Raw genomic sequence first — 144179 nt, forward strand, 5'->3', positions numbered from 1 at the left:
GCACACAGTTGTACAGTTAAAGTGGGGCACATGGCCTGTTCACAAGGGTGGCTGATTCTCACACCTGAGCTCTTCAAAGGCACAGCATGCCCTTCTCAAGATGTGAACTGCAAAGGAAAAACTCAACACAGTATCACATGCAGAGAGTTCCTGTTTTCATGGAAGGAGAAAGGCCCCCACTCTCCACATTCCTCTACCTGTGCCGTGTCCTGGAGACTGAGCTTGTGACCTGTTGTGGCCCCTCTCTCCTCCTCCTGGCTCCCTCTACTGCAGATCCAATAGCACCCCCTCCCTTTGTCCCTTCAGGCTGGGTGAAAATGCTCCCCACCCTTCACAGCCCCTGAAATCTGCCCACCCCTTGGAAAATAATTTCTTCATTAAACTCTCCTGTGTTACCCATTTTAAGGGTCCCATCTGTTGCTTGCCAATACCCCGACTTTTCACTCTTACAATATTACATTAAAAATGGAAAAGCCACATTACACTCACATTCTGACACTCAGGACATTTCATACCAGGCAAGTGTGTGTTATAAAGTCCTCCCTCCCCTCATGGAACCCACCCCCCCACTTTCACGCTCTGCCCTTTCTGCCTCAGATTCCCTATACTCCACAAGACCATGTCTTTGTTTTCTGCTCTTGCTTCTGTGGCCCTTGATCCATATGAGGATGCCACTACCTCTATCCCCCACTCCACCTCCACTATTACATAACACCTTCACCCCTTTCTCCCACCAGTGCCTATTGAACAATCCACCTGGAGTAATTTTTTCTCATCTCTATCAGCTTCCCAGTGCTGCCTTGATTCTCTCCAAAGGGCTCTTCCCCCAACTCCCATCAAATAATAATGATTCTACCCTTAAAACTCCAGGTGATGGGCTAAATGGGTAAGGAACACTAAGGAATCTACTCCTGAAATCATTGTTGCACCGTATGCTAACTAATCTGGATGTAGATTTTTTAAAAAATAAAATTAAAAAGAAAAACTCCAGGTGACAATCTACCTCACTGACAAAGCCTTTATTACAGAAAGAAGGGTTGTTTCTACAAAATACTAGGTCCTTTCACATGACTAACCTTAACACAAGCAAATAGTCCTCTCCAGAAATTCATGGATGTTCCAAATTTGTACTCTTGAATGAATTCTAAACATGACTTCTAATATGTCCACTTGCTTACATACCTCCTTAGACCATTATCTATTCTGGGAGAGCCAAGCCTTTTTTTTAGCACAGTACATTGTCACTGGAAACAAGTATCAGTATCTGGTCAGGAGAAAAGGAAATACATAGTCTAGGGTTTACTTTCTCTCAAATTCTCTGCCTTATTAAAAATGAGTCCCTAAAACTTTGTCTCACTAGGTTCAATTTTTAATACATAAGTCATTCAGATGCTCATTCTGCATTTGAATTCAGCGTGGAATGTGTAATAACAGGAAAGAGAAATATACAGACTCTCTGTGCTTAGCGTGGCAATGTGTCATGTGGCTTGGGAAGGTATGTCTGGGAGTATCATATGGCTGTTACTCAACCTGGACACAGAAGAGCTTTGTATGGAATCCCTCACTGTCCAGTCCCACATAACAGACATTCAGCTGAGCTGGCTCCCATCAACTCTGAGAAGTTTCAATCTAGTTCATGAAATATTTTTTCAACTGAAAAATATTCATTTTTTTTCCAAAAGAAAAAATTCAATCACTCCTTTATCCTAACCCCCAATTCAAGATCTTTTTTTTTTTTTGCTTCGTGGGACCCAAATTCACACCCTAAGTGTAATAATGCAACTTCTTCATTTCTCACAGCATACATAAGTGCCTGAGGGTGTTTGCTTTAAGTACACTCTCATATTATAATTGGCTGCCATTACCTGAATGTTTATAAACACTACAATAACCGTACAAAGGAGGTACTACTGCTATGCCCATTTTGTAAATATCAAAAACAAGACTTAGTATGTTGAAGAAATTTGCCTAAGTTCACACAGTTAATATGTGGAGATGTTGAATTCAAACACAGGACTAATTCCAGATACAAAATTCTTTTACCACCACACTCTACTAGCATGTTAGAGTGGACCAGTGTTGATTTTTTTCACTGAAATGAAAAACCAAGACAATTTATTCCAAAAGTTCTCTTAAGACTCCTGTTTTTCTAACGAAGTTACCAAGAAAGCTGTACCACATAGCAATGGGATGGATCATGAGCCAAGGACAATACTCATATCAAGACTAGGGTAAACTGAAATTCTTAAAATAATCTGTGAACCGAATCTGTAGATTGCTTTGGGTAGTAGAGACATTTTTTTAAATATAATTTATTGTCAAATTGGTTTCCAAACAGCACCCAGTGCTCATCTCAACAAGTGCCCTCCTCCCTGCCCATCACCCACTTTCCCCTTACCGCCACCCCCCATCTACCCTTAGTTTGTTCCTAATCCTTGAGAGTCTCTTATGGTTTGCCTCCCTCCCTCTCTGTAACTTTTTTTCCCCCTTCACCTCCCCCATGGTCTTCTGTTAAGTTTCTCAAGATCCACATATGAGTGAAACATATGGTATCTGTCTTTCTCTGCCTGGCTTATTTCACTTAGCATAATACCCTCCAGTTCCATCCATGTTGCTACAAATGGCCAGATTTCATTCTTTCTCATTGCCAGGTAGTATTCCATTATATATATAAACCACTTCTTTATCCATTCATCAGTTCATGGACATTTAGGCTCTTTCCATAATTTGACTGTTGTTGAAAGCGCTAGCATAAACACTAGGGTACAAGTGCCCCTATGCATCAGCGCTCCTGTATCCCTTGGGTAGATTCCTAGCAGTGCTATTGCTGGGTCATGGGGTATTTTTATTTTAAAATTTTTAAGGAAACTCCACACTGTTTTCCAGAGTGGCTGCACCAGTTTGCATTCCCACCAGCAGTGCAAGAGGGTTCCCATTTCTCCACATCCTTGCCACCATCTAAAGTCTCCTGATTTGTTCATTTTAGCCACTGTGACCAGCGTGAGGTGGTTATCTCAGTGTGGTTTTGATTTGTATTTCCCTGATGAGGAGTGACGTTGAGCATCTTTTCATGTGCCTGTTGGCCATCTGGATGTCTTCTTTGGAAAAGTGTCCATTCATGTCTTCTGCCCATTTCTTCACTGGATTATTTGTTTCTCAGGTATGGAGTTTGGTGAGTTCTTTATAGATTTTAGATACCAGCCCTTTATCTGATATGTCATTTGCAAATATCTTTTCCCATTCTGTCAGTTGCCTTTTAGTTTTGTTGATTGTTTCCTTTGCAGTGCAGAAGCTTTTTATCTTGATGAGGTCCCAATAGTTCATTTTTGCTTTTAATTCCCTTGTCTTTGGAGATATGTCAAGTAAGAAATTGCTGCAGCTGAGGTCAGAGGGTTTTTTTCCTGCTTTCTCTTCTAGGGTTTTGATGGTTTCCCGTCTCACATCCTTCATCCATTTTGAGTTTATTTTTGTGTATGGTGTAAGAAAGTAGTCCAGTTTCATTCTTCTGAATGTTGCTGTCCAGTTCTCCCAGCACCATTTGTTAAAGAGACTGTCTTTTTTTCATTGGATACTCTTGTCTGCTTTGTCAAAGATTAGCTGGCCATACATTTGTGGGTCCAATTCTGGGGTCTGTATTCTATTTCATTTGTCTATGTGTCTGTTTTTGTGCCAATACCATATTCTCTTGATGATTACAGCTTTGTGGTAGAGGCTAAAGTCTGTGATGCCTCCCGTCTTGGTTTTCTTCTTCAATATTACTTTGGCTATTCGGGGTCTTTTGTGGTTCCATACAAATTTTAGGATTGTTTGTTCTAGCCTTGAGAAGAATGCTAGTGCATTTTTTATTGGGGTTACATTGAATGTGTAGATTTCTTTGGGTAATATTGACATTTTAACAATATTTGTTCTTCTAGTCCATGAGCATGGAATGTTTTTCTATTTCTTTGTGTCTTCTTCAATAACAAAGAGGGGGTATATATACACAAGGGAATATTACTTGGCAATCAAAAAGGGTGGATCTAGAGTGTATTATGCTAAGCAAAATAAGTCAGAGAAAGACAAATATCATATTATTTCACTCATATGTGGAATTTAAGAAACAAAACAGATGACCATAGGGGAAGAGAAGGAAAAAATAAGGTAAAAACAGAGAGGGAGGCAAAGAATAGAGATTCTTAAATACAGAGAACAAACTGAGGGTTTCTGGAGGGGAGGTGGCTGGGCAGATGGGTGAAATGGGTAATGGGCATCAAGGAGGGCAGTTGTTGGGATGAGCACTGAGTGTCATATGGAAATGATGAATCTTCTCCTGAAACCAATACTATACCATATGTTACCTAACTTGAATTTAAATAAATTATGTACTCTAGAAATTAAAATGATAACATTATTTGTGGACCTTTAAGCAGGAATAGTAAATCTTCCCTGTCTGCTTCATATCAGAAGGGATAGGGAGCTGCACTGCCTCTTGGATTGTGTACCCCAAAAGATTTTCCATGATAAGGATTTTCTATGATGAATTCAATTTCCAAAAACTTCAGACTTTTAACCAAACTTCTGATTTTTCAAGCTCTGTTGAAGAGTTCTGTCAAGTTATAAACTGGCTTGGGGAAAGGGTCATCCAAGGCAGTGGGATCGGTCACTTGGAAAATGACAATAGTTGGGAAGCTGTAAATGAGAAAAGGTCACAACACATGTGACTCTTTGGATCACTGACCCGTTATTGTGGGTTTTCTCTTCAAAGAACACAGCCACAACCATGAGGAAAAGAACCCAAACATAACAGCCACAATAGAATTTAAGTTTCCCTAAAACTTGGCTTCCTAACTAGGCATAGGAACAAGATCCCATCTACCTCACATCTCCCAAAGGGCATTTGTGCCCCACAGTTTTGCAACTTGTGAGGGTTTTTTCCTTTCCTTAAAGATGTGGGAGAAATAAATTCATAGGCTGTGTGGTTAGCCCCCTGGCACTTCCTGTTTTGCACACATGTGGCCATGGATTTGTCTAAAAAAATCAATTGCAACCATTTCACCATGTGCTTTATCATGACAACTTGGGGGAACAGCACAAGCAGCTATCAGGTGGTCCTAAGTCTTTATCCTAGTTGTTTATGTCTATAAGCCAGTTACTTTAATTGACAGTGAATAAACAGTTTAACCACAAGAAATACGTGGGACCACCCAGCCAGTGTCCCTCTCTTCCTGATAGTATATATAATCATATGCATCCATTGTATATAAATGATGGTCTTCCAGAGCCAAAAAGACACGGACCATAGTGTTGTTTGCATGTACGTGTGACTGCATGCTCCAAAGCAGTGCTCTTCTCCTTTGGGGTACGTGAGTATCCTGGACTGATGTGGCCACACTGGAGCTTCATGGGGTCTGGCTGCTTGCCACATTATTCTACAGCAGCTTTTATTCCTTGACACCCCACAGTTTAGTTTTTAGGCCATCAGTTAAGCTTCAGTTTTATAGAGACTGTTTACATATATAGCTATGATGTATCATGTCCCTACCATATCCTCTAGCACATCTTTAAGCATCACAATACCTCAACCATAGCCTCTTTGAAGTTCTAAGGCCCAGGCTTAGACTGTGGGTAGAACTAGCTCTGCACTACTACTTCTGGAAGCAGGAATCAGAGTACAGACCAAAGTAACCCTACAGATGCCTACATATGCTATACATAAGGTAGACCCTTAGTTCAAAGATACTTCATATGCTGCCACGCCAGGATGTTCTACATCAGACAAGCAAAAGCCAAATAACACCCCTGTTTGGAGAAGTGTAAGTACCCAGCGAACATAAAATCATTGGATCACTTAAAGGCCAGGCTGCTGTTGCAAGTGAAGCAGCTACTCTGCTGAGTTTTGTGCATCCCTGAGAACTATGGACTAGGCTGCTCCTGATATCATCCCCCATAATGCACATTCCAGGGCATCTGTGCAACAAATTGCCAGTGTTGAAGCAAACCTACACACATCTCTTTTAAAAGCCTAATTAAGACAGTATCTATTATCTTATTTTAACCTCAAAAAAAAAAAGAAAAATCCATGATATAAGTGTTCTAATTCCATTTTAAAGATGCAGAAACCATCTCATTAAAGCTAAAATGGCCTGCTCAGAGTTGAATAGCTAGTAAGTGGAATAAACTCTGTGTGCTGGAAAGTCTCATTTTCTTCATAGCCAAAACACTGCACTAGTCCCAAAGACTAACCCAGAAGGAGGATTGGTCTAAGACCACCCAGGGCTCCCTCCCTGATCCAGTGCTCTCACAATGTCACCTCCTCCAGGACTCCCAACTGTTGACTCTCTTCTGGGATGTTTTATAGGCTCACCGTTAATCCATCCAAGCTCAGTTCTTTTAGATTTCCATGATACAATCAGCTAACTAGGAAAGACATCTAGATTGCTACAGTGGAGCAAGGGAGCCGTCCCTACCCCCACTTGGAGCCATCATGCTCCTTCAGGAGCCCTGCCCACATTTCTGTAGTGGGACTTATTGGAATGTCAGGTGTGATACAGAGGAAGGCGATGTGATTCCAGGTGCAAGGAGCTGAGCATACTTTGGGACCTGTGTGATCCTATGAAGTGTTCAGAGAGTATCCTGTGTGACTACCTTAGTTGTTGAACATTTTTTCATCATCCATAGTGAGATATTTAATAATAGATACTAGGGCATTCTCACCAACATTTAAGTTGTGGAAAGGAGCCAGGCTCTACAGAGAAAGAACTTTGAAAGGATGTTTATGTGGGACAGCTGTTAACAAGACTTCTAAGCAACAGGAACAGAGAGTCACCCCACCATTTGTCTCCTACCTCTGAGAGGAGGGTGGTCATTGCACCTTCAAAGCAACAAAAGAATCAGCTGGGAGAGAATCCTGGTGCTTTGAAAGACTCCACCAGCATCTCTGGAATGAGACTAGTAAGTTGTATGCCAAAGAACCCGACACATGCTGGTCCCATGACAAATGGAAGCTCCCTTTATTTCTTCTAAATTGACAAAATTAATGGAAGAGTCTCATGTGGTGGTTTATACGTGGAAATGCCTAGCAAGTTTTACTGAATAACAAACATCATGTGAGCACCCAGAGAGAAATAAATCCTGGATATAATTGGAGGGCCAAGTAAATAAAAGCAACCATCTAAATACTAAATGTAGACCCTGCCTCCAATCATTCTCATGCCATCATGTTTATTTTTATAGTATCTGTCACAATCTTAAATTACCTTTTTTTTCACTGTTATATCCCAGAACCTAGAACAGTGCCTGCCTGGCGTAGAATATATGCTCAATAAATGCCTATTGAATAAATACATGCATATAAATAGTATTGAAAGAATGCATATTGAATCAATTAATAAAAATGACCAATAAAGGTCCTATGATATAACAGATAAGCTCAGAATAGGAGTTGAAAGGGCTTCTTTCCAGGCCCAGTTAAGCCACTCTCTAACTATGTAACCGTGGGTAGGGCCACTGGATAGCTCTGATTCATTTCTTTATCTATAAAGTAACAATAATACCCATTTCACCAAGCTTCCATAAAGATTAAATTGTGTAAAGCACATGAAAATAATGTATAAACCATAGATACCATGCAAATAATAAGACTATTAAAGCAATAAATAAGCACAGTGAGATAATAGGATGATTACATACTTAAGAGCCAGGGTTAGCATGGCTCATACCCCTGGGAAGTAGACCCTCATTCTGAGTTTCACTTTTCTAAGCAGATCTTTCAGGCTATCTCAAAACATGTCTATCCTTCCCTCACCTACTATGATGATGTGCATGAATAACAACATCAGCATTTCTCTGCCTAACTCCTATTCATCCCTAAAAACTCAGTTCAGGTGTTGCTACCCCTCAGAAGTCTCTACTGATGTTCCCCCATGTGAACATGCTGTATACACAACACATCCTAATTTAGATTTTTTCATCTGTAATCAGATAGCAGTCTGTACATATCATATGTCTTTGCTTAGTCAACTGGGACTAACCATAAATTCATTGAGAATTATGTCTTTGATCATGTCTTTCCCTAGAACAATGTCTAACACAAAGTAACAATTCAGTGAATATGGAATGAATGAATCGTGAGCAAATGAGGCCTGGAAAGACTGCAGTTTCTTCTGGTTGGCATTGCACAAAATCTCCTTACAAAGGAAAGTTAATAGTTAATGTTCCAAATATAAAGACTGACTCACAGAACTTCAGGAATGTGTGTCCTTGAAGGGCTTAGAAAAACGTCAAGCTGGGCATGACTGTTTATCTATTAAATGATATTTTCCTCCTTTTATTTTCCTTATATGTCTCCTGTAGCAATAAACAAGGTCTCTCTTCTTACCATGGCATGAATACAGCATCAACCACAAACTCCACACATTCCTTTTACTGAGGCAACTGTACATGTTTTCCAAATGAAAAAAAAAAAAAGTTAGATGCAAGATGTAGAAGTCATCAGCAGTTTTTTTAAGGTCCCAAAGATCCCTAGAGAAATTAACATTTGTAAAGTCACTTTGAACTCTAGAGTTCAATAGCTTTGTGAAAGTTCCATACAATGAAAAGTTCCATTCCCATAAAATCAGAAATACCTCTGTGGCCTCGTTTCATATCAGGATGCAATAAGGTTCATAAATGTCTCTGTGAAGTTTGAGTGTAATAAAGTTCAGCTATAAAACATTTAATATGCGACAGGCTTCTAGACCAGTTGGAGTGCTGACAGTGTTTAACAAGACTCCCTTCACAGCATACTTCATCAGCAGCAAGTGCTATAAAATAGAGCAAGAAGAATCTATAAATACCTGCAATGCAACCATGGAAGGCTTTTGTACTCTTATTACAAGTCAGCTGAGGCAAGCTGACATTCATGATCACTCCACCCAAAACACGTTCATAGAAAGCTCTGTAACTCTGTCCCCAAAGAGCATGTAAAAATCTACTTTTTATCTGGATACGTCATTCAGCATGTGATAGATATTCTCCAGCAGCTGTAAGAGCTTTTCCTACAAAGTGAATTTTCCCTTTAGGAGCTGAAGAAGCAGGTTCCTTCCACCTGTCCCAGTCGTTGGTGTACCTTCTCTTCAACCCAAACCCAGTCCTACCACTGAGCCACCGGACCCTGGATGGAGTAATTACATTAACAAAGTTCAGTGTGTGAGTTCAGTTTGCAATTTGCCCAGTCTCTTTCCTAAAAATGACTGCAGTCACCTGAAGGATCACCTCTCCTTGCTTCTCCAATGCTAACAGCACTGCCTCTAAATGGGTTTAAAGGAAAACTACAGAATCACACCCAAAGCTCATTCTCTCACTTCTTTCAGGCTTCTGCTGAAATGTCTCTGCCACATACAGCCTTTTCCTGCCCACCCTAGTTAAAATAGCCTCTCAGTTACCCTGTAACCCCTTATCCTATTTAATTTTTTATAACTTTTATCACCCCTCATCACACTCACATACCCATGACTCCCTAAGAAAGGACCTGTCCTTAAATACCCATTGACAATTTTAGCTTCTCTCTAGAGCCACCACAGCCCCTCCAAAGGCACAATCAGTCATGTTCTCCTCTATGTTTCAAATGCATTTTAAGCTTACATAAATATAGAAACTTATAAAATCTTGTATACATTTATATAAACTTGTAAAATCTTTTGAACTACATCTCCTACCTCCCCATTTGCCGCCTCTCTGAGACAGTTTGTTTCCTAAAGACCTGGTCTGGCACAGTCACATGACATACACTGATTGTCTAAGGTGCCCAGGATATATCAGTGAGTAAAGTAGATGAAGACCTCTAACCTAATTGGAATTATATTCTAATAAAGGTGTATTAAATATTCATTTCACAAGATGGACTTTCTTCAGTGATATCTGACTCTACCTTCTTATCCATGAACCTCAGTATTTTACTTCCTATATCACATCACCTGCAAAGGGCAGTTGCTTTTTGAGTGGACAAGGAGAAAGACATCTTCCTTTTCAGGGGTTTCTGCTGTTAAGTGCTATTTTTTTTATCAACTAAAATCCAACTTTTAGTTGATAAAAAAATGAAATAAAGGGAAGTGGAAAAATCAAAGACTTCCTTAGGAATAGGGTGAGGCCAGCAAGAGGCACCCAGAACATCAGGACCAAAATAGAAGATTGAAGCAGAAGGCATTGACCAGCTGCTCATTCTAGTACCATCCCTCCACTTACTAGAACCAAGCATTATGACTGGTCCTGTGGCAGCCATGGAAATTAGTTCAAGAATTTGCTATGCCATGTGGAAAAATCACTCCCAAGTAATAGCAACTAGTGGTTAAATCCATGATCATCATAGAGACAGTTTAGTGCAGAGTTGTTGTTGTTGTTGTTGTTGTTGTTGTTGTTGTTGTTTTATCAAGAAAAAAGCATTGAAGGAAAAGAGGTCCTTTGGTCTGAAATATTTGAAGGAACTCAAAATTATCCACGAGGGTAGGAAATCTCATCTCTTCTGCAAGGCATCCACCCATAATGGCTTGCTCTTTTCATCGCTGATACTTCCTTTGCCCTGTCAGTAAATTGTCAATATTAAGTCTCAAGTTAGAACAAGTCACGTGTCAAGCAGAAGTGCACTCAGAGAACAGAAAATGAGAAAGTTTGAAATCAGAACTGTCCCACAAAATATAGGGTTATGGGCACCGTACCAATGAAAGAATAACCTAACCCTATTATAGGTTTCTATGGGGAATATGAGTAACAAAATTAACGCTTTACCCAGAAGCTACCTCTGTATCCGTTAAAAAGAGAGTGTACTAGTTGCCAAATATTCAAATAGATATAAGCTAAATAAAATAATAAATAGTGGAATAAATAATAAAATAATAAATAATAAATAAATAAATAATAAAATAATAAAATAATAAAATAGTGGAATTTTAGGACTAGTATCGATGTCAGGTCATTCTTCCAACCAGAACTTACATCTCCCTCTGAGTAAATAATCAGCTTCTTCTTGGACATCTTCAGAGGAGATTACTCTTTGTTCATTTGTCTTCACACATCCTCAGACATCCCCGAGGACACTTCAGAGCTGTTGAGATATCCAATCGAAAGAAAGAAAGAAAGAAAAAGAAAGGAATTTTAAAAGCCGGATTTCCAAATGTTTCTTCCAAAGAGAAACATGCAGTGTAACTGAATGATCAACATCATTGATAAAGTGGGGGCTGTATAAGAAGCTGGATTACGATGTCCCAGCACAGTGCATACTACTGTGCCTCAGAATCACAAGGATTCGTGAGGGGTTAATTCAATCTGGATAATGTTCTCAGAGGAGGAAAAAAATAACTTTCCACCTATTTTTCAAGCTATTTACCTTTATGTCCCCTGGAACCTTTTAAATAGCACTGCTTAAAAATCCAGTCTGTAAGCTGCCCTTGGCTCCAAGAATCATTAAAGAATTTATAAGCTGTTTTCTCTCCTATCCCAGGAGCTCCTGCCAGGCGAAGTAAAATCCAGACATTTGCAACTCAACGCCGGTGAGTGCCTGACTAATCTGATCAATGAGGGGGCAGCAGTCACTGTCACCTCTGACACTCTGACACAGGGCATCTGACAGGCTTAGATGTTCTGCTCTTACTAATACTACTCCAGGGCACTCACCCAGCCCTTTTCCACCATGGTGGAGCTCTGAGCTTTAGAGACTTCCAGGCCCAGGTACCAATCCAGACAAAGCCAACCTATGTCTGCCAGGGCCTCTCTGGAAAGCTCAGGAGTACAGACTGTCTTGGGAAGCTTCTGATATTTCCTGCTGGTGACGTCCAAGCGATGATGGCAATGGCGTGCAATGTCCACCTGAGGCCCTCAGGGCAGTATATAACCCTGTCCATGCAGTTCAAACAAATGTCCCAATTTAATCATCTAATGCTAGTGGTGGCATTTGGAATCTCATAAATCATGAAAAAAAGCTTTTGCTGCATGAACTCCTCAGAGAGTTTCCAACAACAGAGCTTTAGCCAGGCCTATGCAAAGCCAAAGAATTTGCTTTAGTCACCTGCTTGTGATGGCAAACCTGAGGAATCCTGAGTCTTGGGAAATATTCAGTAGTACAGTTACCACGTCAGTAGAAGCGTTTACCTGTCTATTCTCGAGCATCAGCCTATACCCTGCCTTCCCCACCCTCAGGTAGGGAAAGATTTCCTAACGGGGGAAGGAAGAGGACAGGATATAGTGATCTATTTTTTTGCTTCTTTTATTCCTTTTATATTTTTTAATTTTCTTATAATTTCTTCACCTTCACCTAAAGCTCATCTAAGAATTCCTGTGAGAAGTAAGGGTTTCCTGGAAACACAGAATTTGAATTGAGATAGAAACTCTTACTTATCACAGGAATTCTTAGATGAGCTTTAGGTGAAGGTACAGAAGTAATACAAAAACTTGTCAAAGCAATTGTGCAAGTGCACTTAAAGCAGGAAATCAAGTCTTCTGCTTCTTTTTTAATCTCTAACCGCTAAGTGTGACTGTGAAGTGTCTCAGTGGTATTTTCCATAAGACATACCAAGGACTCACTAAAGCAAAATCTCCCAGGATGAAGGGCACATAGCTCTCTGAGAGGAATTAACTGTATTCCCAGCTAGAAAAGTGGGTGGACATGTAGATTTAGAACCAAGATCTAAAAGAGAAACAGGGATAGGGAGTAATGGCATGACATGAAATTGTGAGCTTATTGAGACTCTTTCATTTCTACAATATCTTCAGATGTATCTTTATCCTCTGCCATGTGTCCTAAAAACTGATTTCCATTTTCTTCTGGACATACAAGTAAACTATATCTTCCAGCCTCCCTTGCAGTATATGTGACCTTTGACAGAATTTGAATCAATGGAATATTGGCAGAAGTGACACACACCTCTTATGAGCCTAGCTGATCCCTCCCACATTCAATCCTCTCATTCTTTCCCCAGTCATCAGACAAGTAGAGAAGACTCTGTGGATGTGAAAGAGGTCATAATCCAGAGATAGAAGGAAGCTGGGTTCCTGAATTATCTCTAGAATGCTCCCCACCAAATACACAAGGGTATCATGAGTGAGAAATAACCTCTTATTGTTTTAAGTATGGAATCCTAGGCTAACAGATCCTGTGAAAGCAGACTTCTCTTCTCTGGCCAATGACATGAGTCTACTACTGATACTACCTTCTGTCTTCCCATGTTTCGTGTGGCTCTTAACTATTTTCAGTTAGTACATTACACAATACCCTCTACCTTTCTTCTAGACATTTCTACAGTGTCCTTGAAATAAAGACTGGTTATGAATAACATAAAAAATGTCCCTATGTTCTGTAAACCTTATGTTAAAACTATTAGTAGGGAGAAAGTAGTTGGGAGTTGGAGGTACAAGAAGGGGATTGTAAGTATAAAAAGCCATCTAGAAGAGTCATGCCTGAGAGAAACTCAGAAAACTCTTCTGATCTTTAGAATAGATGTCAGTGATAAACTGCTCTTCTTACTGAAAGAAACCATGGACCAGAAGCCAAGACTCAGCTCAACACTAATGATAAATGACTTGGCCTTCCCCTCTATTTTGGACAAAGGTCACATATCTTCTACCTTGAGAACAATTAGAATTACATATATTATTCCAACAGGGAAATCACCCACTTTATCAAAAAAGAGAAGGATGGAAACAGGGAGTATTTGGGCTGAGAAAGACTGTGGTTGTTACGCAGAGCCCTCCATTAACTCAGTTTGCCCAGTGCATGAATACCACTAGTGGGTCTGGGGTCTGGAACAAACAAAAATAGGCCTGATAAGACACAGGGCTTTTATAACTACTAATAAGTGCCAGTAAAATTTACTCTTGATCCAGTTTACTGCGAGCTTCATGTCCTTAACATCAGTATAAATGATCAACAGATTAACAGAATGTCTATAAATATAAAACCCTAGTCAGAAAACAATTTTTGTTTCGGTCACAAGAAGCCGAGATTATTGAACAGAATTCTCACTGGGAGCCAACTCAGCCTGGTATGTTGGCGTCTCTCAAACATCAGGAGTCAACTAAATGGTTTTGCCTCAAAGACTTAGCCAGAGATGCAGCTAAAGTTCATCAGGCTTTTGTGGCGAAATTGTTGGTCTAGGAAAACAAAATTCTGAGTACTCCCATTGTGAAACTGAACTGGCAAAATGCAAAATAATAATAAGAAAAAAATGATTTTCCCTTTCACTCTCATGGAAAAAGTGACCTATCCTATTGTTCTGCTATTTTCATTTTCCTGCTTGCCAACTTCTTCCATTGTCAACTGGGGAGGATAAGACAACACGAATTTGACTCTCATTTGGTGACATAACTATTTTCTATATTCCCATCTTCTTTCAGTTATCACACAGGAACTGTTTTCTATGATTTATGTCTAAGTCTAGCCCTGGGAAATGTTGATGTGAATTATCCCTAAATATTTGTCCTTTTACCATTCAGTTTGGTAATAAATGAGATGAAATGCGAATGAGTGACAAAGCATCCAAGCAGCCCAAAGTTGGGGGTCTCTCCTAAAGAATTCGATACACACGGCTATTTCCCCCCCAGATGCTTCACCTAGTCACATAGGTCACATAGGACTGAGTGGCAGCTTCTCCGAGACACACTAGTCACCAATAAAACACCGAAGATCACATTGCACGAGGCTCATAAAAATCAGATGATGACATAAGCTGGCTAACGAAAAATCTTCATACTCTGAATTGTTCAAAGATATACTGAGGTATTTAAAAAGTTTAAGAGTTTGAGCAAACCTTATTAGAACCTGGCAGCACCAAACCAAAGGTGGTTAAGGGTCGTCCAGTGGCAGGAACTCGAAGACTTTAATAGAGAAACGATGAAGCAAGATAAAAATATTATTGACTGCCTATAGCTTAAAGGTTAGTTGATTGCGTGTGATTTGTTGTCCTTAGTGTTTTGATCTCATAACCTTGAGACATTTCAAGGCTTAGATTTTAGTTTGCTTATCTAGGCTGCCAGGGCATTAGAGCCACATCAAGCTACCGTCCTCCTTGTCTAATTAATATAACAATAGAGAAAAAGAATGAAAAATTTAACAGAGGGTTGTCCCTGGGAGAAAGCATTGTCAGTAGCTTTTTTTCCCCTTCTTTTTGATCATCTACATTTTATTTTTTAAGTAATAAAAATATATTATCTGGACAATGATATAGATATTACAAAGAAAAACATTTACTCTCTTTCCTTTTATTCTTTGCTTTTCTGTCTAAGAGGAAACTTAGTATGACTGCTTGTGAACTGATACCTGAATTCTCCTGGCTTAAGAAGGTGCAGTGTGCTTAAGGAGGATGAAGAACATATGGTTTTAATAAGTGTAGTCAAGACCAATGTGTCCTTGGTGGGTTCAGGCCGTGGATCAGATTCTTTATCTGTGCTGGCACTGGGCTGTGGTTTGGAGTTCTCTGGTTTTTTCCTGCAGCTTTAAGGAAAATTTGTACACTTTTTCTAAAGGTATGCAGACACATCCAATTGTCCAATTTAAAAATCATATCCAGTATGAAAGGCAGCCTGGAAAAAGTCATTTGAGGTTCTATAGGCTCTGAAGTAAAAACACACACACACACACACACATACACACACCACACACACACTTTTGTAGGAAAGTAAAATGGATATTAAACACCAGTAAAACTTTAGAAAGATTTCTACTACACTCAGGAAAAAGAAAGTTACCATTTTCACCACTTTTATTGCATTGTACTTGAAGACAGGCCAAAATAGTAACAGTAATAATAATAGGTACGTGTAAGACTTAGGAAGGAAGAAAAAAAGGCCGATTTTCAGATGTCATAACAATGAACATAGAAAATCCAACTACATACAAGTATTAAGAGAATGAAGCAAAAATGCTAGATATAAATCAACATAGAAAAATCAACAGTAGTATTTTATTTTATTTTTTTTTTTTATTTTATTTTATTATTTCCAGGATGGTTAACATACAGTCTTAGGTTAGTTTTGGGTGTACAATATAGTGATTCAACAATTCCAAACATCACCTGTTGCTCATAATGACAAGTGCACCTCTTAATCCCTGGCATTTTTAAACTAGTATCGTTAACTAGACTTAATGTGGTGATCATTTCACAACATATACAAATATGGAATCATTATGTTGTATGTCAATTTTACCTCAATTAAAAAAAGTCACAAGTATTGCTATTCACTACCAATAGCTAGTTAGAAAATGGCATAAGGTTAATATACATGATAGTGACAAATACTCTAAAAAATCTAGAAGTACGAGTAATAAAAGGTGTGGAATATTGGAGAAAATTGTAGAAAGACAAAACTTTAAATAAAAATTAAAAACCTAAATAAATGAGAAGAGTCATCATGTTGAGCGAAAGTCGATATAATTTAAGTTATAAAATGCAGAACTAAATGCTACATAACATGTTGGATGCAACCAAAGCAGCACTTAAAAGAAAAATGTGTAGTCTTAAGTGCATGTATTGGGGGGGAAAGGGAATAAAACTGAATGTGGTAATAAGTTTCTGCTTAAGAAAAGTCAAAAAAGGAAATAATTATAGCAGAAATGAATGCGATCTGAATAAATTTATAAAAGAGAGGATCAGCAGGTCCAAAGTTGGTTTGTTTTTGGTTTTGAGCTTTTTCGAGCAAAAAGTCTCTACCCAGATTGTACACAAAAAAAGAAAGAAGACACTATTGACTAATATTAGGAATGGAAATGTAGATACAGTCTAAAATACTACAGATATTCAAAGGATAATAAGAGTATTATAAATAACTTTATGACAGTATATTTGAAAATTTAGTTGAAATAATCAAATTCCTAGCAAAATATGTCTCACCAAAATATGGACTCAAGAAAGACAACTCATTAAAAAATATAGTAAATCATCAGTTACAATTTTTTTGACAAAGAAAACATCAAATGGTTTTGTTAGCAAGTTCTGCCAAATATTAAAGAAACAAGTAATTTTAGTCTTGAACTCTTCCCAAGAACAGAAAAAGAGGGAGTGCACTTCATCTTATTTTATGATGCTAGAATAAACACTGGTGCCAGCATTTGACAAGAGAAGTATGAAAAGGGAAAATCATAAGCCATTCTCTCTCATGAACTGAGATGGAAAATCCTAAACAAAATATTTGCCAACCAAATCCAAATATAAGGACTGTGCATAATAATTAAGTTGAGTTTATCTCAGAAATGTATCCTCTATGGTAACCTGCAGGGAATAAGAATATATGGATAGATGCAGAGGGTTGAGGATTTGAGGTTGAGAGTCTGTGGAAGTTCTCTTCTGGTTGCCTCAGTTTCTTTCCCAATGAATTAGAAAAAAAACATGTCATTGGGTGAAGGTGCATATAGAGGAGTAGATCTTAGAGCTTTGAGGAGAAAGAAGGTATGAAATGTCTTCCAGGAGAATGGGAGAATAAATGGGATATAGTATGATTGTATTGACACTCCTCTGAGGTGTCTGGTCCTGAATTTAAAGATCATTTACTAGAGAACCCAGGTTATACAATATGAAAAAAAAGGTCTAAGGATGAGGAAGGTAGAAACAAAACTGTCATTACTTAAAGATGATATGATTACTCCTATAGAAAACCCAAAAGAGATTACAACATCATTATATAAAAGTCAATTGCAATTTTATACACTAGCAGCAAATAGCTAGAAAATGTAATTTTAATTAAGGTTCCATTAAATATATATAGAACCTTGCAAAAAATCTAACCAAAGTGCAGATTTTTATGGAAAAATAAAAAACTATTTTATTGAATGGTATCAGAGAAGACCTAAGCAAAAGGAATGGTATAACATATTCATGAATAGGAAGAATCAATATCACAAAGAAGTCAGATCACTCCTAAGTTTATGTAGAAACTCAATGTAATTCTAATTAAAATCCTATAAACATATGTTGTTGACAGAAAGGCAAGAGATAGAGCCTACCAAAAATGAAGATCTAATTTCATGCTGTAATAGTTAAAGAGGTGTGGTACTGGCCCAGAGATAGACAAATAGATTAACAGAATAGAAGAGAAAGTTTAGAAACAGACTCACACATATGGAGTTTTAATTTATAAAAGATCATTGGAGAAAGGAAGGCACAATTCAAAAAAAAATGATGCTAAAAAAACTAGCCATCCAAACTGGCTTTTCTTTTAATCTAAAGGAAAATTAAAATTAATTTCTTACATTATACTATATATTAAAACATCCTCATAATGGATGAAAGACCTCAATGTAAGACAGGAAGCCATCAAAATCCTCAAGGAGAAAGCAGACAAAAACCTGTTTGATCTTGCCTGCAGCAACTTCTTACTCAACACGTCTCTGGAGGCAAGGGAAACAAAATCAAAAATAAACTACTGGGACCTCATCAAAATAAAAAGCTTCCGCACAGCAAAGGAAACCATCAGCAAAACTAAAAGGCAACCGACAGAATGGGAGAAGATATTTGCAAATGACATATCAGATAAAGAGCATCCAAAATCTATGAAGAACTTATCAAACTCAACACCCCAAAAACAAATAATCCAGTGAAAAAATGGGCAAAAGACATGAATAGACACTTCTCCAAGGAAGACATCCAGATGGCCAACTGACACATGAAAAAAATGCTCAACATCACTCCTCATCAGGGAAATACAAATCAAAACCACAATGAGATACCATCTTATACCTGTCAGAATGGCTAACATTAACAACTCAGGCAACAACAGATGTTGGCGAGGTGCAAAGAAAGAGGATCTCTTTTGCGTTGTTGGTGGGAATGAAAGCTGGTGCAGCCATTCTGAAAAACAGTATGGAGGGTCCTCAAAAAAACTAAAAATAGAACTACCCTACAACCCAGCAATTGCACTACTAGGCATTTATCCACGAGATACAGGTGTGCTGTTTCGAAGGGACACATGCACCCCCATGTTTATAGCAGCACTATCAACAATAGCCAAAGTATGGAAAGAGCCCAAATGTCCATTGATGGGTGAATGGATAAAGATGTGGTATACATACACAATGGAGTATTACTCGGCAATCAAAAAGAATGAAATCTTGCCAGTTGCAACTACGTGGATGGAACTAGAGGGTATTATGATAAGTGAAATTAGTCAGAGAAAGACAAATATCATATGACTTCACTCATATGAGAACTTTAGGAGACAAAACAGATGAACATAAGAGAAGGGAAACAAAAATAATATAAAAACAGGGAGGGGGACAAAACAGAAGAGACTCATAAATATGGAGAACAAATTGAGGGTTTCTGGAAGGGTTGTGGGAGAGGGGATGGGCTAAATGGGTAAGAGGCATTAAGGAATCTACTCCTGAAATCATTATTTTACTTTGCTAACTAATTTGGATGTAAATTTTTAAAAATAAAAAATAAAATTAAAACATCCAGAGATATTAAAGACTTAAATGTAAAAAGGAATTTTAAAATGTATTTTGGAAAATATAGAAGAACATTCTTATGACATTAGGATAAGGAATATTTTCTTAAATAAGATGGCTAATGGACAAAACGGAGATATTTGAACTCACTGAAATTAAATTTCTCCAAATGATAATGTGTCTGGCTTTTAGTGTTCAGTATAATTCAGGAGCCTAAGAACAGAAAAATTGAAATAGGCTATCCTTCTAGCCTAGTGTTAGAAACTATTCTACAATAGAGTTGGGGATACAATTGAAATGTTTCTCTGGGGGCGCCTGGGTGGCTCAGTTGGTTTAGCGTCTGACTTCAGCTCAGGTCATGATCTCATGGCTCGTGGGTTCAAGCCCCGCATCGAGTACAGCTTTGAGCTGTACCAACAGCTCAGAGCCTGGAGCCTGCTTCGGATTCTGTGTCTACTCTCTCTCTTCCCCTCCCCCATGGTGCTCTGTCTGTCTCTCAAAGGTGAATAAATGTTAAAAAAAATTTTTAAAAAGAAATGTTTCTCTGTCTCCTCTTAGTAATATTGAACAGCTTATGCTCTAAAAGGCAATGTATTAGAGATGAACGGGAATTGTAGTAAGAGATATAGACATACTTTGGTAACAGTTGAGAAGGAGACATAGAGATGTCTTTGACAATCTGAATTAAGGAAGCTAGATCTAGACTCAGCACAAGCAGCTGACAGCTGGAAGAGAAGATGGCTTTCAAGGAACAAAGAGAAATGGATAGACTGAATATGATGGATGGAAAATACATCCAGGAAGGATTGGTCCACACTTAATTCAATCTGTCTTCCTCTGCATTTCCTAACTTCTTGCAACTGATGCCCCAGGACACACCACCCGAAGTTATGGCAGTTCCTACAGTAAGTAAATCTAGCAAGAGCAGAAAAGCGTTAACCTCAATCCTACCATCCCCCAAGGTTTAGGCTTAAACCAGGCACTCAGCCTGACCAGTGGGTTCATATTTGGCTTCCTAACATCGCTTCCACTGCTCAGACACAGAGCCAGCCCCACTCTAACTAAATTTACCTCTATATGGAGACCACCCTTTGCTCTACTATCTCCCCCATCACTCTCGTTCTGAACAGCTTCTAGTACCGGTAACCAAGTCCCCCATTATACTTGAAACCCCACTGCCCACCTACCCTCTGCCTAAGACTAAAACCAGCCTCCTTATCTGGATGCTAGCATACAAATGGAACCTTTTAACTATTCCCATTGTGTCATTACTAGAGGAAGAATTTTCTGTCAAGGGAAGGACTTACTTTGAGAAGGAATACATGTAAACCAAAAAGGAGAGTCTACATCTCAAAGACAATTGTCCCAAGACAGCAGTAATAGAATTCACAGATCCAAAAATTCAGTCTCCCCTACCCTAGCCCCAGAGCATCCCACTGCCTTCCAAGAGAACTAATTTTTCAGATATGAGATTTTTGCCTGGTTCAGGCATGAGGAGATATAGATGTATTACACCACATCTGATTCAACTGGACATCTTCAAAGTTGGAATATCTCACCTTGTGTGTCTGCAAGCCAGCCGCCAGCTCATCAGGACCAGTTCTGAGAGGGGAAAATATATTTTCCAAAAGCTTTCCTAAGTGTTCACATGGCTAACTGCCCTAGCCTGTTCTCTTGAGTACTCAGGACACTGGGAGCCACAAAACCCAGCTGGGACCACTTCAATGATTGGCTCTCCAGGGAAAATGATGGTATGAAGAGGTAAAAGGAAATTGTGGAAACTGGATGAGTCTTCATGGAAGTCTGTACCAAGGGCTCAACATTTGCCAAAGTATAATTTACTCTCCTGCCTCAGAGCTAAAGGCAATGTCTTAAGAGCCTGAGATGGCCCTAACCAATCAAGTGAAGTCAATAGTGTGATTGCTGACTATGAGGTGGACCCTTCTCCATTATTTGTTTTTGTCATGGGTCCAGTCCCCATGTTGACCCTACAAGCCAAGTCCCGTACTGCATCATCCCACATGGGTCTGCCTTCTCAGGGCATCACTTCAGGATTTGGGTCTCTTTTCTCCTCCTCACAAAATTTATCAGTCCTGAATTTCCTTTATTTACTTCATTAATTTCAAAATAAATTGTTTGGTCAGCAGTTATGCTCCAGGAACCATACTATAGTTCAAAATATAAAAAAATTAATTAGGCATGTCCCCTTTTTTAAGAACTAAAATAGTTCCATTTCCCAAGGAACATGTGAAAAGTTACCAAATGTCTAAACCTATACTATTTTATTAGTTCATATTTCAGGGTTTATTTATTCCACAAACATTTTACTTATTTCTGTATTATACCACTTTATGGTTCAGTTTGGGAAATACTGAACTCCGAAGAGCTTGAGGAGGTTGAGGTAGAGATATAGCCATTAATATCTAGAAATTAGCTGGAAATTCAAGTAGACATTTTAAGGGAAAGTCAGGTCTGGATATGAGAAACAATGTGGATACCCTAGCAGAGAGCAAGGCTGAGAACTACATGCTCGGAACATCCAATATTTAAAGTGTACAAAATAAAAATGCATTCAAGAAGATGACTGAAAAAGAGTGCCAGTCCCAGAAGGGAAATTACATGACTACAGTTTTAAAATATCAGCACCCCAAATTAATGACACATGGTCATTTTAACAATGCCCTCCAACTCATCTCAGACACACAGGCCTTTACTCCCTTCAAATGGTACTCCATACAAGGACAACTACTTGATCTAGAAGAGAGTTGGGCCTGCGGACTGACCTTTCTAATGGGGATGTGACCAAAGGTTGAGGATTCAGGAATGAACCAAATTAACTCACCAGGAAACTGTGCATTAGGATGGAGGGCAGGGTTGGCTCTGTGCCAGGAGTTTGGATTTCAGTTGTTGGCTGCAAACATGTGCCACTTCCTAATGGAATGTTACAGTTCCCCGACCTGCCTTCAACTCACAACACAGGTCACAATTCACTGAAGTTTCACAGTGCATTTCTGTGGATGTTTGGAAGCAGAAGCACAGAGTCATGGAATAGTTGTACAGGATTTAAAGACAATCACCAGAGTTCAGGCTTCTCATTTTACACAGGAGGAGGCTAAATTTTGAAAATTATTAACTTGGCCAGGGTTGCATAGCAGTTTAACAGGGTGGTTAAGTAGAGTAGATTCAGAATGTCTGAGAACCTTTAGCTGTGTGCCTTGGGAAGTTCTCTTAAAGTCAGTTAACTCTTCTTTAAAGTGGAATAAGAATAATATCTATATCATAGGTTATTTATAACATGAAAGAGATAATGTATGCAAAACTCATAGTCTAACAACTAGCATATGGTGGCACAGATGATTCAAAGTGGAGCTTTCTGACTCATAAATCAGAGCTCTTTCTCTGAGCCATGCTCCTTCTCTTATATAGAGAAGTTAGAAACGAACACAGAGGCATTGCACATGGGCAAATTGTCACTATAGCATGTGAGTTATGATTTATATTTTTAACAAATATCAGTTGGGCATCCATGTATTGGGTGCTGATATTGAAGACTGGTCTCTTCCAGAAGAGAAAAGATTGTGCCTTATGGTGGCCAGGGTAAGGTAGATTGGCACAGAGTAAAGAGGAGTAGGGAGAGTCTAGAGGCAAGTAGATGAGATAGGAGGTTCTTGTCATAGTCCAAGCATGAGGTATAGAGGTCCTGAATGACCATGGTGAGAGTGGAAATTAAGAGAAAGCACAAAGTAATGAGGTAGGAGCATGAGACTTACCCTGACATGTTACTGTGATTATTGTAGTGTGTCTATGAAATCTTTTCATTTTTTGTGTTTCTGACAAGCAATTTGCTTCCAGAATTCCAAAATGAAGCCAATTGATACTCCACACTCAAGAAAACATCACCTATTGCTAGTGCATAAAACAGGACAGGTTATGCATGTTAGGCTTCTTGCTAGGGTCTTAATATAGGCCCACAGTTAACTATGTGAGCTCCAGAAATAGAGTCTGTTTAGTCAGATCTAAGGCCATCTGTCTTTCCTGCCAAATTTGTTGAGGGCATGATGGACCTGGTTTAGATGGTAACAAAGTGAGAAGAGGAGGACTGAGCAAATAGAAAAATGTTTATCTTTTGTAGGAGTGTGTGCTCGGCTCTAGGGGCTGCCACTGTCCATTAAAATCCACGCTTGGTAAAGTCACAGAAGGAAGGGGCTCAGACAACACCCTATGTTCCTCAGCCTCTACTGGTTTAGCTCTACATGGCAGGGTTCCAGGCTAAAACATGGTCACACTAATGGCATCAGGCAGAAATGTCCACTGCTCCATTAAGACCCAACACCTAAACAGTCCTGCGCCAGCCACCCTGTCCCTATTATGGCCCTGCCTCTCCTCGCAAGCCTGCTCTCCTCCTGAAGAAAGAGAGAATGGTTAGCAACTTTCAGAAACTAAAACAAACACCAAAGTTTGCCAACACTAAACTCTGCTTCACAGCTAAATGGACCATAAACTTTCAGGACCTGGAACAAAACTTCGATTCAACCCCCTCCTACAGGTGCTGTGGGCACAAAGACTGCACAGTATATTTTGCCCTGGAAAACATTCTCAAATTATTTTTGTTAAAAAAAAAAAGTTGCCTGGATGTAAGTTTCATCATGTGCTTAGAAAAATAAGTCCACAGGCAATGCAGCCTTCTTTCTCTGTATTCTCACTTTCTTGCACTTCCACAAGAAGATCCAATCCCACTGGGAAGCCCATAGTAGATGCTAGAGAGGTGGGACATCTTCTCTGAGGTTTTCAGGTGAGCATCCAGAGTGTGGCATACACATATCATTCCTGCCAGCCTGCAATCTACCACCTTTTAAAAGGCCCACAGCCATGATACAAACTACATCAGTGGAAAGCGTGGCCCTGAGAGCCAGGGTCTAAGCTTTGGCTCAGGCTCACCACCATTTCCGATGTGACTTTGGCATGTCACTTCACCTCTCAACACTCATGTTCCTCATCCAGAATGTCAAGGTTTGGACTAAGGTCCCTCTGGTCCTAAAATTCCGTATAGGAGTAGCATCAACAGAGGAAGCAGATTATTTTTTTGTTTAAACCAGGAGATATTTGTGAATACAAGAGGTAGCTACTAATAATATGTTCCAGCAACCAAGACTGTACTGGGGAACCAGGACCCGTGACTACTGCAGCCCTTAGCACCCCCACCAGGCACTGTCCAGAGAGCTCCACTGGCTCATACACCTTCTAAAGCCTCTGCACTCTGGAATCCAGTAAACGAGGAACAAAGAATGTTCTCAGAGTGTCCGGTGCCTTTCCTCCGCTCTCCAGCTGCTTCTTGCTGATACTTTTCCCTCTCTACACTGATACCCCATCCCGGGCTCACCACATTCTACGCTATCTTGACAGCAAGCAGAGCAATTGAGATCCAGGTTCTGGTCTCTGACTGCATAGAATCAAATTACAGTTTCACAATGTACCACATGATCTTGGTCAAGTTACTTAAACTCTCTAAAGTATAGTCTTTCAAATGTTTAACTGCAATTTATAGGAAGAAATATATATAACATAACTCTCCATGTGTGTATACATACACATACATAAATTGAAATAAAATTTAATAAAACAATACTTATTCTTGATGGATTTCCCGGGGGGGGGGCATGCATTACGTCAAACAAGTCTGAACTTAAGCTTCTGTCTCAGATGCAGTAATGTGAAGATGTGATGCTTGGCACTATGGCAGCAGCCATCTTGCAACCATAAAGTGCCACACCTGAAGAAGGAATTGCAAAATGATGGAAATGGCCTGGGTTTTAGTATTTATGGGTTGCTGAACCAATCCTGGAACTTCTACTTCATTCTGTTTTTTAAATTGATAAAATCTTCTAACATTTAAACTTCATTTTTGTGCATTCCAGCTTATGACCTCCCATGATATCCCTTCCCTCACCAGCAGGAAGTGGCCCCACATTTAAATTGCCCCATTGACTCTTGAGAATGAGCATTGTTTAAACCTCTACTGTGGAGTTCTGGACTCTGAGACCACAAAGATACCCCATAGTAGAAAATTCCCCTTTGCTTCCTAAACCTTCTTTCTTTCAGTCACCCCTGCGAGGCTCATAAGAATAAGAAGAACACCTTAGGCTTCTCATGAGCTGTGGTCAGTTGTGCCACTGCACTCCTTCAGGGGAAAAATGGGGACTCAGAGCCTCACCTCCACCCAACAGTGTAAGTGTCACTGACTCCCTTGAATGCTGACAGCTAATTGAGCCTAAGCCACAAAGAGAAGCCCTATTTCAAGATGCAGGGCTAGGCTCACCCTGGCTGGTATTCAGTGGATAGAAGAGAAAACAACTTATAAATTCCTCAATGTTGCTTAGCTCAGAAGGTAATTTGCTTGCTGGCTGGCTGACTTTGCAACTACTTGTAGTTAACAGTTCCAACAGGGACTGGAAGGTAAATAACCATCAAGGTGTCATAACACTGAGGACAGAGGAAAATGTGATTTCCACCCTCCGGTGCCCTTGATGGCCATTTTCCAGCTCCAGGGCAAGTATACACATGACGATGAGTTGTATCTGAAGACTGGTTCTGGCAGGGAATGTGAATAGATGACAACTGAGGACTTGAACCTTCCATCTGAATAATTGGTGATCCTTGTCACTGATTCCAGCCAGGGGAATCCAAATCCAGTCTGTCCTTCCTTTCCCTTATGCTGTAAACTTTCCCCTATTTTAGTCAAACTATGCCAGCTCAGTAATTCTGGAGAGCCACAAACTGAATTGAACCTCTCCAGTTCCAAATAATTAAGACAGAGAGAATGAGTTCAGTAAAATATGGTTAGATTAAAATAACCAATTCAGAATTGCAGGAGGAGAATTCAGGCTGAGTCTAAGATAAGTGCCTGGCCCAGGGCCCTATGGACATATGGTTAGCATTAAGTTGTTTTTTAAAAGGTGCGCCTAAGGGTGTGTTTGATAAATAAAGACGGGGGAATGGAAACAAGTATTTATCAAGCACCTGTTATCTATTAGGCACTACATATACATGCTCTCATTTATTTCTTACAAACTACATGTATCCTAGCTATTATCATTCCCAGTTTTGAAAAATGAAAATGAAAAATAACTTTCTCAAGATTGTAAAGCAAGTAAATACCAAAATTAAGATTTGATACTTGGCCTCCCTGATGCAGGAGTTCATGGTCTTTCAACAACCTGCAGTCCCCACCCCTACCACCCCACTCCTGCCACATCAGGAAGAGTAGCTGGTGTAAAGGAAAATAAAGGAGTGGGAAGAAGAGAAAGGGAAAGAATCTAAAGATAGGGGAAAGAAAGGAGAGAGCATGGATAATAATAAGAAATGAGAAAGGAAAGAAATGCAAAGAAAAGGAAGGATGGTCAAGTGAGTCTTGAGCTTTGTAGCGGAATTTGATGTCTGGGAACTTGAAATGTACAGTACGTCCCTCTGGATTCTCTGGGAGAACCAACAGTTGTAGAGCTGTTCTTCCCAAGTGGTCCAAGTACAAATGCCTCCAGGGAACCTTCCAGCTACCTGAAGTAAGAGCTGGGAACTCAAACTATCTTCTTACTCAGTCATGATTTAAAAAAAAAAAAAAGTTCTATGCAGAGTTTCTGATGGTACTGAAAAGGCAATACCTATAGTTTATAGTTACATAAAAGGGAGTGTTTCAAGCCCTGCCAATACTGGATCTTACTCCTTCTCTAGTCTCCACCTTCCTTTGAATCTTTTAGCTGCAGTAAGCAGATGTTTGCATAAGAAACAGGAACCAGTGAAAAATGTATTTATTTTCTGTGTTGATGATTAACCTACTTCATTTCTAAGCTCCAAGCTCACCCTTCATTTCAGCCTTGCAATGGACACACCACACCAGTGCTAGCTGATAATAAGAGGGGACACTGTGAGCATGGGGAAGGAGTATGGAAACTCTCCTTTTAGCACAATTCTTCTGTAAACCTAAAACTTCTCTAAAAATATTTTTAAATAAATACATAAAGGAAAAGATGAGTATCTGTGTCACTTTTGGGTGAAAGCACTAATAGCCTGTACATGATTTGCCATCCCCTTCCTCTTTTTCTACTTCAGGGTAAACACTTGAAAATGAACCTCTCTCATTCTGATTCCCTTACTAAGAATAGTCTAGAACATTTCTCCATATCCTCACTCCTCACCAGCCAATCTTCCGTGGACATGTACCTTGAGTGAGAATAACTGTTGTTTTTGTTGTTGTTGTTGTTGCTGCTGCTGCTGCTGCTATTTTAAGCAACTAAGATTTTGTGATTGTTGCTACAGGATAGGTAGCTTCCTCTGACCATTTCATACAGGAATTCCAAGGAAGTCCTGGTCTAAGTCTCCAGCACAAGTGTTAAACAGTGAGAAATTACACAATTTCTGAACAAAGAAGCACATTTTTTTATAAACAGTTTTTAAATCCTTCACATTCGCTTCCCTGATTGTAATATGTACAGTTTTATTTGGGAGGAAGGATGTCCCACTTGCTCAGGAACCTTTTATAAGTGCTGTCTTTTCAAAGAAAAATAAAAATCGCATGACAATATTAAAGAACCCAAACAAAGCAAACATTTTCTACAATAAGTAGGGATCCCTTTATCAAATTTTGCTGCATACCCAAACTTTTTATCTTATGACAATCATTTAATATGTTCCAGTTAAGTAATTCATTATTCTTTGGAATTTAGTATGTTAAGTAAGATGTCAAGAAATGCTATTTTGGAGCAATGGAACTTAAATTTTAAAATAACCCCTGAAAGGAAAGAAAACTATCAACATCAACAAAACAAAATAAAGTTATAGGAACTTTGTGGGCAACTTTGTGTCTCGCTCACACACACACACACACACACACACACACACACACACACACACATCCATAACTGAAAGAAGGCCAAAAATTTTCACCACCTAAATTATCTTTCAGATCTTTTTTATCATGAAAGATGGAAAAGCATTCACCATGTAAATGGAAGCACAAAAAGCTGGGTTAGCAATACATATACAAAACAAAATAGACTTTAAGACAAAGACTGTAACAAGAGACAAAGAAAGGCATTACATAATGATAAAGGGATAAATCCAAAAGAGGATATAACAATTGTAAATATCTATGCACTCAACACTGGAGCACCTAAGTACATAAAACAAATAATAATGGATGTAAATAGAGAAATTGATAATAATTCAATAATAGTAGGGAACTTTAACACCCCACTTACATCAATGATGATCAACAATCATCCAGGCAGAAAATCAACAAGGAAACACGGTCTTTGCATGACACAGTGGACCAGATGGACAGAACAGATATACACAGAACATTCCATCCAAAACAACAGAATACACCTCTTTTCAAGGGTATGTGGAACATTCTCCAGAATAAATCACATATTAGGCCATGAAGCAAACCTTATTAAGTTTAGGAAGATTGAAATCATACCATGCATCTTTTCCAGTCACAATATCATTAAACTAGAAATCAGTCACAAGAAAAAAATGGAAAAACACAAACATGTGGAGACAAAATAACATGGCACTACGCAAACTGTGGGTCAACAAAGCAATCAAAGAAGAAGTTAAAAAAATAAATAGAGACAAAATAAAATGAAAACACATCGTCCAAAATTTGGGAGAAGAGCAAAAGCAGTTCAAATATATAGTAACACAGAACTACCTCAAGAAATAAGAAAAAGCTCAAATAAGCAACCTAACTTTACACCTAAAGGAACTATAAAAAGAAGACCAAGGTGAATTAGAAGACCAAGACGAGTAGAATAAAGGAAATAAAGATCAGAGCAGAAATAAATGACATAGAGACTAAAAAAAAAAATAGAGGAAATAAATGAAAACATGTGCTGTTTTCTTTGAAATATAAGAGCCTAAATGTCCATCAACTGATGAATGGATAAAGAAATTGTGGTTTATATACACAATGGAATACTACGTGGCAATGAGAAAGAATGAAATATGGCCTTTTGTAGCAACGTGGATGGAACTGGAGAGTGTGATGCTAAGTGAAATAAGCCATACAGAGAAAGACAGATACCATATGGTTTCACTCTTATGTGGATCCTAAGAAACTTAACAGAAACCCATGGGGGAAGGGAAGGAAAAAAAAAAAGAGGTTAGAGTGGGAGAGAGCCAAAACATAAGAGACTGTTAAAAACTGAGAACAAACTGAGGGTTGATGGGGGGTGGGAGGGAGGGGAGGGTGGGTGATGGGTATTGAGGAGGGCACCTTTTGGGATGAGCACTGGGTGTTGTATGGAAACCAATTTGACAATAAATTTCATATATTAAAAAAAAAAAAAGAAAAAACCTAGCCAAACTCATCAAGAAAAAAAGAGGGAAAGGACCCAAATAAATAAAATCTGAAATGAGAGATAAGTAACAACTGACAACACAGAAATACAAAGGATTATAAAAGAATACTCTGAAAAATTATATGCCAACAAACTGGACAACCTAGAGGAAATGGATAAATTCCTAGAAATATACAATCTTCTAAAACTGAACCAAGAATAAACAGAAAATTTGAAGAAACTGATAAGAAATAACAATTGAATTCGTATCAAAAATCTCCCCCAAATTAAAAGTCCAGGACCAAATGGATTCACAGGGGAATCCTACCAGACATTTAAGGAAGAGTTGGTACCTAACGTCCTCAAACAATTCCAAATAACAGAAGAGGAAGGAAAGCTTCCAAATACATTCTATGAGGCCAGCATTACCCTGATACCAAAACCAGACAAAGATAACACCAAAAAAAAAAAAGAAAGAAAGAAAGAAAAGAGAACTACACACTAATATCCCTTATTAACCTAAATGCAAAAATCATCAACAAAATATTAACTGCATACAAGAATACATTAAGAAGATCATTGACCATGATCAGGGGATGCAAAAATGGTTCAATATTCACAAATCAATCAACATCATATAACACATCAACAAAATGAAGGCTAAAAATCTTATGATCATCTCAGTAGATTCAGGAAAAGCATCTGACAAGACTCAACACCTACTCATGATAAAAACTCCACAAAGTGGGTTTAGAGGGAACATATCTCAACATAATAGTTCACATGTGAAAAACCCACCACTAACATCATACTCAAAGGTAAAAAAATAGACCTTTTCCAGTAAGGTCAGGAACAAGACAGGATGTCCACTCTTGACACATTTATTCAACATAGTACTAGAAGTCCTGGCCACAGGACTCAGATAAGAAAAAGAACTAAGAGGTATCCATTTTGGCAAAGAAGAAGTTAAACTGTCACTATCTGAAGGCAATATGATCCTATACATAGAAAGTCCTAAAGACGCCACCAAAAAACTGCCAGAAGTAACAAACAAATTCAGTAAATTATCAGGATACAAAATTAATACCTATAAATCAGTGGCATTTCTATACACTAATAATGAAGTAGCAGAAAGAGAAATTTTAAAATAACACCACTTATAATTGCACCAAAAAATAATAAAATAGCAATAAACTTAAATGAAGAGGTGAAAGACATATTCTTTGAAAATTATAAAACACTGATGAAAGAAATGGAAGACATATTGAAAGATATTCCATGCTCATGGATTAGAAGAACAAATATTGTTAAAGTGTCCCTACTACTCAAAGCAATTTGCAGATTCAATACAATCCCTGTCAAAATACCAACCACATTTTTCACAAAACTAGAACAAATAATAATAAAATTTTTATGGAACCACAATAGATCACAAGTAGTGAAAGCAATTCTGAGAAAGAACAAAGCTCATATCACAATCCCAGATTTCAGGATATACTGCAAAGCTGTAGTAATCAAAACAGTATGGTACTTGCACAAAAATGGACACAGATCAATGGAACAGAATAGAGAGCCCAGAAATAAATCCGTGCTTATATGGTCAGTTAACCTATGACAAAGGAGGCAAAAATATACAGTGGGGAAATGACAGTCTCTTCAATACATGGCTCTGGGAAAACTGGACAGCTACACTTAAAAGAATGAAGTTGGACCACTTTCTAGCACCATAAGCAAAGATAAACTCAAAATGGATTAAAGAACTAAATATAAGACATGACCATAAAATTCCTAGAAAAGGACACAGGCAGTAATTTCTCTGACATCAGCCATAGCGGCATTTCTCTAGATATATCTCCTGAGGCAAAGGAAGCAAAAGCAAAAATAAACTATTGGCACTTCATCAAAACAAAAGGCTTTTGAACAGCAAAGAAACCATCAACAAAGCAAAAGGTAATCAATCTCATGAATACTAGAAGATATTTGCGGATGAGGGGTTAATATCCAAAATAGATAAAGAACTTACACAACTCAACACCAAAAACAAACAATCCAATTAAAAAAATAGTAAGAGGACCTGAACAGAACAACAGACATGTGAAAAGATATGCAACATCACTCATCATTAGGGAAATGCAAATCAAAACCACAATAAAATATCACCTCACTCCAGTTAAAATAGCCAAAATCAAAATGATGAGCAATAACAAGTGTTAAGGAGGATGCAGAGAAAAGGGAACCATTATGCACTGTTGGTGAGAATGTAAATTGGTACAGCAATTATGGAAAATAGTGTGGAGTTTCCTCAAAAAATTAAAATAGAAACACCGTATGTTTCAATAATTCCACTATTGGGTATTTACCCAAAGAAAATGAAAACACTCATTCAAAAAGATATAGGTACTCCTCTGTTTGCCAGAGGGGTGGGAGGTAGGCAGACAGGCACAATGGGTGAAAGGGAGGGGGAGATACAGGCTTCCACTTAGGGAATAAATAAATCATCAGATTGAAAGGCACAGCATAAGGGATGGAATCAATAATATTACAGTAGTGATAGAATAAAACAGTAACTACACTATAGTGAACATAGCATAGTGTATAAATTTGTCAAATCACTAACTTGTATATCTAAAACTAATTTAACATTGTGTGTCAACCATACTCACATTTTTAAAAAAATTTTGCTTTATGACTTCCAAAAATTTTCCCCAGCCCCTTGGCAGTCCATCACTCCTTCTGGCCCTGTACCCAGGCAACTACTGATCTGTTTTTCTGTCACTATATGTTACTTAATATTTTCTAGAATTCCATATAGATGGAATCATACAGTATGTATTCCTCTTTTGTTTAACTTCTTTCACTCAGCATAGTGATTTTGAGATTCATCCATATTGTATATATTAGTAGTTCATGCCTTTTTGTTGCTAAGTAGTATTTCATTGTCCCTATGTTTGCTTATCCATTAACCCACTGATGGACATTTGGATTATTTTGAGTGGATGTTTCACATAAAACTGCTATGAACATTCATGTATAAGTCTTTGACTAGGGGTATATTATTTGAGTGTTTTTTTTTAACATCACTGTTATGTTGTTATATTCTCAATTCACACACACACACACACACACACACATGCACGCACACACATACAGATGGATTAATGACTTAAATGAAGTTAAAAGATAGTGATAAAAGAGGTGCCTGGGTGGCTCAGTCTGTTAAGTATCTGATTCTTGATTTTAGCTCAGGTCATGATCCCAAGGTCATGGGATAGCACCCTGTGTCAGGCTCCATGCCAAGTGTGGAACCTGCTTAAGATTCTCTCTCTCTCCCCATCTGTCCCTCTCCCCTATTTGAGTCTCAAATAGCAGACATAAAAGCATCAAAGCTTTTAAAAAATTTTTCAAAAAGAACAAGTTCTCTACAAAATCAATGGAGTTTTTCCAATAAAAAATGCAAAAACAAATGCTCCCCATTTCACAATTGATTAACTTATTCACTAAAGGCATAAAAGAGAATAAAACGACAGATACGTGTTTCACGTTTGCACACCTCATAGCTAAAATAATAGAACTCACATTATTGGTAAGAAATGTATAGCCAGGTCACAAAGGTGATGGCCATTATTACGTTCAGAAGTAAATCAGAATAAACTATTAAAAAATTACTTTTGAAATGACTCTTATTACATGTTGCCTATTATCTATTTCATACATTTTAGAAAAGCAATTAATTCCTGGCATGTATTAGAAGTATACAAAAACACAGATGTGATAAATATCAACCAACACTTAGCACTGTATAAGGGTTCTCATGTGACAGAGAAGTGCCTGACAAATTTCTGTATTTTTAATCATTGAAAACCCAGGCTACAGAATTAGAATTTTTTTTCATCTAATTGACTCTTGTTTTATGTGACTTATATGTATGTATATGAAAAGATATGGCTTTTTGAAGAAGAGAAGTGGCTCCTGACTGCCTGCATATTGTGCATCCACAGAGAATAATCACTGGCCAAAAATAAATCTCCTGATCTTCATTTAGTGTTGACGGAAATGGTGAGAAGATTCAATAGTATCAGATTTCACACACTGAATGTACTTATTTTGAGAGCAATGTTCAAAGAAATGAATGCCAGATATAACATTGTTTTTCCACACTTAAATATTCTTTTTAAAATTTTGTTTAAATGTTTATTTACTTATTTTGAGAGCCACAGAGAGAGTGCACGCATGCATGAGAGGGTAGAGGGACAGTGAGAAAAAGGGAGGGAGGCAGATACGGAGCTAGATCCCACAAACCATGAGATCATGACTTGAGACGAAACCAAGGGTCCGAAGCTTAATCAGCTGATTAAGGTGCCGGTCCACACTTAAATATTCTAATGTTGAGGGAAGAAATACTCATACACATTTTTTAAATGAGGGATGAGATAAAAATATAGTCTCATGATTACAATACCAATGAAGACCAATACCAACTTCAAGCGATCTAGCTATAGAAATAACGTATCTCAGTAACACACACTTATCTTTCAGAGGCAAGGTGTCAAGATTCTGAAGACTGAAAATATGTAGTTGGGATTTCTTAAGAAGGTTGACCAAGAGGGCAAGGACTTTATTGTCTAATGACTCCCAGAGTCTGAAGATTTCTTCCATTCTTCAAAACACATAGTTGATGGCTTGACTAACCTTTTAAAAAACACATTTAAATGCTGAATCAGGTGATGGCACCTTCCAGGGCAAACACAGTGTATTCTAAATCCACTGCCATTCCCCAGGTTGAATCATTGTAGCCTCTTGCTTTGAAAAGTGATATCCTTACCAATTCATGATCTGAAGGAGCTATGACTCCTCCTGTGAGAAATCAGCCCAAAGATTCATGTGAGAACATCAGGAAGACCCAAGACTTAAGATGTATACCCTTGAGCTGGGAAAAATGCCTTGGTTAAAGATTATAAAATAAAATAATTTTTTAAGTTTATTTATTTTTGAGAGAGTGAAGGAGGGGCAGAGAGGGAGGGAGAGAATCCCAAGCAGCCTTAGTGCTGTCAGCTTGGAACCTGACTCAGGGCTCCAACTCAGAAACAGTGAGATCATGATCTGAGCCGAAATCAAGAGTCAGGTGCTCAACTAACTGAGCCACCCAGGTACCCCTAAAATAATTATTCTTTATACAATTTTAAGTATGTTATTTTACTTTTATCATTTGCAAGTGTTCATATTTTAAATTCACTTAAAATTGGTAGTTTATTGATGCAATAGCGTTTATTGATTCAGGATGCTGAATATTTGGAAAGCACTGAAGTATTCCAGTGTTGGTGGCTGTTGGGAAGATAAAGGAGATTGATCTGAGATATTTTAGTGAGTAAAAGAATGTGAAATACAATACTCTTCAATCAAATAAGAAAGTCTGCTCATAGTAATGCTATTTGATAGGTGACTGTCTCGAATTCAGGTACCTAGGTTTGCAGATGATCTGTAGGGGTATGACTTCCTGTTATTCCATTGACTAGGTGACCTTGGACTGGATCTACCAGTGTGCACATATCTCTCTTACCTGAGCAAACACAGATGAGCCCTTTGTTGCCACTTAAGCTTCATAAGCCTTCCTAATAACACCCTGAAGTCAGCTAAGTTCAGGTGGCTAAAATGTTGCTTTTGTTATGAAAGCAGTGGCCAGAAAATGCAAACTCTTTGAGTCACTCAGCCCAGCTATTTCCTTCAGAATCCAACACTGAGCCAAGCGGTTTTTATTTTGTCTTCTCAAACTAGGTAACGCTTGCTTATAGCAGACTCTTGGGTAACTTGAGGCAGCCAAGGGCACAACCCACTTGGGGGAGGAGGGGAGTTTTCAGACCAGATTTTAAACCAATTATCAGGCTTATGTAAGTGAGGGCATCAGCAGAAGCCTGGCATGAGTAGGGTGGGAGGCATTTAGGAAAAGAAGCACAAACAGCGAAGTAGGAGGAAGCCATGGAAGAAAATAAACAAGGAGCAGCAGCCGGCGCCAAATAGAATAAGAGAAGATTGTTTTTTGACAGAATTTACAGACATCTTTTTTTTTTAAGGGGGGTGGGCAGAAGGAGGATGGGGAGAAGCAGAACAGAAAAAAAAGGGCAATTTTTCCTTTTTTTTTTTTTTTTTTGTCCTGGCTCAGTCACATGGCTGTCACATGGGACCAATCCAACCATGGGTGTTGATTGTTTCTTTTCTTCATTTCTGCTAGCATTTTCTCATACTCAGTTTGGGGCCCTTTCCTGACTCTGGTGTTCATTGCTGCACAGAAAGAAAGAAAGTCTCTACTCTCAGCTTTCCGTGAAAAGTTGTGGAGGGAACTGACTTGGGGAAGAAATACAACTTGAACTTATTAGCTTCTCCGCCAACTCCATGTCAGGCCACAGGGCCCCAGATGCAGGGCTTTGGATTACAGGAAGTTCCAAATCCTTCCTGAAGGCATTCATTTATTATGATCACCCTGTAAACAAAGCACTTTCTAGATATTTAATACTTAAAATAATACCCCCCTGTTTGGAGGCCATAAGAATGCTATAGGGGCCCACTAGTTTCCAGATTCCCAAAAAAACAGAATCAGAGGAAACGATCTGATATTTAATTCTTACCACTAAGCAATTCACTCACTGTAGAGTCTTCTTTCCCAGAAATTTCTAAAAACAAACTACTTTGGCAGAAAGCTGCTGTTTTCTCCATGTCTTTATTCTCAGCAATATCTTTCTGAGCACTCTTGTCTCTACCAAAGAGTAACAGGGTGGGAGATGATTTTGGTGAGGGTGGCAATTCAATGAATCTCTTTTCAAAACACAGATCCTTTGCTGTTATAAGAGAAAACTTTGTCACTAAATGTTCAGCACATGTGTGCTCTGATATATCTCTGAAAGATTCCGACTCCAAATTCTCTAGCAACTAGGTCAAAGGATTGGCTTGGAAGCAGAAATCCTGGCAGGAAGGAACAAAGGTTGACTGTCAAAGTCAAAAAGTTCAAAGTGTCATTTGGTCAGGATTTTTCAAGATAGAAAGTAGAAGTGTTAAAAAGAAAAGGCCACTCTCTTCAAACTGGCCAGTAGAGGGAGTCTATTCAAGAGTCATTAGAGTGGGGTCTACTCCGCACTCATTCATCAAACATTTTTTGAGCATGCCTAGAGAGGGTATGGAAGCTCTGTACCCCTCCCCCCATACCTTGTGCTACACATCTCTTCCATTAGACTGTTCCTGAGTTGTATCCTTTATAATAAACCAGGCATAGCAAGTAAACTATTCCTGAGTCCTGTGAGCCATTCTAGCAAATTATCAAATGTGAAGAGGGGTTCGTGTGAACTCCTGATTTATAGCTGATCAGTCAGAAATATGGAAGGCCTGGGACTTGAAATTGGTGTTTGAGGTGGGGGAAGCCTTGTGAGACTGAGCCCTTAACCTCTGGGGTGTACACTAACTCTGAGTAGTGTCAGAATTGAATTGAACTCTAGGTTATCCGGTTGGTGTCCAGATCAGTGGAGAATAGGTTTGCATGGGGGAAATCCCCACATATTTGGTGCCAGAAGTGTTGTGGTATTAGAAAACAGTCCATAGAATAACACACTTATTTGCACCTGGACATAAAAACCAGGAAGGCTGTAGATGAGGCCTATCTTCGAGAATGAATGGATCTGTGCCAACAGAAAAGGGATCAGATTTGGAAAGCCATGGTGACATCTGGAAGCTTGTCACATGGAGGAAGAGTGAGTGGGGTGGGATCCTAGAGATGTGTGCCATGAAAGCTCTGTGGAGGAAGACAAAAGAATAATCTGAGAAGGAAGCAGGGACTAGACATAAAATGCCATGTAGGGAGCAGATTGGTCAACAGAGGAAGGACACAAGGGCTGAGATTCAGGAAACTCATCGTGGTTGGCACGAGGAAGAACTGGAGAGGGGCCATTTAGGAAACCACTACACTCGTCTAGGCCAAGAAGTATTTTTAATGCTGAGGGCCTGAATTAAGATAATAGTTATAGGATTGGACATGAGGAAATAGGTCAGAAGATATTTTTTAATTTTGATTTTATTTATTTTGAGAGAGAAAGAGAGCAAGAATGAGGGAGGGAGAGGCAGAAAGAGGGAGAGAGAGAGAATCCAGATAGGCTCTGCACTGTCAGCACAGAGCCCTTTGCGGGGCTCAATCTCATGAACCGTGACACCAGGACCTGAGAAGAAATCAAGAGTCAGATGCTTAACTGACTGAGCCACTCAGGTGCCCTGGTGAGAAGATAATGAGTTAAGATCTGATGGTACCTTAGTGTCCAGTTGGATGTGGGAGCGAGAGAGAAAAGGATTCCTATGTGGTTCTTTTCAAACTTGAATCCTAGGCTAGTAGTGCCATTCACTGAGAGGCTATGAGCATGAGTTGGGCATATGAAGGTTGAGGTGTTGGTGGTATGAGTAGAAGCAGATGTTTCAAGATCTGGACTAGGATTTAAATATGAAAGACATTTGAATATGAAGGCCCTGCAGGCAGGTAAAATAAATAAGAGGGTCTGGGAGATATACCACAGATAGTAACCACAACTTCAGATACTTGAACACTGGTTGGGTGATGATTTTCTTAGTCATTTAAAGAAGTTTGATTAAGGTCTCAGAGAAAGTTAAGACAAAATGGCCAAGAGATAAAACAAAGAGAACTGTGCCCTGTATTTATCAATCCTTACTCCTCGGCTATGAGTGTAAGGGATAGATTAATGGTCACTACACACCTTGAAACCATGTAGGCCCCAAACTTGATCATCAGGTGCACTTTGAAACAATAGTGCCTATTCTCTTAGTCCCCTTGTCCTTGCTTAAACGGCCCTGGCCAGAGTCTATCAGCTACTTGGAACTCTTCTTTGGCTTTATAAACTTTCCATGGCCCCTCAGCCAGGAGAGGCTACTTTATTTGGTTCTCCAAATCCCCCATGTAAGAGAGAGGGTTCCTTTCCAGGCAGGTCTGTCTGAGTCTGCATCCTTAGAAAAAACTCATAGGTCTCAGGTCCTCTGATTTTCTAAACCAGGACTACATTATATTGAAATCAGAAAAAGCAATCTCTCTTTTGACAGAATGTATTTTCTAGGGGAAATGGGGGGAACCAATAAAAGGTTTACCTCTTCATTTTGACACACTGTCCTGACTGCAGAACAAGGTCTCCCTGAAAGATTTATTCTTAACCTACCAGCCCAATCAGCATTCAGGAAACACTTGACCCAGTCTCCGAGCATGCAGTGGCCTCAGCCACGGGGTGAAGGGCATGGTATGCACTTTCTGTTTCTGAATCACAGTCCTCATTTACAAAAGACCTCCTTAGAGAATGTCTTTAAAGGCACATCTATATAGCCATGAGTTTTTGTATCCCGACTTTTCTAAAGTTTATGTTACGTGGGAAATGACTCTGCTTTCCCAGCAGGAATGGCCCTTGGACTACTGATGTGAGCCCACATTACGGATGAAGCCAGCTCAGGATGACCATAATAAGTGCCCAGCAGATGTGGCTACTTAGCCTTGGGTGAGAAAGTATTCCTGACCCATCAGAATAATGATTTCAACGTGTTCTCGGCAGTGTCTCAGTGAGATCCCACGAGGGTACCTCATCCCTCTGCACGATATGTTGTACTTGGAGTCCTTCCCCGTTTCAATTTCAGTATCAGTCAGAGGGAAATACCAAAACAGCATTCCTTCATGTAGATAACCGGTAGGCAGCTGGCTACTCCTAGTTAGTAACATAACTCCACCAGTGTATTCTGGCAGATGGGTTTACTTGAGAAAAAAAAAAAAAAAAAAGACATTCCCCTGCTCAGAAAAAGAGCTGTTAAACATTATTCCAGTAGCCTCCTTGCTGTCTCCAAAGGTAAAATACCTGAGGAAAAGAGCAGTAAGGGTCCTACCTGTCTTTGAGTTAGCCTGAGCACATGTCTCAGATCTGCCACTTACGAGCTGTGTGGCCTTATTCATTCATTTATTCATTTAAGAAATATTTATGGAGTGCATAGCACATAGCTGATCTTACTAGGCATTGGTTTCCTCATCTGAAAAATGAAGATAATAATACATACCTCCCAAGGCTATGTGAGGAAATGAGGAGATAGAGTATGTAAAGTACGTAGCACAGCACTCATACAAAGGAAGTCCTAAATTAACAATTGCCATAGGTACTATTCCCTTTGCCCCAGCATATGCTAACTTCGAACCCAGTGAGGAACTCCTGGTAATGCTAGCACCTCTTACCCAGTTCTCATCTGGCGCAGAGCTCACCTTTTTATTCCTTCTATTTTTATACAATATCCATTGATTTGGGACTACCCACGCTAAGGGGCAGTGTAAATAATGGCAGAAATTATAGTCTCTGTGCTGGCTTCAGAGCTCACCTTTGCTATTGGGTACCCACCATGCCCTTCCTATTCTCTCTAGAGTCAGCACCACATTAACCTGATAAAACTAAATATAGATACAATGTGTGTTTATGTGTGTTGTGTGTGTGTGAGTGTGTGTGTGTGTATTTTTGTCCCTGACTCAAAGTTGAATAGATTTCCCAATGATGGGCTAGGAAAATAGCCTAGACACAGCCATTTGGTAAGGAGAAGTTGACTCAATTAGCAAAATTCGTCAATTAGAAGCTCAGTTAGGCTTTATCAGACCCTAGCTTTGCTCCCAAATCTTCTCTAAATATTCTCCAGTTCATCTAGGGTTGTATCATAATGTGAAAGCAGGAACAGCCAATGGTACTGAAAACAGCTGCTGCAGTCCAGACCCCCCTTCCATCTGTTCAATACCACCAGTACTGAGGTATATCTGGATGGGGTAGCAGTAATGATGCCTTTTAAACCAAAGAGCAGACCAGACATCATACCAGTCAAAACTAGCCTGCCTATAAACTATCAGTCTCCACAGTGAGGTCAGTTGACTTCTACTTCAGAGCACAGGTCTCCACAAAATCCTGGCTGGAATCTTGACCCAGGGGAGTCAGAACTCAGGTTCAAGGGTTTTGTAGTGAATATCCATCACATGTGTTCCAAATTTTCTTCTGTTCTTTTATTATTTCAGCAAATATGTATTAGGCTCTTACTAAGCACAAGGTACTGGATTTACTAACACAGTTCTAATTATCTGTCCCACCCCTTAGGCACCTGGCACAAATACCTGAGTCTTCCTTCCCCAAGACTGATATTAATATTCTATCCAAACTCCTTAATTTTATATCCAAACTCCTCAAAGACTTGCTCTCACCTACCTCTTTTCACTGTGAACCACAGTCCAGCTGGGACTCAGCGTCACATTTGTCAAGACCTCTACTGACACCACCAATTGGACTACAGTGTCCCCTGTTTCCCCTTGCATCCAGGCTCCTCATTCTGACCCTCTTCCCATCTTCAGGGACACCACTAGTTGCCCTTTGTTCAACTGCCTGGTTCGATATTTGATTACCTAGACAGAGAACTTGCATACAGCAAGTTCTCAAGAAATGCTATCCGTTCCATTTAAATCTCCCACTAGAAAAGTAACCCACATGAAAACAGGAACTTGCCTGACTTGTTCACTCATGTGTCCTTACCACCTAGTCTTATGGTCAGCACACAATGGGCACTGAAAAAAAAATATTTGTGGGGTGAATGAATTCTTGAAGATTTATTTTAGCCTTTTTTTTTTTTACTTTAAGAAGTTACGGGAATGTAACCCCTTGCCATTCAATGATAATGCTGAACAGGAAGGAGCAACTTTTGCCTCAGATGCCTCTTTTTATTTTTAGGTACGCTTTTTATTTTATTTAAGACACCATCTCATACACCCATGGAAAGTGGGAGCTCATCCTATTCCAAATGAACTACAGGGATGGGTACTGAACTGCCTTACTCAGGAGAAAAACAACCCTAGAAATATGTTTTCCTGTTGAGTTAACCAGAGAAAGGAGGAGTGTGCATAATAATGTGGACTATTTCAAGCAGAATAATGCTCTCCTATGCTTTTTACCACTGCCAAATGTGTACAAAAATGACAGATAGTAATTTCCTTTACCTAGAAACTACAGTTTAAAGTATATTCTACAGAACATTCCTCTTCATCTCTTTCTCCCTGTCAGCTGTCAGAAGTTCTTTCACAATGAGAAGCCATGGACAATATCTTAGTTGAAAGCTTAGAAGAATAGAACTCATTCATTGATGCATCATTTTGATTATTTTGAAGATTTTTAAAGAACAGCTTGAGTGTGCAAGATATTTCTCTGAAGACTGAATAGGGAGTTGGGAAATGTTCCAAGATAATAGGAAGGAATGGCATGGTCTGTTATGCAGACAAGTCTAATTCTTCTCCATCCATATGTAATTCCCAGTTCAGTGTCTTCTCAGACTCATCAAACACTGAATCCCATTGAGTAGGCTTTGCTACCTGTCTGCCTCAGGTATGGGTTGGCCACAGGTGCGTGGATGTCAAGATAATGTTGAGTTGTCATGATATTTCACAAATCAGGTATGTTTGTTGGTATTAGGAGGACATTAAGAAAATAAATCAAATAGATTTTATTATGTGCCAGGCATGGTGCTAGGTGCTTTATATATGATAGTCTTACCTCATTTGCTTACTAATCATATGAAGTTGGATTTATTATTTTACACATTGAAAAATTGAGAAAGTTTCAGAAAAAGCAACCTGTTTACTAACCTATAGTATTTGAGCTCCATTCCTTTCTCCAAAATGTAATTTTTGTACTAGTAAAACAATCACTACTTCTACTGCACTACTCTAGCTCTTTGTCTATAATCCCATGACAGTAGGTATAAATTCCATGCTAATCGTGTATATATCCATGTCCCCAGACAGTCTTGTCCCCCTTTCTTGCTTTAGTTTTCTTTACAGAGCTGTATCAGTCAGTTTTCAGCCAGAGAAACAGAAGCAGTAGAAGATAATATGAACAGGTTTACTGCAAGGAATTGGCTTGTGCAATCTTGGAGCTGCCCAAATAAATCCAATATCCATAGGACAGGCTGATGGGAAGGAGGTGAGCTGAAGCCACGATCCACAAATTGATTTATTCTCTCAAGGGAGCCTCAGCCCTTCTCTTAAGGTATTTCAGCTAACTGAATCAGGCCCACCCAGATTCTCTAGAATTATCCCATAGAGAATCTCTCTTAAAGTCAACAGATTGTGGACTTTAATTGTATCTACAAAATACCTTCACAGCAACATACAGATCGGTGTTTGATTTGATAATCAGGGACTACATGGTCTATGCAGGTCCACCCATCAGAAAGATTATTACAGGGGGGCACCTAGGTGGCTCAGTCGGTTAAGCATCCAACTTCGGCTCAGGTCATGATCTCACAGCTGGTGAGTTTGAGCCCTGTGTCGGGCTCTGTGCTGACAGCTCAGAGCCTGGAGCCTGTTTCGGATTCTGTCTCCCTCTCTCTTCCCCTCCCCTGCTCATATTCTCTCTCTCTCTCTCTCTCTCTCTCTCTCTCTCTCTCTCTCTCTCTCAAAAATAAATAAACAGTAAAAAAAAAAAAAAAAGAAAGATTATTACAACCTAATATATTCTACTTACTTATTTGGTATTTATTTTCTCTCTTTCCTCACTGAGGATGCCACACTTTTCAGTTTTGTTTACTGCTGTATTTTTCAGCACTTAGAACACTGTCTGGAGCTTGGTGAGCAAACAAAAATATTTGTACTGAATGCTTGAATGAATCAATAAATGAATGAATGGCTTTCTTGCAGGAAGGAGCTTCTTCTCCCATATGATCTCACCAGCATCCAGCATAGTTCCCAGAACTATGGTCATAATATTTTTGACTATTATGTTTCCTTTATGTATTCCTTTATCTAGTCATAATCGTTTTGAATTAATTTGTAAAGACAACCAGCTAGTTATACACATTGTTTCTTTGCCTATAGAATTCTATGACTCATGGGAACTGGTATTGTGGTAAGGGTGGGCACAGAGAGCCAGAGGACAGTTTGTACATCTGATATGGAAGACTGGGTGCCAGCACCATCACATCCCTGTGGGATTATGAGAAGTGAAGATAGGAAGGGATGCAATCATGATCAACAGTCATGCTTAGAGTAATTTCAGGAAAAGCTCAATATAGCACTGGCTGAAAGGAAGTAGGAAAGGTCATAGAGTATATCACTTCTGGATGTTTCTGCTTCTGGATGAAATCCCCCTACTTCTGGGTGACAGTCTAATAGGAAAATCACTGTCTTGCTTGTTTCTGTGGCCCCTGGACAGTTGTCTTTGAAGAAAAACGGCGTCTGATACCATTGGGTTGTTTCTTTCAGAGGCCCAGGGCTATAAGACTCCTTTTCTAACCACAGTGTGGTATTTTTATTTACAGCTGGGATGATAATTATATGCACCACTCTTTTAATATGGATTGCAACTCCTCCATTTTACTCTTAAAGAAGAGAAAGTTTTCCTACCAAATCTGTTATTACCAAGTGGTATTTTCTTCTTCCCGATACACACTGGACCTGCCAGTCTGCCAGCTCAGCAGATGCATGTGAATATGTGCCACACACACACACACACACACACACACACACACACACTTATAGGCAATAGTAGAAAAGTAAACAAGAATAGAGATGGAAACATGGCAATGACCAAGGAATAGAATGCTTACATGTTTTGGTATGTTCTGTACTATAAGGAAAATACACTGAGAAAGTTAAAAAGTGTTGACTAAAATATATGCAGACATGAAACTATTAATTTGGCACTAAAAGAGGCAGTCATAGATAAGATGGGATCAGTGGACTGGAGAAGCAGTAAACTTAGATATTAGACCATATGGTCCGGCTATGAATTTCCTTCCTTCTAAAAACTCTATGAAGGAACTGGAACCAGGGTCAGAACTCTGAGAGAAGACATGGTTAGTACCTTACACAGCAGTCACCAAAGAGAAGCTTACTGACAGTAAAGTCACAAAATACTTGTTAGAACACGTAGGGATAGGCTTCAAAAATTTATCACTGTGGGACAGAATGACTTTTAAATGTGGCTTAGATGATGCCTTTGAAGAACTGTAGAAATCTGAGCTGTCACCAGCACCACCACTACAATTTCATAATTCTTTCTCAGACTACTTTGGCAAGTGATATTGGCAACAGTCAAATGCTCAGAATGATCTGTTTGTTCCACCATCCCCCCAACCAAAGTAGGATTACCCAGTATTATCCTTCAAAGTCTAGAGAAACACTTTAGTGAAGCACTGAGCCGGTTAATGAGTGTTTACACTTTGCCCAAAGACATTTAGGAATATAATACCAATTGGGTTGAACCTTGAGACTCAATGATTAGTGGAGGCTGGTCTCTGGACACGTTCCAGGGACAGATTAACTGTTAACATTATTGAATTAATTTAAATATAAATTTGAAATAAAAATATCTGAAAAGTAACCATTAGTAGAGGACGGCAATGATACAAATAACTTTTAAAAATCACTTCTGGGGCGCCTGGGTGGCTCAGTCAGTTAAGCGGCCGACTTTGGCTCAGGTCATGATCTTGCGGTCCGTGAGTTCAAGTCCTGCGTCAGGCTCTGTGCTGACAGCTCAGAGCCTGGAGCCTGTTTCAGATCTGTCTCTATCTCTCTGACCCTCCCCCATTCATGCTCTGTCTCTCTCTGTCTCAAAAATAAACGTTAAAAAAATTTTTTTTTAATTTTAAAAAATCACTTTTATTGGACTTTGCTGTGTGTCCACGGATTGCATGAACCTGAGTGTTTCTAAATTATAAACTCTCCTTGTCAAAGCAGATTGTACAGCCAAGCATATCTTAATGGAAGTGAATATTTGGGGAGGATCTTGTTTATCTATCTCTATCTCCTACTTTGTTGCCAAAATGATTTAGGAAATTTATACAAATGCATACAATAAAATAATATAAAATAAATTTAAAACAACTAAGAAAATAAAAGAAGGGGAAAATAAGGCTAGAAAAATAAGAAGGAGACAGAAATGAGGTTAATATCCTAAAATGAATTCCCCAGACACTAGATTACATAGGAGAATAAGAAAGCTCTCTCCCTTTCTCCTCCTATCTCCTCCCATTGTCTAGTCTCCCCATCACTCTTAAGTGCTGTGGATAATGGCATAAAGTCACAGCATTAAGTTTCTATCTCTCAGCTACCCAATTCTCATTTCTTTCCTCAGAGAAAGGATGGAAATTAAACAGTAGCCAATGTATGTGGAAGAAAAAGAAGTCGCAAGCAGCTTCCCTGTCTAGGTTCCTCCCACTATGTAGACCTATGCCTTCTCATAGGTTAATAAATGAATTGGATAAATAAGTGTGAGTTTTCCACTACAACCAGACTTTAGCAAAGACAAGACAGAAAGAAAAAAAAAACATCAATCCAAATGTAGATAAGGAAAGGTGAGTGATTGTATCACTCATAAGGTTTTCAGGGGTTATGTGATAACATTTTTCCTTTCCCTCTTGAGTTCAAAACCAAATGAGAGGTAGAAACAAGAATCAGAAGGATGGAAACTAAAATATCAGCTTTATTACTGGAATAGCTGAATTTGAAAATGCAGCGTGACCTACAGGCAGACATGAAACTTAATGAGCCTCCTGTAAACAGAATCTAGTGTAAAGCACAGGTCTCCCCATTACAGAGGCAGAATATAGCTGAGTAAGCTCCAAATCCATGAGAGCAGAACAGTGGGATCCTAATAAGAGGTGGCACTAAACAGAGAGGACTGCAAGAGGGTGAGCCACATGTATTCAGAGCCTCTTCTCTATCTCAGCAATCAGATGAGTCTCTTCTCGGGGGAATTTTTTTGGGGGTGGGAGTTGTTAATGAATGACACAAGAGAATAAAGAGCCCAGAATCACATCTTCCATGCTCCCCTATCCCCATAAAGCCCTTCAGTCTTCCTTGTTCTTGTTAGGGTTTAAGTTCTACCCTCTTAGAATATCCTACAAAATCTCATCCTGTGGTCCAGGATCTCTCTGTGGTTGATATCTCGTATCATTCAGCTTTCTCCCTCACCCTCCCCTTCACTCTATTCCTTTGAAACACCAGCACTGTCACATGGGCACTCACCTCCACCTGGAACACTCTGCTTTTCCCTCTTCTACTGGTTAACCTCAACCCATCCTTCAAGTCTCCATTTCCTCCAGGAAGCATCTCCACAAATGATCAGGAATGCCTCCCCATGGGGTTCCTCTGTACCACCACCCTGTATCACACTAATGGTGAGTTCACTTGTCAACATCTCTTACTAGAATTTATACTTCATAAATTCAGGGACCATGTCCATCATTTTAACCATTTATTCCCAACATATAGCATGGTGTTTGTTATGTCAAAGATGCTGAATAAATATTTACTGATTACATAGTGAATGAGACTGTCCCCTATCCCCCACCCCAAGCTCCTTCCCCTCTGTTAAGGGAGTCAGAGTCAAAGTAATGAGAAATACAAATCCCAAAATGCAGCTTCTTAATTAAATGTTTTTATTGTTGTTGCTGCTACTGGATAAAGTCTCCAAGGACCAGAGAATTTGGAAATCAGCAGTTTCTCCTCCTTTTCTGCCAAGTTAAGAGAATTACAGCTCTCTTCTCCCAAAAGCACACCTTCCCAAGAGGCTCATTAGCTCGTATAGAGCCCAGGAGCCAACAAGATTGTCTTTGTTCAATTGTACAGCCATCGCTCTATTTCAGCCCTTATTAGCCTTGCTCTCAACAGGCTGATTAGCTCTGCCCCCTCCAAGGTGACTTTGATTGAGAAGTGAGTGCAGTTTTCTGTCAAAGCTCACACTCCTAAGATATTTAAAATCCAAAAGGTGTCACTCCCCACCCTCAGAGCTGACCCTTGGACCAAGCCCTTTCTACTTCTGTTCCTACAACTCCCAGGGTAGTTCTCTGGGGAAAGTGTTTGCCCAGGTATTACCTGCTACCTCAAAACACGGTCTTGTGTCTAACAGTGTTCTTAAACTTTATTCAGGGATTTGGTCTTAGGGGATCTGAAAACCAACTAAATCCTTTTGCAAAATTTTGTGCAAATGTACATGTGTCTGGGGAAGGATCTGTATAGCTTTTACTAGATCCTCAGAGCAGCTCAAATTCTCCCTATCCTATTGTTTTACCTGGATGGTCCTTTTACAGCATCTTCCAGCTGATCCAAATCAATGGCTTTCTCTTTCCTAAACACTCTTTAACTAAGCCCATCCCATGAATGTGGAGAACCTTTCCTCATATAGTGAATTCTTTGTTTCATCTCAGTTTGCTTTTGCCTTAGAGTCCCTCTCAGGGAAGAAACTTATGAGGGGAGATGCTGAAGCACTGGATGACCCCATTGCACTATTTTATGAAAGAATTCACTACTAGAAATGTAGGGACCTGGGTTCTACTGTGGAGTCTGCCTCTAAATATGTGTGTGACCATGAGCAAGCTACTTGACCTCTATATTCTTCACTTCTCTGTTGAAAAAGAAAAGAAAAAACAGTGTGGACTAGATAAACCCTAAAGTCTCTCTGAGCCTTGTAATCACATAAACGTCTCTCTCATCTGTAATCACATAAAAATCATACCTTGTGGACAGAAATAATGCTATGAGTAATTAGCTGCACAGGTACAAGTTGTGTTAACATATTCTGTAGTGCACTGCCTTCTAGAAGCGCATGAACATGTTGTATACCTAACAGGGTAACCTTACCCTCTTTCTGATATGTTCTTCTTTCTCTGTGTTTTCTTTTTGCCACATCATTTTCACTCATGTTTTAGATGTTGGCTATGGCAGTAAGGTGTCAGAAGTAGAATAAAAGGGTCAACTTTCAGCTTTTAAGTTTCAAAATAAGTTTTGAAATCCTCAGCATAGAGCACAGAGCGAATACATTTATAAAGAAGCTGGAATAATGCAAGAGCTCTATTTCTTGTCCTAGGCTTAATAAAGATTCCTAAGAGGAAGGAGGGAGAAAAGAGGGGAAGGGGCAGTGCTTGGACACAAGTCTGTCCCTAGAGAAAAGAGCCTTCTTCACACTTCCGCTTTCCCCAAGGCAACACTGGTTCAAAAACCCACATGCAGAAAGGGCCTGTGTTAGTTTCCTGGTTGGGTCCCGGAAGAGTGAACAAGATCCTACAGTTCTCCTGTACCCAACCAGTATAGTCTGACTGCAGTAAGAGGCTGGAGGAATCAAGGCAAAGAGGCTCTGAAATGATCCTCAAGCCTCCTACTGCCAAAGAAGAGGACAGGGAACACCTCTAGAATTTTGCATTTGATTAACATCTTCTGTAATTTCTTTATGCCTTCACAGAAGTGGTATTCTACCTCCTAAGAGACTGTTCTTCGGTAGCCAATGACATCTTATTCTGATATCAACATAACACATATTGAGAAAGATGGAATTGTCAAAATCCCCTCTCAGCCTTTCATATTTGGCAGTTAGAAATCTATCTTCTGATGCAAGAAGTTCTATGTAATTAACACCACAAGTCACAATGGTTATTTTCAGATATATTGACCTTTCTCCACTGAAATAACTAATGGATAAATCCTTTAAAAAATATAAAATGTTTCAATCCTTTTGTTTTCATATTTGTCAAGATGTTAATAACATGTATTAACACCCTAGCAACACCCTAGCAGTTAATGACACAGCTCTTTTGCCATGGAAAGTCATCTGAGCTCAATAGAAAGGTACCAGGCTGTGATAAAAACCATGTCTCTGACATTGTAGACTGACAGGGCAAGTCATGAGTTTGGATCTATCCACATACTCAGACGATACACAACCTTGTATGGTTCTGACTGTGGCCACAGACCACAGGTGTTTCCCACAATGCCTTTCATTCAGGGAATCACAAGGAAAAGAAGTTAGTATATTGAAACTACTCTGACACTCATTATTCTAATACCAGGAAAAGAAGTATCAGTCCAGTAATGTCAAGTTTTGAAAATACCCAAAGTATATAACCTAGGATTTCACATTTAATATATAGTAACTTTGCAAGCCACATTGTACCCCCTAAAGAGAAGTTTAAAAATGACAAATGCAAGACCTGACATATCTGAGTCCACAGAATGTGTGGTTGGCCTCTTGGACCATCTAAAACATTCTCTTATAAAGAGAAGAAACAGTGAAAACTGTCTCCTGCCATCACAATGCACGATTTATATCTCAGTAGCATCTTTGACTTGGGAATGAAGATTATATTTTTTACTCTATAATTCTTATTTTTTTAGGTGAACAAACTGAACCATATAAACTATTAATGGTAGTATTCCTTCCCCCCATTTTTTTGAAATTTGACTCTTTTATTATTAAATATCATATAGTAACTTTGGCCGTATGAGATTTTCAAAGGCAACATAGTCTTTCTCTAATATTCACCTTCATCCTCCTCTCCAAAACAAAGATGACCAAGGTAGCCCATTATGTCAAGACAGTTCACATTAATGGGAAATGGGAATGGGAATTACGTAATGTTTGTGAAAGTACCTTCAAAAATTTGAGTCGATTACTGTCATTTCCCAGAATATGGCACCTTGTCTGCCCAGCTGGTCACTTTCAGCTTGAGGCAGTCATGAGATGTAAAGGAGGACATCCTACAAAGAGGTCCCGCCAGGAAGAAGAGAGGCCTCCTCCAGGGAGAAGGTAGGGGCTGGCAGAGGCATGGGCTCAGCACTCTGGAGTGGTATCTGTGCTGACAAAGACCAGCATCTCCACCAGGGCTCACAGACACAGCGGGGATGGAGCTGGGACTTCAGGCTAGGGAGGCACCAGACCCACACAATGAATGAGTATGCTTCCTGCCTAAGATGTCAGAGATCATGGCATAAGGTTGAAGAATTGGGTACTTCTTGTCCTGGTTAACATCCACCAAAGCTCTTTCTCCCTGAGCTCCGGAACTGGGATTAGGATATTTTTCTTTTTAAAAATTCACTTGTTACTTTCATTCTGAAATAGCACTTTAGAGATAACCTGTGATCTTAGTGCTTATGGTCACTTATTCCATAAAATGTTTCTTAATGAAAATATTCTAAATTTGCTTTTTAAAATAACTGGAAAGAAATGTTTGAGGTGGTCCAAGAGGCCAACCACACATTCTGTGGACCCCGATCTGTCAGGTCCTGTACTTATTTTTAAACTTGTCTCCAGGTATCATGTGGCCTACACATTATGTGTGTAGTGTTATACCCTAACATTATTTTCTAGGGTTTTAAATTCTGGAGAGATTTGCTCATGTTCCATCATGATAGCACATATGGAAGTGTTTATCAATGGTTCCTGGCCTCAGGTCTACAATAAACACTTTCTTGTGTCTAACAGTTTATCCAAAATATTTTTGTTAAAACTAACTTAAAAGCCGCTCTTCTTACAAAATGCATCTGAAACATGACGACTCCCTCCCTCCAGCAATACTGCTGAATCAAGCTATCCCTCATCTCCTGTCCTCCCTGGTTTCCCTCTATGCCTTTCTTCCTTGACAGAGCTGCTGGAACAATGTCTTTAAAACATTAGGGTCATTTCCTCTGCTACTGCCCCAAACACCCATTCCCAGCTGGTCTGTCTTGTTCAGAATAAAGGTCAGAGTCTTTACCATGGCTTTACCAAGGTTCTGCACTTGGAGTTTAATGCTCTGCAGCTGATGCCTTGATATCTTAATAATTTTATCCTATGTGTTTTGTAATGAAGTCTAGAGGGACATCAGAACAACATGCTCAGGGCTGGGAGCCTCAGTTCATTGACAGTCCTGTCACCCATCACTCCCCTGCCTCCCCAGAATTGGTTTTGGCTACCCACCCCCTACTCCCTGGTGTCCCAGGCCACACCAGCCTTCTTCTCCTGTCCCTGGCACATGGCAGCTGATGCCTTGCAGCTGGCGTGATGACCAGGTCAGGTGACAGGGTCAACAGTGAGAGTCCACATTCTGCCAAGGTCCTTGAATGCCTCAGCAAGGACCTGGACAAGGCTAGCATCCACAGCACTTTGATAGGTAGTTGTTGAGGTGGTGGGCAATGGGGCAAGAATCTCATACCTAATCCAGGTACAGAGCATGTCCCAAAACATCAGCTGCAATCTTTTGGGGACCACCTATCCACCATGAAGTGGCTGGGGTGGGAAGGGCCCATGGGAAGAAGAGACTGACTTCCCAGGATAGGGCATATTGGTAGTCCAAATGGCTGGCTGGAGGAAGAACCCTGCAGCCAGGGGACCTTGTGCAGGACCCCCAGCACCCATGAGGGTCTGCACCCACGTCTGAGTATCCCTATGCCCAAGGGAGTGGGATATAAAGAGCAAATAAAATCACCATGAGGTACTGAGAGACAGGTCATGACAGAAAGGGAAAAGGTTTATATTTTAGTGTTTACAAAGTTCCTTTTTTTTAATTGCTTTTTGGACCAAGAGCCCAGCATTTTCACTTTGCACTGGGCCCCCCTAAACTGTGTAGCCAGCCCTGCCCATGTGCAACTGGCCTGTGCCTATCTCACCCACTTCATTTCCTCCCTACCTCTCTCCTGTACCTCATTCAGTGACCCTGGAGTTCTTGCAGGTCAGAGAGCACACCAAGCACCGTCCTGCCACTTGAACTGTGCCTTGCTCTTTCCTCTGCTGGGAACAGTTTCCCCACATCTCTCCATGGTCACTTCCTCATTATGATTTTTTTTCCTCAAATATCACCTCCTGATCCTGACTCCAAGTGATCAACACCTTCCCTGTTCACCCTATGAAAGTGCCACCCACGCTAATTACTCATTATTTCCTTCTCAGTGTTATTTTTCTTCCAACCCTTAAAGTTAGCAGACGTATGTTGGATACGTGCTTGTTGTCCTTGTTAGTATGACTTGTCTTTCTCACTAGAGTACATATTCTATGAGGTTAGGGACTTTTTATCCTAACCTCACAGAATATGATGTTCATCTCTTTATCCCCAGTGCCTAGAATAGTGCCACATATACAGTCAGTGCTGAATAAATGTGTGTTGAATGAATGAATGAACTAACCTATATCTGTCATTTTGCATTCCTCTTGTTCATAATTTCCCTTTAGAGGAGGAAGAAAACCATCTAAAGAGAGATCTTCCCCCAAACTGATGCCTGTTATCCATTCAGTTATTAGTCAGAAAGTATTTACTGGACATTGACCACATGCAGTGATATGTTGATGCCTGTTTCATGTGAGGCTCTATGTTAGACCCTATGGAGAATAGTCCTTATTGAAACCATCCTTATTTTTCATTTATCAAAACTGTCTAGAGCATTCAATTAGTTTTCCACTGCTTTCCTTTTATCACTTAATTGTGAATTAACATGACCCTAGATTCTGTATACACTTGCTACAGCATTTAAGAATAAAGCAGAATGATATTCAGTTTGGGGATGTAGGCTTTTGTTTTTCAATAACTTCTTTTCTTTTCTTTTTTTCTTCTTCTTCTTCTTTTTTTTTTTTTATGTATCATCCACAAACTCTGTCCTCTAGTGCCATCCCATAATTGTTTTTTATTAAAATTTTTTTTCAACGTTTATTTATTTTTGGGACAGAGAGAGACAGAGCATGAACAGGGGAGGGGCAGAGAGAGAGGGAGACACAGAATCGGAAACAGGCTCCAGGCTCTGAGCCATCAGCCCAGAGCCCGACGCAGGGCTCGAACTCACGGACCGCGAGATCGTGACCTGGCTGAAGTCGGACGCTTAACCGACTGTGCCACCCAGGCGCCCCAAGCCATCCCATAATTATGACAAAAATGCTGCACATATTCTTTAGGGAAGAAATTCCCCAATTTGGTCTATTTTGTGTAATAATGTTACTAAACTTGGCTCTTGGGCTCATTGGCTCTTTTTAATGCTATTAAAAATGGCTGCCCACTTGCCTCGTTTTCCCTTGGCACTCCTCCAGCAGGCTCTATCCACCAATGTGGGTGTCTGCCCCATGGAAAGGAGACCAAGCTGGGCACCCCTCTGAGCACCTCCTTGGCATCCAGTGTTCCCCGGCCCCTCTCTACATGATGGCATTAGCTGGTGCTGGCACCGGTTCCTGCTTGTAATGAAATTAGTTAGTGACACCAGCAGCCTTTTCCAGAACCTCTGTGATTCCTTTAAATGGACATGACCCTTCCCTCACCCCACTGGCGCCACATAAGCCAAACCCCCAAGTTTGGAAACACAGATTCCACTTGGTGCTTCCCATTGTTTATAGCTTCCCAGCCAAATTCTCAAGCCCTGTGAACTTGTTTTTATCCAAGTCAATTGAATCTAATTTAGCAGGAAATGTTTCGTGACGTAGAGGAGATCTCCAAATATGTATTGCCCTCTGCCAGGGCTGCGCTAATTCTTTTGAAATCCAGCCACTTAATGATTCTTGCTATTATTTAAAAACAAAATAAGGAAATAAAGATATATCACCAGTCCTGTGGGGAAGACACGAGGAAGCAGATCATTCTCATTTCCCTCTGCTGCTGGCTTATATAGATTTCTTCCAATAAAATGGATTTTTGTTTGGGGATAATTAATAACAATTAATTTTAAAACCTCATAAATAAGCCAATTAAAAAAAAAAGAATAAGTCCATGGCCAGAAAAAGCAGACAAATCTATATGGAAAAGTAACGCAGAGGACCACACTTTATCTTGCTCTACTACTTTCTTAACCCACCAAATGTTATTATTTAATTAGCACATAAGACAATAGACTGAAACCTCAGTCTTCTCTCTGAGCAATCTCACTGTGACCTGCCACACTGAGACCTGGGGGACGCCCTCTCCCAAACAGAGCCTTTAAGTTCAGGATCACTTTTACAGGCCATTCCATTAGTGAACCAATGGTTGGTAACCACAGACTGAGTGTCTGGGAGAATTCCCTCACCTGCGATCTTATAAATCCACACCCCTGGCCACAAGGATGATGAGGTCACAAAATGGGAATTGCTAAGATAGAACACCAGAGGATAAATACCAGTTCCAGACATGTTCCAGTCACAGACATATCTTCTTTAAGAGAGCTGAGTTATTAAAAGTAGGATGCTAGTGATAGCCTCTGATATCCACACCAACACTTTGGAATTTACAGTGTCTTTTCATTGTCCCACATGGGATAGGTGGCATTTGCAGAATTCTACACAGGAGAACAATCTCCATAGAGGAAAGGAACAATGTAATTTAAGAATGAGCAGAATTCCCAAATGCCCATCAACTGATGAATGCATAAAGAAGATGTGGGGTGTGTGTGTGTGTGTGTGTGTGTGTGTGTGTGTGTGTGATGGAATATTACTTGGCGATCAAAAAGAATGAAATCTTGCCATTTACAACAACGTGGATGGAACTAGAGTGTATTACGCTAAGCGAAATAAGTCAGTCAGAGAGACAAATATATGACTTCACTCATATGTGGAATTTAAGATACAAAACAAATGACCATAAGTAAGGGAAGCAAAAATAATATAAAAACAGAGAGGGAGACGAGCCATAAAAGCCTCCTCAATACAGCAAACAAACCAAGGGTTGCTGGAGGGGTGTTGGGTGGGGGGTTGGGCTAAATGGGCAAAGGGCATTAAGGAGGGCACTTGCCTCGATGAGCACTGGGTGTCATATGTAAGTGATGAATCACTAAATTCTATTCCTGAAAACAAAGTAATTATAATAATAATAATAATAAAGAATGAGCATAATTCAGTCATGCTAGGTTCTTAATTTATCAGGATCCTAATTTCCTGAGCAGATAGCTACATGGTCGCAATCATACATTTATGCTATGATTCCCAGACCCCAGGTTTTATTTAGTCTAATAAGAATAAAGCTACTACCAATGTACACTTCTTGAAACCTGGGGTGACAAGTTGCCTCTGAAATTTGTAGTATTGTAGGTCTAACATATGCTGATGATGGCTTTTTCTTGACATTTTTACTTTTAACAACATGCTCACCCCCTCCCCTATCATAGTAATCCATCTTAGAGATGCATGGTGCATTCAGTTTATTTCCTTTCACATCAAAATCTGGCATTTAACTGACATGAGTTTTCTTTACAAGTTTTATCGTGTGTATGTATGTATACTCTATCTGGGGAATGTACATTTGAATTGGGACTGGGGCGAGGAATGGAGAAGGCAGGGACGGGCAGGGTCATCAGCAGCCTATCTTGTGTGTGACTGAGCTTGGATGTAACTGTTATGGAATTCTCTCTGGCCATTAATCAGAGACATGTTCACTGATCAAAGTCTGTTTTTCCCCTGAAGTGTTTTAAGTCAGAGAGTTTCCATTTTAACATGAGCAATTCCATTTTGAGTTCTTAGCATAGTTTTGTTTTACCTCATTTTATTGGAAAAGGTGAATGGCACGGAAATCTAGTCCATGAACCAACACAACTGTGTTTATGAATGCAGGCACTCAGTGGCAAAACTAGAATCTCCAAGTGGAAAACTTGCGTTCACTGCCTCCTACTTGAATCATTTGAAATGTGAAAAAAAAATCCAGAAAGATACATCAAAATAAGATTAAATTCAATAAAATACTAATGACACTAAATCTCTTATGTAGACAAACCTTGTAAGAGATTCAAAATAGACTCATGTAGTGGCAGTATGTGTTCTAAGTCTCTGCATCATACAAAGCAATGAATTCTACTCTTGCTCCTTTTCCAAAAACAAAGTCCATATCCATCTTTTTTTTTCCTTTTTGGTCACAATACTTTCATGCTGACATGAATTAAATAAAGCTTGAATCTGTTCTGCCGTAATAATTTCAACACCTTTTGTATTTCTGCTTTTGCTACCATGAAATATTTTATGGATCTGAGAGTCTCTAGTATCTCTATCCAACATGGAGAAGTAATGCAGATCCAAATAACCAAACCACTGAAACCATAGAAGACAGCTCAAGAAATTGGTGGCCTCTTATTTTCAAGAGTGAGTATTATTTTGTTCCTAGAATATTTGTTGTGGTTCCATCACTTTAGAGTGACCCATCCACCTTCTACAGAAGACTTCCAACATAAAACTGATACATCCTCTGCCAGATGGGAAGGCTTATGCCTTTTTTTCTTCCCACAGAGAGGAATTTGAGATTAGATGCTATTGGAAGAACACGGTTATTGTCCACCATGTATATATCTCCAGAAGCGTTTGTACTGGTACATGGCTTCAACACACAGTGCTTCCTGTCAGCCTGAAAGAACAATTTAGAAAGTTACTCAGGACTTCAGAGACTTATTCTCCACTTGACGTGTGGTCAGTTTTGAAATTTAACCTACTTTTTTAAGCTACTTTTTTTTTTTTTTAGATTAGGGAGTAAGATCAAAGGGCTAAATAGGGGTGGATAAAATGTTTAAAGAGTGGGGATGATTTTCACTCTGCTTTGTGAGGGAAAGTGTCTTCAAGGCTACAAAGAGAGTTATGACAAGGTTGATAACCACAAGCTGAACATTTTCTTTGAGCACCAAGCAAAAGTTACAGATTACGTTTGATCTGAAAATAGGATACAAATAAGCAAGAACTTTCTTATATTAAATTGTTAGGCTTTTAATTGTGTTAAAGATAAATTTCCCCTTTACTAGTAATAAAAAAAGAGACATCTATATTCTTTTCTCTTTAGTCATGTTTCACCTTAAGAAGATGAACTGAAGGCCTTAAACTTTTTTTTTTTTTTTGCCCGTCTTGAGAAATATTCAATTTTTGCTACTACAAAGAGTTTAAGAAGCAGGTAAAAAAAATAAATAGATAACATGGATTCTGAGCTGAGGTAGGCAGACTTGTATGCCCTTCCCTTTGCTTCCTGAATAATATGAATAATAGGACCGTCTCTGGATGGGACTGGGGAGTTTCACTGTCCTGGGCAGATATGCCCCTAGACTGAGCATTAGAGCTGGCCTGGAGAAACATGAGGTTTCTCTTCCCTTTCACCACTGTCAGGAACAGGCAGTAGACTAACTTCAGCCTGCTTCTTGCAACCCAGATTTACAAGGTGCTTTACACACAGCGTGGGCCCCTCGGATTCCATCACACCACAGTTGAGTGGCAAAAGGTCAATATCCAGCCGTTTTTAGGACTAAACGATAGTGAGCCCTTGGAAATTGCAGACTATTTACTGTTGTCCCACGGTAATTGTGGGAAGAGTTTTGGAAGATCTTCTGAGAAACCCAGTGTTGTATGAAGGGAGAAAGAAAGCCACAATTTGAATAAAGGAAACCCAAGAGGGCTACAGGAAGTAAAGACATGATGGGAGTCCCTCCTGGCTTGTGGCCGGCTTGCCAACAGTTAGGCTTTCTGGTGCTCACACACAAGACCTCACACTTTGGGTAATCATTCAGCAACTTTGTTCAGTAGGACACTGAAGTGTTCTGGGTACCATACTAGGTTCTGGGGATATAGTAACAAATTATGTCCAATACCTCTCCTCACATGACTTAAACCCTAAACAAGGTGACGAATGTGTAAACCAAGTATTTAGATGATCATTCTTTCTCTTCACTCTTCATCTGGTTAAGTCCATGACGGCCCTCCCAGTGCAGCTTACTTGTCACCTCATCAATGAAAAGCCCCCTTGCCATCCTTTGTCAGGCTTGGGCTTTCCATGCTTCCATTTCATGGCACTTTTCACATTGGTCATTTAAGAATTTATTTGTGTAAATATTTTCTAACATACCTCTCCTCCATAAAGGACACTATCTGGTTTCGTCAGTGCAATCTTCCCAGTACCTAGGACAATGGGTAGCACACAGCAGGTGCTCAAAAGTAAAGTTGCTTAATGAGTGAATAAATGAATGAAATACATTAATGGCAATGATGGAAATAAACACGGGACACTACATGAATACAAAGAAGAACTTATACCTTATATCCCAGAGCCAAGAAGCTCTGGGAAGGTGTTCTAGGAAAGAGACTGATCTGAATCTTGAAGAATGAGCAGATGTTAACCAGGCAAGAAAAGAGGGAGCAGGTAGACCCAGCTGTGAAGACAGCACGCTAAATCTCAGAAGCACAGAATGGCTTTCACTATAAGAGCAAAGACAAGCAATGAAGCATTACTTGCAGGACATGAATTTTGAGTGAGGGTGTAGCAGGAGATGTAGCTCAAGAACATGGAAGACTGTACATCATTCCAGAAAGTCTTTGACTTTTGCTATGGTCATTGAAAAGCCTTTGAGGAGTTTTAAGTCAAGAAGTAGCATGGCAGTGTATCATTCTATGGACAAAATAAGAAAATAAAGGCTTCCAGGTCAAGATGGGCATTGAAGACATAAGGCTCAAGGCCACATCCCCACGAGTTCTCCCTCGCACAGGGCCTAGTGACAATTGATGTGGAGACCCATAATACATAATTGCATGTTAATCGCAATGGCAAATACTGGCTAAGCCTATCTCGCGTGCCCGGCTCTTGTAGGGTTACATGGGAAGTAAACAAATCTAGCTAAGGAAGAAAACATTTCTTGAACAACCAGGGAACAAAACTATACATGAGTAAGTAATGTAATATAAATTGGAAAAAAACAAAACAAAACGGCTCAGGACAAAGTGGGACCAGAGATGTGTGGGGTGAATTGGGAAAGACTCTGTGAGAGATGAGTCTCAATCTGGCTCTTTAAGAAAGTAATGCGAGCCAAGTGGCAGAGCAAGAGGGTGGGTGCTTACAGGTGAGCTGCGTGGGGAGGCCCCAGCAGGGGTGGGATGCCACGCAATGGCAATGGAAGAAGGCTTCCTGGATGCTTTGTGCAGGCTATTTGAGGAAACAACATGCGCGATGGTAGCCTTCATCAATTCAACTGTAGTAAAAACTATTTTTTAAAACTTTTAAGATTGGCTGCTTCCCTTCCCTGAATGTCAGTCTTGATGTCAAATCTTTAGGTGGGGTGAGCAAAGTGGAGTGCCACCTGCGATGGAGTGGCCCAGAGCAGGGAGTCAGAGTCTGAGCAGGGTGACAAGGCCTCCTCTCCAGGGAATGATCAGGAGAACTAGAACTTGCCAAGCAGGGTGAGGGGAGGCTTCCACACACAGGCACCTCAGGCCAGTGTCAGACCCTGATCGTAATGGTCGCTTTGTGGTTATGGAGCAGATGGTCTTTGTTCGTGGAAAATACACACTAAAGCTCTCAGACAAGGTGTGTGAGATGGCGAGCAAACATGTTAGGACAACGTGTTAACAATTCATTCTCAAATGGCTTACAGGGGGAGAAAAGGTTTGGTATTAAGCTTACAAACTTTCTGTAAGTTTCATATATTTTCAAAGAATACTAATCAAGAAAACCTTAAAGACAAGTAACTTATCGATTCTTATGTATGAATTTGAGCCACATTACAGACAAATCACACACACTTGAAGCATCTTTAGTTTAGGGCACCTGGGTGGCTCAGTTGGTTAAGTGTCAGATTTCAGCTCAGGTCATGATCTCGCGGCTCGTGGTTTATGAGTTCGAGCCCCACGTTGGGCTCTGCACTGGCAATATGGAGCCTGCCTGGGATTCTCTCGCTATCCCTCTCTCTCTGCCCCTTCTTCCATTTGCCCGCTCGCTCTCAAAGTAAATAAATAAACTATAAATAAGACTCTTTAGAGAATATTTGCTGATAATGTTTTAAATTCTATCTGTGCAAAACCTGAAAAGAAAAGGAAAGAAAAGGGAAAATAAGGAAAAAAGAAAGAAGAGGAAAACAAGATCCTTCAAATCCAGTCCATAGTTACTTAGGTAATCCCAGAAATGCCTCAGTCCCTGGGCTTTGTCTCGTCAAGTGAAATTGGTATTTATTTTCCTATCCCTTGGATTAATTCATCCACTTACTTAGCAACTCCTGGCCATCCACGTGCTCAGGACTATGCTAGGCATCAGGGCTACAGGAGAGGGGAGAGAGCAAGTTCCCACCTCTGTGGCACCTTTGTGTCATTGCCAGGGTCCTACTCTTTGTTAAACAGTAACAATAGCGTCAGGAAACATCCCCAGAGATGTGCTTGCTGTTTCAGCACTAGCGAAACCCTGCCCCCATCACCTGCCATACTCTCACGTTCTCATTCACTCAGCCCTTCTCTGACCACTCTGTCACCACCAACTCCTTTACTCCGCTTCATTCCTGTCACTTCTTCATCTCCTCCCATAACAACGGGGACTCCAAGTTTTTTAATGAAATATTTCCAGCGATTAGCTGACACATGAGGGCTCAGGAGATACTTGGTGAATGCATGAATCAGTGCTATGAAAGTGAGAAGATGGAATGATACAGGGATGCAGGGTTGGACCCCTCGATGTACCTGGGGGAGGCAGTAAGGACAGGCTTCCCTGAGGAAGTGACATTCACACAGAAAGCTAAAAAAAAAAAAAACAGCAGGAAATGCCACATGAAGAGTTAATATATATGCAAGGGAATCAAAAGCTGGTCTTGGGCCATCAAAGGTCAGTGCTTTCCTCAAGGTACCTTTTAGTGACACATCTTTGTGCCATGACAGTATACTCCCCTCTCGCTTCCCTGTTCTCTGTCTACAAAAAGTGTCAATACAAATCTGACCTGAGAGGAAGCTTCTTCTTTCAGTCTGGTCACAGGCCCCCGGGGCTGACTAGGAATTGTGCCCTTCAGGGCTAGGAGCTTGACATGGGGGGTCAAACCCAGTGATGTCACTTAACAGCTGTGTAACCGCAGGTCAAGTCTCTTCAGCCTCTGAGATTCTTTCCTCACTTAAGAAAATCTATCTAATAAGAATTCTTAATTCACAGGCTTGGAGCAAAGACACCTTCATGTGAAAGCACTTTATAATCTGCTGTTATTTTGACCACACAACCCAGGCATATGGCCGGAGATACAAGATGGCAGCCCCACACCATACAGGTTGTCTTTGTACCCAAAACAGCTGTACCCTGTCAACAAAAGACTCCAGGGAGAAGGTCCAGGTTCACATTTAAAGGCTTTCTCTGTTTATCTTTACCTCAGCACAGTTAGAACCCGCCACATTTCAGAAAGAGGGTGTTTCCTGCTTAACATTGCAGTGTTCTAGAGCTGCACTGGAGTCCTCGCTGACTCAGCCCTTTCTTCAGAGGGTAAAGTTTAAGAGTGAAGATACTCGTGCTTTAATCCTGACACAAGCAGCTGTCTGAGTGACACAAATTGTGTGTGCCTGTTTCCTTCTCTGGAAAATGATCTTAGTATGTATCTTCCTACCTCCTAGAGGTTTTGTGAAGATTAGATGAGTTAATGTTTATCAAGTGTTTAGAGAAGCATCTGGCAAATGGGAAGTGCTTCAAACATTTTAGCCATTATCCTCCCATAATCATTATTTCTATACCAAAAGTTTCTAAACCAAGAATTAGCTTGGGTCCCAAAGGATTCACCATAGTATCCACTGCCCCACTGCCAGTGCCAGAGAGGAAGGGACAGCCCTATTTGAATTTGGAAAGTGTGCATTCTAAAGAATTGCAATCTCCTGCCCAGACCAGGTGGCCAGGAAGCAGAAAACCATGAACCTGCTACTGTTTCATCTGGGCTTTCCCACCTTTTAACGAGGTGGGGGCAGAGGGCGGGGGCTAGCATTTCTCAGTAATCTAAAGGGAAAGAAAAAGCATTTGAAGATAAATAATCCTACTGTTAAATAAGTTAAAATTATATCAGTTTGTCTTAGTTATCTCACTCATCTATCTGAAAGTAGTTGAAACTTAATTTGCTCAATGGCTGGCCAAAGGGAGAAATGTGACCATTGCAGTTTGCAATTCAACCAGTGATAATTACAAAAAATGTAATAAAGTAGCAATAATAGTGAGAGCTAGCAATTATTGCATATCTACCGTGGGCAGTGTTTTACCAGAAGAGCTTTACTGACAGTAACTCATTATGAACCTTACAAAAACCTTAGAAGGTATTATCCCACTTTACAGAAGAGAAAACTGTCTCCATGGCTCCCAATAACAGGAAATCATGGAGATTTCAGTAGAAGAGGCAAGCCAAGAAAAATATTAATTCAGGAGACAGTAGGAAATCTGTCAGGAAATTATACCCCCAGTCACTTTATCACACAGCCCCAAGAACACCTCAGTTTTCTGTATGAGCTTCTGATGATGAACCATTTCAGTCCTCAGAACTGTCCAAATAAAATGAAAGTCATGTGAAATAGGTGAAGGTAAGGCTGAGTCACTTTTGATTGCTTTGGAATTTAGATCCATCTTTAAAAGATTGCTTCTGGCATGTCTCTATTCTTCAGGTTGTTTAGATGTGATGTTGGTTATCAATCACACTTGTACAGGCTTTTCAACACACAAAGCACTTTTAATGCATTATTTCATCCGACTCTCTCAGTGATGGAGAGCAATAGGAATTTTTATTTCCTTTTTCCATAAAAAACTGAAGCTCAAGGATGTCCTCAAGCCCCACAGCTAAGCAGTCAAACTGGTTGCAAAACCCTTGTACTCTGCTCAATCCCACCTCCTTTCCACTATATCATGTTTTTGTTTTTAATAAGATGAGGAACACCGATCTCTACAGGGTAAAATTAAATTTCTCAGCCATACACTAGACATTCTAACAGGCCAGTGAACTTTGAAGAGCATGTTACTGGCAAGGGCTAAATGTATGACACAGAGACTTCAGATGAACTGGCATGCACACTGGGGCAAACACCCCAAAACTCTCCTGCAAATGGTCAACGGCGTCATTATGGTATATAGACGACTGTGCTGGGAAACACAGACTGGAAAAACTCAAAGGAAATGCTATTGATATTGTTTTTGCTCATGTTGCTTTCATTCACAATGGCTAGTAGCCAAAGAAACAGGTAGTCACCTCCCCTTCTGGTTCTCAACATTTCAATTGAAAAGAGAAGCATTTACATTGCATTTTGTGAAGTAACGTTGAGTGATTTGGGGCTTTGAAACCTTCCCGAGGTCCAGTAGAGAAAAGGAATGACAGTTCCTGAACCAGGAGTCAAGCCTCAATTCACTCATCCCTGATAGGTCAGCAGACAAAGAGTTCATATCGGAGCCATCCGGTTTCCCTCCGGAATGCCCCTCTGAGGCTCTGGCTGAGTGTGGGGATATCCATGTCATCGCCTTCCCACCATTAAATAGTCACAGTTAATAGTGGCTTCCAAAGGAACTCTGGGCCAGGTTCAGGTCACAAGGGGCCAAACAATGGAACTCCTGCTCCCAAGGAGAGAGGAAGACTAGTTTCATTTCACGATTAACATGCCTACTTCTTTCACCTGAGACATTTTGTTTTAGCCCACAGCTCTGCCCAAACTGAAGTGCTGTGATGTGAAATCTCTCTCTCTAATATTTGCTGGCCTCTGAGGGCACTGGGCTATGACCCTACCTGCTCTTCTGCTCAACAAATAAGGACATTCGGCTCCGAGATCCACCAGCTTCCAGCTTGAGGGCAAATCCCCAGAAAGGTTCTGGCTCCTTCATGCATGTGGTGCTGTGATGGTGTAAGACAAGAGCCTCACTGGAGTTGGAACTTGGGTCTCTGAGCACTTCATAGCTGGGCACTATGGCCTCTTTAGATGGGGAGCCATGAGGGGAGGCATAGAGAGTAAGAAGACACAAATTGCCATTCCTGGGGTAAACTGGCATGATCTCAGATTAGAGGTTTAAAAAAAATACCTTGAGAGGAAAACACAAAAACCAAATCCTTACATTGCTGCTACAAAGAAACCTTCCCTGGCTGCACGTGATGTAACAATACCTTCCTCCGCTCCACATCCTCTGCCTTTCCCCTCAATACCATGTCATACTGGCTGATGTCAGTGTGGGTAATATTCAACTTCATTGTCTGAATAGATCACTCCTGTGCAAGTTGCTTTCACCTATTTAGTTGACACTTGGAATTCTGATTATCTCAAAGAGGAATACTGCTTCTGTGAGTCTTTTCTGCTATTTACGCACCCATTTTGTCCAAATGATACTCATTTAGCTGCCTTAGCACATCGTCCAACACAGATATTCCTATCCTGCCTTGCAATCTAAGTCCCCCTTCATTAAGTGCTTTCTTGTGTGAGCCCAAGTTAGAAATTATTAAAGGCTACTGTGTACTTTTTGAATCCCATCAAGCTATCACCAATGCAAAAGGGAAACAGCCCCCTTCAGCTGCTAGTGAAAAGCCCTTCTGTTAGGCAAACTCCCTCTCTATAATTAGCTCACATTGCTTTCAGTCTTTGGCAGCAGTAACAAACTGACCATTTCAAATATGGAGACTTTAAGAAAGACCACGGAAAATGAGGTTTGGAGGACATAGCTGTTGGTGGAGACATTTGCTTGCACATTCCACACAGAGGGCACATCTTGCCATTTTTTTTTTACCTGCTTAGAATAGACAAAGAACCAAGAAACAGATGTGGCATCTGACTCTGAAATGCAATGATTTTTTTTTTTTTAAACACTGGACTAAGATATTGAATACATCATAATAAAGTATCCTTTTCTCCCACCAGCATAATCAGAACTGTTTCTAACGTACCACAAATGAAAATCTTTTTGCTTTAATATGCCATGCCAGATTCTTCCTCTAGGCCCTTCTATCTCTGGCATGACATGCATGGCTGTTCTTCCATCAATCAGAGCACCAATAATACTCTAATGCTGCATCCAACCTCCTAACATAGGTGAACTTAAGAGCTTCCACGCTCATCCAGGTTTGGTCAAGATCCATCAGGGATCAACAATCTCAGTTAGGGAGGGAGGGTGGAGGGAAAGGAACTAAAATCTCCTGAGAACAGAACCCGTCATCCTGCAAGAGCTACAGGTGTATTGTCTATCACATCTTCACAACCACCTCAGGAGATAGCATTTTCTCCCTTTTACACACGAGAAAACTAATAATGAAAAGGATTTAATAAATTGACTGACATAACATGATTCAAGCCTATGTCTAAGATCCAATGCCATGATATTTCCTCTGCACCACACTGCCCAATTCTGGACCACATGCGTAGAACACAAGATTATGAGAAATGCTTAGACGTTGGCATTTTATCTTAAAAGCAAGAATAAGTCAGCATCTACTTTAAACTTTTTATCTTACATATAACACTCTGGAAAGAATATAGACATCTTATTGGAGGAGATTGAAATTGAAGATAAGGAACCCAGTAAGAAGGCTACTGCAATACTCCAAGAGAGTGTTGATAGGATCCAAAATAAGGCGTGTATCATAATTCCATGGTTTCAAGCAACATAAACAAAAACAGGCATTCAGACACTTTTGCTACTTTGGAAGAGTCTTCACTGGAAGGACTTGGTGAGCTGACATGACTGTCAGGAGGCTGGAGAGCTAGACTTGAGAAAGTACCATAACCAAAAGCCCCAAGGGCCAGGAAATGGGAAAAAGAGAGGCTCTTGTGTAGTAGGATCAACCTGGCTGGGATGCTTCTACCACTACCCTGCAATGCATTCATTATTGCAGTCATTATTCTTTTGTCTCTCAACCCTTCTTTCAGGTTCCAGAGACCTGAGACACAGAAGCCGCTTGGCTAAGCTTAGGCCATACATCAAAGATGTAGTCTGAGAAGTGGGCAAGGAGAGAAAGGGTCTTGCACTCTTAGATTCCACTGTAGAATACAGGCATCTGGAATCACCTGATAACAAGAAGATACATAATGGGTGAGATGTAATTAGCCCCACTGGAAATCTAGATACTACTCAGATGGTGGAAGGATGCTGAGCAAAGAATGATCAGTGTTCACAGGAAGCACTAAGAGTGAATTTGGAGAGAAGATCATGACATTTGAAGTGCCATGACCACTGAATATTTACTAAGAGTCTACTGTGTGGTAGGCCACAGGCTTGGTGTTACTGGAGATACCAGGAAGTAAGACTCACCTGCAGTGTGAGACCCAAACACAAGAAAGGTAGGTGGCAATACTAAGTCGCATGTATCACGTGTAGATGAAGATAATAAGGCATATGAAATTCCGAGAATGGAGAGATTATCAAATCTAAAATAATTAAGAGTCCTCCTGAGGGTCATGGAACTTAAACAGTATGTAGAATTGAGCCAGCAGACAGGAAAAGAGAGAGCATTCTGGCAGAGAGATGATCTGGCTGAGGCATGGAAATGCAATATACAAGATGCATTTAAGAATTGATTTTTGCCTAGTAGTCTAGTAGTAAGAGTTCATACAAGGATGCGTTCCTGTCAGTGATATCTAAGTCGAACAAAAAAGGACGACTTTCCGCATCTCTTCCTATTTAGCTGACCTCAGTCAATCACTGGGCAATTCCATTTCAAGACTTTAGGGAGTAGAGTAAGGAAGGTATTGTATTTGTAGGACTGAGCGGCTGGGCCCAAATGTGTCAGTGGTGTGAGAGGAGAAAGAAAACAAACCTGACAGACACTGGCATTGTGCTTCAAGTTTCTGACTCCCCTTCCTAGACCGGGGCCACTTGGGTTTGTCTGAACTCATCAAGTTCATTGTCAGGCTGCCAAATGCCCAGGACTACCCCTGCTGCCCCATTATCTTCCCTGTTATTCCTCCTTCCCATGCTTCAGCAAAGTTCTCTTTTACCAGCCTACGGAGGCCAGGCCCAGAAAGAGGAGTGGGTCCAGGACAGGGAGTGAAGCCTGGATCTTCCTGGACCCTGGCTGCCCAATGGCAGAGGTCTTTTGCCCTAGCGGCTGCTTCTACACCAGAATTGGATCTAATGGGACCACCACTCCACTCCAGGGCTTGCTCGTCTTCAGCATTTCCAATTTCCTGAAGTACCTCTGCAAATGGTGTAAAGGGACAATGTGCTAATTACATGCTCGGTTGATACTTGTGGGATCAGCCAGGCCTCTAGGGCCTTGCCAGCAACTCAGGATGCTTTCATTTCCAGACACCTGCAGGAGGTGGCTGTCTACTATGCTACTTCCCTCTCCCAGTTCTGGGGCATGATGCACCAAGCTCACTACATTAGGTCATTAAAATTGGATTGCAGAGAGCCAAGGTATGCGGCAACCACAGGCAGATACATAGCACCAAAAGTAGGCTTTTTCTTTAAGGAGACTCAGAGGAATGACAGGATGCATCTTTCCCTTCAGATAGGGATGGCCCAGGCAGCTTGTTTCCTTCCCACCATCCTGTTTCCCTTGTGGCTTATGGTGATATTGGTCACTTTTAAAAACCCAAGTTCAAATATGTAGCCAATGCTAATAGTAGAGTATTTAAATGGTTCTAGTTCTAGTTTCTTTATACCACTAGTTTCTAGTTATTTACACCACTCAGTAGACCAGTCAAGAGAAGCCAGAGAAGTGGCCCAGGCTCTCAAAAATCTCAGTGGAGGGACAAAAATCTCACTGCATTAAATTAACCACTAAGACCAGCCTGGAACACCCAATTCCCTTCAATGACTATTTGGTATATTATCCAAGAGGAGCCACACAACTCTTGGACACAGTTGGAATGGAAATAAAGCAAGACTTGTACAATTCACCATATACTTGCTAATGAATTTTATGCAGATATGGCTATAAGGATAAAAAATAAGTAGGTTGATGTATATAAAGCTTCTTAGCAGAATATCCCAAATATCCTCTGCAGTCTGTGCTAGATTTTATTACAAAAATGGCCTTAATTGTCACACTCTTCCTAATGTGACTTTGTAGCTCTTCCCATTAACAAGTGGGGTCTTTGTTCCTACTTCTTGAATTTGGGCTAAGCAACGTGTCTTGGTTTGTCTAATAGAATGAGGTGAAAGTGTTGGTGTTCCAGTTCTAAGCCTAGATTTCAGGGGCCTTGCATGTTTCTGGTAGCATTTTTGGAACCCTGTCTCTATCATGAAAATAATCATAGGCTTAACTGTTGGATAATGAGAGACTAGGTGGGAAAACTGAGATGACAGGTTGAAGCATCTCAGGCCAGAAGCCCCCAATTGACTTAACAGCTGACCACAGATACAAAAGTGAGCCCAGCCAAGACCAGAAGGACCTTCCTGCCTAAATTTACAACCCTCAGAAACATGAGCTAAATAAATGATTGTTTTAAGTCAGTGATGTACAAGTTGGTTTGTTACTTAGCAATAGGTAACTGATACACTCGTATTTAGGTTTTTGGACACCTTATTTCTTCTTGGACATCAGAAATCAATGCAACTGTTTCAGTCACAAGCTAAGCTATCACCACTTTGCAAACATGCCTTACGGGCCTTACAGATACATCCAGATCATTTCTGAATTTTACAGTTAACATGTCTGAGATTTCTATTTAGTCTTGCCTATCTTTCTGTTCCATCCCTGCTATCATCAAGTCTTCATTTCCTTTTCTGGACACTGGAAATAGGGCCCTGCCTGGTCTTTGCATGCTTCAACTTGTTCTTTCTGTGATCCCTCACTGTTCAAAGAATTAGGCCTAAATACCTTATTTCAGGTCAAGATAAGACAATAACTAATGGCTATGAGCAGCCACTGTGTGTCATATCAAGTTGAATAAAATGGAGAAGTGTAAGCCTACTTAGGGCAATAGTCCTTTAATCTAGTCCTATTCTACCTCTGCAGGTTCCTGCTCCACAACTTGTCTACCCAAGACATCTGTCCTGACCCTTCAACATGGAACCCTCATAGGGGCATTTCTGCTCATGTCACTGTTCCCTAAACCTTCACCTAAAATGCTCTCCTGACTTTTCCCTGCTTCTCTAAATCTTCATCTTCCTTCAAGCTTAACTCCTCTGAAACCTCCTTGTTCCACCCCTGTCTGAGTTCTCTCTCTCTCTCTTCTGCCTCTCTTATCTCAATTTCCCTGGAGCTCCCACAGCTTCCAGCCATGGCATCTGCATGGCTGGTTACATACTAGCCTGGAGACCAGGGGCCATGGTGTGTCCCCTCTCCAGCACCCAGCACAGTATCAGACACATATGCCTTCAGGTGATGATAATACCAGGTAAAGATGGACTCAATTAAGCTACTCTCGCCCAAGACAATGTAATGTGTTTGGTTCTTCTTTCTTTTAAGGAAAAGTCTTATACCCTTAATTTGGGGTATTGGATTTGAGGACGAACCATAGACCCTCACTATCTCTGCTATGCCTCCCAAGGAGTCCGATAAAAGAGCAGAACCCTTCCTGACGTGTAACTACCCCTTACTGAATGCTCACTAAGTACCAGTTACCACCCTGGCCATTGCATTTTGATTATGTCACTTAAATCTTACAACAGTTCTATGTGGTACATATTATTGCCTCCTTTTTATAATAGTGGAAACTCATTAGGAGGATTGAGTACTGTCTCCAAAACCCCACAGCCAGCAAGTGGCAGAGTTAAGATTTGACTCTACTTCTGTCTGAGCCCAAAGTGTGTGTTTTTGATTAGTAAGCAGTAATGCCCCTGACTTAACCAGTTACTTTGCTACAAGGACATACAGAACAGCTTTTTATTATTGGTGCAGTTCCCATCACTAGTCCTTAATTCCCAACCCAGATTTCAGTTCCACTTGACCTTCCTAACCTAGTACCTTCTATGGCAAGCAGAATAATGCTCTCACCCCAAAGAGGTCCATGTCTTCATCACCAGAACCTGCAAACATGTCATGTTACAGGGTATGGGGGTATTAAGATTGTAAATGGAATCAAGTTTGCTATTCAGCTGAGAGGAGGGAGAGGGGAAAATTATGCTGAATCATCCAGGTGGGCCCATTGCAATCTCAGGGACCTTTATAATCAAAAGAAGGAGGCAGGCAAGTCAGAGGGGGAGATGTGACCACAAAATCAGAGCTCAGAATGTTGCACTCGCTAGAAGGGGGCCCCAAGCCATAGAATCAGTCAGTCTTTAGAAGCTGGAAAATCAACGAAACAGATTCTCCCCTAGAAACTCCAGCAAGAATGTTTATGTGTTAGCCCAGTGCGATCCATTTCAGACTTCACACCTCCAGAACTCTAAGATAATAAATTTATGTTGTTTTGAACCACCAAGTCTGTGGTAGTTGTTACAGTAGTGGTAGGAAACTAACGTACCTTCTCATAGAGGCAGTTAGAATCAATTCATGGTCCAATGGCTTGTTGAGACTTCTCATAGCTCAGAAGCTACAGTCTCAATAATTATAAGAAATTGTTTGATTAAACACCTATTATGGAAATATGATAACTTGTTCCCACAAATAAACTGAGGAAATCCTTTCAAGAGCCATTTCACATTGCTAAATAAGAAAGGAAAACTGACCTCTCTCCTCTCCTGGGCTCATGCAGCCTACAGGAGCAGGCCTAATCAGAAGGGGCCTTCTCTCTCTGCCCCTCCCCTGTTCACATGCACACATGCATTCTCTCACTCTCAAAATAAATAAAGTTTAAAAAAAAAAGTACAGTAGTTCTTCCTGCACTGTATGGCCCATGCTTGTCTTATCCTGCCAACACTGCACAATTACAGTTTCTAGGGTCCTGATTAGCTGAGATTTCCTGTAAAACTAATATGTCCTCGCTAGTTTCCAAATGATGTCTCTCTCCTCACAGTAAAATCACAAACTGCCAATAAGGTATAGGCCAGCTGCTGGGTCCCCTCTCCCTCACACATACCACATACACAAATAGGAAGATGGTCTCCAAGGCTATAATTTCCTGGCCAGCAAGTGTCTTGGGTTTCACTTGAGTGGTTAATGATGATGTCACCCGAGTGCCTTAGTATGGGGCATTTCCAACCTTCAATTAAAGGACTATCATTTACTCTATATATTAACATCCAGAACAATAAACACAGTGGAATACAGTCATTACAGGCAGCCATAATCCATGGCCTGCTGGGTACTGATGTCAACCCTGCTGTGTCTGACATCTGAAATAAGTCCAAAGAAAGCACTGCATTTTCAAAGCTGCGACTACATTGAAGACATCCGCCCCTGGCTGCATTCCATCTTCCCACCTCCACCTTCTAACCCTATCAACATCTTGGGTTCCACCCCAGAGTTAAAAACCCCTGGATTTTACAGAAAGGCATCCAGGCCAACCTTCTCCCTGACTGGGAATAATGCTACCAGTTTGCAGTTGATTGAACCTAGTGAGCCTTCACCATCAGATAATAAACCAATTCAGGATGCTATGATTCCTAATCTAAAGGATGACAAAATGTAATGGTCTTGAAGACAATTAAAAAAAACCTGACCTTATGATGCATAAATGGAGCAGAATTGATAATATGGAAAATCAGAAAAGCAAAAGAAAATTTTATTCAAACTTAGCCAAAATATCTTATCTGAAGTTCTCTTCATTTGTTTCCTACAAGTGTTTTCCACATTCATTCAATGCATAACTAATTGATCACTTATTGGTGCTGGGAAGTAAAGTTAGAAATATTAATAAGATCACATAGTCTAATGGAGGAAACAAAGAATCAGTCAATATCAACACTTAACATTTGTGTAGCTATTCTAAATGACCTATATACATGATCTCATTTTATTCTTTTTACAGTCTGCTAAGGTAGCTACTCTGAGTCCTGTTTTACAAACAAGGAAAGAGAGCCTTAGAGTACTTAGGTCAGTTCTGCTAGATCTGGAATTCAAGCCCAGGCAGCCTCTACACCACAGAGGAGCCATGTGAAAAGTGCAGTAATGGGGCACGTGGGTCACTCAGTCTGTTAAGCATCTGACTCTTGGTGTCTGCTCAGGTCATGATCTCGTGGTTCCTGCGGTTGAGCCTCACATTGGGCTCCATGCTGACAGTGTGGAGCCTGCTTGAGATTCTCTCTCCTTCTCGCTCTGTCCCTCCCCCGTTCAAATGCACACATGCATTCTCTCACTCTCAAAATAAATAAAGTTAAAAAAAAAAAGTACAGTAGTTCTTCCTGCACTGTATGGCCCATGCTTGTCTTATCCTGCCAACACTGCACAATTACAGTTTCTAGGGTCCAGGCACCTAGATTTCTGAACTGAACTCTTCATTTAAGGGATGCAAAATTAAAACAGAATTCAAAAGACTCCTCTGTCAGATAGTCGCAGGGCAGGGAAGCCTCTCAGTGTTTATTTTACGCTTCAGGTTGCATGGAAGAGATGTGCTTGAGTCATTGACGTGCTGAGAAGATGTTATATAGAGAGTAAGATGAGGAAGTAAGGACACAATGAAAGCCGTCCCAGCAGTCTAGGGCCCTCGGGGACCCAACAACTCCAGGACTAGATAAAAAGCAGGCCTCTTTCTTCAGGAGACTGGCAGCATCTGCCTATGCCTCACGGAGTGAATCTTATGCACGTCCTTCCCTGGAAGAGGATCTGATGTGGGTGGTCATCACAGTGAACCCCGAGCATCCCTGTGGGAGGCGCTTTTAGACCTCGTCAATTCATAGGCAGAGGCTGCCCTCAGCCCACTATAGGGCTGCCTGTGACTGTGTCCTCAACACAATGCACCCAAACTTTTGAAGGCAGCAAAGCCAGTGAGTTCCACAATACAGTGCCAGCAAACCCGTCGTTCCTAGGGCAGCATTCCTTGGAAGCAGGATTGTGAGCACAACAGCAGGCACGTAGATGCCCTATGTGTGTATCTTTAGAGTCAAGTGTAAGTGATTTACTGCTTTTCTGAATTATCTGTGCCATTGTTCGTCTCTACTGAGCATTTTTTTGTCTTGCTTCACTTTGTTTTTGGTAAAGTGTTATTCACTACGTGTGGGTTTGCAGAAGCAGATCAGAAAGCCTAGGCCTACCAGTCTGCTACTCTAAGCACAGGCTCTGGGGACTTTCTGGAAATGACTGTGCCATCATGCCAGGTTTGGAGGGAAGGTTTTTCCAAATTGCTCAGTGCGCTTAAGAATTCTTAACGCCTAGGAGACTTGATGGGGCGGGAGTGGAGAAAGTGAGAGGCTCTCTGATGGAGGTTTCTTGGGCTATCCTGTGGGGTATACTTACTAGACTTGTGCACACCCTGCATGGGTCCCTGTGCACTTTCCAAACTGGCTGACTTGCTTTTTCAAACCGGTCAAGCTCCTGGTACCTATGGGCTTTCACTGCACGTGGCCGCCACCTGCTGGAACCAGCCTGGAACTGACTGCTGAGCCTTATAAGGCGGACACCATGCCAGCACAGGAGGTGTGAGAGAACAGATTGTCAAATTCATTCCATGGCTTTCATTCCAGAGGGAGCCTCTAAACTGGCCTTGACCCACAAGAATCTGTTTTTTAATAGTCTTTTGGAGACCTAAAGTCTACAAATCCCTCTGATAACTCATCTGAGAGTTTAATCACCTTCTCTCAGAAATATTTTCCCCATTTGTGAACTCAATGATGCTTCTGTTTAGGTTAATTTCCTACTGATCTGTCTTGATCAGGGATGAAAAGCAACTGCTGTCAATTCTTGGGGTATAAGCTCTTTACAGGCCTGGAGAAAGATCAATGAATGTGCCTCACTTCTCTGAAAATTTCCCAAGTTTTATTTTCTTTTAAACTGACTTCCTTTAGCATATTTTAAAGCTTATTTATCATCTCTGTGGCTCTCTGAATGCTCAGCTTCTCAACATTCCTCCTTAGTAAGGATCTGGCTAAACCAAATAAAATGCTTCCAATATCATAGATATTCTCCAGATGTCTGAGCACCTATTATGTGTGAGGTACACAGGTAAGGCTTCTATGGGATAGAAGACAAATTACTCACGAACTTTGCAAAGAGAGGGGAGAGATAATGCTACAATGCCTGCACATAGATCACTCGAACGGTGTATGAGACAGGTGCAGGCATTCATGCCACTAGAGGCCAACAAATGGAGAGAATGAATACTTTCACTACTTACAAGGCTTCATATAGGCAGCGGGGACTGAACTGGTCTCTGAAGGTGTGATTTTGTGATTTATAATAAGAACTATGTATTTGCTCTTCCACCATTTCTGTCTCAGATATCCTAAACCCTTGGAATTTCCTGTGGTGTGAGCAATCGAGGTATCCCTTGCTATGTTAATGAAGTGACTTGCTTAGGATGGGTGCTGGTTGCCAGGGAACCAAGTGTAGGATTTAAGGATCCAAACTTTTATCCCCACCCCCACCTCCCCCTTTACACACACCCTGGGGAGCAGAGGAGATGGGCTGGAGGGAGACAGAGTTCAATCACCAGTGGCCAATCATGCCTAATGAATGGAGGTAATGAAGAGTCTATAAATCCCCAAAAGGACGGAGAAGTTCAGAGAGCTTCCGGGTTGGTGAACACATGGAGATTTGCTGAGAGCAGTGTGCTAAGAGAGGGCATAGAAGCTCTGTGCCCTTCCCAGGTACCTTTCCCTATGTACCTCTTCCCTCTGGCTGTTCCTGAGTTACACCCTTGCAAAATTACACCAATAATCTAGTAAGTACAATGTTTCTCTTATTTCTGGGAGCCATTCTAGCAAATTCATCAAGCCTGAGGAAGAGCTGTTGAAACTTCCTATCTATAGCTGTTGGGTCAGAAGTAGTGGTGATAACCTGTACTTGTGATCGGCATCTAAAATGCGAAGGGACAGTCTCATAGGACAGAGCCCTTTACCTGTGGGACCTCTTAGCTCTGAGTAGATAATGTCAGAAATGACTTAAATTGTAGGACACCCAGCTGATGTCTGAGAAGTGCTTGGTGGTGTGGGGGGAAAATCCATACACTGGAATTAGTGACCAGAATTGTTAGAAGTGTATATAGAATTGGTTGGACCAGAGAAGAAAGGTGCTAGGAAAGGACACGGCACTCCAGGCAGAGAGAACAGCCTGAGGAAAGCCTTGGAGACAAGTGACTACCAGGTGTGGATGTGAACTTGCGGTTGCGTTGGTGTGGGACAAGAGAAATAGGGGAAAACAGACTGGCCAAACTGTGGGGACCTCCCCAACAATGGGGAGCTACTAACAAATCCAGGTACTGTGTTCACATTATATAACTCCTGTTGGATTCTATTAACTTGACAACTTGTTTTTCACCATCCTGACCCTAAATCACTCTCAGCTGTTCTTAGAGTCACTTTGTCCCCCTCTAGCATTGGCTGTTGCTTTTGATTTGTTTACTCCAAGTCCCAGTTTGGTTTTTACTCTTTTTTTCTCCTTCTGAGAAATCTGTCTTGCCCTGGCATTATTCACTCCCACTCTCCTAGCCCAGTCTTTGACAAGATCCGTTCCAGCTGGCCAATTTTGCCTCGGTCACTCAATACTTTTCCTGATGCAGTGGACCTTTTAAACTCCTCTCTACCTTCAGGAGACTTAGAAAGGGAGGCACCTGAAAGTGAGAGCCTGGTCAAGCCACCTGCCCCATCCTGGCTTTGGTGTCCTTGCCTTTAAAAAGAAAGGGAAGGTATGTACCTGACCTCATAGGTCCTTTCTCCAGCTTATGTTCTATAAGCCAATAACCTCAACTATCTCTGTCCACAAGCCATTCCCCCCAACTGTTTCCATGGAATAATTTCAGCTTTCCTGGAAAAAATTTCCTCTGAAATTGACTGAAAATGGAGTTTGAAATAAATTGGATCTGCTAAGATGTCAACCAGCTTTGAGTTATGTTTCCAACTGGGAAGAGGATAGAAGAAAAGATGAGAAGCATGTCTAGCTTCCTTCATGCCAAAGAACCTCTTCCCAGGAGATATTTTCAAAGACCAAGAGAAAATGATGGATGACAAAACACAAAAATGAGCTGCAGGTGACACTCAGCACCTGTTCCCTTCGTGAACTCGCCATACCCTCTCGCTCTCCTCCACCTTTTGATCTTCAGACTGGCCCTGTTTGATGCATCCCGTCAACAAAGCCTAGACCTGTCCTCTGGTGTGGTTCTCGTTGGAGTTGGTAGCCTTGTAGTTTCAATGAGCCCATCTCTGCAGGTGGTAAGTCTCATGCTTTAGCTGCCTTAAGCCACTTACTACCCAGATTCTCAACCTTCTTTTTAGTACTAATTTCCTTCAGCATCTGTCTGGCAGGAGTATGAGATGAAAAGTGTTAACGACCAGCAAATCAACAAACTCCAACCTCAGGTACCTGTCAGGTCCTAGAATTAACATGAGCCCACATGTCGGGAAAAAATCCAGAAGATCATGAGAATCACAGAGGGAAGATACTAGGGGATTAGGGCGAGGAGTAAAAGTCACAAGTGAGAATTTTACTGTGTCTTACTACTTCTGCATTGCTTTTATTATTGTTGTACTTCATATGATAATTTCACATCAATTACCTTAATTCTTATAATAGCCTTGTAAAGTTAGGTGTTGTAAATCCCATTTTATACGTGGGGAAACCTAACGTTTAGATTCATTTTTTTGATGCCTACAGTAAGTGAACTTGACAATTATATGAGTTTCCATGAACTGAAGTAAGAAAACATGTGCAGTTGAAATTAAGGCAGAAAGATTCCTAAGCATGGCACTTTAAGAAATAATGGGGAACACAATGTGCATGATTGTTGTCCTGGACCTTAGAAACCTTGGAAATCTGCAGATACTTGCCAATAGCAGCATCAAGCTTCTTCTTTTTTGTTGTTGTTTATTTTATTTATTTTTGAGGGGGAGAATCTCAAGCAGGCTCCATGCTGTAGGCACGAAGCCTGATTTGGGGTTCAATCCCATGAACTGTGAGATCGTAACCTGGGCCAAAACCAAGAGTTGGATGCTTAACCTTAACCAACTGAGCCACCCAGGCACCCCAGCAGCATCAAGCTCCTTGAGAAGAATTTCCAGCCCTGAGGCTTAGCCAAAAGTGTGGTTTAAGGTGAAACTGAGAAGGACAGTCGCCATAGGATGATGAAAAGTGATAGCAGCTGGAGAGTCAAGAAGGGACCTGCAGGGAGCAACCCCTTGCATCTGAATTGGCCCCAAAGAGAGAGAGTAAAAAATGCTCAGGTGAAGTCTTTACGTGATACCAACCTGACTCAAACACCAAGGAAGTCTTAAAAATGCTAACCAGGAAGAAGAAAGGCCTTGGGTTATAAGAGGATCCCGCAGGAATGTGGAATATGCTTCTCTAATTTTTTTGTGTGTTTGCTTAAATACTGCAGACGGTTTTTGGTATTTGATGATTTAAGTGGCTTTTACAAGTAACCGAAACCGATTCCAAAATCTTTCCAAGCCTTAACTTCCTCTCTCTGTGACCGATAGTGGGCCAGCAAACACTTGTGAACTGGGTATCCAACATCAGTGCTTTTAGTTCACGGTACCCACCATGGAAGCCTTTTACTTAATTTGATCAATAATTGTGTTTATCCTTTAGGCTCAGCTGAATCCTACCTTTTCCCTAAAGCCTTCCCTGCTTACCAGAGTTCATGGCATTCACGTGACACTGAATCCAATTAGGCAGATTATGCAATCGGCACTCCGTTCTGAAATCATTTGCACTGGCAGTACAGAATACTTTATTTCTCCTTTTAGGGAAGAAGCTATTTTCCACAGTGCTTTTTACTACACTTAGTATCTGTTATGCTTGAGGTTTTCAAAGAATTGTGCACTTGCCTTATCTGCCCCATACAATAACACTTCAAGGTAGACAGGGGTGTTAGGAACCCCTTTGGTTGCAAGTGACAGAAGCCCAATTTGCTGCAGCTTAAACAGAAATGGAAATTTAGTTCACTCGTAAACCAAAGGAAGGATCCAGAACAGATCTGATAAACTCAGGGACTAGAATACAAGATTCGATGCCTCCAATAGTGGACACCTCTGTGTCTCTCCTACTTTTGTATGCCGCCTAGGTTTTCTCCTGCTTCCTTTGGCTTACTCTAGGGTGGGATGTGGATATTCTCTTCCCAGGTCAGTGAGTATAAATCCTCTAGGCTCAACAGAATTGCAAAATTGGAAGAAGGAATAATTCTCCAAAGAAAGTAAAGGTCTGTGCCATTTGAAAAAGGGAGGACAGGAAGCATAGAGAAAACAAATCTCCACAACCCAGGTTACATTTGTTACTATCTTCTGAAAACCACCTTGAAACTGAAGTTCAAAACAAGCTACACTGCTACTCTTCAGTGGGTTCAAGAAGAAATTATCTCCCAGAGTTCTCAGCAACTAACACCAAGCCTTGCTCACAGTAAAATGCTCAATAAAAATCAGTTCACAGAGGAGTGCTTGGGTGGCTCTGTTGGTTAAGCCTCTGACTTCAGCTCAGGTCCTGATATCACGGTTTGTGGGTTTGTGAGTTTGAGCCCTGTGTCCAGCTCTGTGCTGACAGCTCAGAGCCTAGAGCCTGCTTTGGATTCAGTGCCTTTACTCTCTCTCAGCCCCTCCCCTGCTTGCACTCTGTCTCTCTCAAAAATAAATATTTAAAAAAATTTTTTTTGAAATCAGTTCACAGAAAATGGATTAAAGCTACCTGTAATCCCATGCTTCCTTTCCAAATTGAAGTATTTAGGGCTATAAGAGAAAAATCGTAGTAAGACAATGAAGCCGTCACTGAGTAATTACAGTGAAATATAATTTGAAAACCGTGAAAATAACAATTACAACAGCAAAAACAAATCTGACAATAATCAAGTGCTCAGTAGATGCTAGGAACCATTCTAAGAGATTTGCATGTGATCATCCATTTACTCCTTACAACTCTGTGGGGGAAGGTACCATTATGCCCATTTTATGGAGGAGGAACCTGAGGCTTAGATCAGGTGCCATGCCTGGAATCACACAGATAGCCGGTGGCAGGACAGGAATTCAGGCCTCTGTGTGACAACGAGTGGGCCTGGGCTCCTGTCACTTGCTGTACACCTCTTATAGCAGGGCCTAAGGGGACTGGTTACATTGCTAGTCTGTCATTACCGGAGCTGGACATTTCCACATAGCACTCAAGCCTCCCGCTTTATGAACTTAAATTTTACCATGCTTATTCCCAGGTCATCTTTAGATGTGGAAGAAATTTGAAGCCTTTGGGAAAGGTAGGTTATCAATACATCAGGGATGCTTCCTGTAGGTAGGAATGCATGTTCCCAAACCAGTTATGTCTACTCACTCTTGTTTCTTGGCCCAAACTGGTCCCTCCGCTTGAATCTTGAATCCTTCTTTAATCTCTCTGCCTGGCAAGATCTTACTTTCATATTCTACTCAAACATCTCTTTCTTGTCCTTTTAATATATATATCCTGGCAAGATGGTGAGGGTGTCCAGGGCAGGGGCCAGAGGTGTTTGGGTTTCCAGTGCCCAGCACAGAGCCTGGTACATAGAATGTGCTCAATGAATTCATGGATATGTGAGTGAAAGGTAGAAAGCTTTGGGCGCCTGGGTGGCTTACTTGGTTAAGCGTCCAACTCTTGATTTCAGCTCAGGTCATGATCTCATGGTCATGAGACTGAATCCCATGTTGGGCTCTGCTCTAGGTGCATGGAGCCTGCTTAAGATTCTCTCTGCCTCCCCGGCCTCTCTCTCTTTCCTCCCCTTCCCCGTCCCCCCAAAGAAGAAATGTGTAAAGTACACTGAGATTATTTACTTGTTTGATTGGAGGATCCACAGTGGATTCCAAAAGGATTTCCAATTCAGTCTCTTGTTACTTAGAGGTGTATCAAGGGCTGAAGTTCTGGGAAGGAAACCGGTGATCTTGGAGGAAAATCAAAAGAAACAGTCCATGTAAAGTCCGTGGCATTGTTATGTCTGGAATGCCAAAGGAAAAAGAAAGAATAAACATAAGTTAAGCTGTGTAACTAGCAAGATGCTATAATCAAATTATTTTGGTCCCTGCCTCTCAGTCCTAACGATAGGAGTCTACAAAGAAGACAACCTGACCTGTGTCAAACACAGAAGAATTCTGGTGGGTGTGTTTCTCCTCAGCAGTGTACATAGTAACTCATTAGCTCCCTTGTGGGTGTGGACCATATATTCCCTGACCTTTCCGCTCAAGTGTGTGGAACCAGATGCTTCCCATACCTGCACAATGCAGTTCTGAAGGACCACCATAGAGCACACTCAATAATGAGCTTCAACTTTGCATACCCAGCAATATAAAAACTGTCACTGTCTCCACACGTGGGAGGCTCATGTACTTCCTGGGAACTTGTTAACAGAAATAATAGTCATAACATTTTCAACCTCAAAGACTCTTGGAAACAAAGTGTTCTCCCTTACCCTACTCATGGAAAAACGTTACCTGAGACATCAGGGGTCTTTCCAGGGTCACAGGCTAATCAAAAGCAAGCTAATCAGAAGCACTACTGGCACAGCTGGGTGGCTCAGTCGGTTAAGCGTCCGACTTCTGCTCAGGTCATGATCTCGCGGTCCGCGAGTTCGAGCCCCGTGTCGGGCTCTGTGCTGACAGCTCAGAGCCTGGAGCCTGCTTCAGATTCTGTGTCTCCCCTCTCTGTCCCCTCCCCCGCTCAAGCGCGCTCTGTCTCTCTCTCTCTCTCTCTCTCTCTCTCTCTCTCAAAGGTAAATAACCATTAAAAATAAAAAAAAAAAAGTACTACTGGCATGCCCTTAGAGAAGTTTACTCTGTGCTTATAACAAGAGTAACTTTTTTAGTAAGAATGATGCAGCATTCTTCTGTTCAAAATGAGATCTGCAAAATAATCTCTAAGCTTAGTAGCCTTTCTAGTACAGGTCAAATTGGGAATGGTTCATCAAAAGATAGGGTAAATTTTCATTTAGGTTACTGACCAGGATGTCCTATTTCTGGCCTCTTGAAGAATCTGCATAACTAAAATGTGCTAGAATTTTAAAAGTTTAGGAGATTCAAGCTGTGGGAGCTTGAAAGGAGAAAAACCAACCTGGAAGGTTAGAGAAGTTCCTGGACAGGGAGAAGGGGTGGGGGGTGAATGAGAGAGATGAGCCCAGCTATTGAGACATGAGGTAAAGGTCTACTGTTGACCAGTATATGCTACCCAATCCTGGAGGAAGAGTATAATTGCTTTTTTAACATTAGGTTTAGAATAAGCTGGTTCCTCTTCAGATTGCATAAAGCTTTCGGCTTTTTTTTTTTTTTTTAATTTTTTTTAACGTTTATTTATTTTTGGGACAGAGAGAGACAGAGCATGAACGGGGGAGGGGCAGAGAGAGAGGGAGACACAGAATCTGAAATGGGCTCCAGGCTCTCAGCGGTCAGCACAGAGCCCGACGCGGGGCTCGAACTCCCGGACCGTGAGATCATGACCTGAGCCGAAGTCGGCCACTTAACCGACTGAGCCACCCAGGTGCCCCAAGCTTTTGGCTTTTAACATTAGGCTTGGCCGTGTGTCAGTCCTTAGCCAAAGATACATGAGTGAAAAGGTCATGTGTTCTCTCTAGGCAGCAGTTTTAAGAGCAAGTATATAGTTCAAGTATATGTTCTCGTCTGCCTAACTTTGGAACCGTGGAAGTCTGTGTTTGGCTTAGCTTCTGTGAGCTAGATCTCAAGTGGTTATGAGGAGCAGTCCTTTTGCCAGTACCTAATGGACATGGAGTGTGACAGGAAATACAGCTTGTTGTTTTGATCTTATGAAGTTTGGAGATCAAGATTTGGCATAATAAAGGGGCGCCTGGGTGGCTCAGGTGGTTAAGCATCTGACTTTGGCTCAGGTCATGATCTCACAGTTGGTGAGTTCGAAGCCCCGTGTTGGCCTCTGCACTGACAACTCAGAGCCTGGAGTCTGTGTCTCCCTCTCTCTCTCTCTCTGCCCGTCCCCTGCTGTGCGCTCTCTCTCTCTCTCTCAAAAATAAATAAATAAACATTAAAAAAATATTTACCATAATATAGCCTATCCAGTCTAAAAGAGACTAGGGAGTAGGAAAGTCTGTTAGTTTTGAGAAGCATGGCTTATGAATCAAACTGGATAAGGTTGGATCCCAGCTCTGCAGTATACCTCTAACTCTCCTACACGTACACCATCTGTATCCCAAATTTGCTGGCACAATAAAGGATTTTGTAAAGTCACTGCAGTGTCTCAAGCCAAAGTGTCTTCTCCCAACAGAGAAGAGGGTCCAGTAAGGACAGTGGAGTAAAGCTGGACCCGCTGCCTGCTCTGGCAAGGCCCCTGGACTTCAAAAGCAGAGAAGACTAGTGTCTAGACTAATGTCTAGAGGCCACATATCCCTATTTATATTTTGCCCTTGGCATTTCCATCCCATCCCCATTCCCATTTCACCATCCCGGTGCCCTGCCCACCTCATCTCTAGTGGTGCCTGATAGGTCTGAGCAGGTAAGTGTGCCCAACTAATTATGTATACACATGAGAATACATGTGTGTGTGGCATGGATACTCAAATATACAAAGTACTTGCTAGATACAGGTAATAATGCTATATACTCTTCTCTCCATAGATGCTTTCTAAATGATCCAGCTTCCACCTGCTAGCATTAACATGGTCCTAATGCAAGGGGGCAGATTTTTGTTAGACTTGGGACCATGGTTACGGCGGCTGCTAGAGCTCATACCAGTGGCCCACAACAGGTGCCTGTGTCATGCCAAGGCCTTAACTCCGATGTCATTTCATAATATACCCTCCAATAAAGAGCAGGTACAATTTACTAGGCAGGTTAAGCAGCATTGGAAATTCTAAATCAAATGTTTTACTTATTTTTTTTAATTTTTTTTAATGTTTATTTATTCTTGAGACAGAGAGTGAACAGGGGAGGGGCAGAGAGAGAGGGAGACACAGAATCTGAAACAGGCTCCAGGCTCTGAGCTGTCAGCACAGAGCCCGATGCGGGGCTCAAACCCACAAACCGTGAGATCCTGACCTGAGCTGAAGTCGGACGCTTAACCGACTGAGCCACCCAGGCGCCCCAAAGTCAAATGTTTTAAATAGGGGTTTAAAAAAACCTGGCTGATCAATAGAATACAGAAGCCACAGCTGAAATCTACCTGCCAGTGGATGCCTTCTACATATCTTCCTTCTCATCTTTGCTTTTAATGTGGAGTCCGCTTGTACCTGACAGCCCCAAAGAGTGAGTTCTGAGAGGTGCACAGGTCCAGTCTCCTCTTTTTCTTGAGGAAGAAGCTGAAATTCAGAAAGGTTAATTGGTATCGCCTCCAGCAGGCTGCTGAATCCACAGGGGTTTGGGAGAAGTTTAGTACCAGGTGAGCCAGTGGCTGATTTATTTATAAGGAGACCGATCTTTGAAGCTGAATCTTGACTGAGAAGAACTTGCTCCTTCTTCTTGGCCTTTTCATCAGCACAGCCACCATCAGCCTGTCATCATGCGCCTGTTTACTCTGTGTTTCACCAAATGCCCTTTACAGGACCTGCAGTGGCTATTTTGGTAGTTTCCTGGACACAGGAAATGTTTTGTTTAGGCCCCACCTTGTGTTCAGGGTGTCTGGGGACTGTTGAAGTTGTTTGAATTTGAAAGAGAAAAGAAACAAGGAGTCAGACAAACAAAGAGATAGTTATAGATCTGGCTTGAAGTCTCTCCCCTGTGTGCCTGTGTCTCTGCTCCTGTTTTCCTCTCTACAGTTAGAACGCTGTACCAGCCACTGGAATCGTTCTGGAAGCAGAATTAGAAAGAGGGCTATGAATCTTGGAAATAGAGCTCACTCTAGAGAGTCGCCATGATATCTGAGTTTCATCCATTATTGGAGTCTTAAATCAGAGAGCCCTTAGGAAACATCTATGTCTACCACAAATTATAACACAGGCATAAAAATCTTTTCTGTAATAAGTAATTTTCCATGAAAACAACACTTCCTAGTCTTCCAGGACATAGCTGAAACATGACTTAGATTGCCGTGGGTTTTTTAATGCATTTTTTAAATGGAAAGAAGACTTCAAATTCCCTAAGCATGATGCATTTTTAATCTTACAGGATTTAATTTCTCAGCAGAAACCCATCTTAGGTAAGTGAGCTTATTCCCAGCGAAGCCTTCCTGACTTTCCCTCTGAAGGCTAAAGGTTGATTTATGAACTGTCCAGGTGTCTAAAAAGAGTCTTTAAGCAGAGAAGAGGAGCCAACCATTCTCCCCTTTTCCTGGGAATAAGACAAGATGCATTTGTATCCAAACTGGAACTTAAAACTCCGGATTAAATATTGGGAAATCTACTCTTATGGAAAGTGTAATTAAAATTGATCTCCTGGGGCATGGGGTGGCTTAGATGTTGAGCATCCAACTCTTGATTTCAGCTCAGGTCATGATCCCAGGGTCGAGCGTTAGAGCCCCATGTCAGGCTCTGTGCTGAGCGTGGAGTCTGCTTAAGATTCTCTCTGCCTCTCCTCTCTCTCTCTCTCTCTCTCTCTCTCTCTCTCTCTCCGCCCCCCTCCCCCCTTCTCCCACCACCCCGCACCTCTGCCCCTCTCTCCCTCTTGCTCGCTCCCTCTCTCTAAAACAAAATAAATTTTTAAATAAATACATAAATAAAATTAATCTTCTGTGTTGAGGGACATTAGAAAATATTTTTCTATGCTACATACAATTTAGAGATCTTTAACCTGAATTAGTTCAGATGGAGTCTTGCCTGAAAGCATTAGATACCCAATCCCAAAAGTTCCTACTACTATGATCCCAGATGCCATATAAAAATAGTAGAGATCAAGAATCTAAGGTAGAAGAAAGAGATCTCACTTTTCAGTAGGACTGAAAAGACCAGTTCTCATGGAGGCAATAAGAAACATGGATTCCACTAGGGAAACCCTAATCCTGTGTTTGAAGGCATGAAAACAACAGCAATCTCACCGTACATCATCAGAGCTCGTGGACAGCAAGTGTGTTATCAGTGAGCAGTAATATTTTTAAAGCTGTCTTTTCTCGGAGTAATACGTCTCAACAGTGTGCTTAAAATATTCAGTAAATTGTATTGTAAACAGATGTGTCACATCATCCAAGCTTTGTTGCTCCGTTTCTAGAGCACAGAGTAGATTTAGCATAACTCTTAAGTGCCTTAGGATCTTCGCAATGGTAAATGAGCATTGGCTTCAACTTAAAGTGACCAACTGCATTAGCCCCTAACAACAGGGTCCTTTTAAGCTTTGAAGCCGGGTATTGACTTCTCCTCTCTAGCTATGAAAGTCCTAGATAGCATCTTCTTCCTATAGACGACCATTTCATCTACACTGAAAAATTTGTTGAGCGTAGCCACCTTCATTAATGAGCTCTCCTAGCTCTTCTGGATAACTCGCTGCAGCTTCTACATCAGCACTTGCCGCTTCACCTCGTACTTTTATGTCCCGGAGATGGCTTCTTTCCTCATGAACCAACCTCTGCTAGCTTCAGCCTTTTCTTCTGCAGATTCCTCACCTCTCTCAGCCTTCCCAGAATTGAAGACACTTAGGGCCTTGCCCTGCATTTTTTAGGCTTTGACTTCGGGAATGTTGTGACTGCTTTGATTTTCTCTCCAGACCACTCAGACTTTCTCCATATCAGCAGTAAGATTGTTTCACTTTCTTATCATCTGCAGGTTGGGTGTAGTAATACTTTTAATCTCCTTCAAGAACTTTTCCTTCACAGTCACAACTTGGCTAACTGTTTGGCACAAAAGGTCTAGCTTTCAGCCTCTCTTGGCTTTTGACATGCCTTCCTCACTAAGCTGAATCATCTCCAGCTTCTGATTTAAAGTGAGAGACGTGTGGCTCTTCCTTTCACTTGAACACTTAGAGGCTGTCGTAGGGTTGTTAACTGACCTATTTTCCATACTGTTGTGTCTCAGGGAATAGGGAGGACTGAAGAGAGGGAGAGAGATGGGGGAACAGCCAGTCAGTGGAGCAGTCAGAACACACAGTGTGTATCAATTAGGTTCCTCGTTTCATATGGGCACATACATAAATAAATACAAAGATCACCAGATTGCCATAATAAATAGAAAAATAATGAAAAAGCTTGAGATCTTTCAAGAATTACCAAAATGTGACAGAGACATGAAGTGAGCAAATTCTATTGGAAAAACGGTGCCGATAGATTTGCATGAGGCTGGGTTGCCATAAACCTTCAGTTTGTAAAAAATGCAGTTGTCTGTGAAGTGCAGTAAAGTGAAACACAGTAAAATGAGGTATACTGTATAATCTTGTATGTCAACTATATTTCAATAAGAAACTTGAGTAGCTTGGCTATCGCTCAGATGTTTATGCCTAATATAATGTTAATCAAGTGATACTCTTCTATGCAAATGTACTGACAAGTATCTAAGGACACTTATAAGGAAATAACTGGACTTTTTAGAGGTGTTGGTTGACCCTGGGACAAAGATTCTTGACTGAAACATTCTTAGCTCTTTGGGCAATGATGAAATTGGCCGATAACTAAAGTCACATCAAGGTGATAGAATGGCCCTGTTTGCGTTCAGCTCAAGGATTTGTATATGGGCCTCGAACAAGTATTCTTTTAGATATGAAATTATTTGGTGTCACTTAAAATGGTACTCCACTGTGCTCTGAAGAAAATTATCATAAGATTTTTTTTTCTTAATGAGAAGTTACTTTAGAAAACAATAAAATAGCTGATGCCTGAGTCATTCAAGAGAGCAGAGACTAAGACTCTTCTCTTTAGAAATTTAGAGGTGTAGTTATGTTAGTGAGAGGGCCTTCTTTCTGCATCAAGAGCATTGGGACCAGGAGCTGGGGTCTGGCCAGAGAAGGTAGCAGCAACAGCGTTGGCCATGGGATGGAGAATCTGAGTTCTGCAACCAGAAGTATTGACAGGTATTAAGGACTTAACTATGAGGTGTTAAATCCCTGTCGGAGGGAGAAACTGGAGGTTTCAGATAACTCTTCAGCCCTATGCCTAGAAAATACATGGTAGGTACTCAGTAAATATTTGCAGAATGATTGTGAGCAACACCAAGAAGTGAGGGTGTGGGGAGAAGCGACATCAAAGCATCATCTTACAGGCTTTGGAGAAGCAGACTGAATTTTTTCAGAAGAGGTTAGCAAAGATGATCCAGCGTCAGATATCTGGTCTTAGGTTCGATACTCATGGTGCCAGTTAGGAAACTAATAAGTGTTCTGTATCTGGGTAGAGTTTTATGGAAAATAGACTTTAGGCAATAAAAGTGGTACATTGGACTGGCAGTGAATGTGATTCCTTTGCAGAATAAACTTCTTTAGGGCAGTGGTTCTGAAATATTAAAAGGAAAAGAATTCTCTTGAATCCCTAATATTGACATAAATTGTGTTTAGGATAATGTTACTTAAATATGTATGTTCAAACATAAAACTAGGAACAGGATCTAAATGCTTGTAAATCTTATACACTTATACAACCAAATTTAATTTCAAAGGAAATTCAGGTGCATTGAATTTGACACGTCTGTACTTTATTACCATGTGTTTCATAATGACACAATTTTCCCACTACTTTCCTTTATTCTAACTTCCAACAAACTTTGTACAGCATACTGTGAAGTCATAGGGTCTTTAGTTGTTTGTAACACATCATTTACAAGTCATATCCACTTCTCTTTTCCCATTCATCTATGGTAATTAATGTAGCACATAGTGTCAGATCAAATCTCAATCTATTAAATAACTTAAGACACTAAAGCCTTATTCTATAAACATATCTTTTAATTACAGATGCCAATAGGAGTTTTAACTTTCTAATGAGTAAAATAATTCAGCGTGGAAAAAAATGCTATTTCAGGGTCAAAATGTCATTTTGAGATTAAGATATCAATTTAGTAGCAATCAGATATGCTTATCTGTACATTGAAGGTTTAATGCTACAAATCAAGTGATTTCTTGGCACCAAAATGGTCATAAATACAATTTATCCACAGGTAATGATTAAGCTGTGGTACCTAGTTCTTAGGTGACTGAAAATATGTTAGTTAATATAAATTTTTAATTTTTAAATATTTACTCAGGATGTATTTAAAATAAAGTTTGGAAGGGGCGCCTGGGTGGCTCAGTCGGTTAAGCAGCCGACTTCGGCTCAGGTCATGATCTCACGGTCCGTGAGTTCTAGCCCCGCGTCAGGCTCTGTGCTGACTGCTCAGAGCCTGGAGCCTGTTTCAGATTCTGTGTCTCCCTCTCTCTGACTCTCCCCTGTTCATGCTCTGTCTCTCCCTGATTCAAAAATAAATAAACATTAAAAAATTTTTTTTAAATAAAATAAAATAAAGTTTGGAAAAGTGTAACAGGCTTACATATCTACCAAAAAAAAATTACAAAATAATAATATTTTGCAATTATTTACTTCAGATAATTTTTAGTTATTTTATTGTTTAAATCTGTATGCAATAAAGTATTTATTGTACAATTCTGTGTTTTAACATATGCATACATTTGTGTAACCACCACTAGAAAAAAGTTTCACTACCTTCCAAAATTCCTTCTGCTAGTCTTTGTGGCCACACCTTCCCCCTATGTCAACCCTGGACCACTGCTGATCTGTTCTCTCTCTTGATAGTTTCATTTTTTTCCAGAATGTCATGTATATGGAATCCTAGAATAGGTGAACTTTGTTTTGTTTTGTTTTAATTGAAGTATAATTGATAAACAATATTTTATTAGTTTCATGTGTACAACATAGTGCTTCAAAATGTGTATATATTGTAACTGATCACCACACTAAGTCTAGTTACCATCTGTCAACATACAAATTTAACACCATATTTTAAATTTTATTTTCTTAATTATATAATTAATTATATAATTAATAATTATATAATTATATATTTCTTAACAAATAAATTTATAAATTTCTTAATAAATATTCTTAATTTACATCCAAATAGTGCAACAATGATTTCACGAGCGGATTCCTTACTGCCCCTTACCCATTTAGCCCATCTCCCCTCCCACACCTCTTTCAGTAAACCTCTGTTTGTTCTCCATATTTAAGAGTCTCTTATGTTTTGTCCCCCTCCCTGTTTTTATATTATTTTTGCTTCTCTTCCCTTATGTTCATCTGTTCTGTGTCTTAAAGTCCTCATATGAGTGCCGTCATGTGATTTTTGTCTTTCTCTGACTAATTTCGCTTAGCATAATACCCTCTAGTTCCATCCACATAGTTGCAAGTGGCAAGATTTCATTCTTTTTGATTGCTGAGTAATACTCCATTGTATATATATACCACATCTTCTTTATCCATTCATCCATCGATGGACATTTGGGCTCTTTCCATACTTTGGCTATTGTTGATAATGCTGCTATAAACATGAGGGTGCATGTGTCCCTTCGAAACAGCACACCTGTATCCTGTGGATAAATGCCTAGTAGTGCAATTACTGGGCCGGAGGATAGTTCTATTTTTAGTTTTTTGAGGAACCTCCATACTATTTTCCAGAGTGGCTGCACCAGCTTGCATTCCCACCAACAATGCAAAAGAGATCCTCTTTCTCCACATCCTCGCCAACATCTGTTGTTACCTGTGTTTTTAATGTTAGCCATTCTGACAGGTGTGAGGTGGTATCTCATTGTGGTTTTGATGTTATTTCCCTGATGATGAATGATGTTGAGCATTTTTTCATCTGTCAGTTGGCCATCTGGATGTCTTCTTTGGAGAAGTGTCTATTCACATCTTTTGCCAATTTCTCCACTGGATTATTTGTTTTTTGGGTGTTGAGTTTGATAAGTTCTTTATACATTTTGGATACTGACCCTTTATCTGACATAAAGGACATGAGGATAACCCTTTTTCTGTCATTGGCAATTATCTTCTCCCATTCTGTCAGTTGCCTTTCAGTTTTGCTGATTATTTCCTTCGCCGTGCAGAAGGTTTTTATTTTGATGAGGTCCCAGTAGTTCATTTTTGCTTTTGTTTCCCTTGCCTCTGGAGACGTGTTGAATAAGAAGTTGTTGCAGGCAAAATCAAAGAGGTTTTTGCCTGCTTTCTCCTCAAGGATTTTGATGGCTTCCTGTCTTACATTGAGGTCTTTCATCCATTTTGAGTTTATTTTAGTGTATGGTGTAAGAAAAGTGGTCCAGGTTCATTCTTCTGCATGTTGTTGTCCAGTTTTCCCAGCACCAGTTGCTGAAGAGACTGTCTTTATTCCATTGGATATTCTTTCCTGCTTTGTCAAAGATGAGTTGGCCATACGTTTGTGGGTCCATTTCTGGGTTCTCTCTTCTGTTTCATTGATCTGAGTGTTTGTTCTTGTGCCAGTACCATACTGTCTTGATGATTACAGCTTTGTAGTGTAGCTTGAAGTCCAGGATTGTGATGCCTCCTGTTTTTGTTATTGTTTTTTTTTTTCCGAGATTGCTTTGGCTATTTGGGGTCTTTTCTGGTTCCATACAAATTTTAGGATTATTTGTTCTACCTCTGTGAAAATTCTGGTGTTATTTTGATAGGGCTTGCATTGAATATGTAGATTGCTTTGGGTAATATCGACATTTTAACAATATTTGTTCTTCCTACCCAGGAGGATGGAATCTTTTTCTATTTTTTTGTGTTTTCTTCAATTTCTTTCATAAGCTTTCTATAGTTTTCAGTGTATAGCTTTTTCACCTCTTTGGTTAGATTTATTCCTAGGTATTTTATGGTTTTTGGTGCCAAATTTAACACCATATTATTGCTTATATTCCCCATGCTGTACTTTACAACCTCATGACTTAATTTATAACTAGACATTTGTACCTCTTAATCTCCTTCACCTATTTCACCCATCCCTCCAACCCCTCCCCTATGGCAACAACCAGTTTGTTCTTTGTTTTTATGAGTCTATTACTGTTTTGACTTTTTTGTTGTAGTTCATTTGCTTTGTTTTCTAGATTCCACATATAACTGAAATTATATGGTATTTGTCTCTGACTTATTTCACTTAACATAATACCCTGTAGTCCATCCATGTTGTTGCAAATGACAAGATTCTTTTCCTATTTGTGGCTGAGTAATATTCCATTGTATGTTTATGTGTCTGTATATACATATACACACATGTGATATATGCACATATACATACACATGCATTGCATACGTATATACGTACATGTGATACACACGCATGCACACATATATCCCACGTCTTCTTTATCCATTCATCTATTGATGGACACAGGTTTCTTCCATATCTTGGCTATTTTAAATAATGCTGCAATGAACATGAGAGTGTATATATCTTTTTAAATTAGTGTTTTCCTTTGCTTCATATATATGTGCAGAAGTGGAATTGCTGGATTATGTAGTAATTTTACTTAATTTTTTTAGGAACCTCCATACTATCTTCCACAGTGACTGCACCGATTTACATTCCCATCAGCAGGTCATAAAATTTCCCTCCTCTCCACATTCTCACCAACACTTGCCATTTCTTATTTTTTTGTTACTAGCCATTTTGACAGGTGTGAGGCAGTATCTCATTGTGGTTTTAATTGTAATTTCCCCGATGATTAGCGATGTTGAGCATCTTTTCATGTGTCTCTTGACCATCTGTATATCTTCTTTGGAAAAATGTCTCATTCAGGTCCTCTTCCCATTTTTTTCATTGGATTTTTGGGGGTTTTGGTATTGAGTTGTAGGAGGTCCTTCTAATTTGTATATTAACCCCTTAATGGAGATATCATTTGCAAATATATTTTCCCATTCAGTAGGTTGCCTTTTCACTTTGTTGATGGTTTCTTTTGTTGTGAAAAAGCTTTTTAGTTTGATCTAGTCCCAATTGTTCATTTTTGCTTTTGTTGCCATTGCCTGAGGAAACAGATCCAAAAAAATATCTCAAAGGCCAATGTCCAAGAGTTAACTGCCTGTTTTTTTTTTTAGGAGTTTTTTGTTTTCAGGGCCTCCATTTTTTTCTTGAATCCATTTTGAGTTTATTTTTGTGTGTGGTGTAAAAAAGTGGTCCATGGGGCCACTTTGCCTGGGTGGCACAGTCGGTTGAGCGTCCGACTTCAGCCAGGTCACGATCTCGCGGTCCGGGAGTTCGAGCCCCGCGTCGGGCTCTGGGCTGATGGCTCAGAGCCTGGAGCCTGTTTCCAATTCTGTGTCTCCCTCTCTCTCTGCCCCTCCCCCGTTCATGCTCTGTCTCTCTCTGTCCCAAAAATAAATAAACGTTGAAAAAAAAAAAAGTGGTCCAGCTTCACGTAGCTATCCACTTTTCCCCACACTGTTTATTGAAGAGACTATCCTTTCCTTATAGTATATCCCTGCCTCCTTGTTCATAGGTTAACTGACCATGTAAGTGTGGGTTTATGTCTGGGCTCTCTATTCTGTTCCATTGATCTATGTGTTTGTTTTTGTGTATCAGTACCATACTGTCTTGATTACTACAGCTTTGTAGTATACCTTGAAATGTGATATTGTGATACCTTCAGTTTTGTTCTTCTTTGTCAAGATTGCTTTGGCTATTCAGGGTTTTCTGTGGTTCCATAACAAACTTTAGGATTGTTTGTTCTAGTTCTATGAACAATGCTTTTGGTATTTTCATAGGAATTGCATTGAATCTACAGATAACTCTGGGTTGTATTAGACTTTGAACAATATTCTTCTAGTCTTTGAAAATGGTATATCTCTCCAAACTATTTAAATTTTATTTGCTCACCTTCAAATGGCAAATATTCCTTAATTCCTTTCCCTCTTCGCAACCTCAAAAATGCCTCACATTTAGATAAAATACACAGTTTGTCTACTGAGCACTAATCAATCAGTTAGTCAAATAGCCACTTGTAAAAAAGTAACCAGTAGGCAGTGGTGAGAAATATTTTTACAGCACTTTACTGTTTCCCTTTTGGGGATTCAGAGTGCTTTTTTTTTTTTCTTCTCAATGCTATTTGGTAGAGATTGGAAATAAACTTTTTAAAAATCCACTAAAAATTAATAATGTTGTTTCTAGTAAAATTTGCACTTTTTTTTTAAACAAAAAGGAAAATCAAGGGAATAGGTATCTTACAATAGACAATTCAGACAGCCTACAAATGCTGTATGACGGGTTTTACCTAAAACTCCTGTATAGTTTTGTAAGTCACTAAACACTACTTTTTCAACTAGAGAAAAAGATCAGTTTCTCCATCAGTATATTCTCATTTCCTATTCTACCCCAAAGAGGAAAAAAATAGCGTCTATGTAGAGACTCAAGACAAGAAATCTATTACTCCAATAACCAGGTCCACAGGTCTCTCTAGCTGACTTTTCAAATCCTCTATCATCAGTTTGGCTACAGTTCTAGTATATTTTGGCCCAGTCTGCTGGCTTCAGCTCAGCTCATGCTGACACATATGGAGGGGGCTGCATTCAATATTGAGGTAGGCAATTTATGAGTCCTTATAGTTGTACACCACCCACGTGCAATTAAACCTGAAAAGAAACTATGGATATCCTCTGCTGCAATGTGAAAATCCCCATCCTCCCCACACCTTTTTCCAGATTATCTTTTCCAAAGCATGAGTGCTTACAGTGTGGAGCCAAGGAACCAGAAGCCATTTTTCATAGCCTGAAGCATTCCTTTGATTTCAGCTCGATGATGAGCAAGATTTTTCCCATGGGTCTCTCCCCTCCCACCCCACATCACAGTGAGTTGTCACACAAAAGTACAAAGCGCTGAAAACTCTGACCATACACCAGCCACTCAACAATGAGAAGGCACAACAGTAAATGTCAGCAGGAACATTTTAAAATTTGAACTTGCATTGAAAAAAAAAGGAAGGAAGGAAGGAAGGAAGGAAGGAAGGAAGGAAGGAAGGAAGGAAGGAAGGAAGGAAGGAAGAAAGAAAGAAAGAAAGAAAGAAAGAAAGAAAGAAAGAAAGAAAGAAAGAAAGAAAGAATATAAGGAGGAAATGCCATTGTAGAGACCTTCCAGGAACAAGCTTTCCGTTCCCTACTCTGTTGTTTTAGGTTTCTTCCAATTTCCATGTTTCAAAATGGGTCTCTTGACACAGCACCTATCTATCTATCTGTGAACAGGACTCCCACTAGACTGATGGTGGCAACATGTTGGGTCAGAGTTGACTGACAGACATCAGGACAACAATCCCAGAAATGGAGGGAAAGATCTGAGGTTAAAAAGAAAAAGACAGAGGCCAGAGGAAAGAAAGAAGTGAATCTAGAGGGAAGCCTCCAAGGAAGGACATCCTGTTGAACAGAAGTCAAAGCGAGTTGAGAAGCTACTCAGATGCAGAAGGCTAAGGAGCCCAGTCATTTCCACAGAACTTTCCCCACAAGTAGGGTCTAGAGCAGTGGGACAAGGGATGTGGGATATTGAGTAGTGACAGTTAGACTTGTATTACTGTGCTTCCAGATATTTGACATAAACCTGAGAGGAATCTAGCAAAATCTCAAAGAGTTTTCACAAGTTTCTAAGTGCTAGATTGTTTGGGGGAGGGGACAGGCCAGTGCTGTAAAACCCAACTTGCTCTTGAGATGTAAATACATTGAGCTAACCATGGGGAATTGCTGTATAACTGTAATTTACTATTTTTTTCTCTTTTAACCTTAGTCTTTATTCATTTAACGCATTGAGCTTCTACCACAGTTCTCACAGTACCATAGGGAAGAGGGCAAGGGCTTATATTATGAAGTTGTAAAATCCATGATGGCAAAATCTGTTTTGTCCACTTCCATATTTTTAGAGCCTAGAGCAAAGTGTTCACTAAATATTTGTTTAATGAAGCAAGCTTATAGCCCAGTAATGGACTATTATCTTTCTACCACTAGAATACTATGGCAAATATGTTTTGTTTACTATAATGCTAAGAGAGTGAACAATGTACCCATTTCCAAGTTCAGATGGGTGAGGTTGGGACCAAAATTTCCTAATCTAAAAGAGAGAGTCCTCTTCCCTCCTATAGTGGTTATTATGGAAGGGACCATAGCCCAAGGAAGAAAATCTGTCTTTACATCTGTCCTTCTTTCAGCATATACACACAAAATGAGGAATAATTTGATGTATGAGCTTATGAGCTTGGGAGATAAAGAAAGAGGGATTCCCTAACCTAAACAGAAGAGAGAAACTGTGGGTATTGTACTACTCAGGATCCTGGCAAGAAAGAGATGGCTCATTTCAAATAAGTAACCAAAGAGAGTTTCATGAAAGGGCGATTTTTAAAGAGATCAGAGTTAAGCTAAACCAACAAGGGATGGTGTTGGGAGACTTGAACTTACAGACTGAAGGCACAGGGGAGAGAGAAGTTGCTGAGTGCTGGCAACAACTGGCCATGGGAGGTGGGGGTGGAAAGGACTACTCAAGAGGAGCCCTGGTCCTGGAAAGAAGAAATTGTGGTCCAGGAAGTGGGGAGCCAGGAAATGCACCGCATGGTCTTTCCTCCAGGTCTTTCATCTGCCATTGCCATTGCAACTTAAAGCCCCTGGGCATGAGAGCCTGGTGAAAGCAGTTCATGGAGATCAACCTCTCCACACATAGAGCAGGATAGAGAAGGATGGAAAACTGATCTAGAGAGGCAGAGAACATCTAGTGCATTTTTGCTCCTCTGTATCTATCTTTTCCCTTTACCTGGTTGAAAAAAACGTATGTTCCCACTGTAGGAAGCATATAGTTTCAGTCAGTGGATGTATCATCATTAGGTGCTATGAATCCACTCATGTTCTCTCCTGAAACCTAAAATTCAGGCAATTTTTGTGTAATATAACAGGGGGGAACAAAAGATGTGGGTGGAGGAACAACCCAAAATAGAGCTTCTACAGTCCCTACTTTTGTACCTGGTCACAGGCCTACGTTAATAACCATAGCTTCTTCTACCTTTTCCCTACTTCCCTTATCCTCTGTGAGTTCTTTGGCTGGATAAAGTCTTTACCTGATGGTGACTCAAACTTTATTTATGCAAAACTCCAAATCTATCATTGTCTTGTATTGTTGGGATGCTATAGTTTTTTATAGACCAGTATGGTAGAGAAGTACTAAGGGAAGCTCCAGTAAATTCTCTGGACTCCATGCATAGTCCTTGTCCCTCCCACTGGGTATCAGCAAGCCACATTTCCTTCATAAGCAAGTTTGATTACCCAGGTCAGTAATGTGACCCCACCTTTGCCCGTTGGTTAAGCAGCATGAGGATCAAGTTAGTCCCAATTGTGAATTTAGTGGAAACATGACTGTCCCCACTTGGAAGCATTCTTCCCTTGAGCACAGGAACCTCCAAAACCACCAATGCCAAGGTTGTGGAGACAGGAAGCACAAATTCTTTTTTGTTGTTTTTTGTTGTTGTGGTGGTTATTATTTTTTTCTTTTTTTTTTAATTTTCCTTAATGTTTATTTTTAAGAGAGAAAGGCACAGAGTACAAGTGGAGGAGGAACAGAGAGACAGGGAGACACAGAAGCAGGCTCCAGGCTCTGAGCTGTCAGCACAGAGCCCGATGCAGGGCTCAGACTCATGAACTGAGAAATCATGACCTGAGCCAAAGTCAGATGCTTAACCGACCGAGCCAGCCAGGAGCCCCTCTTTTTTTTTTTAATGTTTATTTATTTTGAGAGAGAAAAAGAGAGCGTGGGAATAGGTGCAGAGAGAGAAAGAGACAAGAGAGAATCCTAAGCAGGCTTCACGCCGTCAACACAGAAGCCAACACAGGGCTCAAACCCACCAACCATGAGATCATGACCTAAGCTGAGATCAAGAGTTGGACTCTTAACCTACGGAGCCACCCGGGTGCCTCAGGAAGCACAAATTCTTTAAGTGAGCTGTTAGGTATCAGAGTGAGAAGGAACTCTTTCACCTTCACATTCTGATTCCCAGATCTGCAAATTCAGACTGTCAGGGAGGTAGTTCTGACCTCTGGTTTGGAGTCTATTCCCTAACCAGACAGTTCATCATCTCCCTGGAATGGCAACTGCACCTGCAGTAGTTCCTTCCGTAATAACATGAACAATGGGGCAGTGAATTTAGAAGGTATGAATATATTTCCACATTTTACTTGCCATTCAATGAGTTAAAGGGGTAAAATTGGGAAAAATAAGACCTCCTGTAAGTTTAGGATGTCTGGCAGAAAAATTGGGGCAAGGAAGAAAATGCCTATTTATAATGTATATATAGTATGTATATTTCCACAAGGAAAAATGGCTGCTGCCTCCCTGATGGAAGGGGTCCAATAAGATGGTGGTATGTTGGTTCCCCTAGAGAATGATGCTATCCTATCAGGGGTTTAGCCTTGGTCTCTGTTGTCCACAGGGTGAATATGGAGCAGTGGCAATAAAGAGATCAACCTTAATAATGGAAATCACATTAATTAGCCTTAATTCTTGTCACTGCAGCATTATTGTCAAGGGGCCCATGGAACAAGTACCACATTGGTTGAGAAATATTCTGATAGCCACAGGATTATTTCGTCTTGCGCACCTCCTATCAAGAGCTTCTCTCCACAATGAAATGCTCGCTGGTAGGCATTTAGATGGTAAAGGAATAATATGTGCCTATTACGAGAAATCTATCCTCATATGTTTCCCCTTGTCACCAATCTGTATATCGTGTTTTTTTAAGTTCCTGACCAATTGGTTAAGTTTTTAGCCACCTCCCATGCAGTCATAGATACAAACCTTAAGTTGTCTTCTGGTGGCCTAAGTAAACAGCCAGTTGTACTGCTTAAAATTCTTCTTGGAGGGGCACCTGGGTGGCTCAGTCAGCTAAGTATCTGACTTTGGTTCAGGTCATGATCTAGCAGCTCATGGGTTCAAGTCCCCCATTGGGCTCCGTGATGGCACGGTGGAGCCTGCTTGGGATTCTCTCTTGCTCTCGCTCTCTGCCCCTCTCCCACTTATGCTGTCTCTCTCTCTCTCTCAAAAGAAACAAATGAACTTAAAAAAAATTCTGATTAGAATAGTTTTCCTTCACCCTGATCTTTCTTTCAGAGACACCCTGGCTGGGACTATAATGCAGTGACTCTGCCCTTCTGGCTTATGACCACATATCATAAACTCAGGCCCAAGTGGGCCTTCCCCAGTCACATAGTTATAAGGAATTCCACATAAGGCCATAGACGTGAATTGAGATAGAAGAGGCAATGCACCAGAAGTGGGTGTTGAAAGAGTGAGCTGTCTACCCATGTTGTGCCCAGTCATGTGTATACCATTGCCACGCAATGAATTCCTGTTGCACATTCCCAGTTTTATGAATGGTGAGTCAGATAGCACCCACTTCACCAGGGTCAGCTCAGGTCTCATGGCCACTTGATTTTTCACAGTCAGTGTAATGGTTTAAATGGTGCCCCCCACCAAAATAGATCTCCTAGAATCTATAAATGTGACCTTATTTGAAAACGGCATTTTTACAGACAGAAGTAAGTTGAAGATTTTGAAATGTGATCATCCTGGATTACTGGGGTGTGCCCTACATCCAATGACAGTTTTTTTTTTAAGTTTATTTATTTTAAGAGAGCAAGAGTGGAGAAGGGAGAGAGGGAGGTGGGGGAGACAGAGAGAATCCCGAGCAGGCTTTGCACTGTCAGCCCAGAGCCCAACGCGAGGTCGAACTCACGAACCGAACCGTGATATCATGACCTGAGTTGAAATCAAGACTGGGATGCTTAACCCACTGAGCCACCCAAGCGCCCCCCCCAGTGACAAGTGTTTTTACTCGACACAGCAGAGAAGACCCAGAGAAGGCCTTGTGAAGGTGGAGGGAGAGATTAGAGTTATGGGGCCAGAAAGCAAAGATTCTTGGAACAACAGAAGCTGGAGGAGAAAGGGTAGGATTCTCTTCTGGAGACTACTAGAGGGAGCATAGCCCTGCTGACACCCTGTTTCCAACTTCTAGCCTCCAGAACAGTGAGAGAACAAATTTCCATTCTTTTAAGGCATCCAAGCTTGTGGTGATTTGTTACTGCAGCCACAGAAAATGTGGTCAGGCATTTCATTTCTACTGGGGCTTAGTGGCAAGGTGGGATTGTTTAAAGGGAGAATAGTTACCTGCAGAAGGCATCGTGGCTAGACTGCAAAACACTAGAGGTCTGCACCAGTTCTCCTGCCAGGGGGGGCTTGCCAAAGATCAGCCAAAGATAAGAGGGGAAGACTGCTTCACTCTGATGAGGAAGTGGGGAGCAGAAGCTTCTTCCGGAAACAATGAAGGATCAGGGGAATTGGGAGGTTTGCAGTTCTCAGTCTTCTCTATGTCTGCCAAAAATTACCTCATCTTCTATCTCAGGAATCCACTCCTTCCTGCTTATACATTATCTTATCATACAAGACCGAGTAGTATTGCCCAGTTATTGATGCAGCAACTTGTCTCTCCCAGCGATCAAACAATTTGCTTGGTGCCATGTAAGTGGTTACCGTCAGAGCTGAAAGTCAGTCCCAGGTATTTGAATCCTCGGCACATGGCGCTTTTTATTTTATGATATTGTAGACCCCTAGAAACCAACGTAACTGGGAAAAAGTGGATGCAGATAGGACATAGGTTTAGCCTGAGATGATCCCCAATAATATTTGCCCTGCAGCTAGATAAGGGATTCTTCAAAAGCTGTGCTGAGTTAGATATATTTGCCCTGTAGCTACAGAGGTAAAAGATTCATTAAACACTTCCAGAGAGGCTATTTTCCACCTATGCCCTGAGTTGGATATTCAAGGTTGATAATTTATCCCTTTCTCTGTTTATGTTCTCTGGGTTTCTTAAGTGACCAGCACAATCTTTGTAATCTAAATCACCTGACAAAACAGTGCATGCCACAGTCACATGATCTCTGCCTTTACCTGCACACCACCCCATACAACAGCTGCTGATAATTTGAGTGACCGTTACTCTACCACATTCTTTGTATCCATTGTACCTTGGCAAGGAGATTATCTGTGCTCTCATCAAATATGTGAGCAGGCTAATCACAGAATCCCATTTTTGGGATCTGTTTTCAGAAACAAACCTTGGTTTCGTTTACTGGATCAGCCAGATTCCCAGCAGCGAACAGATGGTATACTCAAAGGGGGTGACTAAAGAGAGTTTAACATGAAGGGACATTGACAAGGGTGTGGGCAAAGTTGTTACGCACAAGAAATGGAAAAGCACCTGACTAATAAGAATAGAATGCTGTTACCACCCTTGACTTGAAAGTACCAAGGAGGGATTGTTTGTTGGAACTCGGAGCTGAAAATATAAGGAAGGCCCTCCAGCAGAAGCTGTGGCTTTTGGTATAGGAACCCAGCCACTGCTGAGTAGCGACAGGAAAGGAGACAGAGAACAAAGTGCCCTGACATTTCTTCGTGCATACCTTCCAACCTCCTGCTGATGCCTCCCATTGGACAATCAGAAGTCAGAGGAAAGGGGGTCAGCCAGTTGATAGGGTCCAAGAAGGGTGGTCTCACAAGGCTCAAAGTGAAATGAAGACTGGAGAGTAGATCTAGAGAGAAAAACGGAATTCTCAAAAGGGTGTTTACTGACTGGCTATGGAAGCTGAAAAACATACAGACAGCAGCAGCCAGTATGTCAGTAACTGGCCTGAGACAGTCACAGATTGGGATGTGAATAAAGTATAGTGGATCCAGAGCTTCTAGGCTCTCCAGCTCCCGACCTTTCCTTCCAGGACCACGGAAACAGGAGGAAGCAAACAGCATACCACTTCCTGAGGCTGAATATGTGTCTATGTGTGTACCTTTGCCCTATTAAACCAACTTCCAGGAGCTGGAAGGCGCACGTGCTTAGGGATCAAACATACTTGGAGACGACTCTCAGCTCTGACATTTACAACCTTCATGACAAAGGTTACTTTGTGAACAAAGTAACAAACCTTCGTGACAAAGGTTACTTTGTGAAATTACTTCATCACTTAAACATCAGTTGCTCCCTCTGTATAGTTTGGAATAATAACCACCCTAACAAAAATGTTGCAAAGAGTAAATGAAATAATGGAAAGTTCTTAATAGGGCTTTTCACACATGGTAAACACTCTTTAAATGTCTCTTTTTTCATGTTTACCTTTTTCTTGGGCTGCTGTAGCCACTGTGTAAAACATATTTGTAACTCATTTTGGGAGAAAACACATTCTGAGTTCCAATAAAATAGAAACCTTTTAAATACAACTTGTTTTTAAGTTGGGAGGGGCCTGTATTTAGGCAAACTATCAAGGGGTGGTGGTTGATGGTCGTATTTTCAGAAATGATAGGATCCCTATAATTGGGATAAAGTGAGTTCACTGCAGGAAATAGATAGTTACATAAGAAAGGCTGTATAACAAAGAGAAGTAACCTGAAATCTGTGTATATACTCTAAGGAAAATGTTCTGCAAGAATAGCCCCAAAACTATTCAACAGGGGTTAACTCCAGAGACCAGAACAGAATTGGAGAGTCGGGAGCAATGAAAACAGAGTCCCACTTACTTCTCTGTATATTTAAATATTGCTGAAATATTTTACAGTGAACATGCATTGGTTCTGCCTAACTTTTAAAAACATTGAAAATGTTTGCATGGTTCCAGTGTGAGACAAGGTGTCAATATTATGGACAAAGTAAGATGTCTGCTGTACAGGAATGAACTATGGATAAAGAAACGATGATCTGTATTCAATAAGATAGTATAAGGCACATTTATTTACCAAAAAGGAGAAGGATTTTAATGATTTGGCATATGGCATGTAAACTAATGCTGTTAGCCATTGCATTACACTGTAAGCTCCAGGAGGATGCTTCTATTTATTCTTATTTATCCCCAACACCTATTCTGATAAGGTTATATGTTCAGTAAGCAAGTGTTGCATGAATGTTTTTTTAGTTTTTTATTTTTTTTAATGTTTATTTATTTTTGAGAGAGCACACATGCACACATGCTGGGGAGGTGCAGAGAGAGAGAGGGAGACACAGAATCTGAAACAGGCTCCAGGCTCTGAGCTGTCAGCACAGAGCCCAACATAGGGCTCGAACCCACAAACTGTGAGATCAGGACCTGAGCTGAAGTTGAACACTCAACTGACTAAGCCACCTGGGCACCCCTATTTTTTTTATTTTTTTAAGTTTATTTATTTATTTTGAGAGAGACAGAGACAGTGTGAGTCGCGGGGAGGCAGAGAATCCCAAGCAGCCTCCTCATTGTCAGCAGAGAGCCTGATGTGAGGCTCAAACCCACGAAACCATGAGATCATGTCCTGAGCCTAAACCAAGAATTGGATGCTTAACTGACTGAGCCACCCAGGCGCCCCATGAATGATTATTGTTTAAATTGAGAGACAGAGTGGTATGTCAAACAGAACACAGTAGGTTAGTTGTCATGAGTAATTTACAAGTCTCCAAGCCTCTCAGTTTCCCTCGTCTATAAAATGGGAAAGTTGAGAACATGAGTAATTTCAAGATTAATTTTTATAAACCCGTAAGTGTCTAAAGTTTTAAGAACTGACATTGAGTCTCCAATTATTTATTCTACCAAGTAAAGATTTTTAAAAATCATCACACATTGTCACTATTGTTTCATAAACAGAAGGATATTTTAACACAAAAAATGCAAGAGAGACATAATTCAGAATAAAATTCCTAAGAAAAGACAATTGGCAGCCTTACATGAGAGCATACACACACACACACACACACACACACACACACACACACAAGTGTGCACACGCACACAAAGCTATATCATAAATTTGACAAAGATTCACAGAAGATTTTGAATAAAAGGATTACATGAACTCTGGGGTCTTTTAATCTCTAAGATTTTGTGAGCTTCTTTTTATTTTCCTAAACTTAATATTTTTATTTTCCAATGGGAAAATATGTCCTTAATTGTAAAAAAAAAAAAAAAAACACCAACAACACCGACGTGTGCAAAGTGAAAAACGAAGCCCACCCCAAGGCTCCCCCCATTCCCACAAATAAAGTGTGGCATGTCATCCCCTAGGCTATTTTCTGTGAGGATATAAACATACGTACTGGCATAGCCTCTTGAAGGAATAAAACTTATTCTAAACTATTAGCTTGCAAACGTAGAGAGCAACATATGTAGTAATGATCAACTGAACTGAATCTAAGTAACATTTAGGGAAACTATTTGTTGGGCTCAATTGAGGAGAGTGGCTTTTTGCCACACATTCCTCATAGCTGGGCAGCAGGCTTGAATTTGGAAGTTTTTCTGATCTTAGCAGGCACTTCATTACTGCGTGCGGCACATAAGATCCCAAGATCTTACCTTGGGATAAAGATCCGCCAGAGAAGACCAAAAAGCTCAGCAGTGTCCAAAGGCAGGAGAGCAGGTGGACATTGGGAACAGAACCAAAAGAGGTCAGCGAAGTCGGCCCCCCCACCCCCCGCAGGCTAGCCAGATATCAAGGGACAAGAGACCGGGGTCTTGAAGTGGGGTGAGGGCCTCATCAGAGAGCCATAAATCTATGGCCGTGTTTGGGGACACACACAATGAATGGAAGCAACATGCGTCTCTGGGAGTTCACACCATCTCCTAATTCTCTAAAAAGCACATGTCAGGATTAGGAAGCACAAAGAAATAAGGCCCAAGAGGCTGGAACAGCAGCTCCCAGATGCCAGGAGCTGTTAGGCTTTCCCGGGTTTCAAAATGTGAAAGTGGCAAAACGCAAGAATTTTCAAGCCACTGAGTTGGTGCTGCCGATTTGGTCCCAAACACTGGCCGTGTTTGCACAGACAAGTCAAGGCTAAGAAAGTGGAAGCCATTGGCTTGAATTGGGGCGTGAAAGATCCCTGTTAGCTCTTGCCATTTCTTCAAGCCTAGCAAACGATTACATACTTTGACTGAGTTGAGACAACCTCAACGTATAGAGTCTACTTCACTTTGCCCTTTAAATACCAAGAATGTTGTCCACGCTTAATAAAGGAGAGAGAAGAAAGCAGTCCCTTGGTATGAGTTTGGACAAGTATATTCTCTCTGCGAGTGATTTCCTTTTCTGTGTAAGGAATGACAAATACCCCACTCACATGACACTGTGCCACCATCTGACATGTGGCAGTGATCACCAAGTGACCCAGAACTTTGTTGAGTCAGGGTACAGCCTCAATGTCCCCCTCAGTCCTTCTCAGTGCCCTTCAAGCAGCCTCGGTTACTCAGAGCTGGCACCATACATTAAACCTACTTGCTATATTTGGCCCCCGTGATCTCTAATATCCCTGCCAGATCCAGCCTACTAACATTCTCTAAGAAAAACCTGTCAAAAGTGGAAAAATCGTATCCTCAAAATAAAAGAAAAGTGCCTATGTCGGTGTTTAATCACAGATCATGACTAAAGTCCCCTTGCGATCTTTTCAGAAACACCCAGCCTCGGGACTCACCAGGCCTGGGGTGGGGCCCTGACACTGGCAGCTTTTAAGAGCCTCACAGGTGATTTCAGTGTGCAGCCAGAGGTGAGAAGTACTCATGAAGCAAGGCAATCCTGGCAGATTCTCTTCGCTCCTCCATCATCCAGCCTCTGGGTCTACGGGTGAAACGTCCAGCCGAGAGGTTTTCCAGACATTTTTCACGGCTGAGGCTTTGCTCACAGCCTCACCCTGAGCACGGAGTCAGAGCCAACCATTCCCGGCTTTCTTCTGGGCTTCTAGCTGTCCCTGGCTGCCTATTGGCTTCTGTCTCCCTCTTAGCACTTTCTGTCAATCCAAAAACACTGGGGAGGCTGAAGCAAAATCCTCCTATTTGTTTATGTGGCAACAAGCTCAGAGTCCATGCCGAAAAAATGTCCTTGGCCTTTGAGAAATCCGCTTGGAGATGCCTCTGTCTGTCTGAAACGGGCTGGAAACCAGTGCCCTCCCCCAGGAGCTACTCTGCTGAATCAGCCCGTATGAGCAGAGAGAGACCAGGATGATTCAAATACAAGGGTGTTTTTGATATTTTTGTATCATTTAGCTTCAGAGGAATGCAGAACTTTTAAGGCAGGAATTTGGATTCGACTGTGGAGAATAGGTCAAATGGAGATTGATTTGTGAGATTGCTATTTTCCACTTTGGGGAATTCTTAAAATACAGTGATGAGCCCATGAAGCAGGAAAGGGACCCAGGAACATTTATGACATTTGTTCTAAAGAAAAGGTCCCATTATTAGGAGACGAACGTGGTATTCACCTTTAAAAGCTTTGGAGGAATGTTTTGGGCTAAATCTTTGACCCTCAGAAAGCTATGCAGAGGTGAGGAAAAGGAAATATGGTCTCATTTTTACATGTAACAAGAAGAGAAAAATGAAATAATCCTTCTAAAAGTAACACAAGTTCACATTTATTTTTTTTTTTAACGTTTATTTATTTTTGGGACAGAGAGAGACAGAGCATGAACAGGGGAGGGGCAGAGAGAGAGGGAGACACGGAATGGGAAACAGGCTCCAGGCTCTGAGCCATCAGCCCAGAGCCCGACGCGGGGCTCGAACTCATGAACCGCGAGATCGTGACCTGAGCCGAAGTCGGACGCTCAACCAACTGAGCCACCCAGGCGCCCCAAACAAGTTCACATTTAAAAGCCATGTCATCTGCTCTGTGAGGAAAAGGAGGAGAGTGACCGACGGTTGTGAAAATTCGATAATAATAGTGGCAAGGGTGTGAGCAGAGACAGCATGACCATGGAAACAGATGAAAAGTGTAAAATTATTTTTTACCATGGTCTCTGCCCACATGTGGAATGCTTGTTATGTTCAGGGAGCTGTAGAAACACGAACCCCCTGCCCTCAAGAAATCTGCCATCTAGATAAAGAGACAAAGGAAAGGTACAGTGTTAAATAGCAAAAGGATTTATAAACACCAATAGCAGTTTGAAATGCAGAAGACATTTCACAGCATGGTGAAAAGTAGGCTCTGAGAGTACAGGTGACAGGGTTCTGGACATGGAAGAGGGTTCTTCTGGCCAGAGTAGCCAGGGAAGGATTCACACGGGGCCGGAGAGCTGGGTCCTGGAGGAGGGGTAGGATTTCAGGAGGTAGGAAGAGCACAGGGTGGGGGAGGGGAGGTGGGAAAGAGCAGCAGTCTGGCGTGTCTTCCCATCTTTCACCTGCACAGCTTTAGGAAGCATGAAGAACAGGTGAGCAGATCTCGGCTTTGCCATTTTCCTGCTCTGGGGAGCATCAGTGGTGTTCTGATCTTAATCGGGTTATACCTAATCGGAACACCAGCCTAGAGCAAGTTCTTCCGGGAAAGTTCCAGAGTGGAGCAAATTTAGAGAGAAAGGGGAAAGGGGAGAAAATGTGCATTTATGGAGCATCTCCATGAGCACGTGCTGTGCAAAGCCCTTTAAAGGTATAATCATTTTGTCTTCAAAATAAAAACACCAAACTCAACAACCCTATATGGATGGTGTTATTGCTCCCAGTTTAGAGAAGTAGCAACAGGATCTAGAGCAGGTAAACAATTTGCCAACCAAAGGCTGCAGCACAGGAAGTAGAAATTCTAGGAAAGTGGTGGGGGTGATGAACATAATTGAACGTAAACATGAAGAGAGGCCTGGACATTCCTTAGAGATTTGTGTTAGCATTGCCTTGTTCTCCACCTTTTCCCCGTGGTTGTCTTTCTTTCCCCCATCCCATAATTTTAGTCACCTTACAGAATTTCAGAGTTAGAAGTATCCTAGGAAAGTATCCAACCACCTCTTTTGGCTTATGAGGAAATAAGGACTCACAGAGATGAGCCTGTGTGCGTCCCAGGGGTCCCATAGCCAGCAGGCAGCAGAGCCCGGAAGCCAGCCTACCATGTTCCCAACCCCTGATGAGGGGCTGGCTGAGTCAAAGCCAGAGACACGTTGTCTCCAGGCAGTTGTCTGAGCCACCGAAGTATCTTCCAGGTCAGTTGTCTGACCCATACAGTTTCCTGTCAGTTGTCTGACCCACAGAAGTATCTTCCAATTCCAAATCCTAACCAGTTCCTACTCGCTTCAGCTTTTGAGAGGCTTGTATGGGATGGCAGAGCATGCCATTTCCTATATGGCTTCTCTTCTTTACTCTGAGTCAGGTGGAGAAAGAACTCTTTGAAAAACAGAGTGGACCACAGAAACTCATAGCTCTCTTACCTCAGGCTTGCCTCAGACCACTGGGAGAAGAGTCAAAGTAGAGGCATCTCTGGCAGTAATGGGCATATTTCTAGAATTTGCAAGTAAATGGTGTCAAGAAACAAGACTCGTGATAGGTATAACATCTGTTTTTACCCAAAGGCAGATTGACCATGGATAGATGGTGGCTGTGTTCTTGGGTTTCCAACACCTACATGTGGACCTAAGGGAATGGACCATAAGCCTAATGGAGGGTCAGAGCAGATATCCTGACTTCATCGCTCACTGGTATCTCTGGTCGTCAAATGGGGAGTAGACAAATCAGCCCTCACCATGAGAAAGAGGGGACCCAGTTTCTGTTGCTTTTGAGGACAATTTACTGATGGCTCTTGAGGCCAGCTAGACTAGGAAATAGCACATAGGCTAATTTTCTTCAGCCCAAAGGCCAGTCGCCACCAAATTTCACTCCCAGAGACTTGGCCAGCAATACTGCCAGAGTTGGAAGAAAGTATTCTAAATGGCCACCAGTTCCCTTCCAAACTAACACACATGTACACACACACACACACACACACACACACACACACACACACCACGAGACAAGTTTGGGCATGCTACATTAAAATAATTAAAGCTTTCTTGAGTCTATCGTCTGAAACCACTAAAACCCCTAGAATTCCTGTTAAATAAGAATGACCATGTAGACAGTTTTATTTGAAGCCAAGTCTCAGATTTTAAAACTGATTCCAATCCAGTTTTGCTTCTTCCCTTGGGGGCTTATTCTGTTGACTTCTAGGCAGCTTTACAAGGCTCATTCCTACCAGCTAAATGAAGATGATTTAATCAACCTACCAGCCACCTCTACTAGCAGTAAGTGCAGAAACAGAATACTGAGTTAAAGCCAAGAGCTTCTATTTCCTTTTTCTAAATTTAAAAATGAGACCAGATGAGCCAAAAAATAAACATCTACCAGTCAAATTCTCAATCCCAGCTCAGGCCCAGTTTAGAGTATATTTGCGTTATGTAGCATTTGTCTAGTAAATTGAACAGTGTAAAAGAAAGTCTAGATCAGGGCCCCCAACTGGTATTCTGAAGCCAACTGGTAAATGCAAAACCTCTATCTAATCACTAACTTCTGTGGCACATTATCCACAAAATCTACAGGCATTTTCAGTGTGGAAGAACATGTAGTTCAGTAGCACTGACCCGCCTCCACCCCATCCTATTGTATTATATCACTGAGGCATGGGTGAGAGTGGCCAAAGCTAGAGAGAATAAAGAATAACATTTTCCGGGGCACCGGGGTGGCTCAGTCAGTTAAACATCCGGCTTTGGCTCAGGTCATGATCTCATAGTTGGTGAGTTCAAGCCCCACATCAGGCTCTGTGCTGACAGTTCAGAGCCTGGAGCCTGCTTCAGATTCTGTGTCTCCCTCTCTCTCTGCCCCTCCCCAGCTCACGCTCTGTCTCTCTGTCTCTTTCTCTGAAATATAAATAAGCATTAAAAAAAAATGACATTTTCCTACAAAATGGAGAGGGGCTCCTTGAGTTCTGTCATTCAGATAAAAACTAGTTTTCAACTGGCTCCAAAACTAATTTTCAAAAAGTAATTGTTTAAGTCTGCTCCAGTATGATCTAGATAATCATTTCTGTTTTCACTTCTTACTGTCTCAGTAGATAAATTCTTCCTAGAGTTTTCTGCAAATATTAATCTCCACGGATTTCAATTACAATGTCATTCAGTGAGGAATATTTACCAAACTACATCTTAGTACTAAAATGGAGACCATTTAATACAATATTGTGCTTTACTCAAGACTGTGCTTCTCAAAGTGTGGTACATAATGGTGAGGTATAATTGGTTATACTCAAAATCATCAAGTAAATAGTATGCAAGATCATCACTTTATTCAAATATTTGAAGGAAAATCTGTATTTGTGTGAAAATAATTAGAAATATGTACTATGGTGTAGAAGCAAAATGTGTGTGACTGCCAACACAAAAATGAAGATTTCAAAGAAATTTACGATGGGGCACTTCAAAGCTGTGTGCCAAGTCACCCTGGGTTGTATGTCTACTGTCGCCCGAGGTGGGGAGATGGGAGGGTGGTGGAGAGCATGTCTCCTCTCTTGTGCCATTAGAGTACTTCAGTGGAGATGTATGAGAAATACTAACAACATGTGTAATAGAAATAATACTTTAGAATAAGGAAAATGGTGGCTTCAGAAAAACCCTGGAGCCATGTTTCCTAAGAGCACTCCACTCACCACCAGTCACACAGAAATAATTTTAAGCAATGCATAAATAAGCACTTCATATTTCAGTGTGTTTGAATGTTTTTCCGCTATTTATGCATAGCAAATTATGCACCTCTCGCTAATTTTCTTAAAAATTTTCTCTCAAACTATCTTGAGTAAAAGAAATGAGTGAAGCTCAAAAACATTAAATAATAGTACATGTGGCAGTAGATACAATAAAATCATGAAGGAGGTAAGTGAATGACTGAACTTATACAACCCAAATCCATCTCTACCCTTATAATACTTCTCTTAAGAAATATTGTACATAAAAGCATTAAGAAATGCCAAGTTGGGTCAGTCCTATGACCCATCTATTAAATCTAAAAATGACTTATTTTTAGGACTTAATTAAAAGGATACTTATTTCCTCATACACACTTATTTCCAGAGAACACTTATTTCCTCATAATATTGTAGAATACACACTATGTTCCATAGACATCGTTACTTACAGGAGCTACAAGTCCAGTGCAAAGACAGACTCCTCCTAAGTCACTGCAATACAGGGTCACCATTGTCATGATGGACCCACCTGAAAAGTTCAGAGAGCATGGAACAACCAATAAGTTTGCTGAATTTGTGTCAGAGAAGGCTTTATAGGGGAGGCGATATTTGAGTTGAAGCCAAAGGGGAGAAGTTTACCAAGAGCATTGCCTGAGGGAACATTTGCCTTTCATAGAAAACAATGACGGAAGTTCATGGACAAAACTTAAATATATGTAAATTTTTTAAAGCTCCCGATTCCAGTCCCATTATAGATTAGTTTATGTCCGTTTTTTTTTTTTTTCTCAGTCCAAATCATGGTAATTTCTGTCCTTAGAAAGAAGCAGTTTCAGAAACATAGGTAGTCTCCTCTCTTATGCTATTCCCCTCCTAACATACTCAGCTGACATCTGGGGAAGGAAAAAAAAAAAGACCTGAACTTGCATATCTATAGTCAACCCATAAATGTCCCCCTCTAATACTAAAATAAAGGGATGGACCAGGTATCTTCTGCCTCCACACACACATCATTACTTTTTAAATTTTTTTTTTCAACGTTTATTTATTTTTGGGACAGAGAGAGACAGAGCATGAACGGGGGAGGGGCAGAGAGAGAGGGAGACACAGAATCGGAAACAGGCTCCAGGCTCTGAGCCATCAGCCCAGAGCCCGACGCGGGGCTCGAACTCACGGACCGCGAGATCGTGACCTGGCTGAAGTCGGACGCTTAACCGACTGCGCCACCCAGGCGCCCCCATCATTACTTTTTAATACGTGTGTCCAGCTGCTTTCCTTTTTCCTACTGCTCTAAACCTGCCTTGATGCTTTTATGAAAAAGAAAATTAGCACTTAATGTTTCAACGCTATGGAAATATGTAGAAATAAACCTTGATAGAGCTCATCATTTATTGATCGAGGAAAGAATGTCAATAATTGTAGAATATAAGGCAGTGGGGGAAAAAAGTCCTAAATAAGCGGGCTACAGGCATGTGGACAAAAGAAACCATTAATTCTAAACAAACAACATCAAAATGTTGAAGAAGCACTGTTGAAGCTAGGAGAACTGTCCTATGGATTGAATCTTCTAGAGAAGACTCTAAGGTCAGCAGGGTCCCAAATGCAGACATGGTCGGGGCAACAAATACTTCTCAGAGAATGTTAATTATCAGTTGACTTTATATCATTTCCTATTGTGTGATAGTGGCATATTCACCAAACCACATCTGGTCAGCACTTTATGGGTCTGGAGGGTCCTCTCAGTAGCTCCACAAATAAGCACATTGGCAAGAAGCTCGAGGGGAGAGACCACCAGACCTCACTTTGGCAAGAAGGTTCTTCTTTAGGCATGATTTGTGGTTACTCTTCTGCCCCCACCCAAAGAGCATCCAGAAAGTACATTCTTGTTTTCACTAAGGATTTGCTGAAAAAAAGGTTAGGAAACTGAAGATTCCTTAGTGACCTTCTCCTCAAACACAGCTATGGATAGAATGAGTTTTGTGTCCAAGGACCCTTGGAAAAAGTTTCCCTTGGATGAACCAGAAGAGTTGGAGAGATCAAATGAGTTTGAACACGTCATTTTTGGGAGATCAAGACTTCCTCTCTTTTCCAAATCTATTTTTTTTATTGGAGAGTCAGACACCAGTATTTCCTATATCCACATTCTGTTCATTCTGAATACCAGAAACGGCTACCCTGAAGACATAATAACAATGGAGCATCTAATGACTTAAGCCCATCTACTTTAGAATTCTCTCAGGATAGATCTCCTTTCCAGGAATGCTCCCCAAGGAACTTCCAAATAAAGGGATATAGAAATCCAACTTATTGACCTGGCACTAGACTCTATCTGCTACCTACTTGAACACAATGCCAAGTAGCTCACAAATTGAAAACTCATTGAAATGTCCAGATGTCTTGGTTGCTATGTGTAAAAGGTGGCAGAGAACATTCTAAATTAACAGCCCTATGTCCGTTCACAACCCCACCCACTGTGACCATAACACAGTGAATATCTCTGCAAAACTGTGAGCCAAGGAGCAGCAAGAAATACCTCTTAAATTAGCCACCTGTGTCTACCTACTATCTTGCTCACTAGATTGCCGGCTCTTTATCATCCTTAGCTTCTACACCTAGAACCAGCACAGTGCCTGACACACAGGGGGGCTCAAAAAATGTAAGCACTGAGGAATGATTCTATTCTATTCTAATTCTTTAATTTGCTATATTCCCCTAAATTCAATTCAGTTTAACAGTTCAACCCATTCTTCAACACTGAAAAAATTACTGGAGTTTATTTAGTCCAGATCAAACCATAGATCAGACAAATTTGAAGATGGTGCCAAATGATATTCAATAGCAAAATTACAGGCACCAGTGAAAGTATTTGAATTTCTAGAGTTTGCTGCTACAGTATTCTATGAATCTATCTAATACAATCTATAGCTCAATATCATTTGTGTATATACAAGAATTAATTGACATTCATAATAATACTTATTTTAGGTTCTCAAAAAAAACTAAAATAGCTTGGTTTTAGAACCAACTTGATCTCTCTGGCTTAATATGGCCCTTGACAATTGCCTTATGTATCCTTTTCAAAGTCTGTATACCACACCTGGGAATTACGTGTCCAAAGTAAGAGAACAGAAAATGATTCTGTTCAGAAAGGAGGATCATAGAATTAAGATCTCAGCAGTGGAAACATTTCTAATAACGGTCATATTTGTAAGGAGATGTAGTGGAATGAGAAGAAGTAATCAAAGGACAAAGAACCATAATGCCAGGCAATTGGAAAGTCAACATGGTTGTTGAAACCCCTGAGAATACTACCAGTGGTTAGAATAGAGGGGAGGACTGAACCACAGGCTAGATGTCGGGGTATGATTATCTGGGAATTAGGCAAAGGATAAGATATTAAAGTATGAAATCCTAAAAGGGAAGCATTGCTAAAAGTTTATGGTGTAACAAAAGTTTAAGAGAAATAATGGAGATGATTATGATGTTTTACTGACATAAAATATTATGATGCTACATCACCTTTCCTGCCTAGAAAATTCCCTACAAATAGTAATAAGGATAGGAGAAGAAGTGACCTTTATTACATACCTACTGTGTGTCAAGCCCCGCACCAGTAATTTTTACCATTATTATTTCATTTAAGTTATCACAGAGATGGCATGATTTGTGCTTCATCTTCAAATGTGAATAGGAACTCTTCAAGTGGTGTTTTTAGCATAATTCCTTCCTATAGCAATTTAACATAATTATTCCTCTCTGAAATTAAGTGAGGAAATGTGCTAAATAAAATATTTAAAAAAAACCAGCAATACCAACACCTACCAGACAACTATTATATTCCTGACACTGGCCTGTACATTTAACCTACATTTATTTTCATATGCTCTCAACAGCATTTTAAGGTGGATGCTACTGTTTCCATTTTACAGACTATGAAACAGAGACTTAGAGATTAGGAAATTTGCCAAAAGTCACATAATTCATTAACAGATGTGGAATTCAAACGATTCTGTTTGATCCCTACCCATGCCTTTTTAAAGGACATCATAGTACCTTTCAGCTGGAGACACTTTCAAAGAAAATGATAATGGTGCCATTTACAGCTACAGTGAACAGGTAGAAATAACTTTCAAAGAGAAAAATTGAAAATGTTAACTCCTCTTCACATGTGAACAGGAATAGGGTTAGTAGCAGGAGGAGGGAAGGGTCTAAGATGAATTGACATTCTAATTTCAAGATCAGAAATGAAAGGCCAAGGATGAGAGGTATTCTAGAGGTCTGTATTTGTAATGGACAAAGAAAGAAGGCTTACTTCCTGATATTGCTTACTTTAGCCTGTCTACACTCCTATAATACCTCTGAACATAAGAGATGTTTGCCCCTGGCCCCCACCTATGGTTCCAACAAGAACACACATTATTAGTAGCAAAATTTATTGCCAATACACATAATTAATAGTCACCTCTCCCAAAAAGATACACATAGTGCACATTCTTGGGGGTCCCTGAAATTGTCTGCCTCCCTTTATTGCAAGATTAACTATAATCTTATATCACTTCTCCCAGAGACAGTACCAGGAAAATAGCTTATTTCTGGGCCTGGTCTGGTTAACTTTCCTAGATTAGTTATTTCAACCCCAGATACACATGAGAATGACCTGAGGATTTTTTTTTTTTTTTTGTATCAATTTTCCCATTCCATGAGATTCTGATTCAGTTGGTCTGGGCATTTTTTTAAATCTCCCCAGATTATTTTCATGTGTAGCCACAATGGAGAGTCAATGGTTTCTGACCATTGCCTCACCAATGCCATAGACACACATACTCCCACTATCTAATATCCAAAGCTGCTCCCTGGAAAATGCTAGAAATTAATGAAGAGCCAGTTACCCGTCTCCTTGACTATTCCCCTTTTCTTCTCTTCAACTTCCCACATCTCTGTCTCTTGCTTAAATACTTCACTCAAAACTACACTCAAAAGGTGTTACAAAGAGGGGCTCCTGGGTGGCTCAGTCAGTTAAGCGTCTGACTCTTGATTTGGGCTCAGATCATGATTTCATGATTCATGGGTTCGTGTCCCACAACAGACTCTTTGCTGACAGCATGGAGCCTGCTTGGGATTCTCTCTCTTCTTCTTCTTTCTGTGCCCCTTCCCAGCTCGCTCTTTCGCTCTCCCCCCCCAATAAATAAACATTTTACAAAAGAATTATTACAGGCAAGTAGTTGAGAGAGACAAGGAGTACCTGCCTCTACATATGTCTCCACTCTTGTCTATTTTTGTAATACTTTTGGATAGCTAACAGGAAGATTAAACTTCTAAGTATCTTTGAAGAAAATGCCCAAATAGTTTGAAAATGTGTTTGATGGTTCCATGAACTTAATTCCCTGGAGTGGTACTATTGTAGTTATGAGCTTCCATATGGGAAGGCATGTGGTAAACAAGACTAGACAGCCCCATCTCACATGGATGGACAGTGTGTTATGCTCCAAGCCTACTAGCCATTTCCAAAAGAAGAGAAAGAGAATCAATTCTTAGAATCAAGTTATCCCCACTGTCTTTATGTGCTATATGACACTACCTTGCTATAGCACAGGACCTAAAGAGTTTATATGAGCTAGAGCCACCATATACCTAGAGCAGGGATCTAGGTGGAAACTCCATTTTTAAACATGAGAAGATACAGGATAGCTTATGATAAAACTCTAAGGAGGGAAAGAAAGGATTACATATGCATATATTTTAACCCAGCACTATAGGCTTCCTTTCTCATTGAATCATTACAATTACCCAAATATCTCTAGTTCAAAGATGAAAGAGCTAAGGTTCAGAAAAGTGAATGTGGAGTCAACACAGCATGATAGGTGGGAAATCCAGGTTCAATTCTGACAGCATTATCACCTGCCAACCATTTGGTATGAGGCAAGTTATATTCCCTGAGCTTCTGTTTCCCCATCCATAAGATGTAAAGGTAATAAGAGCCCCTGTTCAGCTGTGGCAAGAATTAAGTAAAAATATAAAAACAAGGTAGCAATCACCATTCATCTAGTAATCCCTGTCTACATGGTTATGGTAGTTAGAATTTACTCAAGCTAACATAACAAGGGTCCCGACCAAAATATGAACCCTGCTCGGTGAAGTCCCATTTCCTTTATGCAGCACAGAAGATTCAGATCAAGAGAGTTCAAGGGAAGGAAAGAGGGGGTAGATTGAGAAATTCAGGGAAGACTCTAAAACTGAAGGGGGAAGAAGTCAGATGGGTTTCAAAGAAAGAACATAGATAAGCAAGAAGACTTGTATGCTCTCCCCTTTGGGGTTGGGCTAATGCCAGAAATACTGCTTTGTGGCATCTCACATCAGAAATAATATTTTAATTACTCTTGGATATACAGCTACCGGCTTTAGCATGACATTAAGCAGCTATGAGAGAGCAGAGAACAAAAATTAGGATGGCCAATTCACCAATCCCAATTCTAAATCCCTCTGCTAGATCTATTAACGCACCAGACATTTGTTCCCCACGTTCTGGTCACTGTGAGCCAGGCCAAGGCAAAGGGCAAGGTGTGGCCACACTTCCCCCTGCGGGCAGACAGAGAGAGAACAGAGCCCCTGGAAACTCTTGACATCTGTGAAGTCTTTGAGTGAAAGGGCACGTCTTGGAGTGCGTCGGCTCTTGCAGCTACCTTCCAAGGTGCCTGAACCACTCCTCTGACTTAATGAACTCCACATGCTGCCATAGCTATTTATAGGATCAGCCCGTGTGTGTTTTGTTAAAGTCTCTAGATCATATTTTTTACCGTTGCAAGTTTATTTCCTACAATTGGTCCATTAAGTTTTGCCTCCCTTTCCTCCTCCACCACATTCTTGGAAATCCAAGGTCAACTACACAAACAAATGTACGGGATTATCAAAATATTTTTAAGCCATCATTTGCCTCCTCTGTTTTTCTTGTGCTCCCATGAGTGTGAATTTCTATAGCATCACTCTTCCTGGAAACTTAGATCTGACGGGGCAATCTGACAGAAGGGTAATGCGGCCCAAGAGGCAGGGAAGGAAGAGTCGTAAGAGATCAGCAATGTTGTCACTGAGCCTGCTCCTACTGAGTGCAAGTTAATCACAGCAAGGGCCACAGGAAAGCAAGAAAAATCTTCAGACAAAATCAAAATGCAAACAAAAGGCAAAGACAGGCTGAAGTGGGCTAATCAAGAAACAGAGAACATTTACCTGCAGAAAATTGGAGAAACTGAAAATGAGGTCCAGTGTCTAATAAGGCACAAAAGAAAGAAGCCAAATCTGAGTAATAGTGGAGACCATGTCTTACGAGAGGCCTCTGTCTCCCTTTTCATACAATCCGGAGGAATATTTTTATCAACTCTTTTGTAAATACAAGTGGTTTAGTAGCTCTAGAATCCATTCCATCAGGAGAAAATTTCACCTCATCCCATTTTTAAAACATATTTAGAGGGGCGCCTGGGTGGCACAGTCGGTTAAGCGTCCGACTTCAGCCAGGTCACGATCTCGCAGTCCGGGAGTTCGAGCCCCACGTCAGGCTCTGGGCTGATGGCTCAGAGCCTGGAGACTGTTTCCGATTCTGTGTCTCCCTCTCTCTCTGCCCCTCCCCCGTTCATGCTCTGTCTCTCTCTGTCCCAAAAATAAATAAACGTTGAAAAAAAAATTAAAAAAAAAACATATTTAGATAAGAGATTCACATGGTTTTCTTTTCTTTTTTTTTCTTTTGTTTTTAAAGTCCAGTATAGTTAACATACAGTGTTATATCAGCTTCAGGTGTAAATAGATTGATTCAACAATTCTATACTCAGTTCTTATCAAGATAATTCTACTCTCTTTTTTAAATCATTTTTTAAATGTTTTATTATTTATTTTTAAGAGAAAGAGAGAGAGAGACAGCACAAGCTGCAGAAGGGCAGAGCGAGAGGGAGACCCAGAATTTGAAGCAGGCTCCAGGCTCTGAGCTGTCAGCACAGAGCCCAATGCGGGGCTCAAACATATGAACTGGGAGATCATGACCTGAGTTGAAGTTGGATGCTTAACCAATTGAGCCGCCCAGGTGCCCCAAGATAAGCGTACTCTTAATCCCTTGTATCTATTTCACACATCTTCCCACCCCACTCCCCTCTGGTAACCATCAGTTTGCTCTTTATAGTTAACAGTCTGTTTTTTGGTTTGTGTCTTTTGTTCTTTGATCCCTTGTTTTGTTTCTTAAAATCCATATATGAATACAATGATGTGGTATTCGTCTTTTTCTGACTGACTTATTTCACTTAACAGTATACCCTCTAGATCCATCCATGTTATTGCAAATGGCAAGATTTCATTCTTTTTTTATGGCTGAGTAATATTCATCATGTATATATACCACATCTTTACCCATTCATCTATTGATGGACACTTGGGTTGCTTCCATAATTTGGCTGTTGTAAATAATGCGGCAATAAACATCGGAGTGCATATATCTTTTTGAATTCGTGTTTTCATATTCCTTGGGTAAATACCCAGTAGTGGCATTATTGGATCATATGGCAGTTCTCTTTTTAACTTTTGAGGAACCTCCATACTGTTTTACACAAGACTGCACCACTTTGCATTCCCACCAACAGTGCACGAGGGTTCCTTTTCCTCCACATCCTCACCAACACTTGTTGTTTCTTATGGTTTTGATTTTTAGCCCTTCTGACGGGTGTGAGGTGGTATCTCATTGTTGTTTTGACTTACATTTCCCTGATGAGAAGTAATGTTGAGCTTCTTTTCAAGTATCTGTTGACCATCTGCCTGTCTTCTTTGGAGAAATGTTTCCATATGTCTTTTGCCTATTTTTAAATGGATTATTTGTTTTTTGCGTGTTGAGATGTGTAAGTTCTTTATATATTTTGGATATTAACCCTTCATCAGATATATCATTTGCGTATATCTTCTCCCATTTGGTAGGTTGTCTTTAAGTTTTGTTGGTTTTTTTTTGGGTTTTTTTTGGTTTTATATTTTATTTTTTAAAATTTACATCCAAATTAGTTAGCATATAGTGCAACCATGATTTCAGGAGTAGATTCCTTAGTGCCCCTTACCCATTTAGCCCATCCCCCCCTCCCACAACCCCTCCAGTAACCCTCAGTTTGTTCTCCATATTTATGAGTCTCTTCTGTTTTGTCCCCCTCCCTGTTTTTATATTATTTTTGTTTCACTTCCCTTATGTTCATTTGTTTCGTCTCTTATGAGTGAAGTCATATGATTTTTGTCTTTCTCTGACTGACTAATCTCACTTAGCATAATACCCTCCAGTTCCATCCATGTAGTTGCAAGTGGCAAGATTTCATTCTTTTTGATTGCTGAGTAATACTCCACTGTATATATATACCACATCTTCTTTATCCATTCATCCATCGAGGGACATCTGGGCTCTTTCCATACTTTGGCTATTATTGATAGTGCTGCTATAAACATGAGGGTGCATGTGTCCCTTTGAAACAGCACACCTGTATCCCTTGGATAAATGCCTAGTAGTGCAATTGCTGGGTCATAGGATAGTTCTATTTTTAGTTTTTTGAGGAACCTCCATACTGTTTTCCAGAGTGGCTGTACCAGCTTGCATTCGAATGTCTTTTAGTTTTATTGTGCAGGAGTTTTTTATTTTGATGCAGTCCCAATAGTTTACTTTTGCTTTTGTTTCCCTTGCCTCAGGAGATACATCTAGAAAAATGTTGCTATGGCTGATGTCAGAGAAATTACTGCCACCGCTCTCTTCTAGGATATTTATGGTTTCAGGTCTCATATTTCCATCTCTAATCCATCTTGAGTTTATTTTTGCGTTTGGTGTAAGAAACTGGTCCAGTTTCATTCTTTTGCAGGTAGCTATCCAGTTTCCCCAGCACCATTTGTAAAAGAGACTGCCTTTTTCCCAGTGCCTATTCTTGCATCCTTTGTCTAAGATTGATTATATAATTGTGAGTTGTTTTCTGGACTCTTTATTCTGTTCCATTGATCTATATGTCTGTTTTTGTGCCAGCACCATACTGTTTTGATTACTTCAGCTCTTTAGTATATCTTTAAACCTGGGATTGTGAAACCTCCAGTTTTGTTCTTTTTCAAGATTTCTTTGGCTATTCCGGGTCTTTTGTGGTTCCATACAAATTTTAGGGTTGTTGGTTCTAGTTCTATGAAAAATGCTTTTGATATTTTGATAGGGACTGCACTGAATCTGTAGATCGCTTTGGGTAGTCTGGACATTTTGACAATATTTGCTCTTCTTATCCATTGGCATGGAATATTTTTCCATTTGTTTATGTTGTCTTCAATTTCTTCCAGCCATGTTTTATAGTTTTCAGAACGCAGGTCTTTCACATCCTTGGTTAAGTTTATTTCTAGTTTTTTAAATTATTTTTGTTGCAATTTTAAATGGGATTGTTTTCTTAATTTCTGTGTTATTTCATTGTTAGTGTATAGAAATACAACAAATTTCCACATACTGATTTTGTGTCCTGTGACCTTATGAATTCATTTTTCACTTCTGGTAGTTTTTCTGTGAAGTCTTCAGGGTTTTCTGTATACAGTATCATGTGATCTGTAAATAGTGAAAGCTTTACTTCTTCCTTTCCAATTTGGATGCCTTCTCTTTGTTTTATTTCTCTGATTGATGCGGCTAGGAATTCCAGTACTATGTTGAATAAAAGTGGTGAGAGTGGACATCTCATTTTGTCTGTCTGTGCCTGTTTCTGTGTGTTAGGAGAGAGCTCTGCCTCCTGCTCTTACAAGCAGTGGTCCCATGAAGAAGGGGCCCGGTGGTGTAACTGCAATGCATTGCCCTCTATTCACCAGAACCTGGCACCTCACAGGTGTCTTCTGTGCGTGTTGCATGTGCCCTGCTATGTGGCTGAGCCACTTTTGCCTTCCGTCCGGCTGTCTGCAATGGTTGGTTTTGCCCATTGTGAGCAGAGGTGGGTCCCTGTGTTGTTAGTGGGCCAGTCTGAAGTTAAGCTTGAGTTAAGTCAGGGCTTGAGTTAAGTCAGACCAGGCATTTGCAGAGATGCAGTAGCACCAAAATGCAGGGCACTTTCCCTGTTTTGTGCCCTGAGAAGCTTTTGTTGGTGGGTGGGGCCTACGTTCAGACCAGATGCCCGGCCACAGCCCACTGCTGGGGCCACAGTTGGACTGCTGTGTGTAGTCATCTTCCCCTCTCCCTAGGGCAGGAGTCACCTTGGAGTGGTGCTGGCCCCTGTTGAGGCTGCTTGCGAGACTGCTTTGGATGGGCTCCAGCCAAGAGCATAGGGGACAGAACCACAGGAAACTATGGGTCAAATGCTTTAAAAAAAAAAAAAAAAAAAAGGATGTGCAATCTTCTGCTGGTTGTTTATCTTTCTGTACCATCAGAAAATAGTGGGATACTGAATCACAGGAAGCCTCCACTGTCTTAGGTGTCAAGTTAACATTCCATAGGTTGGGGTGGGAGCAGCTTTCATATCCTGCAATACAAAGCATACTAAATGATGATTTAGAGTCATAGTCATGCCAGTGATCCCTTGAAATCTGCTGTTGTCCATTGTCTCTGCCTCTCTCTGAGCATCAACCCACCACCACGTCCTAACAGCTCAGTCCCACCTCCTGCATCTCCACACAGGTCCTCATCCTGTCCCCTCCCCCTGCCCTGCAGCAGGCTCTCCTGAGTCCTCACCTACCCCGTTGCAATAACCCTTATATTTGAAGGAAGTCTCTGGATTTCAGGGGACACAGATTCACCTCGCAATAGCCAAGGCAAAAGAGAGCTCTATTAGAAGGACACAGGGTGTCCATAGACAGAAGGCTGGTGCAACCTTTGGGCTCAGGAAGGCCTGGAAGTGAGGAAAGCGTGCTTTCCTGCCTCCCTATCCTTGTCTCTGCCTCCATGTCTGCCACCTTCTTTCTCTCTGTCTATATGGCATCTCCCACACATTAAGAAAACTACTGGCTCAGTCTCCCAGGAGTGCCATCCTACAGCTTCTGCAACCAAAGGGATACCTCATTCTCAGAATCTGTTTGGAAAAAAAGGAAAAAAAATACAAGAATTCCAGAGAAACATGCCTCTGGATCAGTCAAACATGGTAAAGGAGTAGGGTCAGGTAACGACATGGAAACACAAACACATGCTTGGTATTGGAAGAGGGGCAGTTCCCAGAACAGGCTGCATGCTTTTCCAACCACCCTGGACTTGCCCCTGCTGTTCCCTCCTCACGACCTTCATAGGCAAAACCCTACCTGTTCTTCAAAGGTCATCTTAAGTAGCACCTGGCCGGGAAGATTTGCTCATTCACCTACCAGAGGCTCCTTTTTAAAGCCCCCAACCCTTTCCAGTTGTTGTTTTCTCTCTTAGGGCACTTTTCATTATTGGCCTTAAGGACAGTGTTTATTGGGGCATCTGGGAGGCTCAGTCAGTTGGGCGTCCGACTTGTCATTTCAGCTCAAGACATGATTTTGTGGTTCAGGGGGTCAAACCCCACATTGGACTAATGCAGAACCTGCCTGGGATTCTCTGTCTCCCCCTCTCTCTGTCCCTCCCCAGCTCGTGCTCGCGCTCTCTCTCAAAAATAAATAAACTTTAAAAAGGAAAGAAAGGATAGTGTTTGCAAGTTTTCCAGCATGAATAAGTTCCTAGAGGAAAGAAGTCAGATCCTAATCACATTTATATTCCAAAAATAAAAAAATGCCCAAGCAAGATCTTTGCCTGTGACAGGTACTCAATAATTGTTTGCTAAATGGTTGAGTGGATGAATATAAATGACTGAGAATAGTTTTCGCAACCACCCTGGGTATTAATTAGATTGCCCACCAAACAGTCATGACTCTTCATAGTGTTGTTGGAATAATGTCCTTTGCTGGGGAGAGGACACCCCTGACTTTTCTCTTGAGGGAGTTAGCAGGAACTGAATATTCATTTACTACAAGGCCAGGGTTTAACAGCCCAGCTCTCACATTCGTTGGTAATAGTCAGATTCTTTGGGGCTCATTTCAATTATTCTTAAGCTCAGATGTTACCTCTGCTTTTACAGAAGTTGATGGAAGCTCCATAAGATCTTTTTCCTCCTCTGCTTAACAGGAACAAAGAGGAGCTCCCTTAGAGCACCGTCCTTGAACCTCACAAGGCTTGGACCTCACTGAGGCTCACAAGCCTCACCTAGGCTGGAACTGCACAGTCACACAGGACCTGGTGCTGAGGGGGTCCCACACTTGATGTTTAACACTCTGCAGTCACAGTCCCAGATTTTCAGATTTGCAAGTGAAGTACAAAAAGACAATGGAAGCTTAGAGCCTCGGTTTAGCTGTGGTTCTGCCTCTCATCACCTCCGGGGGACAGCCTCTTAGCTGCCTGCTTCCCCACTATCTGGTGCCCCGGGCGCCCTGCCTGATCTCCCTCTCCCCATCCCCTACCCAGTAAGGTTTTGCACACTGGCAGAGGGTAGGTCAGCGCCGGGGCGCTTGTGCCAGAGTACCTCATGGCAATGCCATCCTGGACTCAGTCTAGCAGAACTGGAGTGCATTTATTGAGCAACTCAGTAGGGGCCAGCCTCCACCCACCTCTCCAGATCGCCTTTCCACCGTGGCTTGGAGAAGCAAAGATGCCAGGCTCCACTGGCCCACCTCCGCCAGGCATGCACATCAGCCCAGAAGTCAGTGGACCTTCCTGTCACCCCAACCTCATCCTCCTGAGAGCTCATGGAGATCTGTGCTTCCTCGGCAAGTATCCCCAGGCCTGAGGGAGTGTAACAGCAAAGAGAAAAAAAAATCAAAAAAAGAACAAGTCGACAGGTAGAGAGAGCCCATGGATGAGAAAGAAAAGTTTTATTATTTTTTAAGTTAATTTTTAAGCTGAGATATAACTGACACGTGACATTGTAATAATTTTAGGTGTAGAAATTAATTATTTGACAGATGCATACATTGTGAAACGGTTGCCAGGATAAGTTTAGTTAACATATATCACCACACAGAATTACACTTTTTCCTTGTGGTAGGAACTTAAAAGATCTATCTTAGCATCTTTCAAATATACAGTACAGTATTCTTAACTATACTTTTATATTTTAATAAGTTTAATGGCACTTCTTCCTTCTTTTTGAATAAAGAAACTCATACTTTTCCTTTGCGCTGAGCCCTAGCCCTGTGCCAAGTACTAAAAAGTGCTTAGCAATTGGTAGCTGATGTTTTCTTATTATTAATAAATGTTCACACAAAGTCTGACAGTTTCACAAAGTAAGAAGTTTCCAAAAATAGGACCTCTATAATCTCATTTGATCCTCTGAGGTAGGTGGGATATGGATGTTCTATTCTGTAAATGAGAAGATTGAAATTCAGACAGACAAGTAAGGAGGCCTAAAAAAAAAAAAAAAAAAAAAAAAAAAAAATCATGTCACCCGTTAGTGGCAAAGCAGGGCCTGGAATCCAGGCGCCCTGACTTGCAGCCCTGTGTTTTTACCAAGCGACCTGCCCGCCAGTGACCCATGGGGCAGCTGAGCGGCCTTTTCCTCACTTCTCTGGAGGGAGAAGGAGCCAGCAATGTCTAGCCACTCTGGAAACTCTGCCGGGTGCCATGGCGCTGGGAGCATTTGCCCCGGCCACTGCAAGGAGTCCCGCCCTTACCCTGCATTTATTTTCTTTCCCAAACCTCACAAAACCATAAAAATCAAAGATGACTCCTCAGAAGCGAGCCATCCGACGCTCTGAAAACCCGGCCCACGGCTGTGGATGGCAGGGCCACAAGAGCTGTTTCTTTGCTCCTGTTGACTCAGGTCTGTTTACCTGGCTCCCTCATTCCAATTTCCTCGCCTCGGAACCAGTACAGCCCTCGGATTTATGCTCTAGGCAGACGGGCGATTTATGGTGTGTTCATCACCCATGCCACCCCAGGACACGGCACCTCTCCCTGCAGCTGTCAAAACCACCCACTCGTACCCAGCAGAGTGTCAAGCGGTTCACCAAGGGAAACTCCTCGGAAATAGTGCCCAGTTCTAGTCCACAGGTTTTGCCCAGTTGCCCAAGCCCTGGTCATAAAAATGCCAAATAGACTGGGAGTGAAAAACAGAGGTCAGACTAGCCCAGAGGGCAGGATGGGGCAGGAATCATAGGCTGGGATTAAGGGACAGAGGAGTTTTGGCAGATGCCACACTCCTGGGTTTGCCTTGATGTCCCCTGGCCTTGGATGGAGGGAGGTAGATGGAGTCGCACTGCGGGAGCTGCCCCAGAAGGAGAGGTGTTCTTGGGGTTGGCTGAAATCCAGAAGCTGGCTTCCCTGAGTCCCAGGAAAATGTTTTGTTTTGTCTTGGTTTGTTTTGTTTGTTTGTTTGTTTTGTTTTGTTTTTAAATGCCTTTGACTTTCATTTGGGGACTATTAAATGTGAGGAGTATGGACTTGGTGGCTAGAATGTGACTAAGGCAGCCATCTACATCAGTCCTTAAGCTGGAAAACAGATTAATAAGAACTACATATGGAGCACCTGGGTGGCTCAGTCAGTTAAGCATCCAAGTCTTGTTTTTGGCTCTGGTCATATCACAGATTTGTGAGATTGAGCCCCAGGTGAGGCTCTGCGCTGACATCACAGAGCCTGCTTGGGATTCTCTCTCTCCCTCTCTCTCTACCCCTCCCCTACTCACATGCATTCTCTCTAAACAAACAAACAAACAAACATTTAAAAAAAAGAATTACGTATACTGAATGTAAGCCATTTGCCATCCATTGGACTTTACATATATCCTTTGCACATATTATTTCTAACCCTCACAGCGGCTCTGGGATCACATTTGTTATTAAGCCCATTTTAAAGATGAGGGAAATGAGGTTTGAGAGGTAGCCGAACTTGCCAAGTTTACACAGTAAGTTGACAGCGTTTGAACCCAGGAGAAATATTTCTCCACAAAGCAAGTTCAATGCCTGCTCTGTCTACTGGGCCTCTCATCGCTAATCCCATGGAAAAAAGAGTAACAGTGGTCGCCACTGCCGACATAATGAGGATTTACCCAGCCTGCTTTGCAGGAAGACAGCCAGGCTCTAACGTGGCCGATGGTTCTGGGCCTCTCTCTGGATGAAGGAAGTATAGGGTAAGCCTCCCTATCACTCACTGGAGGAGAGTAGATGCAGACGTTGCCAGTTTTCCATTCACCAATGTGCTCTGTCCCTTATTTCTTCTTCTCTGCACTTGTAACCATTTTCTCTACTTATGTTAATGTCTCTTCCAGTGACATGCAAATTAAGGCCAAAGAGATAAATTGAAATGCTGTGATTCTAAAACTATGTCTGGTAGGACTTGGCCAATAGGAAATGAAAATAAAGATCACACCACTGCTACCACCAGAAAGGAATTTGTATCTGTTGAAAAAAAAAATATCTATTTTAAAGTTGTCTGAATTTTATTAATCCCTGTTCTTGCTTCCCTCCTCCCTCTGCTTAGACAGTTGAAAGTTTTCTGGTAAATACATAGACAGTCAATAAGGTAGATCCCTACAGAAGAACAGAATTTTTCAAAAGGATTTAAAGGCTTTTACAACTTACATGGAACATGAATTTTTTGGCTTTCATTAACTCCAATGTTGAGTGTTTTCATCTATAAAACAGGAACCCAATTCAGCAAGTACTTATGAAGAGATTACCCTGTAAGAGACGTAATATTAGACATTACGGGGGGGGGGGGTAACAGTAAGGAAGGTCTGGGCTCTGCCCTGCAGGGTATGAAAGGCCCACCAGCAAGGCTGATAAGTACATGAGTAACACTCATGTTACACGAGTAACACTGGCCTATCATCAGGCTATGGTACAAACCCACACCAAGCTGCTGGGCCTCCAGGAATTATCAGGAATGCTCTGATCATCCTGATCACCAGGGTCATTTGGGTGTGTTTTGTGATGTATGTAAAAGTGCTTGGCAAAGAACTGTACAGAACTAAGGGATTTTTCATCATTGTTCTTATTACTAAGCATGGTGGGTAAGAATGTAGCCTCTGGAACCAACACGCCTGGGTTGGGCTCCCTGCTCTGGCACATACACTACGTTATCTTAGGTAAATTGCTCAAACATTTGAAGCTGCAGTCTCCTCAGCTGTGAAAGGGGATAATAATAGGATCTACCTGTATGGATATAGTGGGAATTAAGCAAGTCCATATATCTCAAGGACTGTGCACCTTGCTCAGCGTGATACGAAGCCACAAAAAGCTTATTGTTGTTGTTACTATTATTCCACATTCACCAGTACTTCTCAAAACTGTCAAGGTTATCAAAAGCAAGGAAAGTCCGAGAAACTGTCATAGCCAATAGGCATCTAAGGAGACATGACAAGTAAATGTAGTGTGGTATCCTGGATGGGACCCTGGGACAGATAAAGGGCATTAGGTAAAAGCTGAGGATATCTGCGTGAAATAGTTAATAACGACATAATGATATTGGTTCATGAAAATTGTGCCAAACGTACCCTACTAACGTAGGATGTTAACAGTAGGGAGGGCTTGGTCTGGGGTATATGGAAACTCTCTGTACTATCTTCACAACTTGGCTGTAGGTCGAAAAAGATTCTAAAATAACAAGTGCATTTATAAAAAAAAACTAGTGTCATGAGGATGTAACGATATAAGGAGAGCTGAGCAACCACAAGGGAACTTGTGGCCAGGAGAATTTTCATTAGGGAAAAAAAGACAAAATGGAAGAGCCAGTACTCACCTATATTCTTTTCTAAAAAGCCCTATTGAGCAATTTGATAAATAGCCAAGGTCAAGTCTAGTATGTAAGAAATTGCCAGTGGGTATATGGTCGCCAGTAGCACTAAGGATGATTAATAAACATTTTCCTCTCACGTATGAGTAAGCCCTCTATCTAACAGGTTAGGGACTGGTAGAATCTAAAAGTCTACTTCCAGTTGGAGAGAGCTATTGAGTATATTTCCACTTTATTTTTCAAGAGATAGTAAGACCTAATTCTATCATAAGGATCGAAAACAGCCAAACACTTCCCTCCCATCCCTCCTTGTTTTTGCCCTTAGAATGGGGCTGTCAAAACATGATTTTAATTGCATTGTTAAAATCTGCATCATCTCTTTTCCCGTAACTGCCTCCATCTGGAGCCTTGGCTGGCTCCCTGGGAAAGACAACTGGACACCTCATGGAAAAGTCACACAAGCTCAGAAACAATTCGGCTTAGAGATACTGAACCAGGGCTCAACCCCTATTTGCTCTGGATGATCTCTGTCATTGTCAAACAAGCAGTTTATAGAGGGGTTTGTATGTTTCCAGATAGGATTATAAATTCACCGAGTCTACAGAATATTGGATCTGAGAGTAATCTTAAAGATTCTCAGTCCACCTCAACTCCACATCTTATGGGGAGGAAGTCGAAATTCAGAAAGGCACATAGCTAGATGTCTTCAGGATGGAAACTAGAACCCCATTTTGTGGCTTCCAGAGGAGCGAGGTTGCCTCTAAGAATAGACTTATTACCTTGAGCCCTTGAGCTAATAACCAGAGGAGCTACTTCGCTATGTAAAGGCCACTGAAAAGAGTGTTTCTGATGATGTGCCACTGAAGACATGTTCCGCAGCACCTACGGTGTTGAAGACCAGAGGTAGTACAAGAGGCGGGTAAATTGTGAGGGATGGGGAAATCTATGTAGAATAGAACCATGCCACACACAGCTGACCTGCAGACTGGGAAATCTATACGTGAGACTAAATCCCAGTTCCGGACTTCTGAAGTGCCCCCGTGGCTCTGACTACATGGTATTTGAGCCACATAGTCATTTTCCCTGCTCCTAAATTCAGCATAGCAATTCTTGCCATTAATGCTTCCAGCTCTATGAAAAAGTAAGAGGTGGGGCAGAGAAAAGAATGGGTCATTTGGCCTGTTAAAGAGCCATACTAAACTCTCGAGTCTTAGCACTCACCCATCTGCCAGTGTTGCAGGTGGCATGTGATGTGAATTAATCCATTGCTGTGAGTCACTAATTTCCCTAAGTCCATCCATCCATACCTCCTGCCCAGCCTAATTCGACTCCTGTTGATCCATCACTTGCCATCATCACCAGGAGTCAAGGTAAGCAGGTATTGGGAGGGGTTTTTTTTAACTACATTAATACCAAGAACTCTTCCAATATTAAAATCGTAGGCAGCAAGCGCGCCTTTCTAGTTCCTCTTTGAAAGTTTCTAAATGCATTAATTGTCGACCCAACTTTGTTTTTCTGTTATACTTTCTATTTCTATAAATACATAGGCATGTGTCCTAATTATGTTCTTATGTGGATTGTGTTAAGTCTGTGAGTTTTGGTGACTGTTAAAGCATTCTGTGGTTTTGTCTTTTATTTCAGGAAATACTTTTCCAAGCTATCCTCTCTGTGGTTTATATTCCTGTATTCGGGAAGCTCATTTTATTGCCAGCTGAAGTTGCTCATTTTCCCCTCGACTGGAGGAAGATGGGTTGAGTCTCCAGTTGTGAGATATGAAAGAGGGAGTCATCTACTCTCTACAAAAATGGCTATAAAAGGGACAAACAACACCAGTACCGTATCAGTTATCAACTTCCCAATGGATTGTCCCTGATAGTTGCTACTGATACTTGGGGGTCTATCTATCAACTCTCTTATATCTAGAAACATATAAGTAGAGCAGCCTTCAATTACAGGCTATGTAGCCTCAAAGGATTGGCCAAGATTTCAGGGCAGTTTTTTAAACCTTCTGAATAGATTTACTTAATCTTCACACACACAGATTATTGACTGGGAGTTGCTAAACTCTAAGACCATGACAGTAGAGATAAAGTTATGTTCGATGTCCTATTCTAGGCTTCACCCAGTGCCCTAGAAAGTCAAAATGCAAAAAAAAAAAAAAAAAAAAAAAAGTGGGGAGAGGGGAGTGGCATTTAACAAAATAATGAATTTTTGAATATTTATCACTAAGTGAACTCAAGCTCTTCCAAACTCATTTCTTCATTTCTGCTTCTGCCTAGCATTGGAACCTCTTGATGCTTTTCTAAAAGCTTGTCAATTACTAAGGCCTGGAGGAAATCCATTCATATCAAGTTTAAGCCTCTTAAGTCTCTACCTATTCATGTCTTTGATCAACAGTTGATGGAAGCTGGAGCTTTCACCAGTTTTGGCTCCACTGTTAGAGTTATGTCAGCCTTCCTTCTTTTATATCCTTGTGTTTGGTGGCCAAGGGTACACAGCACACTGAATGGGCTGATGGGTGTGCTGAGCTCTCAGGCCATTAAAGTGATGGCACAAATAATAGTGTAGTGAGAGGGCAGGGTGCTGGAAGGGAGAACAAATCATTATGGGAATAATAGAACTAAAGGGATTTCCCTGGTCAGGATGCCTGAGTCCCCAGTGAGCGATGAGGGTCTTTCATAAAGAATCCTAACCATACCTCCATGAAGCCACTAATTTACTGAAAAGTAAACTGGGCAGTGAGATTTCCATCTAAATTAGACCTTGAGAAGGGGAGAATTAAAATACAGTTTGTAACTCAGATCTTCCTCCCTTTATCTCTGTAACACAGCCCCTCAAAGAAATTGAGGTTTGGTAACAGAAGCAAGAACATTCTGCCCTGTAATTTCTACCGGTAGGGTGACCGACCTTCTTGGTTCATCCAGGACTGTCCTGGGTTTAGTGCTGAAAGTCGCACTTCCCAGAAGCCCTGTAGCCCCATGCAAACCAGGAAGGTTAGTCACCCTAAGGGAGAGAAAGGGAGTGTGCATGCCTTTTAGCCACGCAGTCCTCCCTAGCAAGAAAAGATAACCACTTTGCAGCTGGATTCAGCCCACCCTAAGGTTTCCAGGTAGTTCAGCATCATGTTGCCCAGCAGGCCACAAAAGGTAACGAGCATGAGAGTCTGTGTGGGAGGCAGGGGCACAACACCTTCCTCTTCAAGATCTCCAGGTATCTGGCATATCCTCCGCATTGAGACTCGTGCTTGTGAGGGAAGGAAGGGCAGAGATAAAGTTCCCTTTCCCTCCATTTTATAGCTGGAGAAATGGGAATGGGGAGACAGTGCGGCTTGTTTGAGATTTCATGGGTAGTAGCAGAGCCCGCGTGGGAAACGTAGCTCTGAATGCTAAATCGTGCTACCTGATAGCACCCTGATGCCACATGGATCTTTAATGCCTAGAAAAACCTAACGGGCTGGATATAGGAATGAAGTGAGGCTGTATGTCCTACCTCAACCCCCTCAGTCACCAGACTGGATGAGAAGCATTTGCTTGTGGAGGCAGCACATTGGAGCCCCCACCCTCATTTGCCTAAAACAAGCTCTGCCTCCAGTTTGAAGCCATGCACTGACACACTGTACAAGCTGGTCATCATATGGCTTTGAAATTGTAGATTGCGTTACAGGAGCAGAGGCTTCTGAGAGCTGACAGCTGGGGAGGCGCGAACCTCAGGGCCATATGCAAGTCTACCCTCTTGTTCACCCACCCAGAGCCTGAACTCCAGGTGCCCCAGAACCACAGAGCCGGGGACCGGTGCCTTTCATCCTTCCAACCCTTCCCCACTGGACACCACACTGGGGTCCCGTCCCAGCTGTTCAGCTGTGTGGGAGAAGCGCGAGCCTCTCTCAGCTGGTTTCCCTCAGAACCAGCGGCTGGCCCACAGAATGTTTTGCCTTAGTTTCTCACTGACATCTTTATCTTCCCTTGATCATGTTTTCAAGAAAATTATGCTAAGAAGGGCACAGTGTTCTTTGGCAGGAGTGAAACAGAGGTTTTCCATCTCTGGTATTCACTTCCAGAAGGAGGTAGTGGCTTCCAGCACTCAGGGCCCGGCAAAAACATCTGTACACAAAGTCTAAGGTGGCAGCCAGGTTGATCCTTGAGAGGCATGAATGGGGAAGCAGCCAAACAGAGTGTGCATGGCTCCTCAGGGGTTAGGAGAGTGGCTTCCCTATGAAGGCAGGCTATGCTCAATGAGTGCATTAAACATTTTTTTACAGCTTACAGTATATGGAACCACAGAACCTTGTACTGTGAGCTGAACTGAGAGAATTAGAAATTGGAATTGAAACAACTAGACAGTGTATTCCTGCGAGGAGTTTTGAGTCCAGCATTGGGAAAATCAAGGAATAAGCACAAATAGGATATGAAAGCAATGGAAGTAATGTAGGTTGAACTTGAAGGTTGTGACGTCAAACAACATAGGACAAAAAATGACAAATTGAACCCAACCTCAACTCTAGGCTGCCTGGTTTCTCGGGCTCCCAGGGAACTCAGTCCAAACTGGGAAGTACCGTGGTCCCTCTGAACATTCACGGCTTGGTCAAGATCCTTCAGGTCTCAAGCTCCTCTTCCCAAGGCAATTTTGAAACTAAGAGGAGGCTGGGATTCTTGGCTATCCTGCCCTTGACACAGAAGAGAACTTCTTTTGTGAGAAGAACCTGTTCCTCTCTCCTTCGCCCCACAGACAAGTTGAAATATAGTCACTTTGCTTCCCACAAAACTCTTAGGCCTGTGTCTACTTCATCTGCTTGACACTTGTGTGTGTATGCCGTGTGCCTGGAGAGAGAGATGAAAAGACCAAATTCCTGCTTCTTCTGGAGTTTACCACTAAATCCTCTGCCCTCAGGGTTTCTCTGGCCCCAAATCATAACACCTTAAAGCTTACTAAGCTGGAAGGTATAGTGAGGGTATGGAGAAGAGAGAGGGTGTCCAAGGGACAGAGACTATTCTCAGCTCCCTCCCACCAATGGTGTCCAAGCTTTTGCAAAGCTCAACCTCCTTACTAATATGAATATGTGGACATCCATATAGGGATAAAGGCTCAGTTGTAACATAAGATAAGAGGCCTGTGATGTTTCATATAATAAGAAACGTCCCTGGGTGCTAGGACACAGCTCCTAAAACTCTTGTAATTTCCTGAGATGAAGGTAAGTATAATAAACCTCTTTCAAACATACTCACATTTATGCTAATGAAGTAACTCCTTTTTTCTAAGGAGGTGACTTTTGATGGGGCCCTAGATAGCTTCGGGGTGGGAGCTACCCACAAAAGGAGCCGAACATGTTATTAGAAGAAAGGGAGTTCCAACTCTCACACACACACCCCACCCCTGACCTCCAGGGAAGAGAGAGGGACTGAGAATTGAGCTAATCACCAATGGCCAATGATTTAATCAACGGTGTCTATCTAATGGGCCCTCCATAAAAAGCCTAAATGAAAAGATTTGGAGACTTTCCCCATTGGCGAATGCATCTATGTGCCAGGAGAGTGGCACACCCCAAACTCCACCGGGACAGAGGTTCTTGTGCTCAGGACCCTTCCAGACCTTGTCCTGTATACCTCTTCATCTGGCCGTTCACTTGTGTCCTTTCTAATATCCTTTATAACAAACTGGTAATAGTAAGTTAAGTAAGTAAGTAAGTAAAGTGCGCCCTGAAGTGGGGGGGGGGGGGGCAGTATTGTGGGACCGAGCCCTTCACTTGTAAGATCTGCACTAACTCCACATAGATAGGGTCAGAATTGAATTATATCCCAGGACAGACACCCAGTTAATGTCCAAAGAGAAGTGGAGATCCACTTGGTGTGGAAAACCCACACATTTGGTGTCAGAAGTGTTATGAATAGGGCCAGAATTCCATCCATGATTCTGTCATTTGTTTCCCCAGGGAAGATTTTTCAATAGATATTGCAACCCAGGGGCGCCTGGGTGGCTCAGTCAGTTAAGCGTCTGATTCGACTCAGGTCACGATCTTGCAGTTTGTGAGTTTGAGCCCCGCGTCAGGCTCTGTGCTGCCAGCTTGAAGCCTGGAGCCCACTTCAGATTCTGTGTCTCTCTCTCTCTGCCCCTTCTCTGTTTGTTCTCTGTGTGTGTGTCTCTCTCTTTCAAAAATAAACATTAAATTTTTTTTTTTAAAAAAAAAGATACTGTAACCCAGTGTAACGAGTAGACGTTTGAGTTCTGATGCTGTCTTCTGGCACAGGCAAGTGCTTTGTACTTGGCAACGTTTATAATGATGGTGATGATAGTTGCCACCTTCATAACATCAAGTCAACGTCTACCTACTGAATATATCTGACTTGACGAACCAGAGCTAAAAGCTGTGGCAGACTATCACCACCACCACGGAAGATCACGAAAAAAGGAATCCCTGACACATAGCGCGGATTCCGGGCTGCCCTGTTCAGCCTCAGATGAGCTCCGTGATGCCTGCGCACCTAGGAACCTCCGTGGAACTGTTGGGATTCCAGCCACCGTGTCACACATTCTCATGTGATGGCTTGTTTCCATCAGAGCACTTATCCTAGTTTTTCATTCAGCACTATCAGTGCGGGGCTAAATGTTTTTATTACCGAGCAGAGTGTCTCAAGAAAAATACACTCATAACGGGTAATAAATTTGTACTGAATGAATGAATGAATGAATGAACGAACACACAAAAGAATGAGCGATGGGTCAAATGAGCTTCTCCAGAAGCATTTCAGTAAGAGACATAGGAGTGATCCAGGAAAAACCCCAGCCGGCAGAGTTAGGTAAGCTCCATTTAGCACAGAATGTGTGGCTTGGCAAATGTAGTTGATCAGAGAAAGAAAACATCTGAAACATGTGCTAGTGAGAAGTAGCGATGAACTTACTTTTCTTTTAATAAAATCAGCCTCACCAGGGATCCTGGGGAGCCCCCAGCTTCTGCGATGAAGCCACAGAGTAACTGCAAGAATGGCAGATGGGGTGGGCCTGGTCCCACAGAAGCCCCGATCCGAGCCACCAACCTAATTGCAGCACATGCCGTACCCAGTGCTATTCACTGTTTGTCACCCGAGGCATTGGCCGGATCAATTTCGGGACATGAAGAACAAAGCAGCATTTTTGCCAAAGCCCTTGAATTTCCAGGCCTTGTGGTTTCCATTCAGACCATTTCGTAAAGGACTGCAGGCTTCCAGTGCCTTTGTTGTTTGAATCCGCCGCGGTGAGTCCAACAAAAAGAGAAACCTCAGGCCCTAGCCAGCTGAGGCTGGGGAAGGAATTCTTGTGCCTGGGCCCGTGGGCAGGAGGGACAGGGGCCTCTGCTGTGAGCCCCACGCTTCTACCGCAGCCTGGGTGGTCTCAGCTGCGGCCTCCGTGGCTCCTTCTTGCGCTTATTGGCCTGGAAAAAGGAAAGCTAGCTTCACCATGGAGACCCTCTCTAAGGGATGCTGTGTGATTTAACGAACCTTTGGAAAATGTTTCACTTTTCACACCTGCAAATGGTCCTTCGATATTTGTCTTATGCCACAGGACTCCCTACGTTTCTCCTAATACCAAATAAACGTGGACGTTAGGGTCTGAGGGTCTTTTCCGTCAGGGTCTTTTTTCTTGGAATTTCTGTCTTGCTTATCTGATGGAACTCTGGACGGGGCCTGTGTTCTGGACCATTACTCGACCCAATATGTAAAAATAGAACGTTTCTTCAAAAGCAGGCTTGATTTCTGTCAGTCATGGATAACTTGCACAGCACCATGGTATAAAAGGGGAAGAAAAAGGAAGCGTTTAATCTGTGCTGTTGGTTATTGCTTCACAGCAAGTGCTTTGGTTCACATTGGTGTATTCTTGAGCTCTTAGAGCTCATTCTTCCCCTTTGAGCGTGTTAGACTCAGGCTGGCCATATCACCAAAGGGTGTCTGATTTCCCAAATGTGGTCTGACAGTCTCAGAAGCCGATGTGGGGGGGGGACCCAGGTGGCTTAGTCGGTTGAGTGACATCAGCTCTGGTCATGATCTCAGAGTTCATGAGTTCAAGTCCCGCATTGGGCTCTCTGCTGTCCGCTCAGAGCCCACTTCAGATCCTCTGTCACCCTCTCTCTCAGCCCCTCCCCCATTCATGTACTCTCTCTCAAAAATAAATTTTAAAACCCTTTAAAAAAGAAAAAAAGCAGATTTTGCTATTGTTAACCAAATCTGAGACAAGTGTAGAATGGTTAAGTTAAGGATGGGGAATCTATGTGATTCTGTTTTCAGAGAGCTTTAATGGCATAGGTAAACATTTATGTATTAGGTAGGGAGAAATTAGAATAAAATTTATATATGTGGTATGATCTCAACCACGTCCATAAAAGGAGGGAAAACATCAACACATTGTGATGAGATTATGAGTGATTTTCATTCTCTGTACTTTGTTGTATTTTTTAGATTTCCTACAGTAAACATGCATATTTTCCTATATTAAAAAATATTTTCCTGTTTATAGAAAAAATGTACTCATTCCTTTTTATAATTTATTTCCTAAGGCAATATAACAATAGTAAGTCTCAAAGATAGTAGAACTTGTGTTTAATGTACTTGGAATGAGAATCTAAGCTGTCTTTTAAAAAGATGAAAATACAATATGGGAATAGAAATATAATAAATTCATAAATGTATTTAAATATATTTGTATATGTAAATATATTTGAAATCTAAATATATTTAAATATATAAATATATTAGTATATAAATATATAAAATATATTTTATATAAAATATATATTTTATAAAATATATATTAAAAATATATACTATATTTATATATTTAAATATATAAATATTTTTAAACATATCTCACCACCTAAAATTCTTTTCCCAAAAGCAAACATTGTTAACAGTTCAGGGTGTAAACTTTTCCATAAATTTATATGTGTGTATGTTTTGTATTTGCACACATAATGGATTTGGCATTTTTAACATTAATGGGATCCTATCATATGTATTGCTCAATAACTTTCTTTTTCTCACTTAATATACCTTAGAAGTTCAACTTGTATCTCTCTACAGAGAGATCTACTTTATTTATTTTTAACCATATTACCATGCAGCATAGATGAGCCATTATATGTTCATTCATTCCCTTATTGATACACGTTTGCCCTAGTTCCAAGTTCTTACTACTATACTCTTGAACATAACAGTTATATATTCAGAGATGTTCCCTACAGTATTAGAACAACATCTTTTTCAATGAACCTCCTTTACATGTAGCTTTGTACGAGCATGAAATTATCTCTGAAAGTTAAGTTTCTGGAAATAGAAATCCTTGGTTGTCTAATTGTCCTGCCAAAAAGATTGTATTAACTAAGTCTCCAGGCAGTAGCATCAGCACATTATCTGAGAAGAATTTTCTTTTCATATTTGGAATTAGGGCCTTCTCCCAGATTCCTCCTGAATAGTCTAATTCGCAGATCATCAGGACAAAAAGCGAAGCAAATGCCAACATGGAAACCATCATCAAGTCCCTTGAAACAAGGTGACATTACCGTACCCTCAAGTATTAAGAAAGCAGAGCTGTTCTGGGAATGACAAAGGGATTCTTAACTTTTGAAAAACTACAATTCAGTAAGCAACACTTCAGTTCTACCAGTCATGATCTAATACTTCTTAAATGATTCAGAAAATATTTTTTTTATTTTAGAATACCTCAGAAGAAAATGTAGCTACTTGCATTTTTTCATGTGTTTTGGATAAATGGGCAGAATCCATCATCCTGATGATTAAAAGCAGCTGATGGATGTGGCAGCCAGGTCATCTCAATACCTAGAATAACAGCCACAAGAAGTCTAGAAAAGCTTTGGTAAGTGAGGAAGCTTCATTTTCCAGAAGCTTCATTTTCCAGCATCCCTCCATTTAGAAGTTATGGCATTTCTGTGCTGTTGCCCAGGGTCAGACTTCTGGCAAAGTACTTTATGTACATTTCTTTACCTCCTATTCACACTTAAAAAAAAATTTTTTTTAATGTTTATTTTTGACAGAGAGAGAGAGCATGAGTGGGGAGGGGCAGAGAGAGAGGGAGACACAGAATCTGAAGCAAGCTCCGGGCTCTGAGCTGTCAGCACAGAGCCCGATGCGGGGCTCGAACTCACAGACTGTGAGATCATGACCTGAGCCGAAGTCGGACTCTCAACCGACTGAGCCACCCAGGCGCCCCAACCTCCTATTCACATTTAAATTTAATTACTTAATTATGCAATAAATTGAACATAGAAGGCTAATAAAATACTTAACTACCTACTATCCTGATTTAGGAAAATTTATTATTTTGTGTAATCTACTCCAGACCTTTTTTAAAGAAATTTGATATTACTGTTGAATCTTCCAATTCCCAGTCTATTATTTCTCCCTCCCAAGAGTTAACCTCCATCCTAAATTTGGTGTAATAGCTTTTCTTTTTTAAACATGTTCATGTATTTATTTTGGGAGAGAGATAAAGCATGAGTGGGGGAGTGGCAGAGAGAGAGAGAGGGAGAGAGAATCCCAAGCAGGCTCCACATGGTCAGTGCAGAGCCTGACATGGGGCTTGAACCCACAAACCATGAGATCATGACCTGAGCTAAAATCAAAAATTGGACGCTTGACTGACTGAGCCAACCAGGTACTCCGGTATAGTATCTTTTCTATCCATGTTTTATATTTTCACAGCATTTGTATATATCCATTTGCAATAAGCAGCATTATTTTGTGTACCTTTTAATTTATGAAAATAGTATCATAATACTGATGTCATGAAACCTGAATTCTTTTACTCAAAAAATTTTCCAGATAATTGTTTTTCCATTGTTTTTTGAGGTAGCGTCAATTCTTTCACATTAACTGTCGCATCGTATTCAGGTATATGATTATACAAATATGTAATTGTAGTCTATTGATTCACATTTAATTGGCTTCCAAAATTTCCCTAACAAGGTTAGTAGCTTTAATTGCTATTTCAAATGGGGTATTTTAAAATATATTAATATATTATGTATATATGTGTACTATACATAATGTATACATAATATGTATATGTATATATGTGTGTGTGTGTATATTATGTGTGTGTGTATGAATAGTTCCTTAAATTGGCATCCATTAATTTATACGAATGACAGTAACTTCTCAGTGCTAATAGTTTATGGGATTCCTTGGATTTTGTTGGTAAACCATTATAATGCCTTCAAATAATCGAGTTAGTTCTTCCATACCAATATTTATACCTCTTACTTTATTTCCTCACCTCACTGCACTGTCTTGAACCTCCAAAAAAATTTTAAAGAAGCACTAGCAACAAGGAATTTTGTCACAGTCTTCACTTTAAAGAGAATGTGTCTAACATTCAGTCATTACCTATGGTATTTGCTGGAGGTTTTTGGTAGTCATTCAATTTCTTTAAAGGTTATAGGTTAAGATTTATAGGTTTCTTCAGATTACTTGTACCTTTAGATTACCTACATGCATAATGTCTACATTTTCAAATTATTGGCATACAAGGTAGTCAGTCTCACATTATTTTCAGTCTACATGCTTTCTATAGTATGTTCCCCTTTTCATTTTATATTTCCTCTTATATTTTTGACCAATTTTTCCAGAAAATTTGTCTATTTTATCAGTCTTTTTAAGAACCAGCTTTGTTAATATTCTTTATTATTCCTTGGATTTCCAGTCCATCAATTTCTGCTCCTATCATTAGTATTTACTTCCATCAACTTGTTTGGTGTTACTTTTTGTTGTTTTCCCCTAACTTTTTTGAATCAAATAACTGACTCATTATTTTTCAATTTTTCTTCTGTTATATATGCATTTAAAGTTATAAATGTCTCTCTGTGTGCTACAAATATTGCTATAAATTTCATTATTCAGCTTTAAATGTGATGACTTCCATTATGACTTCTTCTATGACACATGACACATGCACGCTACTTATTTTTCAAATTGGAAAAGTCAGAAGGACATTGATCAGAATATTGGTTATACAATCATTGTTTTCTCTTTTTCATGTGGTGACTTTTGAAAGACAAAATTCCAGTACGTGCAATATGGATGCAAGATTCTATTTGTTTCCATTAGATTAAGCTTTGTGACTGACAGTAATTCTTAGTAATTCTACCTTTCCCCCTTTCTTCAGGTTCTTTGCTGCTGGTCAAGGTCATATGACTAGCACTAGTCAATGGAATGTAAATGGAAGCTTCTTGTATCTCTTTCAGGCTGAACTGGTGAAAATCCAGGCATAATTTTCTGGTCTTTTTCCCTTGCCTACAGTGAAAAAAGCAACCACCTGCGCCAGAGGGTGAACCTAAAAAATCATTAGCTTCCATTAGCCTCCTAGAGACACAGTCCCAGATTCTTTTAGACAAAAGTGTAGGTAAGATAAATTGTGACTATTGAGTCATTACAATTTTGTGGTTAATTGTTTCCGATTCTGTGTCTCCCTCTCTCTCTGCCCCTCCCCCGTTCATGCTTTGTCTCTCTCTGTCCCAAAAATAAATAAACGTTGAAAAAAAAAAATTTTATGGTTAAAATGATACTGTGCATCACCTCTCCTAACCTCATAAATATGGCTTGTTAATTATGTTGTTCAAGTTTTTCTACTTCTTAAGAACTTATTATTTAATTAACATATTAATTTGTGAGAAATGTGTATTAAAACTATTTTGATTATATGCTTGTCAGTCTCTCTAATCTTGTCAATGTGAGCTTTATATATATTTAATTTAAAATACAAAATCTTCCTAATGAATTGTTTCTATATCATTATATAATGACATCGTATCACTAATAGTTTTTTCTTGAATCCACCCTGACGTTGATATGATGATGATATTAATATAGTTATACCAATTTTATCTTGATTAATGTTTGCCTATGAAATTCTTTCCTACTATAAATATATATATGTGTCTACATACACACACACATACATACATATGTGTATAGACATGCAACATATTCACATGTATTTACATAGTTGAAATATACTTTTGCCCACTCAGAATCTCTGTCTTTTAATAGATGTCTTTAAGCCATTCATATTGGTGATAACTAATGTATGTATACTTGTTTCTACCAGTGTATTTCATCTTTTTATTACAGTAGTTTTTCTTCGCTTCTTTACACTCCTTTTCTGACTTACATTGGATTAATCATGTTTCCTTCTGTCTTTTTACCTTGGTTATTTTTTAAGAGCCCCCCCCTACACACACACACACACACACACACACACACACACACACATACACACACATACACACACACACTTTTCTGCTCAAGACTCAATGTGATTCTACTTTATGAAGATTAAACTTTTCATTAATTCAGGAAAATTATTAGATTATCTCCAATAGCCTCACCAACTACTTCACTGAGAAACTGAGACTCTCAAATCCTACATAGAAATCCGGGATTTAAAACATTCAATTTCCTTGAACTTATTTCCCAAAATTCAAATAGTCCCCCAGTGCTTCCAGTTTTGCCTTAGATACTTCTAATTCTATCCCCTTTATTCCATCCTCTCAATTACTGTCTTTGCTCAGACCTTCAGCCTCTCACCTGGAGTACAGTAGAGTCCTAAGAGGCCTCCCTGCCTCAAGTCTTGGGGTGTTGCCGTCTCTAAATCTACTCACCACACTCCATACATAGAGGTATGTATCTAAAAGTCTGCTATGACCAATCATACCTCTGCTTTAAAGCCCAAAGCCTCCCCAAATCTGTAAGGTCAGACTTTCTAGCAGAGCAGTCAAAAAATATAAAATTCTCGTTACTGCCTACTCTTGGCTTTCCAGTTCATCTCCTGCCACATCCTTCTTGCAAACTTTAGAATCTAATAATACCTAAGTACTTGTAGTTTCCTACGTATTTCATGTTATGACATAACTTTAGGGCTTTGCTCATGCTAGTACCTTGTACTTAGTGTCTTGCAACACCCTTCCTATTTTTTTTTAATTTTTTAATGTTTATTTATTCTTGAGAGAGAGAGAGAGAGACAGAGGGTGTGAGCAGGGGAGGGACAGAGACAGAAAGGGAAACACAGAATCTGAAGCAGGCTCCAGACTCTGAGCTGTCAGCACAGAGCCCAACATGGGGCTTGAAATCACAAGCTGTGAGATCATGACCTGAGCTGAAGTCAAACTGACTGAGACACCGAGGTGCTCCTACCCTTCCTACTTTTTTAAACACTGAGTAACTCAATCTTGATAACACTGCATAAATTCTGAGACCAATTATAAGAAACTTTGCAGATTCATCTGGGTCTCTTGGAATACTCACTCAGCCGTAGTATTGAAGCTCCATACTGTAAGAAGCCCACGGACATGGACAGACTAACTGTAGAAAAATCAAGTTAACAGTTGTAGCTGAGCTACTAGATACCAACCAAGATCAACTCCCAGCCAAGTTGTAAGCTATCTCGGATAACCACTCCTGTTGAGCCTGTAGATGATCCCACTCCTGGCCACCATCTGACTGCAATCACATAAGAGAATCACCCCAAACAGGACTTCCCATGGTAACATGAGATATAATAATAAGTTGCTATATTAGCCAGTGAGTTTTAGGGAGATTTGTTATTTAGTAAATGATAACCAGAGAAGTCTCCTGAAATAGACGCTCAGTAATTAGTGATTCAGCTGAAAAGGAAACTGATGCCATTGTTTAGCTTACATTTTTGAGTTTCCTATATCTATAAATATTTACCTCTAGAGAAGGTAATGCATTCACAAACTCAATATTTGTGACAATGTTTACTGACAAAATAGACAATTTAATTTTCAATGACTTCTTAGATGCATCACACCCCTTGAGGATGCTAAGCTAGAAACCATGTAAAAGTCATAAACCTCTGCTTCCCCACTTGGAGAATTAAATGGATTTACCCACGTGTGAGACCATTAAAGTCCAGGCCAATTTTTATTTGCTTACCACCTTTCATGGTCAGTTTTAAAGCAGAAATGTTGCTTCCCAGTGTTTGGGGTCCTAGTCAGCTTTATACCTCATGTCGTGAAGTGTCTGCTTAGAAGACCAGAGAAGGCAAATGGCAAACTGGAGATAGAAATAGATAGTCTTAAATAGCTCTTTTGGCTTTACTTTCCAAAGAAATGATTTGGAAAATGGTCAGCATTAACAGTAAGAATAAGCAAGCCTACCATAAAGGCAAATGGTTTGTAGAGAGGAGTCCTTTATTTACTAACGTTGTATAACCATCAGTAGAATACATGATTGCAGCTGGGCTGTGAGTAAAGAGGAGGTGGTGTGAATGTGATGTTCTCCACATAGCTGAAACACAAAGCCTGGCGTGGATTTTGAGGTTTGGTGTGCTGCATATCTTCCATTTTGCCCTTCAGATTCACTTTCCACCATGCTATAAACCCAGGAGGCTTTCTACTCTGCTACAAACCCAGAGGGATTCCATCAAGGGTATCACTGATATCTGACTTCCCACGGGCTCAGATGATGGAAGGTTCTAGCAAAAAGGTAGGAGGCAGAAGGAAAGTGAAGTCAGAGTATTAATCCTCCAGTTCTACTTTTTTTTTTTAATTTTTTTTTCAATGTTTATTTATTTTTGGGACAGAGAGAGACAGAGCATGAACGGGGTGGGGGGGGGGGCAGAGAGAGAGGGAGACACAGAATCGGAAACAGGCTCCAGGCTCTGAGCCATCAGCCCAGAGCCTGACGTGGGGCTCGAACTCACGGACCGCGAGATCGTGACCTGGCTGAAGTCGGACGCTTAACCGACTGCGCCACCCAGGCGCCCCTCCAGTTCTACTTTTGATGGGGTTGGTTGCTGTCATTTGGCTCCTATAGGAGCCCACTCCTGAAGGCCACAGCACCTGTTGGGCAATCTTATACACAGAGGTTTTTCTGTCTTGGCTTCAACAACCAGTCCTTCCCTTGCTCCTTCAGAATCAGGGGTAGTACTGTCTCAGTCCCTTCTTGCTCTTGCTAAATACTATTCACACTTTTATTAAACTCTTTAAATAACCCAAATTGAATGCACTGGACCCTGACTGCTATAGTGTATGCTAATATGCCATTCTGTTGCTACCTCCCCATGCCCCCTTGGCAAAACCTATTTCCTTTGTGTATGGTAGAGAGGGCCAGGAAGGACGAGACATAGAGTTTTCTGCCACAGCTTCTGGCATTATTCTTTGAGAATCTCCTACTTGGCGATTTCACAAGCAGGTTACTGTGGGGTAGCCAGACCTTCCATTTTAGATAACAGACCCCAACATTTAGGTCTTCTGCCATGCAGACTCTATGATTTGCCACTATTCCTCCCCCTGCCAAATGGGGGCTGGATAAAGAGTGAACTCAGCTGTGTATAACCAGTAAATCAAAAATTAGGTCACCAAATCTGAAGAAGCAGGGCGGGCAGGGGGGAAGGGGAATCTAAGACATAGAGCCAAAACAGAGAAATAAGAGGACTCAATATATGAGACACATTAGAATAGGTAGAAGAAAATTGAGCTGGAAAAGTTCCTTGGCATTTTTTTGTATTGTTCCTGGACTTATTTGTGTGGACATAGTACATTTAATGGGGCTAAAGAGACTGGACATTGTTTTCCCAGAATTTTCCAATTTCCTCCTTCTATGCAATTCCAAGAGATTTCTCTCAAGCCTCCCCTTAGTGGCTTCAGACTGACTTCCAAGGAGCCCTGGTTCCATAGAGATACCACAGAGGCCTCTTTGAGGGTGAAGGATCTGAGTAGGTGGGGGTCCAAGTGAGCAGCTGCTGGAGTCCTGACCACTCAAATTACTTTTTTATTTATTTTCCAAATTGGGTTATATATAGCATTTCTTTTTTTAAAGGTGGGTGGGAGGATTCTGCTACAAAGAAAGAAAGGAAGAAAAGGAGGAGAAAGAATGAGGGAAGGAAGGGAGTTAAGAAATAAAGAAAAGAGAAAAGAAAAGAAAAGAGAAAAGAAGAAAAAAAAGAAAGAAAGAGAAAGAAGTGAGAACCATTGCTCCTCTCTTCTCTTTTATGGTCTCCTTAGGGTTTGCTTGTTCCTAAGGGCTAAGGATAATCTCATAATCCTTTATTCCTTATTTCAGTGCCTCATACAGCATAGAGGTAGAGCTGCAAAATTATTCAGAAGCTGAGCATCTCAAAGTTGAAGCAACCCTAA

At 40.9% G+C, this 144179-nt stretch overlaps 1 long non-coding RNA gene across 2 annotated transcripts; it reads right to left on the reverse strand.

Annotated features, from left to right (window-relative positions):
• Positions 1–6856: 6856 nt before the first annotated feature.
• LOC111560985 lies at positions 6857–104868 on the reverse strand. 2 transcript variants are annotated; one of them, XR_006599330.1, is made up of 5 exons: positions 104383–104868; positions 100373–100501; positions 79891–80051; positions 10948–11056; positions 6857–10534 (listed from the first exon to the last, which is right to left on the reverse strand). It is a non-coding gene; the product is annotated as an uncharacterized LOC111560985 (long non-coding RNA). The 2 variants fall into 2 exon arrangements; XR_002743346.2 differs by lacking the exons at positions 79891–80051; positions 100373–100501; positions 104383–104868 and adding an exon at positions 63938–64868.
• Between the last annotated feature and the right edge of the window lie 39311 nt (positions 104869–144179).

The sequence above is a fragment of the Felis catus genome, chromosome B3 (assembly GCF_018350175.1).
Source record: "Felis catus isolate Fca126 chromosome B3, F.catus_Fca126_mat1.0, whole genome shotgun sequence".
NCBI lineage: Eukaryota > Metazoa > Chordata > Mammalia > Carnivora > Felidae > Felis > Felis catus.